At 42.3% G+C, this 144,179-nt stretch overlaps 1 protein-coding gene across 1 annotated transcript; it reads right to left on the bottom strand.

Annotated features, from left to right (window-relative positions):
* Window positions 1–35,120: 35,120 nt before the first annotated feature.
* LOC114562045 (cadherin-2-like) lies at window positions 35,121–142,977 on the bottom strand. Its single transcript, XM_028588290.1, is given in 18 exon segments — window positions 35,121–35,325; window positions 35,328–35,364; window positions 40,979–41,140; window positions 47,882–48,021; window positions 55,052–55,285; window positions 56,987–57,220; window positions 59,055–59,197; window positions 61,492–61,745; window positions 63,012–63,197; window positions 64,060–64,197; window positions 65,877–66,049; window positions 66,149–66,293; window positions 70,597–70,752; window positions 73,337–73,510; window positions 80,606–80,835; window positions 133,216–133,354; window positions 142,031–142,333; window positions 142,957–142,977. Coding segments are annotated over 17 exon segments (2,754 nt in total). The 5' UTR covers window positions 142,073–142,333; window positions 142,957–142,977; the 3' UTR covers window positions 35,121–35,158.
* Window positions 142,978–144,179: the final 1,202 nt, after the last annotated feature.

Genomic DNA, 144,179 nt, shown 5'->3' with positions numbered 1-144,179 from the left:
TAAATCAATACCTTAGTTAACATTAACATTAGTAAATGATAGTTAGACACTTAAGTTTAGGCTTATTAGTACATTAACTAATGTTAAAATAGACACCTTAGTTAACTGTAATTAACAGTTAGTTAAGGCATTAACTAATGGTGAATAATGCATCAATTAATACCTTAGTTAACATGAACAAACATGAACATTGTTTATAATTGTTTATTAGACACCTTATTTAACTGTAATTAACGGTTAATTAATGATTATTAAAGGGATACTTCACCAATTAGCATTAAGCTTTGTATCAGTAGAAACCTGGTAGTATTTTCGAATGACCGTGCTTCCCTCCCTCATGTCCCCCTGAGACAAGAGATCTATATTGTGTGTCTGGAAAAAATCTTCCGATGACAGAAAATGACGATTTTTGCATCATCAAAAGATTTTTTTACCAGAGGCAATGGACTACAGCCAGTAGTAGGAGCTACTTCCGCATGTTTTCAACCCGCCCATAGGGGTTGGACTGGGGTCTTTCTCCGAAGAGTGTTGAAGCAAAACGAGCATCAGCCATCTTGAATACTCACTAAACAGTGAGTCTCTCAGCAGCTTTTACAACAATTATGTGCAATCAAACTACCACACATGTGTACCACCAGGATACATTGGTACAGATCGGAGAATATGCAGGACACTTTATTACAGACGGAATACTCGACTAACTACGCAAGCTTCGCCCGCCGGCTATGGAGACCAGCGGTGTTGCTCGATGCATCTGGCCGGTAAAGGGACATCATCAGCGGGGAACGTTGACTAGACAATTAGACAACAAACTGGACTACATCCAACTTCAACGAAACTCCCAACGAGTTCAGAGACTGCTGTGTTTTTGTTGTTAACTACAGTGTACCACACTATCCAGCTACCAGGCCGGCTGCTCTGTCGCCGGGTAAGACTAGTGGAGGTGGCCTGTGTTAACACGGACTGGTGCTTGTATCCCACTAACTGCTGGTGGAGTGTTAAATGCCAACCATTCCACGCAAATTTACGGAGCATATAATGTGTGTGCACTAAATGTAGCCTGGTTCGTATGTCATTTTTATATAATGTTGTTTTTATATATTTTAATTGTGTAACCACTACCACACGGTAAAACATTTCGTGTATATGGTTGAAATGACAATAAAACACACTTGAGTTGACTGTCTCACTGTCTGTCTGTCTGTAAACGGTAGGCGTGGCTTGGGAATATACTCTAAAGCAGCGAAGCAAGTGCATTCTGGGATTTGGTGTCTTTCATCCACATGAGCCAAAAACACATTTTCTGGCTTTTCTTGGCCTAGAAGCCACCAATTTCTAAAATAAATTCACATTTCTACTAACATAAGTGATCCAATTTAAAGGATATATTCATCTTTCCAACGGTGAAATATCCCTTTAATGCATTAAGTAATGCTAATTAATGTAGCCTTATTATAAAGTGTTACCTATATATATTATATTTGCCATATCCATTTACTAGTGTCCTCTCTTTCCACTCTTCCAAAAAAAAAAAGCTTCCATGTGCAGCAGCAGCTTTTGATGTGTCAGGTTCAGCCAAGGGTAATGCTGTAACAGAGCAAACACGCACTCACAGCAACACAAACACACTTGCATTTCAATTCATGAATACTGTACATGCTCAGTCGCTGCTGCTTATAGTTCATATGCTTTAGAGTTGAATGTTGTAATGTGCTGTTTGTTTCAGGTAGTCCTTACTGCCAGGCTGTGGAGCTCTCCCAACAGGCAGTTAAGATACGGTAGAGGGTCAAAATGGTTCGAGAGTAAAACAAATCCCATGCAGCCGCATGACAAATGTAAATGGACTGCATTTCTATAGGGATAGACAAGGTGCCACCTGCTCATCAGATGAACATTGATGCACATTCGAACACAGATGGCTCAGCATCGGGAGAAACTCTGGGTTGTCTTGCCTGATTGGTAGAGGACCGCTCTACCACCTGAACCACAGTCGCAGACAAATTTCAATAAAAAGGAAAGTTCCTTAAATCCTTAAAGTAGCGGCACATCTGTGGGTCAGTCATTTACAAATCAATGCTGCTGTAGATTCCTGTGCGGGACTGTTTTTTTAATCCCGCTCCTGCCCGCTCCCAGTTGATTTCTGACCATTACCACCTGCTCCTGTAGTGTGTGTGTTGGGTCCCGCCCGAACGTGTAGTATAGTATTAATAAAGATATGCATACCTGTCCATAATAAGTAGCAAAATTACGTTCTGCAAGTTCTGCAATAATTACAGTCCTTCTAGTGCAATACGGGCAAAGTGACATAGTATTCATTTACTTATTTCTTTCTCGGTCTATTTTTGGACCCCACGCTCCCAGTCGCAGTAGCGTAAATTTGCCCGCTCCCGCAAGATTTGTGTTGGGTCCCACGGGATCCGCGGGATCCCAATCCAAACATTGCTCATCGTTTATTTTAAAGTTTAGAAATTTCCAAAGATGCTGAACTGCAGGAGAGCAATTTTCGTGGGAGGACACGCAGCGTGTGTTCAGGGTATTCATCCTTACTGAACCCTCAAAGCAGCTTCCATAGGCAGACCCAGCAGGCGCACAGACTCTGAATAACACAGATCCTATGGAGAGCTGCCACAGTGTGTTACATCTGTCGTCCACCGCTGGGGATGGGAACAGTTCTATTCACACCAGGCTCTGCCTCGGCGTGACTTCCTGTCAAACAAAGCACTTGACAGTGCTGACGTGTGCGAGAGGAGGAGAAATGTTCAGCTTTTTCAGAATGTTTTGATCAATTTGGTTCACTTGTACGTTGTTCGGCTGTAGATCCATGCTTGAGTTTTCATCATAAACTGAGGTGTTCATAAAGTGGAGGGTAAGCTTAAACTTAAAGCACTTATAGCTAGAGTTTTTATCAGCATCTTTCAAATTATTCTAATGGAAAGAATCTGTATGTGCTGAAAAAATAAGTAGATGTTGGTGTTAAAGGTACAATATGTAACATTTCTGCTTTAAAATGTCTAAAAACAACCATACCTATGTTATATATTTGCAGAGCTGCCAACTCTCACGCATTGGCCGTGAGACACACGCATTTGATTGGTTTCACACGCTCACACGCCACACCCCCAATTTCTCACGCTGAAGTGTCAACCCAGTCAAAAAGAAGAAAGAAGTGCCAACCCGGTCGCAAAATTACGAATCCCACTATGGCCACGCCAAGACCCGCCCTATAAAGCAGCTTGATTGGTTGGGATTAGGCATTTCACCTCGAGTGGTTAAGGTTAGGGTTAGGGGATTGGTCAGGGGCTAGGCCCTGTACATGTAAGCATGGATGCCTGGCCAATAGTAGTGTGTAAATGCTACTGAAGGGCGGGTTTTGGCGTGGCCATAGTGGGAAGAAAATATCACAATACGGTCGGTCAAATGCCTGAAAGATGAGTTTATGTTCATCTATAGAGCTACCTGTCGAGCCGCTCGTGATCGACTAGTTATGCTTTCAGAGACGGTGAGAGTTTTTTTTTTTTTTTGAAATGTCGCAAATGTGAGAACATTTCTTCACGAGCCATCCCAGGCGCATTCCCCCGGCTTCAGGTAGGCTTTGAGTATTACAGACCCGTCCGGCGCTTTGTGTCCACTCTCTCAGAGGTGAGCAGCGCGGCTGGTAAGTGTAGCAACTTCAGTTAATCGTAGTGGACTCGCTCGGATGTGGGCAGTGACGCGGTGCGTCCGTGCTCTACCTCTGATGAAGAGCAGCGTACAGCCGCCTCTACACTTTGTCAGAGACTGTCAGACGGTCTGAATGACATACTACCATATCAGCAGAGCAATAACATGCACAGCAGACTATATTACAACTCTCCAAATTTCGGAGAACACAGATGGGAGGAGGTTTATTTTGAATGTGCACAAAGTTGTAAAAAAATCTGATGTAACACATCTGAGCTATTGAAGTCCAGGGGTTTATAAATTAATTAAAATGACTTAATTTATGATTCACATGAATAAGTGCCACATGCACATTTAAATAGATTTACTTCCCCAGAAAAAGACGCAAAAGAGGAGGGAAGAGTAAATTATTGACTCAGCAGACATGACGTTAAATTAGAAAAAGTTGATCTACTAGACTAGAGAATAGTTGAAGTAATACAGAATGCCTGAGGGCCTTATTTTTATATATTTGCAATTTTTTCCAGCATTAATTGATGTAGAAAAGGGTAGAAATAGGTGTTAAAAATCCAGTGTTTAATGCTAAAAATTATGTCTCCTCACAAAATCTGGAAACAAAACCGATGCCATTTGGTTGCCAGGCCATGCAGCTGTGACTGGTCCAGATGTTTTTGCCAGCTCACCTCTGTGCATCTCTAAATGTAACTGTAAATAATACATTAAATGTTTCATAAAATGAAAAAATAGTCTTTCTTTTTCCAAAAGAATTACATTAAGTGGGGCACAGAGGAAAAGGGCCAAACATTACTGGGCCTTGGCACAAAAAAAGTTTGAGAAAGGCTACAGTATAACACATGCACAAAAGGAGCCATGTTGTGTCTTTTGTCTTGCTGTTGGTATTTTTCAGTCTAGTTTCTGCTGGACCTTTTGGTGGGGAGAGGCCTTGTTTGAAGAATGATTTTCCCTCATTGCCTAATCTAATGAGATTTGGTCTTTGGCCAGCAGTCCCCTTGGTACCCAAAAAATGGTTATTTCTATTTATTTAGTTTTAAAGGATTAGAATGTAAATCAGTGGTTCTCATTCTTTAGAATTTCAGTGGTCCTAGTAGATCCCTTTGGTAGACCAATGTTAATTTAACTTTGGGTCCCTGGTCCCTACACTGAGAAGCATTCGTGTGTGTGTGTGTGTGTGTGTGTGTGTGTGTGTGTGTGTGTGTGTGTTGTGTGTGTTGTAGTAGTAGTAAAGAGAGAGAAGGGGAGAAGGAAGTTTGTGTGAGGTGGACCTGGTCACCACAGACCCAAATCTTCTCAGCTGTTGCTACTGTCATATGCTGCTGTCTCTTCATGTGGCACATTATGTTTGGAACATTGTATGGGTCACTTCTTATATCATAACAAGGTAATACAATGTGTATCATCAAGTGATGACTGATTAACAGTAATGTAAATGCTAAATGCCCTAATACCTGTTGAGACTACAACAATGCAAATTTAGCTGTTTTGCACATATCATGTAAGACTTGATTTCTCCATTTCTTTGCACAAAACTCTCCAGAAAGTGCCATTTAATGGTTTATTTTAAAAAAGAATCCCAGGGGGGCATACCCCCGGACCTCCCTAGGGAGAACCCCACCACATAACAAATCACAATTTAAACCCTGACAGTAATGATGCTGAATGAGCCAAAGACATTTGCTTTGTACGTAGAAAAAGTTTGGATTCGCCCCACCAAATCTCACTCCAAGGTTTGGGGAAAAGTTGGCAGCTCTGTATTTGTATGAGTTGTGTTCTTACACTATCCCAAATGTTTCTACCATAAATGTCAAACCCAGAGAAATCTGTTATTTTATTTTCAGACACGGCACGTTTCCTTTAGTCGCCCGTCAGTGGCGTCATATAACCTTTCACTGTGTAGTTACTCGTAACTTCCGTCAGAACACTGGCACCAAGATGATACGTTCAGGAGTAATTGTAAATCATACAATGTCACAGAAAAAAAATACTAAAATTTTTTGTGATTAATTACATCCCACTTTTTATCACAGTAATACAACAGAGACCTTATCTATTTTGAAAGTTCAATATCGATACCAGCTTGACGTTACTACAATGTGCTAATGTTGATGCTAAAGCTTTGTGGGTAACATTATGAGGTTACAACATCGTTCAACACGCTAATAAAGTTATTTTTAGTATAGACGATTAATCTAATGCTAATTTAGCCAAAGTAGCACACCCCGGTCGGTCTGCCTCACTCCCCCGGCGCAGAGAGACTCAGTCGGGATGACAGCTGACAACAGCCCCGGGACATATAGCTAGCTAGTTACCGTTAGCCCCCAGTCAGCTATCAGCCAGCTACTTTCATTACAGCAACCCCCGGCCAGAACTTATCTCCAGTGCCTGGTGCTTACGACGCTAACGGCAGTTTAATTAAACGTCGGGAAACAGACCATATCAGAACCAGCACCGAGTCACAACAACGGCCATCCATAGCAGTACCTAGCTACATCTCCGTAGCGCTACCGTTGTATGTGCCGAAAATCTCCTCCCTGCCGAATTTCTCCCCCCTTCGCGTTTAGCTGTCTTTACAGTTAGCTAAATTAACCCGACAAAAGGTGGGTTAAGCACCAAAACGAAAAGTTAAGATTACTGAAAAGTGAAGGGGAGATAATTCCGGGCAGCTGGGAGATGTTCTGCTGCTGCACAACAGGCATCGACCGTCCTGGCTCGCTGTCGCAGAGATTTCCCCGACAATCCCCACCCACACCCGTCTCTCAGCCTCGTTTAGTAGCTAGCTAGCGTTACAACAAACCCCGTCCGCCCCGGTGTTGAAACCATCCAATAGTTACATTGATATGTGAAATATTTTTTGTTTTAGCTGCTTGCTACTGTTAGCTTGCTGGCTCACTAACTGAGTCGTCAGCTACAAGTAAAAATCTAATCAAGAAAAACGTAATTATGTTAGGGAAACTGCAGCTATTTTATTACAATAACATGAATAAACGTTACTAAACGTAACGTGAATACATTTGAATGGGTAAACTCGTCCGTGAACTGATGCATTCTAACCGGCAGCGAAGGTGTTTAACATTAAAAACTCCCATAATTCCACGCAACTTCCCAACGTCATCAAAAGTCCAGTTTTACCGTCCATTGTTTTGGTTAAGAGACCCCTAGCGGCAGAAAGTTACATATTGTACGTTTAAGGTTCTGACACACCAACCCGACGGCCAACCGTCGACAGAAAAGCCAGTCGGACTGATCATTCGTCGGTCCAAAAAGTGCCTTGGAACACACCGAAGCGACGCCAACTTGAGCGTATGTTCTGCGCGTGCGCAACACGCATAACAGGTGGCGGTACTAATCTGCCCAAAAAATTACGAACACGTCACATGGGTCTGGCTTCTCCCGAATTTCAAAGCCAGACCATAATGCTGGCTCCTTCGGAATACGATCTCGTATTTTACGAAAACAGTTCACCGAAACGTGTTTCTGAAAACATTTTAAGCGAGAAATAGGCCATACAGTTGCTGAATCTCTCTGGGTTTTTTTTATCAACAAAGGTCAGTTTGAAAGATTTTTGTCAGATTTTGAGAGGCGCTCATCCCGCTTGTCATTTCCGGTAAATGTTTGTACACAAGTGCACTGATTTGCTAGTCAAGGGCTTGCACTCCACCAATCAGATTGGCCATTGAGTCCGACTGCCCGCCTTCTGATTCAACATGTCAAATCGGCTGAAAATTAAAGCCGACGGCTCCTCCGACTGACGACGGCACGGAACACACCAAACAGACTCGAGTCAACAACCTTGCCAGACTGTCCGACGGTGATAATCGGGTTGGTGCGACAGAGCCTTTAGACCTTTTCACCGTAGAAACATAAAGGTGAACTGTGTTAGGGAGAACTACTGCATATGTTTTAAATGTTTTCTCCAGGGTGTCCAGAGGGAGTTTTGTGAAGTCTGATAAATATCTTCAAGCGATGTTGCTTGAGTCAGCGTGGGGGTCTGAAGACTACAAGTTTTAAAAATTCAAATATCTGGAGGTGTGGAGTCCGTAAGAAGTGAGCTGACCAGAGCTCTGTAGCTCGCTGCTCATCTCTGCTGCAGGACACATTAGCCGCTGCTAGCGCAACACACCTAAATCTCCGACCCAACTGGTGGTGGTCATGTTGCATTGTGGGTAATGTAGGCGCAAGGTTTAGACAAGATAGAAGAGTGTGTTGAATAATAAAAGCAATCTCTCTGGTTCTGCTGAATGGTTTTAATAATTATTATTTTTTTAAACAAATGTCCATTGGCCTTCCAACAATTTTAATAGAAGAACAGTGCTTTTAAAATATCAGCTAACGGATAATTGTGTCTCTATCCAGCTCAGAATAAATGTGGATCTCAACGCTGCCATCCAAAGAGGTGCAGCTCATTTCTCTTTGTCTCCTCTTTTATTACCAGTGTGTGCAGTTATTCCTTATATCCTAAAGGATCCTTCTGGTTTACAACTTTGGTCTCATTTTTATAGTTTCTATTTCCCTTTCAGTAAAAACACACTTTATTCTTAATCGTCACATACACACAGTATAGTGTGATGAAATTAGCATATTTAACCCATCCTAAGTATTTGGAGCAGTGGACAGCTATATATACAGTATCAGGGGAACCACTTGGAACCGCAATATATGCACCACTAGTCTCGCTTTGCCAGACCCTCCTCCAAAGTGCGCTGAAGAAGGGTCTGGCTACTCCACATAGCATTTGGGGATGGGAGGAGAACGTGGTCTGGTTTAATGGCATTTCTTTAAACCGATAGAAAACTCAGATTGGTCAGATAGTCTAGCTAGCTGTCTCAATTTACCCTGCAGAGATCTCAGGAGCACTTAACAATAGTCCACATAAATCCACCGAATTTAAAATTCCAACACAAAGAAAGCGGAAGGAAATGGAAAAGACGGAATTTCCTGCAGCACCGGAGCAATCCCGGAAGTGTAACGTCAAGGATATAGACTAATGCACCACTAACGCACAATACCAAATGACATGATCCTCAGGCCCTGCCAAAATATAGTTTTTTAAAGTAAAAATTGAACTTATATTGTGGTTTGGTGCGTATTGATACATGTTTGTGTTTTATCTCATCACACAATAAACTACAACACAAACAACACTGGCGCCCAATAATCCCGTTTAGCAATATACTGTTGAAAATGCACAGAGTCAAGGAAGTAGGGGTTAGCCCTATATGTTAATGCAGTATAGCATGAGTTTGAGTTTATTGAATTGAATAAAAAGATTTCTATCAGTTCAAAACATAGAAAGTCTGGCACTCAAAAAAAATATACATTATTACACATATGCACCCATACAAACAAAGTAATTTTGCCAAATAGATTTTCAAGGAAGCATAATTGCTGCCTGGGTTATGTTGGCTGCTAATGTGTTTGTCTAGTCCAGTGAGTGTGTATTGTGCTGCACAGATGGGTGTAAGGTGCATAACTGACACTAGAGACCTGGATTTGTGTTTAGTTTCAGGCTACTACAGCACTTTGGTTAGGTGAAGGCAGAGCACCGCTGCGCTCTCCATTATATATATATATATATATATATATATATATATATATATATATATATATATATATATATATATATATATATATATATATATATATATATATATATGGGTTCGAAAGGGCCTACTACACCTACTAGCAGGTTCAGAAGGCTGTCATCATCTGTTCATATGGTAGTCTGGATCAATGACAGGTCATTTCCAGGATTATTGCCTCACATCCTGCACCGCTGGACATTTCGCCGGATGTTCCTCCTCTTCCTCCTCTTCCTCTCTCTGTGTGTTGCCATTCTCAAACTCTATTCGATTCGGGGGAAACAACAACAAACTTCGAGCTAGCAAGCTACACGCTGAAAATGTCAAGTTTTGAAGAACATTTGGATCATGCACCAAGGCAGGCTGTTAGGATCTGCAGTACTTTTAGCGCAAATCATGTTGCTTCAACTGCATCCTCGACTCCTCCACTTGTCTCCCTTCCTTGCGTCTTAGTCCCTCCCACCGAGGAGGCACGGGAGAGACGCGAGGAAATCATGGGCGGAGAGAGGAAATGAGCAAATTAGTTTTAGAGGGATGAGATGTCCTTTCCTCTGAAGCGTCACATGAAGCTGTTTGGGCAGAGTTAGCAACTCCTTCAGCTGCACGGCTTCCGGGAAGGCTGCTCTTGTGTTTCCTCGCTCATGGCTCCTCGGTGATCCCTCCTTGATGCTCGCTCCTCGGTCCTCAGGGCAGAAATAAGAGCTTTGAGACGGCCTTCACCGAGGAGGGACAGAACAACTTCCGGTTCAGCCGAGGACCGAGGAGTCGAGGAGCTATCAAATAAGTGACATGGGATGTATTCCTCTTATATATATATTTCCCCTTCTTCTCCTGTGTTCCCCCCCACCCAGTCTGTCAGTGTGTGTCTTAGGCTGGGTGTGGCTAACCTACATTCTGCTCATCAGCTCCAACTCCACAACTCCACACACACTCCTCTCCTCACACCTGTGGTCCATTTCTCTGATTGCCAGCTAACTCATTTAAGCCAGTCATTTCTCTCCAGTCTTCCCCAGTTCCTTGTGAAACCTACATTGGTAACAACTTGGTCTTTCGTCTGAGAGTATTTTCTTGTTGTTCAGTCTCTGGGGCGGCTGTGGCTCAGCGGTTGCCTGCTAATCGGAAGGTTGGTAGTTCGATCCCTGGCCCTGCAGTCCCATGTCGAAGACACTGAACCCCGAATTGCCCCCGATGCTGCGCCATCGGAGTGTAAATGCGTGTGAGTGTTTATCTGATGAACAGGCGGCACCTTTTACGACTATGCTGAATGGTTCCTGTACTACGTAACAGCGCTTTGAGTTGTCGTTAAGAAAGCGCTATATAAAAACAAGTCATTTACATCTTGTTTTTAGGAAACCTGCCTTGGAAATCGTTTTCTGTTGGATCACCTGCACTCTCTTTTTACATTAAAACTGTTTCTCAACCACCTCCTGTTTCCAGTGTCTGCATTGTGGATCCAATTAAAACTATTGCTAAACTTAACAGGCCTGCTCGGTTCATTCAGGGACTGATTATAAAGATTTACAAAGATTATGTTTATGTTTAGCATTTGCTCTCTAACTTGGACGTTTTAGGGCCGATTGCATAACTGATCTCCTTCAAGAGATGTGAGAAAAGAGGAATTGAGGCAACATATATTTTGTGAAATGAAAACGTACTATGGCCTAACATGTTATCTGAACTGACATCAGCTTTAACACTGTACACGTAACACGTTAACACTTTAACATTGTGTCTTTTGCAGTCTATATTTTGCACTAAAGAGTTGGGGAGCACAGACACACTTTCATATATTTGATTTATGTCCTCCCACAGAAGATGAATCAGAATGTGAAATATTAGCATTTGCATATTAAAACTAAACACTTTGACAAGCATCCTCACATACACAACAAACCCACGTTTGGACTGTACAGATCAAAGTGTCTTTCACATGCTCAAACAATTCAACTATAATGTTTTCCACCAGCAGCCAGCCGTTCATCAACCAACTTTTCCACCAGTAATGCTTTATTAAAATAAAACAGCGCATTCTAAGAGCTATGCTTCCAATGGCAGAGCTCAGGGCTGTGGGTTGTATGCCAGCAAATACCACAAAAAGAATAAAACCTCACTTAATATGGATCTAAACATTTATGGGGCTGTTTTGGGAATTTCTATTTTTCTGTATGTCTCTCTCTCTCCAGTTACCAGCTAACACTAGCGGTAGCTAGCTAGCTCGTTTAAAACTTTCAAAATGAATCTAGTTGTAGCCTGGCAACGTGTGACCCTGCAATACAACCCGGTCTTTATATATATTATGACTTTAACTTTAGAGGTGAGATGGTGTCAGACTTTAGTCTTTTCAAAGTCTGTTCAAAGTCTTCTAGTGTATGGTAGGCACTACCTGTACTTTATTAATAAAACACAAAGTCCTGAGTCCCTGGACTCTCGTCTCCATCACTATGACCCACGATGAATGTTTTGATGGACAGACAGACAGACAAAATGTGTTTTATATCTCTTGCTGTATCATCCTCGTCAGCTTGTCTGCAGCATCCAGGTGCATATTTCCAAAGCAGGTGTGTGACCATCTGAATTTTTTTTTACATAATATACAATACTTGTGTTTACGTTTACACGTTTATTTCACACGTCATCAATATATCATTAAACACAATTTCATAAGGTACAATGATCATATACATGCGTGAAATGGGGAACCCCAAATAAGCTATACTAAAAGCTTTTTGGAGGGGTGTCTCTTCACTGAAGCCTCTCTCTCATATCTCCGAGTATGAGGAACATGGATACTTGTCCCTAAGTCAGTAAACACACAAAGTAGCCCCCTCCATTAGCTATTGTTGCTAACTGCATTGAAATGCACTTATGGGTAAAAAAAGTTTTAATAAAATATATGCACACCTCACTCATGCCCATGAACATATGCACATTATTACCCATACTTAGAGGTGGAAAGAGTACAAACATGTTCTACTTAAGTAAAAGTATACTATTACTTTAATGAACTTTTCCTTAAGTACAACTAAAATTACCGGTATAAAGACCTACTCAAGTAAAAGTAAAAAGTAACTCATTTAAAATCTACTCAGAGTTACTTAGTAAATTTTTTTAAATCGGTGGGATCGGTGGGTTGATCAAATCAGTCTTTTGTGATTTGATAAGGCCACGAAGACGCTTTCAATTTGAGTTTGTTGACAGATACTTTGCCCAAGTAATTAGGCGTTAGAGTCCTTTTTTTATTTACTTTTTTTGCTCAGTAACTGATGTGATTTAAAATGTAGCAAAGTATAATACATTTAAACTAAACATACTTACGTAAAAGTAAAAGTACAAAGGAAGATACTCAATTACAGTAACATGAGTTCTTTTAATTTAATTACTTATCACCTCTGCCCATACTATAAATAAATACTCATCTTACCCATGATATAAATAAAAAAAATGTAAATATACAAATATAGCCATATATATATATATATATATATATAGGTTAAATTGGTTAAATTAACCTATATATATATATATATATATATATATATATATAGGTTAAATTGGGCCAGAGCGCACCGTAGCTCAGCTCCGCCTCCTCAGGTCCACAACACACCCTGCCGGGGCTCAGCTCCGTCTCCTTCAGCATCGAACATTTTGCCGGGGCTTCAGCCCCTAATGTTTTGAGTGTAGCCCCGAATGTATTTTGAAAAGTTGACTGTGTCCACTCTCGCTGTAAAAAGCGGTGCAGCTTCAGGTTTATGGATGCGCTCTGCTGTCGACATGCTGCGGCAGATGTGTCGCGTTTGTGCTCCGCGCATTTCTGCCATAAGTTTGGGGTTTCCACCTCCGATGTAGAGCAGCGTACAGCCACTTCCCTAACGCTGCCGTCACACTGGCAGTTGAAATCAGCTCCGTAATACGCAATACGCCCCCAGCGGACGTCGTACTACACCGTTGAAAAGCTTTGGAAGCGATTTACAAAAATGGCAGAACAACTAGAAGGACTGATAAGTGTCTGAATGTACGATTCTCTCTGACCTTTCTTATACAGATATAAATAGAAAGCCTGCTGCGTGGAGTAAAGTTGCCCACGACGTTGACATGTCAGGTCGGTTAAATGGGATATAGCGGTATAATGTCAATAGTTAGACGTCTGTTGCTAGCTAACCAATTAGCATTAGCAGGTTTGTTTATCAGTACCATGGCAACGCTAACTTCCGTCAGATAGGAACCATCCGTAGCTTTTTGCAAGAGTTAAATTTTTTGAACGCATCCGGATGACCAACTGACACGATTTTTTTCGCACCGCACTCGTTCGGACCCGGTTCGGACCCATTCGCATGCGGTCTGCAAATCTCCACAGGAAATTAATGACTTCCGGCCGTTCCGAAGCCGTATCGGAGCTGATTTCAACTGCCAGTGTGAAAGCGGCGTAAACGTCTCAAACGGGGTTCTGTGTCTGTCAGACAGTCTGACATCGAGATCTACCGTATCAGCAGAGCAATCACCTAATGCACAGCAGACTACGGTGCAGGTAGATTTTCTGAAATATAGTGACTTTATTCCTGTAGGCTAATAGCCTATTATAACTTTATTTTTCACAAAATATCACGACTCCTCCAAATCTCAGATAACACAGATGGGATGAGTTATATTTTTAATTCAATTCAATTCAATTTTATTTATAGTATCAAATCCAGAGGTGTCAAGTAACGAAGTACAAATACTTTGTTACCTTACTTAAGTAGAAATTTTGGGTATCTATACTTTACAGGAGTAATTATTTTACAGCATACTTTTTACTTCTACTCCTTATATTTTCACGCAATTATCTGTACTTTCTATTCCTTACATTTTAAAAATGTCCTCGTTACTCCTATTTCAGTTTGGCTTGTTTTCATTCAGGCTTGTCATCGTTCAAAAAAACACACACCAAAAAAATAAATTGCGTGATTGTGGTTGGATGAGAAGTATAAACATATACCATTCCGACACCCTATTGGTTTGTACGCGATCTATCGCACCTGCACAGACCCGGTGCCGCTAGTCGGGACGCTAGTTAACACTACAGTTGGTAACGTTAGCCTACCGTTAGCTAGCAGCTGGAGTAAGCGCGGTTAAAAAGCTGACAGCTAAACGGTGTAAAAGTGTGTCTGTATTTCACCGGAGAGGATTCTAACACCAGACTGTAGCTGCCGTTGTCTGAAAAACACAGACTCAGAGATGTGTCACCTTTTTCAGCCCTTCTGAGTTTGCAGGTATGATTTTAATATAACTTTATTATAGTCATTATGGCCTTTAGAAAAAAAAAAATTGTGGAGGTGGGAAGTGCACTATTAGGACCCTGTGGGGCGGGCTAAGCTTTTGTCCTTAATGGCATTTTTTCCCCCCTTACATTACTTTTACTTTTATACTTTACTGGTTTTGAAACCAGTACTTTAACACTTACTTTTATTCTTTTCAAACCCTAGTATCTATACTTCCACTTGAGTAATGAATGTGAATACTTTTGACACCTCTGACCAAATCATAACAAGAGTTATCTCGAGACACTTACAGATACAGATAGAGTAGATCTAGACCACACTCTATAATTTACAAAGCCCCAACAATTCCCTGGGCCACATGTTTAACATCAAAACATGATTTGTAAAATCATGCCAACAATTATTATTTTAATAGCTTAGTATTCTATGCACTAGGCCGCTCTACATGTTATAGTAGGCCCAGTTTATTATGCAACTTCTATTTATACGATATATGTATATTGCTATGTCTTTCTTACAGTTAAGGGGTCCTTGGCTTAAAAAAAATGTTGAAGACTCCTGGTTTAAGGAACTGCTAACTGCATTAGCTAGTTAGCTCTGGAAGCTGTTTGAAACCCTTGCAGGTCCCAAACATTGTTAAACAATGTTTGGGACCTGCAAAGTTAAACAAGTTATTTTGGTTCTAACATGCCCACTTGTAACATACTAGTACCGTGCCCGTTGAAAATGTGTCTGTTTGGAACGGGCCGATTGCTTGGCCTGTGGTACAGCTGCTTGAAGCTTTCTCCAAAACCAAATTGTACCCTAAAATTACTTACTGAAGGACCCCAAACCACTTAATATGCAATTCCACTGTATAGCCTACTACTGACTTACAGTATACTTCTACATTAGAGGAAGGCATTGTGCTACCATATTTACCTGAAAGAGAACCTAACAGATTCAGAATGTAATCACAAAATATCATTAAAATGTGGAGTAATCAGACAGTAGCCTCATTGACTATATCTGTGTTACTCAACCACCAGAAACGGACTCTTTGTGTGTGTGTGTTCAGAGAGAGAGAGAGAGAGAGAGAGAGAAAGAGGGGGCAAAAACATTTTAGTGTTGTCTTTTTCCGATATTGCATGTTGATATCACCACAGTCATGACGGCGGTCCCGTCTCGTCATTATTATCGTTAACGAAGTTAACACTTTGTGTTCATTTCCATATAGGCTTAGAGGCTTGACGGTTAACGCTGAAGTATGGATTTGATTTGATTCTGCCTTTAAGTGGGATCACGCTCTGTCTGCCACTTGTTGTCTGTAGCTGGTTGTGCTTTGCATGTGTGGAATTCTGAAACATCCTTACATTTTGGAATTGTTGCTTGTTTATTCAAAGTCAAAGACAGTGCTACTTTGCACATGTTTGTGGGTATGAGAGGTTAAATAACTGACCCAAATGTTGGGTTAAAATTACCCAACAGCGTAATTAACATACGCCAACTTCTTTCAGATGACCCTCCAACAGGAATGGAATAAAAGGAAAAATCCTTCCCAACAAGGTATTGTACTGGTTTGCATTTGGCAAAGACATACAGATGGACATTGTTCAGTTTTTTTTATAACCATGAAATATACAACTAAACCTTTGCATTCTCATCTGACGCATCACACTCCTCTGTTATGGTGTGGTGGGTTGGGTCTAGCTCAACAGTCCCGCCCCTCCTCTGAGAGACCAGGCAGGGGGCGTTCTTCTTCTACAGGGGTGGAGAGGGAAGGAGGTGTTTCTTCTTCCTCTTCTTCTGAATTTCTGGCAGACTGATGTGTATGTTATAGGGGCAAGGGTTTAATATATGAACTTATTTCTTCTATTTCTTAGTTAATAGATCCATGTTTAGAGGGTGTGACACTTTATTTCTCCTAAAAATACTAGTGATACTGTTTTGTCATAATGTACACAACACACAAGTGTGATTGTTCATATTATAAACTATGTTGAAATGATAATATAATAACTCTACAAAATATACCCCTCCAACAAAAAATTATTTTTTGATATATATATATATATATATATATATATATATATATAGAGAGAGAGAGAGAGAGAGAGAGAGAGAGAGAGAGAGAGAACCCTGTAACCCAGAACATGGGTTACTCTTTGAAAAATAACCCAGCAACCCAAACAACCCAGGAACTGGGTGAAAATATTAGCCCTATGACCCAGAAAATGGTTACTCTCTGAAAAAATAACCCATGATTTTAACCCAACACAAATAACCCAGAAACTGGGTTGAAGAAATAACCCAGGAGTTTTTAGAGTGTAGTAACAAGCATTTCTGGGACATGGATGCACACAAAAGGAAAGAAATGAAAAGAGAGATGAGAGCATCTCAGCAGCTCAGTGTGTCATAGGAAGGAACTTCCCCGGCAGTCTAGAATTTATAATAGCATAACTAAGAGAGGCAGGTTAAGGAGAGGTGCCTGGTCGGGCTTGAACTCTCCCCAACCGGATCGGGCTGTACTGGCTTGCCTCCCTCTACTCTCACTATATTATTGATTATATGATAGATAAATCTGATGACTATGAAGAGAAGCAGGTGGGCCGGGAATTGTGAATGTGCACAAAGTTTTGGACATGAGCAGAAATCTTGGTCAAACATCTGAAATATTAAAGTCCAGAGGTTTATTAATAAATTAAATGAATAATGTATCACTGAGGTGAATAATTGTCATATGCACATTTACGGAGGTTACTTCCCCAACAAAAGATGCAAAAGAGGGAAGAATAAATGATACCTAAGCTACATGTGTGCTGACTCAGATATAATTAGAAAAGTCGATCTAAAGGAGAATAAATAGATGAAAGCAACACAGAATGCCTGACAGCCTTACTGCAATATTTTCCATTATGTTTTTATATTTGGATTGTAATGTTCCCCTTTACATAAAGATATTTCAGGCATATTTATTCAGAAAAAGGTAGAAATAGGTGCATAAAAATTCACCAAAATGCAGGAAATGAAGTGTTTAATGCTAAAAAATCATAAGTATTTGAGTCAGCACACAAATCTGGAAGCAAAACCTTGGCCTTTGGGTTGCCAGGCCAGTTATGATTAGACCAAATGTTGGTGCCATCTAACAGACTGTAAACTAAAATGAACATACACTGGCTATTAACAAGCTGGGCAAGCCAATCACTGTTTAAAAGGCTATAATAGTGGTTTCTGATTCTCTTAAATCAACATAATTTTCTTGTTTAAAAAGATGTTTACATATTTGCCAACCAATATTTTCAAACATGTTCAATTTCATACATTTCCCAAGGGTGAAATCCGTTGCCTGCCTGTTAACATTAGCCTATAAAAGGTAAAAAAAAAATAATAAAGTGAATTGTAAAGTATTTCTCTTTGAATAACTAATCAACCCTACATTACACATTTTATGCTGGAAAAAGAGCCCCTTCTGGTGTAAAAACACATTAAGTCATTTTACGGCGCGATTTTGAATGACGACCATTCCCCGTAAATAAGCACTCCCCCTTCCTACAAAAGCCAATTTAACCACTGTGTGTGTATATATATATATATATATATATATATATATATATGAGCAGGAGAGTTCAACCACAGAGTTTATAATGATGACTGAATTCACTGAGGAGAGTCAGTCTGTTGTGTCACTGCAGTCACCTGACACGTCCGTGCCTGCCCTGCGTGTGTAGAACTTTCCCACTAACCTTGCAATAGACAAGAACAACGTCTGTCACCATGGCAACAGCTGTAGTCTCAAAATGCTTAGCACACAGAAATTAAAAATGCAGGACCGACATGAGACAATCATGTCAGTGAGGAAAATCCAATGAAAAAAGTTGACTGAAACACAAAAAAAAAATCAAATCAGGTGCCGAAAGTGAACACTGAGGCTCACGCTATTCTCTTTGTAAAAGTGAACAGAAGCATGTACATCATGTAGTTTCTACTGGTGGCTCCTCTTGGATCTGGTCCAGTGAGTGAAGCCAAGCAAAAGATCTTTAACTTGTACAGGGATAGCTTTAAGTTGAGTGAGCATGCCTGCTGTAGCAAAGCTTCACTCAGTGCTTTTAGTCTAACGGTGAATTATTTAGCTCATGTGTAAACAGTGAAGCACTTTCCCAGTGAGCAGGTGGTGGGGTTAAACTGGTTCTCAGTGGAAGCCTCTGAAGGTGAGCTACAGTTTTAGCTCAGCAAACACAGAGGAGACCAGGGCGCCATACCGCTCCATCCAAGAGCTGTCAACATGGCTTTGTTGAATGATTCATTCCCTCCACTGTCTGCCCTTGTGTAGCAAACTGAATAGACGATGTCAGTACAACACCGCACTTCAAACCCTGAACCCTTCAAGTCTGCTCTCTGGATCTACCTCCCACACCAATTTTTTTCTTTTTGAAATATGTTTATTGATTTTCAAGAAAAAGAATAAAGAAATAAGAGAGAGGGGGGAAAAAAAGGAAAAAAGGAACACCTAGCAAAGAACACATAACATACAGAACATACAGAACACAGCACATCTTGGATGGGTACTATAAACAAAAACATCTCAAAGTAGTAAAGATAAATTTATCATATACAAGATCACATACTCATTTGCACAGTGAGGTTTTATACAATAGCCAATGTCTAGGAGCTCACATTTTTAAGGTAATTCAGTATCGGGTCCCATGTTTTATCAAACTTGTCTCCTCTATCTTCATTATAGAATCTCAATCTTTCCAGATGTAAATTATTTGACAATTCTCCCAGCCACAAATTATATGAAGGCACAGAAACAATTTTCCATACAAGTAAAATCAACTTTTTTGCAATCACCATCCCAAATTGAATGGCTATTCTTTCAAATGTATTGACAGAGGAGAGGACACTTGTGGCCCCCAGGATCGCTACCAAGGGGCTGGGTACCAAATTCTTACCAAAAGCCTTAGAAAAAAACACTTCCAATATGAATGAAGTTTACTACATGCCCAGAAAGAATGAGTACCTATCTGGGATTTACATTGGTCACATACTGGTGGGATATCAGGATAAAATTTGAGTAACTTTTCCCGCGAATAATAGTCTGTGGAGTGTTTTAAACTGTATTTGGTTGTGCCTGGTATTAACTGAACACTTTTGCACATTACGTAGACATTCTTGCCAAATTTCATCATTTAATTCCATATTCAACTCATCTGTCGATGCCCTTTTATACACCTCCGTATTCAACAGAGCCCCATCATGAAGCATTCGAAAGAAAGCAGAGATTGCCCCTCGGGACCGCCTCAAGAGTATCATGTTTATTCAAAGTTTCAAAGTTTGGTATATTTTGTTTTTAACAAAATCTCTACTCGGCAAAAACCTGAAAAAACTTGAGGCAGATATTCTATATTTGGCTTGCAGCTGCGTAAATGAGGCAAATTTTCCCCCAATATACAAATAATTTATGTTTTTAATGCCTTTCTGTTTCCAAGCAGAGAAAGCAATATCATTTAGGCCAGGTATGAAAATGTGATTTTCACAAATTGGAGCATCAGTATATACACTTGGCGCCTTGATATGGAGTTTTATCTGCTCCCATGTGCGCATAGTGCCATTGATTAAAAAGCTGTTACTATAATGTGACTTCCTGACTTTGGTGGGGCTGTTGAGCAAAGCCAGCAAGGAGGTCTTGTTACAAAGCAATTGTTCTACGCATAGCCAAGCAGGGCAGGAATAAGAAGAGGAGGGGGGGCCTTTCCTCCACCAAGCAAGTATAGACAGATGAGCTGCCCAGTAATACATTTTAAAATTCGGTAAGACAAAGCCTCCAGCATTTTTTGGTTTACATATATTTTTGGTCTACAGATAGATACTCTATCTGTAGACCTATGCAGGTGTAGACCACACTCTATAATTAGTAGAGTCAGTATGGCACAGCGCAACCCCTCTTAAAGGAACACGCCGACTTATTGGGTCCCCGACACATAAACTCATCAACTAATCTCACTGTACAAAGCACCAGATACAGAGTTTCATTACAGTCTATTCATCCTCCTGTGTGTCGCGCACACACACATACACCTATGCTTTCGGCACTGTTTACTGAGGATCTCCTGCACACCGCCCATTGCGAGTCCACTGCGCCACTGATTTAAATCCACATGTCCCGCTCAATTGTCCGATATCTAGTCCTTTTCTCTGGGCCAGTATTCCTATCTCCTGAGAGAGCTCCAGCCAGCGTGCAGCGGGGTCTGACAGTCCAGGCAGAAAGTCAGTGATCCGGGCAGGCACTGCGCCGCTGTCACGGCAAACTGTGGAGCTCCTGAACTCCGAAACAGTCGTACTAAATTTGCAATTAGCCATACATTTTTTGTAAAACGGCCCATATTTGAGCTTTATATAGTTGATTTTTTGCATAAAAAAGTCTCATAATAAAGTGAATTTAGTAATGCAACAGCAGATGAACAATGTATACAATTTCTGAGATTTGCGCGAACAAGATTTAGAAGACTAACTGACCTCAGATCAGTTAGTGGCCTATGTAAATTTTGGGCTGTTACAAAGATAGAAGGTAGAGCTAAATGAGAAGGAGTTGAGAATTTGACGTCAACTTTTAGCTTTGTTCAGATTCGCCTGTTTTCAGAGGCAGTTTCAAATTGTGAGATTTGCAGAGGAAAGAGGTGTCAATGGGATTTTGAGGTTCTATGTATGTCCTATTTACCCACCGACCTGTCATTATTCAACTATGACAGGGTAAAATCGGTTTTGCATTCTATCACCCCTTGAAGTGGGCCACTATGGTTGCAGTAGAAATAGTCCCCCAACTGGATTAGAGTTTAGGGGCAGGGGCACTATTCAAGTAACCCTCTAGTGTAGCATTAGCGAAAAATTCAAGCTGCAGGCCTTTTGCAACCCAGCCTGTTGTCACCATGTTCCGCTGAAGTGCACACACCGCTTGTGTGATGATGCGATTATTTGTAAGGAGTCATACAAAGCTAACCTGGGCTCTTAACACAAAGGAACACAGCTACTAAAGGATAACTTAGCCGGTAACATAAATCCCCCTGTCTCATTTTCCCTGCATGTTGAAAACAACATGAGAATGAGACTAAAATTGCCTGGATGAGTCTCTCCTACTTCTAGGGGAGTTGTGCTGTGTTAAACTGTCTCACCCAGGCGTTCTGAAGCCGGACCTGCTGTTCTGCTCCGGGTTCGGCTTTCCAGCGTCCCTCGTTGACTTCTCCGCCAGCCTGCTCTTTGGTGGGTAGTTCAGGTTTAAAAAGGTGTATTTACAAAAGTCGTGTTGTGGTCTTCCAGCGTCTTTGTCTTCAATAGTGTTCTCTGTGTAGAAAGCGTGTGGTTGGCAGCTGTCCGTATGCAGCGTCCATGATTTTCAACCAGAAAAACAATGGGCCTCATTCACCAACCGTTCTTACGAAGAAATGTGTTCTTAAACCCTTCTTACGCACTTTTTTACGAAGATTCTGGCATTCACTAATGTTTTCTTAACTTGGATTTGTTCTTAGCTAAGAACAAAATCTACGAACACTGAAAAGCACTCTTACGCACATTTGAGTGATGACAATTTGCTCCAAATGATTGCTTACTGCATTTTATTTAATTCTACAGTCGTTTACAATGATAGTATTGTACTGTAATGTATTTCTGATCATTTGTTGAATAAAAATCATATTATTCAAAAAAGACATTAACACTGCAATTTACATCAGCAATTAAACTGATTAAATCCTGCGTTATTTGGTGATTGATTGCTATTTATAGGGCCGAAATGCAGTGGTAGAATGTAACAAAGTACAAATTCTTCGTAACTGTACTTAAGTACATTTTTCACGTATCTGTACTTTACTTAAGTAGACTCAATAGTGCATAGCCTACTTTTGACTTTTACTTTGTTACATTTTGCAGCAATTATCTATACTTTCTACTCCACTACATTTCTACAATGTTCCGTTACATTTTCTGATCAGTTTCCCCCCTGCCAACGTCTAGATACTGTATATATGGGGCACCGCTGATCCAAGCCGGCTCCGGTGCTCCAGAGCCCGGGCGCAGCGCCGCTGACCCTCGGTAATACAGCCTCCGGTAAAAGTGAAAATGAAAACGTTTGTTTTTTTATTATTCCCGTTTTTAAATCAAAGTTGCCATCTATTTCTCACCACAGCGTCGTTTACTCCTCCGCCAGGCTGCGTAAGACGCGTTTATATCTTATTTATTTGGCTGGACCTCTTCACATCTCCCCATTTGCGCTGCTTCACACACTTTATTTGCTTACTTGCATGGTTAAAGAAAATGAAATACATCCATGAATAAAACCAACCGCGTTCCGATTCTAACAACATATTTCCGTTTCATGGTTAGGATAGGAACTTTTCTTAAAAGCCAGGCCTTGTTTGTGGTTGTGGACACCTTCTAATTTTACTAAAGTAAATATGTCTCTGGTTATTTGTACTTTTATTTAAGTACTGAGATTCAGTACTTCCTCCACCGCGGCTCCGACAAGCTCCGACAACCTGTCTCCCAGGAGGTGCACAGGAAGTGTCATGTACTTATATGGGAATTTTTGGGGCGTTTTCTTATGCTAATTAGGAACAACTGGCACGCGCTTTCAGTTACGAAGACGTGGGATTCATCAATCCTAAGAACACAGGTGCGAACAAATCTGCTGTTTAAGAACACGTCATGAATCCGGCGTAGACTTTTCTTAGGAACCTTCTTAAGAACATATTTAAGAGAAAACTCATATTGGTGAATGAGGCCCATTCTCCTGAATGAATCTCATCCCACACAGCTGCAATGGCTGAGTTAAATCAAATCAACCAACATGCCCCCCCTCATGTGACATCAGTCTGGCCTTGTCATCAGCTGACACTGACTAAAACGTAACAGGAGGATTTACATTTTGCTTCAGAAATCAGCTGTTTTTTGGTTTTGGTGGTAACTCTCACTTTCTCCGTGCTGTTTGCTCGTTGCTAAGGCTGGACTAGCGTCTTAATTTTTGTTTCAGAGCCTGAATTGTCAGAAGTATTTTTTACAGTTCAAGAACGAACACACATATCTGTCTGCTGAACATAAGGCTACAGTCAGCAGCTGGATTGCTTAGCTTAGCACAAAGGCTGGAAACGGGGAGACAGTTAGCCTGGTTCTGGCTCTGCGACTGGATTGTAACTTCCTGCAGTCTCTGCTGGCTGGCTGAAGAAATAGTCTGACGCATAACTCCCCGTATAACCACAAATTGTTGCTGTTACACTTTGTTTTTTATAAAGATTAAACTAACAAGATACGACATGTTAATAAGGGAAGCTTTAGAGGTGTTGGCAGTAGGATTTGGGGACCTTTAGATAGATCCAGGCTAGCTGTACAGTCGGACCCTTATGGGCAGAGGACAACATTTACATCACACTGACGGCTTTGCGTCTATGCAGATACGAATGTGTAATTTGAGCTATCCTATTTCACAATGGTCTGAAGGCTGTTGAGAACAATGCTCTGGGGAAATCACATTCGGATGGGTTCAACAAGAAAAAAGGAAAGCTGTGAGATATTGAGCTGCAGGAAGAAGTTGCAGCGATAGACAATTTCTATCCAGAACACAGCAGTCAGGGGAAGAAAAGCACAATAACGGAGGATCTCAGAGTTAACAGGAAATAAAGAAATTAATTTAAAGCCAGGATATCAGTTAGAGAAGCAGCAGTGAGACACAGCTCATTTCTGGCTTAATAACCCGAGTGTTACTGCAGTCAGTTCTTGCATTTAGACAAAAGATATTGAATATCATAAGCAGAAATATCACGTACCAGCTGTTTTACTTCAAAATTGTAGCATCTGTTTTCAACAACCCATATCAGTCAGACACACACACACACACACACACACACACACACAGGCAGAGGAAGGCAGAGAGGATTAAGATAGTAGCAGTGTTGTACGTTCATCCTCTGAGGAGTTCATTCTGCGGGGAGGTTTATTTGGACCCTATCTGTACTGCAACGCCTTCAGACACTGCTGTACATGCAAGACATGGGAATTGCAAACAGCAGGCATGGAAATGTTACATATCATACATGCACATGCATCTGCACACACACACTGTAGGCCTACAGCTGCACAGCAAGATTACCAACAATAACATACAGTAGGAGTGGAATTAAACATTAATCACAGAGCTGTATATTCAAGCTGCAGCAGTAGTAGAACTGAACATAGCAAGACATCCAAACATTGTGCATTTTCAGTTGAGTGCAAAACATGTTCGAGGGAGGAGGGGAGAACATCAAGGTTTGGGTCTGCGACAAAGCTTTTGTACTTTATAAGGGCACCTTGGGTGTTAACAAGTTAACAATTTAAAACATTTGTTCAAGCTAATATCACAACCCGATCTCACGCCAGGTTGTGTAATAGTCACGTTATTTTGATTCATAAATTCGTGTACAGGTTACGATTTTGACGGTTTTTTCGTGTATATGCAACGACTTTTGAACGTGTACAGGCCACGCTTTTCGAACCTGCTCTGGGGGACGCGACAACGGGGAAATGAGGCGCCACACACCGGCCAAAACAACAGGACGGGCCGCCACTCGCGATCCACCCACGCAGGGGCACACAACAACGGGGAAATGAAACGCCGCACGGCGGCCAAAACAACGGAATGGGCCGCCACTCGCGGGCCGCCACTCGCAGGACACGATCCCCGGCCGCAGGGGCACACAACAACGGGGAAACAAAACACCACAACGGGGAAATGAAACGCCACAATAACGAGACGGTTGGGGTTAGGAAAAAAAAAGAACGGGGAAAGGAACCGTCACACGCGGGACACGCCGACAAAGGAACTGCAACACGCAGGACAAAGGTACTGCCACACACAGGTCGCGATCCCCAGTCTCCGGGGTGGACGTCCTGTGTTTTCTGACCCATCCACCACCCCGACCAAACTCCCTACCCGGACTTTCGCCTTATCAACTACTTGCTACCGTCAGCGTTCTGGGATCACGAAATATGCTTCCCATTAAAATGCATTGCTTTCAATTTCGTAATCGCCATACAAAAAAAACGGCATTTACGTAACCTGTCCACGACTTAATAGATTACAATAACGTGACTATATAACGACCTGGCATGAGACTGGGCTGAATATCAACATAGTTAAACCAGAATAAGACAGGTATGAAATACAAGAATAAAAGTGCTGTGTAATACATTTAAAATTATTTGATATAATAAAAGGCAGCATCAAAAAGTAAAGTCTTCAGCCTTGATTTGAAAGAACTGAGAGTTGCAGCAGACCTGGAGTTTTCTGGGAGTTTGTTCCAGATATGTGTGCATAAAAACTGAACGCTGCTTCTTAGTTCTGAGGACAGATAGCAGACCTGTCCTAGACTACCTGAAAGGTCTGGATGGTTTAGAATGTAGCAGCAGATCAGAAATAAACCATTCAGTGATTTATAAACAAACAGTATTTTAAAATCAATTCTTTGAGAGCAAGGAAGCCAGTGTAAAGACTTCAGAATTGGGTGATGTGAGCCACTTTCTTGGCCTCAGTGAGAACTGGAGCAGCAGCGTTCTGAATCAGCTGCAGCTGTCTGATTGAATTTTTAGGGAGACCAGTAAAGACGTTACTGTAGTCGAGGCTACTGAAGATAAAAGCATGGACAAGTTTTTCCAAATCCCTTTTCCATTACCCTTGATATATATATTCTTAAGGTGATAGTTGGCTGACTTTGTCATTGTTATAATGTGGCTGTTGAAATTCAGGTCTGAGTCTATGACTACACTAAGATGTCTGGCTTTGTCTGTTGTCAGTTAGTTATAGTCCATAATCTGAGCCAGTGGAAGCATGTAGATGATAATCAGAAGAGGCCCCAGAATGGAGCCTTGGGGAACTCCGCATGTCATATTTGTCAGATGTGTAATTACCTAGACTCAAAGCAGTTCATTTTATTTAAGTAGGATTCAAACCAGTCAAGTCCAACCAGCAAGTCCAACCTAGTTTTCTAATCGGTTGTAATAAAGTAGAAATATTACCAATCAGAGAATTCTCTGTCGTTACTATTCAGTTGCCGCCAAGACTAACTTGGCCAAACCAGCTGCACTGGCACAACAGTGGGGTGTTATAGCAGAATGACCATAAGGCTGGAAATGCAGGTGAGATAGTCAGTCTGTTCTCTCTCTCTAGCAGGTCAAAATTCATTAATTTATTTGCTGTAAAGTTGAAAAGCGTCAGTGTGTTTGCCAGCTAACATTTTGGATGCCTATTCAAGTTTCTGTATGCAGTTTGAAATGATGAAACTGAATTCAGACTAATCTCATGTGCATAACTGGGGAACTGCAGACCTGGGTACACAGGAAATATAGTACAGTTCCCTTTAGTACAGTTCTAGAGTCAAGTCAAGCAGGACAGGTATACAGATATATATACAGTATATACTGTATTTATACATACAGTATATATACAATATATGCAGCATATATAGATGCATGTTATACACAGCAGTGTAATGCTAAAAATGTACACTCACTTTTAACCTGGAAGCATTTTTAACTTCAAATCATCAAAATCATTATTACTTCAAGATTCAATGTTCTGGATTTGACTATGATACTATATGGTTAAAATCATACTTAATCAAGTGTAATAAGTTTTATATATTTTTAGTTTCTCCCACCTGTCTGTTTAACATCCCCTATAGCTTAATAACTTTACATAGTAATGTGAAACTATAATATTAAGCTCTTTCACAATAGTAGATCTAGTTATAAAAATATACTCTCCCACAGTAGAGGTAATGAAGTGGGAAAGCATTACATCCCTAATGACTGAAGACTGGATTTCCATCTTTTTCATAACAAGCTATTTGTATTAAACATCTATTGTTCTCAGTGGTCATCTAATGATGATAAATAACTTCACTTTAGTGACATTGTGTGTATCTCCAAAAGAAAAGCTGTTTACTTACAAGTTTAGTACATGTAGCTATCTTCGATAAAAGGATGTTGTACATAATTATTAATTGGATGTTATTTAGCTTTAATTGAGATGATTTAGAAAGAAAGAAAGAAAAAAAGAAGAAGAAGAAAAAAGAAAGGTTTGTGGATGTGGTGGAGTTTCATTAAGGAGATTTTTTCCGGCTGGAAACAGTGGAAAAAAGCCTCATGCTGACGGGCTGCAAACCAGACGCTACCACATGGAGAAACACACTAAGGGAAAGACAGAAAAGAACAGACTTTGCCTTTCTTGTCTTTAAACAACACAAACTTGTGTATATACTATACACCTTTTAAAACCTGAACTACAACAACAAGGAAGTTGGTGAGTCAGTAACACAGCACAAACCCCTCTAGATGTAGGAAAGACACACACTATCACGGTTAAACGCAACACGTAGGGCGAACGAGACGCTCAGTGGTGTTTTAAGCCCCCAATGTCTCCTTCCAGGCAGCACTACAACTGTTGTCTTCAAGGCACATACTGTAACCCTAACCTTAAAGTGATGGTTCGGAGTAATTTCACCCTAGGGTCCTTTTCACCATGACCTCGAGCCAAACACGCCCCCCCCCCAAAAAAAGCTTTTTTCAGCTGGGTCGAACATTGGGAGAGTTAGCGTAGATTAGCGTTATCAGTTAATAGCTTAGCGCAGGGGCTAATGGACCCAGGTTTTTATCTTGTAAATGACCCCACTAATAATGCCCAAAATGATACCAAACTTCTACACTAGTACAAATAGGTACAAAAACCTGGATCCATTAGCCCCTGCGCTAAGCTGTTCAGCTGATAACGCTACTCTATGCTAACTCTCCCAATGTTCGACCCAGCTGAAAAAAGTTTCTGGGGGGGTGTTTGGCTCGAGGTCATGGTGCAAAGGACCCTAGGGTGAAATTACTCCGAACCATCACTTTAACCCTAACCCTAACCATAACCATAACCATTACCTAATCGACTTCAAGGCAGTGCTGCGACCGCTGACTTCAAGGCACCTAACCCTAACCTTAACCATAACCCTAACCATAACCATTGCCTAATCCTAGGCTTAAAACACGATTTGAACAAATGAGACAGGGTGATTGATGTTACCGGCTACGTTAACCTTTAGCAGTGTGCCTTTGTGTTACGAGCCTAGGTTAGCTTTAGCCGTGTGCAACAGTCAGTTTACCAGTTTATTTTACAGAACCTTTTTTGTTTGTTTCTAGTTAAAGCAAGCCATTGGGGCGTTTGTACAAATATACATTGCATTCAAATGAAATCTTGTTTGTCAAATACATCAGATCTTTATAGTCTAAACTGCAATTTGGAGCACGTCTAACTGTGTGTGTGAGGCAAGTTTTGTTTATAGGATTGCCTTTATATTGTCAAAAACTACGCTGGATGAATGCAGACTGACAAGTTAAATAGCAGTGAAGGTAATGTAAAACCTAAATCAGCTGTTGAGTCTAACTGTGGATTGGATGGAATGAATGTATAAGGCTAGAACATCTTTATTGTTTGAATAAATGTAAATGGACTGTATTTACTCTCCCTTTTTTAGTCTAATCGACTACTCAAAGCGCTTTTACATAGTACAGGCACCATTTACCATTCACACTGTCACACGAGACTGCCATGCAAGGTGCCACCTGCTCATCAGATAAACATTCACACACCGATGGTGCAGCATCGGGAGCAATATGAGGTTCAGTGTCCTGTGTCCCAGTGTCACTTGCCCAATGATACTTCGACATGGGACTGCAGGGTAAGGGATTGAACCAACAACCTTCCAATTGGTAGGCGACCGCTCTACAGCCGCTTTTTGAAGTGAACAAAAAGCAGCTTTTGTGACTGTTTATGCTTCTGTCCTGTGTGAGTGGGGATTATGTCATCAGCTGCAGTCACAAAGTTGTGAAGTGGAAAGAGAAGTTGCCGCCGGGCCCGTCTCAAAGTGCTTCTGTGCTGTGTGTGTATGAGCCTGGATTACGTCATGAGCTGCATTCACAAACGGTGCAGCTTCCCGTGCTCGAAGTGTGCTGCATGTCCGTGGAAGAAACAGATCGGGAGCACGCAGAATGGCACAAGTCTAAAGCAGTATCGCTGAATGAATTTGCTGACGACCGAGGGCCCGCTGTTCTAGCACACAGCGATTATCTTTATATTATGTCTCTAGCTGTAGTTAGCAGTCCAGCCATGGACCTCCATGTTTTTTTATGTATCTGCAAAGCCTCTATACACGGGCAGACACACACTCACTGTTTTCTGTTGATTGAACAGCAGAGAACAATGTTTGTCTAATTGTGAGTGATCTCAGGAGAGGGATTGCATTTTCCTGTGTTTTCTTCCTTTATCGCTGTTGTTACGCCTGTGTTGATGGCTGACTGCTGGGCCAAGATACTACTGACGTGCCCTTGGGCTTGGAAAACACAGACACTCTGTGTGTTTCATGTCGGATTGGAGATGGAAGGTGGGAGGGAGAAGACGATTTAAACCTGCCAGAGAAGCGAGACAGAAAGTCTTTAGTTTGTCCCAGGGGTGTACCAGACCTGGCATTAACCCATTTATAATATGCTCTCATCGGGTTAGATTTATATGATTCAGTCACTTGCAACTACCCACAACAGTAAGACCACTGAAATTAAAACCAGTTATTGGTCAGTGTTGACAAACTAACAGGCATAAGGTGAATACATCCATTTTCTAAAACTAGTTATGTTCAGGTAAACTGCAGCCTATCCCAGAATGCATTGGGTGAGAGGCAGTCTGAACCAGATAGGTGCTAGTCAATCCCAGTGTCAACCATAGACCGTAAAAGAATGGACACAGCGACGCCATATACTTCGACGGAGACCAGTGAAGTCACTTTTCCGGTGAGTGCTGAGTGTTACTGCGCAGCCTCCAACTGAGAGAGACAACGTAAATGTGATGTGAGCAACGTGTCTGAAAGTTGTAAGTCTTCTGGTAGCTGTGCCAAGAGAAATCTCAATCATTCCCAATCTTGCAGAGACTGAGAGCGTAGGTATATGTAAGGAGATAACATGGGCACAGGCTAATTATTGCTAACTAAAATGCTAGTTAACATTAGTAATTAAAGTTAAAGAGCTAATGTAAGTCGAAACTGCCTGCGAGCTTCTCCTGTACTATAAGGTAATTCCTCTACTGTTTAACTAATCGTTAGCCTATTTTTACAAAAACGTCTGCTACGGTGCCATAACGTGAGGTACAAGGTAATGGAGACTTTTATACATTGTTGTGTTTCTTTAGAAATAAACAATGGACAAATTAAGTCTTTAAACGCTTCAGATGTAAAGTTATTCACTGTCAAAGTGTCAAAGTCTACGTCAAAATGAATGGGAGTCAATGGAATGCTAACGAGAGGTTGTAGCATTCTAATGGATCTACTGTTCTATCTACATGTTGTATTGTTGTAGCATCAAAATGGCGCCATAGGAGGTTCGAGTTCTGAAGCAAAGCTTACCCCCTTGGCAGGAATGTCTCAGTTTGGCCCTTTTGCTGACAGAATCTTCTATTTTTTATCCTCTTCTCCATCCTTTTTTTTCCTGCTCAAAATGCTCAGCCCCAACCATTGCTGCGGATCTGCGCAGCTATAATCTATTACTTTTTTCAACATGCTACACCATAACTTTTTATGACTTTTCCAACATACTATAGTATGACTCTTCAACCTTCTATACTCTGAGTTTTTTCGACGTTCTCTATGATTTTTTTATACCTTTTTCGATCTACTATACTAGGACCTTTTATGTCTTTTTCAACATACTGTACTGCAATGACTTTGATAACTTTTTTGACATACTAAACTATGACATATGTCTTTTATCGACAAATGGCTTTTTTCTGACCTTTTATACATACTGATGTTTTCATCTCATACTGTTTTTTTTGACATGCTATGCTATGACCTTTTTAGACATACAATACTATGATTTTTTATAACTTTTTTGACACACTATACTATGTCTTTCTGACATACTATACCATGACATTATTATGACCTTTTATACATAGACTTTATTATGACTTTTTTGACTCATACTATGTGTTTTTTTACATGCTCTACTATGAACTTTTTATTACCTTTTTTTGACATACGATACTATGATTTTTTATTACTTATTTTGACATACTGTACTATGACTTTTTTTTATAACCTTTTTAAACAAGCTATTCTATGAGCTTTTATAACTTTTTTGACATACTATACTATGACTTTATTTTCGACATATACTGTACAATCACTTTGTGTGTTGACTTGTGCTGACCTTACATGCAAAAGATTAGAAAAATACTGTTTTCCCATAATGAAAAGATAAAAACATGCAAAAACATTTTAATTTGTAATCCAAATTACACATATACAAGGATTCAGGATATCAGCATGTCATTTTCAGAGACCACAGCCAAAAGAACAACAAGAGAAAAAAAATACAATCTGTACATATTTCAGTTTACAGTGAGTAGCCAGTTGAAGAGTACCAGAGAACACTAAGGCAAATCATCAGCTGACAAAAGAAACATTGCCTTTTTTTGTATTTAGTCCACCACAGCAGAGTATCAAGAAGTATCTTTGCTACAAAACAAGGACTGATCTCTCCCTTTATTAGCAGTCAGCTGCATAAGTTAGATTGTGATAAAAGCAAAACAAACAAAAAAACAGAAGATGTTTATCTAAAGTCTAGCATTACTGTACATGTCTTATCACAAGCTTTGGAACACCAAACTGGCAAAAATATGCAGCTCTTTTGTACAGCTCGGGGTTTGACCAACGTCTGCTTCCCACCAACAGAAACCGACAACACTGTCAAACGCTGCAGGAAGGAATGCTACTCATACATCCTTACCACGACGTAACACTGGTCCTGAATATGATGCTGGAGTTCATCCCTTTAGGACACGTGTCAAACTCACGGCCCGCGGGCCAAATCTGGCCCCTAGCAGGTTTTGATCCGGCCCGCATATCAATTTAATTCAATTCAATTCATTGTAGGTTCAAAATAAATTTGGGCCTGCGTAGTTTTTGGCATTTTTTTTCTGATGTTTTTGGGGCTTTTTCTTTGATGGCTAAGTTACTTTTTTGGAGCTTTGTGTCGGCCAAACTGTAAGTGAGAAGAATTTATGAGACGTGCAATACAACAATAGTACAATAAAAGATTTTTTTGATGAAATAAAAGCATGTGAGTAAACTAAACACGTCTGGCCCTTTATGGGATTCTTATTTTCCAGTGTGGCCCTTAGTGAAGTTGAGTTTGACACCCCTGCTTTAGGAGCATAAAGGTACTCGAAAACTTCATAGCAATTTGCCCATTAGATTAGATTAGATTAGACGTACAGGAATTTAAAATCGTAGTAGTATCTTTTTTTTGACATTTTGCTTTGCACACTATATCACCTGTATACCTAGATATAGAAAATGTGATTCTATTTTTCCTGTACCATTGCTTTTACATTGGTGGAACTTTTCATCTTTGACTTTATCCTCCTGTGACCACGAATATGTAAAAGTTTAGAGAAGAATCATGAAATCATGAAAAACGGGCCAGATCCAACTGTTGAATGGACTGCTACTGTGGCAAAACTGTTTCCAAATAAAAAAGCAACAGAGAAATGCAGCAACACATACATAACTGCTCCGCTGCAACAAGCAAAATCAGTGAAGTTACAACTACTTTTTTTCCTGAAATTCACATTTTGTATGTCAACATGTATGAGCAGAAGTAGAGACAGCAGTTTGGTTAATGGCTTTTCTGCCTGTTTCACATTCTGTCCCCCACTTTCTCACCGCTCTGCTCAGATCCAGACTAGGGCTGTGCTCGATTGAAGAAATTCTTAGTCAACTAACACTCAATCGACTAATCGATTAGTTGGATTTAATCGACAGATCTGTAAATCCGAGTTTCTCTGCAATTAGTCATGCAAAAGCACCACTTTAATTCTTGTGTTTACCAGAGATGTGCTCGTACGTTTCTTGGAAATAAGTCATTCAGCATGAAAAAAGCATAAAACATGACTAATCAACTAAAGAAATTTAAGTTGACTAAGACCAAAACGACCGATTAGTCGACTAATCGACTAAGAGGGAGCAGCCCTAATCTAGACAGTACACAGGAAATGTACTGGGTTGGTCATTTTAAACAGCACACCTGAATATTAGTCACCACTCAGTCCCTTTTTTTCTATTCCGTTCGCAAACCTGTTCATTAAACATATTCATCTGTAGATACAAACTCAATTCATTTTCTTCATGTTGGGAATTTTGTCATTTCACAGATCTTACTGTTGCTCCGCTTCAAATGCTTTCAGATTTAGTTTTCTTTGCTCGTGGCCTTGATTCTTTGTCGCTGTTTTTGCTTTGTGCTTTTCTTTCATCTGCACAAACACATCAATAGAAATCACATTTCATCACCGTGCCTTTCACCACTTCTGCTTTAGTATTTTGGCATCTTGCAAAAAACAACAACATTGAAGGTCCCGTTTGTGAAAGCGCAACAAGGACAGGTTATTTAAACTGCACTACAAACAACATGTTCTGCTTGTAAAAAACCTCCCATATTCAGACAAAAAGTCATTCAAATTCAGTGTTGAAAGCCGGGAGAGGCAGCTGCTCTTTAGAGCAATTCAATCAAAGCTTTGACGTGATGTTGAATGATGACACTCTGCAGAGTAGGGGCAGCGCAGAGAGGACATTTCTGATCTCGGTCAGCTTGTTAACACGGCCAGTCGATCGCATTAATAGTGGAGCTATGTAGCGAAATGAGCCTGACGTTTTTTTTACTGCGGCATCACAGATATGGAATGACACCAGCTGTGATTAAGCCTTCTGGTCAGAGGAGACTTCAGTGGTCAAGTAGAGTATTGGGAGTATGTTACAAATTAAAAGACAAACCTAAATATGTATATTTGATTCTGCTAACCTCTGTGACTGATTAACATCTCCACATCGGAATATATATCGGGAGCGTAGTTGTCGTTTTCAGACTGAATCAGATGCAAACACCCAGAGCCGTACAAGTAAAGCCATGTTTTTGCTGGTAGGATCATCCAAGGCGTCTCATAATAGGCTTCGCCATTTAGAGTGTCCATCCAGTGTGTCTCTGTGGAAATGACTCACACACACACACACACATATACAGGTAATAAGGTGGAATCCAAACACACACACACACACACACACACACACACAATCATTATCATGGCGAAGCGGTCCTGCAGTTGCTGTTGCAAAACACTGGGAGCTTTAAAGCAACGTATAGAATCAAGACTGAACACAATCAAAAGAATGTACAAAAAGGCACATTTGACCCCAGTGCTCCTGTACTGTGAGATTCAAGTGTAAATGAGCGTCTGTAGCATGGCCATCGTAGAGACAACAGCCCCTCTGAGCGCTCACATTAGTTAGCACAGGGGCTGGCGCTCACACAATAAAGTCCTTTAGCCTCAACTGCTAGGCCAGGAGTCAGAATGGTCCCTAGTGTCATCCACCGTCGTCTTGGCAGCGAGTCTCTTTACAAGCTGTCCTGTGGTAATACAGAAGTGCCGATCTGTAAGTGCCGATGCTCTTTCCTTAACCCCATCCCCTCCCCCCATCCCCATCCCCATCCCTCCACCCCCCCCCCGAGCCCTGGAGCCAGGGTGGGGGGTGGTGGTGGTGTAGGTCGAGGTGGAGAGTGCTAGTCGTCACCGCCGCCGTACAGGTCGGCCAGCTTGCGGAAGCGCGGCCCCCAGTCGCCGAGGTAGTCATAGTCTTGGTCTCCGCAGCTGGAGGAGGAGTGCAGGGAGCTGAGGGAGCCGGCGGTGGAACCGCTGCCCTCATAGTCAAACACCAGCAGGGAGTCGAGGGGGGGGCGGTGGGGTCGTTGTCTGCTGCCTTCAGGCCCTGGAGGAGACAGGAAGAGAAATGAGGATGTTTCTGCATCACATTCATCAGTATGATAAGATGGACTACCAGAATTGGGAGTCTGCTGTTGGCTAGCGATGACCAAAATAAAGCCTCATAAGGCTTCATGAAGCATTTTCTTTATTTTCTGAGCCCACTAGATGGCGCTCTCTGTTTAACAAAAGGTTGAAAGCCCACTGAGTTGCCATTCCTTGAGCCTCATGAAGCTTCCTTTGGCCATCACTGACTGTTGGTGACTACACATCAGCAGTGGATCAGCTGGGGGGTTCCATTTGTTGCTCAATGTCACATAGAGCTCAACAGGGAGTGCCCACTTTTTGAATGGTTCTGGAAGTGATTTTCCCCATTCATTTCCGAAAAAAAAAAACTGGAACCAAGCCAAGCAGCTACAAGATGAATGTGACCATAAAACATTTGATTCGGTGAAAAAAACATATTTAGAAAACAGAATAAAAGCAAAAGTCTTTGTCTTGTGGCTGCGGCTGCGGCTCAGTGGTAGCGCGCTTGCCTGCCAATCGGAAGGTTGGTGGTTCGATCCTTGGCCCTGCAGTCCCATGTCGAAGTGTCCTTGGGCAAGACGCTGAACCCCGAGTTGCGCATCGGAGTGTGAATGTGTGTGAATGATTATCTGATGAGCAGGTGGCACATTGTACAGCAGCCTCGGCCACAGTGTATGAATACGTGTGAATGGTGAATGGTTCCTGTACAATGTTAAAAGCGCTTTGAGTAGTCGTTGAGACTAGAAAAGCGCTATATAAGAACAGTCCATTTATGGTTGGGTTTAGGAAAAGAAGAACGGACGGTTGGGTTTAGGAAACGGACGGTTGGGTTTAGGAAAAGAAGAACAGACGGTTGGGTTTAGGAAAAGAAAAACGGGACGGTTGGGTTCATATACTACTCGCGACCGTAGTTGCTCTTAATGCTACGTCATCTTCAAACCCCGTGTAGCTGCTGCTCTCCCTGGTGCCCGCTGAAGAGCGCTTTTTGCGTCGCTTCAGACGCTGACAGCCGCTGTCCAAACATCCGTATTTTATGAGTTTGGAGTGAGAACGGGTTGTTGATTTAACACAGACTTTCTTTTCACAACCTCACAGTCCGTGGTCAGTCTCCCTCGGATGGTTTAGACTTCATGCTGATAGTCAAAACCTTCCTCCCGGTACGACACGGTTCCGGTTGAGCTCTATTACTGATACAACTTTCACACATGAAGCCTCTAGCTGTGTTCAAAACGGTTCTCTGTACACGTTACTTCCGTATCCCGCGATTACAACTCGGCCGTGTTTTCCCGGAAGAGAAGAAGAAGAAGCACAAGGACCCGCGGAAACTTTTTCAACAGTGGAAAGTAACATGCAACATACAGTATATACAGTGGTGGAGGAAGTACTGAATCTCAGTACTTAAGTAAAAGTACAAATAACCAGAGATATACTTACTTTAGTAAAAGTAGAAGTACAACAATGACAACCCTACTTAAGTAAAAGTAAAAAGTACCTAATTTTAAATGTACTTTAAGTATTAAAAGTAAAAGTACTTGCATTTACGATTTATTCTCTTAATAAAAAAATAAACTAGTATGGGCTGTGGCATTTTAATTAAGTTAGTTTTAGGTTAATGTAATTGTGCTTACCATCTGTGTACAATTCTGGTAATCTATCAGGGTGATCTGCATGAAGCTCGACTTTGCATTATTTCCCACATTTCCCAAATTTATCTAGCGAGAACACACGGGCTTGGACAACAAGTACGTGGCTTCACAGCTGAGGAGGGCCGGGAGTGTTTTTAAGATAAATATACGGGTTGTGTATTAACCCTATGTGAACGGATGCTTCACATATGACCGAGCAGAGTATCGGGAGCAGCAGCAGTAACGGGAGCAGCGGTAGTGCCGGGAGCGGTACGCGCCTGGCCAATAAATGATATTGAAGGGCGGGTCTTGGCGTGGCCATAGTGGGATTCGTAATATCGCGAGCGGCACCGGGAGCTGGACGGCCACCGCTGAAGTCTTCCCTGAGGACTACAAACGTGTGACGGTGAGGAAGATGTTTTGGCAGGGGGGAAAAAAACTGATCAGAAAATGTAACAAAAATGTAACGGAACGTTGTAGAAATGTAGTGGAGTAGAAAGTATAGATAATTGCTGCAAAATGTAAAAGTCAAAAGTATGCACTATTGATTGTACTTAACATTTACTTAAGTACAGTAACAGAAGTATTTGTACTTTGTTACATTCCAACACTGCATATATACGACCATTTACTATCCTCCTGAGTGCTCGGTTTGTTTCAGGGACGTATTAAAAGTATTTTTGTTTCGGTTTGTTAAGATGCTGCTGGGCGCGCCCGCGTCCGACACACTAATCTGGCATCACCTGACGCAACGATACTTTCAGTGAGTGTCCGAAATCTGGTTTGGTCGTTCCCTATATAGCTCACTATTAAATAAACACTATATAGGGAATAGTGAGTGAGGGAGTGAGGGAATGGTTTCCAACACAGCTTGTGTTTGATGTGGGATAAAGAGCATGCACAATAAGACCAGACTCATGTCACAGGTTTATCCCTGGCGTTCCATACTCATCACTTCTAAACTAGAGGACATCAAAAATGCCTTGTCTGCACCTGAGATGTTCCACATGACAGAGTATCTCTGAAACTGAGAAAAAGCAAAATTTATGGTCGAGAGAGCCACAAGACTCTGAGGATATCTAGTGCAGGATTATAGTAATCCTATAATATGTTTATAGTAACTGTACAGTACAGCTGGGAGTATTAAAGAAACCTGTGTTCATGCTTTCATACCAAAGTGGAGCAGTGTACAGTAAGAGCATGTTAAGCCCCGTCTGATGACCCATTCAGACGGAGCACAGTTCGCTCTCCCAAAGAACTGGGATTCAAAATGTCTCCCTTCCAATCACAAGACAGCAAACCCCCCAACCCTCTAGAACAGGTACAAGAGTGGGACCTGGAGATCAGAATAAGGGTGAGCATAGAGAGGGAGTAGAAAGGTTGTGTTTATGTGCGTGAGTGTGTGTGTGTGTGTGTGTGTGTGTGTGTGTGTGTGTGTGTGTGTGGAGGGCTTGAGATGGACAGTAGTGAGTGCCGGGGGAAGAAGGAGGGATTATGGAGGCACGTAGAAGAGAGGAGGATTTGGGTCAGGCCGGACAGATGCTGACTTTATCTCCAGGAGGAGATTCAGCAGATTACCCAGCCTGAATTTACCCTCCCCCCCCCCCACACACACACACACACACACACACACACAAACCCACGTTTTAGACACATACATCATTTTTATGAACTCACTCAAAAAACGACACACTGGGAGAATAAAAGTACCGTCTAAAATTAACATCTAAAAAAAACAGCAGCCCAGAAAATGGCAGTTTTTTGCCTCTTATCGCCGCTCAGAATGGTGAATCTGATAAGCAGTGGAAATGTCTTGTGGGCGACGTCTGACTGAAGACACTCCCGAATGTCACTCTGAAACTCAATGGGAGGAGAGTATTAACGCGGAGAGGGAGAAAGAGAAGAAGAGAGGGAGAAGGAGAGGGATCAGGAGAGGTGGAGAAGGAGAGGGAGAGAGGGAGAAGGAGAGGGGGAGGGATACGGAGGGGGAGAGGGAGGGCTAGAAGCATCCGCTTGTCATGTCTCCCGGATTAAGCTGTCTAGATCAGCTCGCCATGTCTGACAGCTCCCCCTCATTATTCATAGCTCGGCTTGGCAGATGTCTTTATGCAGCCCGACTAAAAGACACGCTCACACACTCACACACACAAACAATATGGACGCAGCCAGCACACAGAGGAGCCACATGCATCGGCGACGATGAGTCTTCACGCCCGAGACGCCCCTCTGCCGGGCGCCGTGCACTCAAGTTATCAGAATTCTGAGAAAGTAACGCTTTCCAGAAGGTTTAAACGCAGAGCAGCAGCACCGATGAAAGCCGGTGACATGGATTCAAATATCAGCAACCAAAGTACTGACACAAACCCTCTTTGGACAGCCTGAATACACACCGTCCTCCAAGGAAATGATAGCATAATTTGTTCAAATGTCTGGATACGACCTATATTTGCACGTTAACTGTCAAGAGAACGCTTGACTCATGACACCTGTCTTTGGGGAGCAAAGGCAGAAGTGATGTGTCGCCGTTGTAGTGGTTGGCCGGGTCTACAAAGCATATGACTTTGACACAGGATGCTGCTGTTCCCTTCTTCCTACAGTCGGTTCCTAACCTGAACTAAGTAGGAAACTGAGGCTGTGCTGCCGTATAATACTTACAATAATGTAATAAATGCTTGGAAAACTACTAACCAGGTTCAAGCTGCAGGAATACATATTTTTATATCTCAATGGATCAAATAGCTAATGTGAAAAGTGTGGTTCGTAGTAACAAGCCCACATCATCACCAACTCTGCAGTTCCACTCAGCTTTACAATTGTTTGGTTCTGTCTCTCATCCACTTATTTCCAGCAGCTGTTTTTAGTGATAAAGCCACCGTACACAACATGCGTCTGTCCAGCAGCAAACAGCAGACAGACAAAGTTAGAAAGCTAGCTGGTGAATGTACTAAAGTTGCGGATATGCACATGACGCATGCTGTTCGCTAACACAGTCATCAAATCAATTTCACAGTTGTGTCACTGATGTGTTTAGAACTCGTTCTGCTACCCCAAAGTGAACCAAAAATCCAGTTAATGCAGCTGTAAGTTTTCTCATTGATTTATTTCTCGTCTGTTGGCACAAAAACGCTATACTGTACCAGCTATGCCCTGTGCGCCGACAAGAACAGAAATATATGTATGTAATATGTTACATAGTACGAAAAAAGGAACCCACACTGTCCCTTTAAGGAGCTGTGGACGGCATGCAGCCAGTCTGTGGGATTAACTCAACGCAATGGATTTACCTCCAATTAGGTAGCCAGGCTGTGGCAGGTCTGAGGCCAGCTAATCCTGACCATTCGCAAAGCTAATTAAGAATCACACAGACACTGTACTCTCTGTGTTTCTCTGCCTCTCACTCCCTCGCCTCTGTTTGTTAACAGTCCAACCACACATCATCACATACACCACTGATACATCACTGATGCTATGCTGTAATACCAGGGAGCCCACTGTTCAACTGAGCCTAGACCTAAATGGGTTTTAAACGTGCATCCTTCTGTGTACTTCACTGTCTGCAGAAATGCATTGAATTCTCTTTTAATTTGCAGTAATCAAAGTTGGTTAGTTCCCACACTGGCAGCTCTGAATAGCTAAGGGTAGTGACCGTTTGAACTTCAATATCCCTAAATCCTGTGAGGTGATGAGGTAAGCCGAACACATCTTTGATGCTTTTCACCAAAGGATAGAAAAGCGATGAGAGAAGCAAAAGATCTAACGTTGGCAAATCCCGCCTTTTCTGGACACAGTGTTTGCTTACTGCTGTCAAACAGACAGTTTGCATTTCACTCAAGTTGTGATTCTTCACTTCCTGTGTGCCCGACGCCAGAATGTAATCTGGGGGAACAGATTGAAGAACTGGTTTGGACTGGCAACAACACGGGCGTCACACACAAAGACGTCCGGAACAGACCCAGTTTGCTGCCGTACCTCGTGGATGAAGTCTCCTATGTCTCCTGGGTGGGGGGCAGCGGAGCGGAGAGGGTACTGGTGCTCATGATGGAGGGGCCTCTCATCCAGACGTCTGATCCCCACTTTGACACACTCTGGCTCCAGGGCATCAGGCTGCTGCAGCTGACTCAGATCGTAGTCCTAAACACACACACACACACACACACACACACACACACACACACACACACACACACACACACACACACACACACACACACACACACACACAAACAACAAAAACACACACACGTTGGTATTACAGTATTACAAGTCAAGTTCATTCTATTTAAAAGGTCCCGTCTCCAGAATTGGCCTCATTTCATTATATAATATGCCACAATCTTAGCCTTCTTCTGTCTTAAAGGTCCTATGACATGCTGCTTTTGGATGATTTTATATAGGCCTTAGTGGTCCCCTAATACTGTATCTGAAGTGTCTTTTATATAGACCTTAGTGGTCCCCTAATACTGTATCTGAAGACTCTTTTATATAGACCTTAGTGGTCCCCTAATACTGTATCTGAAGACTCTTTTATATAGACCTTAGTGGTCCCCTAATACTGTATCTGAAGACTCTTTTATATAGACCTTAGTGGTCCCCTAATACTGTATCTGAAGACTCTTTTATATAGACCTTAGTGGTCCCCTAATACTGTATCTGAAGTCTCTTTTATATAGACCTTAGTGGTCCCCTAATACTGTATCTGAAGTCTCTTTTATATAGACCTTAGTGGTCCCCTAATACTGTATCTGAAGTCTCTTTTATATAGACCTTAGTGGTCCCCTAATACTGTATCTGAAGTCTCTTTCCCAAAATTCAGCGTTGGTGCAGAATTACAGCCACTAGAGCCAGTCCCACAATGAGCTTTACTTAGGATGTGCCATTTCGGTGTCTGTAGCTATTGAGGAGGAGAGAGGGGGGGGGCAAGGTGGAGGGTGGCACTAAACCACACAGCCTCCTTTTTCTTATGTTAACAGCTATTTTGTATACATTTGTTTCTGTATTTATTTTTTTATTTCATATCAATGTTTAATATGTTTGTATATGTACTAACCACCAAGGCAAATTCTCTGTAAGTGTTACTTACTTGGCCATAAATCCTTTTCTGATTTCTGATTTGACATGTATTTGGGAAAAAGAAGCTGATGTGCAGCTGATATGAAATAGCAAGACTTCTTATGGTCTACTGTCTGTCCTCTAGCAGTCAAAAATCTCTGAATGCTGCTTTAACCCTTCCCTAACCTGGACCACAGCATTATGACAATATTCAACTGAAAGTATAGATAACCTTCTTGTGAAGACATTAGAGGATCTATTTCCACATGGGTTTGTTCAAGTACAAGTTTTTCCTAAAGATTTTTCTTTGCTTATACTGGTGTTCCCTGGTAACCAAACAGTGCACACTAATCCCCTTAAGAATCACATCAATCATTGCAGTAGAAGTTGACCTGTTGCTGCTAGTGATGTCCAAATAAAGCTTCATGAAGCATGTCTTTATTTTCTGAGCCCACTAGATGGCGCTCTATGTTCAATACAGGCTTGAAAGCACGATGAATTGCCATTCCTTCAGTCTTTTTCTTTTAACCAAGAGCGCCATCTAGTGGGGTCAACAAATACAACTCATAGTTCACGGAGCTTTATTTGGACATCACTAGTTTCTGCAAAGCACAACATGATATGTTGAAATCATGTTTAAAAATGCATACTGTTGTGAAACATAACTAAGAATCCACTATTATCTCTGAATTGTCTAAAACCAGCAATGCAGTGATGTACAGGCTATGTCACAGTGGGACAGGATTCACTTAATTGTTGCATTTAGAGTCAAATCTAACTGAATACAACTTCAATATACGCTTGATTCAAACAACCTGCAAAACACATTGACATTGTTTTTACTTTGACAATGTGATTTTGAATGGAAATAATGGTTATTTTGTGGATTATTGTGATTCCGAGTTAACTTGCACACGATTATGCACGGAGAGATAACGACGTCCGGCCTTTCCTGAAACATGACTTGAATATTTGTGCTGTTGTAAATTCACACTTCAAGCTGAATGAAGAAAAATTTGTTCTTGGCTTGAACTTCCATACCAAATCCCAAAAAAAACGACCTATACGTATGCATAATAATGCATACAGGTGCACTGTATGCCTTTTGGATATTAAATGTTGCCGGCGCTCACAACTGATTCATGATGAGAGGAGCAGTCTTCATCAGGACGATAGAACATACATACAAACCTCGTACAATCAATGGATCTATCATGCATTTAACGGCTGATGTAGTGAGAATTTCAATAAGTTAAACGAGCACCATGAACTCCACTGATGCAATGTCTCCCATTTCTCTCACATCATCATCTGTCCTCAGGGAGGACTCTAATGCTATATAATTAGCATCCACTTAGAGAGACGCAGTTCCTCGTTCACCTTCTCTCACACAACACCAGCCCAGTCAGAGGGGAAGCATGTGTCACAGCCTCTGATCTCTTCATGTTGAATGCTAGTGTCTGAGTCAAAGCACCAACCATCCAGAAACCATTTGGTGCCCTCCGGTCTCCAATGGACTGGACTAAAGCAGCCACTTTCAGGACAATAACAGTATGCTGTGGACTGACCTTGGGCTTTGTTCACAATAATGGCCGACCAACAGAAAAACCTTTCACTGAAGAGTTGCTGAGAGCCCTGCAATAAACCTGCAGGGAGAAACCGAATGTACCAATCCAAAAGGACCAGCGAGACGGATGTCCTCTCGGTTAGGACATTTCCACTTCTGTAAAGGACTATTTAAAAAACTATACCAGTATTCATGCATGTTTGGCCTCTTTCCTGCAAATGATGTACACTTAACATTATCCCGTAACGCGTTTTAGAGCATGTTTTAGTGTTTGGAATAGTGTTTCCTTCCAGGAGGTCATTAGTTTGCATTTTATTCAATTATTTCATTGTTAATTGTTCATGGTTACACTATTGTATATGCAGACTGCACTGCATTACCTGTAAGATAACATTCATAACAATAAAAACAGTTGTGTTGTGATGGATGACCAAACTCAAGCTCTAATTTCTGCAATTTGAGGTACATAGTTTATGGCAATGAATAGACAACAAAGACTGGATTCCAAATTGTAACACACTGTGGTATATAATGTTAAGTGTACATAAATTGAGTTGCACTGAAAAATTCTAAACTAGCTAATTCTAGCTGTATAGCTTCTAAAAACCAGTAAACTACATGATAATACACTGGCAACACTGATAGACCCCTATAGATATATACTAGGGAGTGTCAAAATGAACGCGATAATAATGAGATAACGTAAATTCCTTTTAACCCCTCTATTTTTTGTGACGAGAGATAAACGCACACACTTTCTGTTATTTGGGCATCCACCCGCTCCGTAGTTTGGTAAATCAGGAAGCGATGCAGAATGATCCATGCGCTACACTCACTGAGACTGGTGCGAAATTACCCTTTGAATATTTTAATTGATCGACAGCCCTTATATACAGTATACACATAACACCTTGGCATGTAAATATGCTACGCTGCTAAGTGCCATTTTTGAATAAAGTTCAGAAAAAAACTGTAACATATCTATGAAAAATATGATGCGACATGATTACATGTCTGATTGTATGTGCTTTTTTTGTACAGTCTAAGACTGTGACCAAAACTTTATCAAACCTATACATCTATACATGAGTATAAATGGTTGCTGTTTTCACGCAGAATGTACGGCGCCTCAGCCTGCTCCTGTGCTTTGAAATGCAGCGTTCACTGCTGAAAGATGTCCACCAATTAGAAACCTCTGCTGATATTTACCAGCCATATTCTGCTCCAATAAAACTGAAATATCCACTGCATGATGTAATCTTTAATAAGCTTTTAAGGTTAAAGAAGTATTAGTTTTAAGTAAGGATTAGAAGCCAGAGAACAACAGCTCCTAATGAAGGTCTAATAATATGTGTGTACTGTGTGTGTGTGAGAGTGTGTGTTTGTGAATGTGTGTGTGTGTATTTGTCCTGCTTAAAGTATCAGTATGTCCCTGAGAACTGAGTCTGCCTTTTATCCCAAGCTTGAATCCAGACAAATAAAGACCCAGGCTGCCTGATGAAAAAAAAGGGTAAAGTGAAAATCTAATAAAATCTAAGAGTGCTGTCAATCCGACAATTGTGATTTCCATTGGATCAGAGTACTGTGACTTGGCTGCCAATCTTCCCAGCCCTTGTCACATGACCAATTAATTAATTAACCAGCAACGGAATTGTTTTTTTTTTTTAAAGCGGCAGACTGTATTCTGATTTGCAATTTGTTGAAAATGAAAACAATTGAAATTAATAATGAATGTGTGTTATTTAGGGGAATCATATTGTGTTGTTCTATCTTACTAGCTATATTTCTAAGCAGATTTTCTATGCTGTATTCTGATAAAATCCCCCGGGCTCCCCCTGGCCCCTGAGTGTCAGGTTAGGGAGAAAACTCTACCATCATCTCTGATGTAAGACTAGACATGTTAAGATCATCATCATACATAGATCATATAGAAAAGCAGAGCCAATCGGAGTTGAAGATGTTTGATGATTGTGATTCTATCTGAGTACCATCAAGCAAAACAAGACCTGTAGAGCAATGCTTAGGGTTCTTGGGTTCAGCGCGGTCGGGGCACTGCGGGCGGTGCGTATGGTTGCCGCGAACCGTCTGGTCTTTCATACTGATTGCGGTCAGAGCGACTCAAAGAACGGACGTCTTCTCTCCTGTAGCCAATCATTGCAGCACCGTCTACTCAACCGCGTTCGCATTGCTACAAAATCTTGAAGGCCGCGTTTGCGTCATATCGCCGTTCGCACCGCGTCAACCGCGCTGAACGCAAAAAAGCATGAAAAAGCTTTTACGTCCCAGTGTTGGAATCCTCTACAGTGTAATACAATCGCACTTTACACCGTTTAAGGTTAGCTGTCAGCATTTTAACTGTGTTTAATGTTTAATCCAGCTGCTAGCTAACTGTAGGCTAATGTTACCTGCTGTCAAGTGTAGTGTTAACTAGCGTGACATCCAGCGATGCTTCTGTTGCCCCTAACGTCCGTTTCGGAGCATCAGAGAGCAGCGCGGGCATTTCAGTGACATCGAAATGAGGCACCAAAATCCGCGTTGCTATTCCGTCCAGTAGATACCGGTCGTTTAGGCATCGGTGCAATATTAGCACCAGGTCTCGGTAGCCAACCTTAGTCATGCTAGCAGATAGACACAATGTTGTTTTGAACTAAATGCTAACATCAGCATGCTAACGTGCTCACAATGAAAATGCTAACTGCTGATGCTAAGCTGTTACAATGCTTACCATGTTAAGTTCAGAATGTTAGTGTACACCTGAGGCTGATGAGAATGTCGTCAGCCAAACTATTGGCCGAAGCAAACTTTGGACCTATTGATAGCTTTAGAAAACTTGAGTAGTATTTTTTTCCAGGTGGCATGAATGAGAGATAATATAAGAGATAAAGTAAGAGATAAACAAAAGCTAAGACCTGCTGGGGACGCTAGATGAAAAGTCAGGGGATCAACCAATTAGGATCCACTTTCTGATCTGGTACAAAAGATTTGTGTGTTCAGTTTAAGCCAGCGCAAGTGTGGAAACATCGAGCAAACAGTGATCCCCCACTTGTACAGTACTGTGTGTGTATGGTTGTACATACACAGTGTACCTCCCTGCTGTAGAAAGTGTGGTCGGCTGGGTAAATTAGGGTTAAACATTTTTCAAGTGTTGAACCGCTTATGTGCTTGGCAGCAGCAGAGGAGTTGTGTGGAGGGACACAGGAAATTGTTCTCCAACAGAAAGCAATTAATCCTGTTTCTAGGTCCTCTTTTGTAGTACACTTAATCTTAGCTGGAGGACAGATGATTGAAAACTGTAGAGAAGCAGAGTGTGTGTGTGTGTGTGCGTGTGTGTGTGTGTGTGTGTGTGTGTGTGTGTGTGTGTGTGTGGCGACATGCTGTGTATTTCACTGTTTGTTTCTGAGAATGAGAAATCAGAAATAACACGGAAACCAAAAAGAGAGAAACCCAGCCAGACTGAGTAATCTGTTCAGACAGCTTCTTGGTCAATTTCATTGTTACTTTTTTAAACTTTTCAGTCCCTCCAGAAAAACGTGATCATGCGATCGCATAATTCAATACATAATCAGCCAAAGTCTGCATATTTATGCGGGGGCCGCATTTTTTCAAATACGCTGCACTTTCGCTGCATAAATTGCCGATTTCCGCGCAAAATATGCAGGGCATTCATTATTTCATAATCCCCGCATTTTCGTTACAAAAAAGTCACATATATCTTAACAGAAAGTTGAAAATTGCGTTTACTTCACACAAGAGCAGCCATTTTCCACTGTTGCCATGGGAACGTTATGAAGTGATGTAATTACGCGACGTGAACATCATCGAAAAGCAGGGTGTTGGGGGAAATCACAAACCGTTCTTTTTCATCAAACCGCAGTTTTTGCAAGTTCCTGCAATTTTTGCAAGTTCCTGCAATTGTTGCAAGTTCCCGCAATTTCATCGCATAAAATCCTGCATATTCCATCCCATTTTGTAAGAAAACGTGCCGCATAATCAAGGATTTTTGCCCGCAACAATCACAAAAAAAATCAGCATTTTTCTGGAAGGACTGACTTTTGTGTGTGTGTGTGTGTGTGTGTGTGTGTGTGTGTGTGTGTGTGCGCACGTGTGTGCATATGCATGTACGTGTGTGTGTGTGTGTGTGTGTGTGTGTGTGTGTATGCGTGTGTCTGTGTCTGTGTGTGTGCATGAGTAAGTCAAGTTTACTTACATAGCACTTTTCACAGATAAAAATCACAAGTGCTTGTGTGTGTGTGTACCTGGTCCTCCTCTCCCCCTCCCTCCTCATCATATTTCAGGATGTTGTCTCGGACGTCGTCCTCTGGGTCGATGAGGAGCTGCTTGGCCTGCCGCTCTTTGTCCCTCCTCTTCATCCACATCACAAACAGCAGCACCAGCACTGCAGGACAAGTGGCGCAAAAAAAGAATATAAGGACACTATCTGATGTGAGGCTTACTGAACACCAGGGACCACCAGTGAGAGAACAGTCTATTTATCGACAACACTGCATTTCCGGGATTGTTCAGGCGCGGCGGAAATTCTGCCGCATGTCCCTCATTTTGGCCGGATGTCCGTTACCTCCCAGGCGCTCTGGTTTATTGGCATTTCTTTAAACCAATCACAATCGTCTTGGACGCCACTAAGCGCCGGATGGAGTCACAGTGCCTCTGCAAAATAGCCTCGGAAAGGAAGTTGTTTTGGTGGAACGTGTGGTTTAAAAGTTGTTTTAGTCGTGCAACAGAAAACTCAGATTGGACAGATAGTCTAGCTAGCTGTCTGGATTTACCCTGCAGAGATCTGAGGAGCAGCTTACCATAGTCCTCAGAAATCCACCGGAGTTTAGAACGCCAACACAAAGGAAGAGGAAGGCTCAAAACGTTCTGTGCACCTCACTAAAGGAAAGAAACAACACTGGACTGTTCTTAGAGCCTTGGCACCACAGTACAAAATACAAAGTGTGGAATTCAATCTTTTACTTTATGCAATATCTGTGTGCAAGTTTGTCAAAGTGTCACCAGCAAAGCTCAATAATTAGAGCTAATTTCAGTCTAGCCTTTACTAGGAAGCTCATTCGAAGGCCAAACAGACAGCGATTATACAGTTTGATTTTGAGATAATGTAACAGTGGAAATTTGGTATAAAGATAGAGGAAAGGTCTGGGGTTCACCAAGACAAGTCAAGTCACTGTGGGTCCATGGTTATCAACCGCAGATTTCAATAAGCACCATGTTATCTGGCTCTACGTCTGATTTTATCAGGCGCCTGAAAACGTATTCCATTTAGCGCAGCATTAGCCGTCTAACGTTAGCTCGCTTCTTGCTTTAGCCGCGACCTATGGAGGTTAAACTCCGACTGTCGTTCACTAGACGTTATGAAGAGATGAATGAACGTTTGTTTGTTTACCAAACTTGTGGTAGTAGATTTATGAATCATTTAAATCCCGCCGGCTGCAATGCTTTAAATTCCTTCATATAGCTCTGCAGTGTTCTGAGCAGCCTGGGTGGAGAGACTACAACACTCAATATAACCACCAGAGACTTGAGACTCGACTTGGACTCTAGATGAGGGACTTGAGCATCTCTGATAGTTCAATATCAAACACCAACTGAAATCCCCTCATATGGGACTAAGTATTTTAAGGAAGGACAGAATCACACAGTTCTTATTTTGAGACAACTGGTGGGTTAATACACTTGATGTGAATCTTTTGATCGTATTAATCTGGGTGGATTTATGAGACTGAGAAGCTGCGGGTGTGCATGTGTTTGTACACTGCTGTAACTGCAAGGGCTAAAATGCTTTAGGATGCTGAGTGAAATTCCAAGTGAGGACAATTTAAACCCTAGAGAGGGGGTTTGAAAAATGGCTTGTCACCATCTCAGTGAAACCAACAGGGATGGCTTTTAAAGAGACAACGCAGACAACATATCTAGTCTATTAAAGGCTACATTTACATTGCTACGTTTTTGTTTAAAAACAAATTATCTTTTGCTACGTTTCCCCCTCTCATTCCCCCTGCTCTGGCATTTCCCCCTCTCATTCCCCCTGCTCTGGCATTTCCCCCTCTCATTCCCCCTGCTCTGGCGTTTCCGAGCCCCTAAAACCGGAGACATTTGGAGACACTTCTGACCCGTTTTGGTTTGGAATCTGCGGGGTTGTGTTGCAGTCTCGACGGCCGCAAACGGTGACCTTTGGTAACACCGACGCCAACGTTTCGCCCTCTACTTGGGTCATGACGTCTAGTTCTCTGAGACTAAGCTACTAACGTTACCACGGCAACTACCAGCAATGGGTGAAGCAAAAAAAAAACATAGGCAGGCTGGGGGAAGTCATATTGATGTTTTCATGCCATGGGACCTTTAAGGCAGGGGTCTCAAACTCAATTTACCTGGGGGCCGCTGAAGGCAGTCTGGGTGAGGCTGGGCCGCATCAGGTTTTCCACAAGAAAAGCTTTGTTAAAAAAATTCCAATCTTCTCAAATCTCTTTATTTTTATTAGTTATATTCGTTTATCCCGCCGCGTATATGCATCACTTTGATTTACTTTGTCAGAGAGAGAGACCTCATATTAACTCTCTAAGCGCCATTGATGTGTATGTATAACTATATATATATATATATATATATATATATATATAGCCTATTCTAGGCTAGGTTTATTTTAAAGGTTTTTTAAAAATAAACCGTTAAATGGCAGTTTCTGGAGAGTTTAGTGCAAAGAAATGGAGAAATTGAGTCTTGCATGATATGTGCAAAACTGCAACGTTAAGAGCCTATACTCTGCATTGTTGTAGCATCAACAGGTATTAGGGCATTTAGCATTTGCATTACTGTTAATTAGTCATCAGTTGATTACACATTGTATTACCTTGTTATGATATAAGAAGTGACCCATACAATGTGCCAAACATAATGTGCCACATGAAGAGAGTGCAGCATATGACAGTAGCAACAGCTGAGAAGATTTGGGTCTGTGGTGACCAGGTCCACCTCACACAAACTTCTTCTCCCATTCTCTCTCTTTACTTACATACACACACACACACACACACACACACACACACACACACACACACACACACACACACACACACACACGCACACGCGCGCGCGCGCGCACACCGAGTGGGGCTCTCCGATGCTCGGAGGCGAGCCGTGGCCGGCTCGGAGCCCTACCGCTGGCGGAGATGCGACAGCGAGGACCGGTTCAACGGCTTGGTCAGCGACATGAACTCGTAGCGGCCGTTGGAGCTTCCGAGCACCGGGCTTCCACCGCTGCGAACGGGGTTTTTAGCTTTAGGAGAAGGCATTTTATCTGTTAGTCCTACCGACGGAGACACTTATGAGGACACACTTATGTGGTTGACCCGCGGTGGTGAAATGTCTGCAGTTCTGGGAGGGTTGTTGCCGTGTTCTGATTGTTCTCATCTCAGCTCCGCCGAGACAAAATAGACATGCCATTTAAAAAAAAATGTCATATATTAATGTATCATCATCATTCAAATATCATGTTTTCAAAAGCATCACTTTCATCAAATTTTTTGTGACATATTTAGACTGCAAGCAGGCACATCCGGACAAACGAGCAGGCTTATGTGCCGGGGCCGAGCCCCGGAGAGCCCCGGCCCAATTTAACCCCCGGTTATATCCATTTATATACATATATACGTATAATGTCCAGCTAGGCAGCAACTTAAAATAAGTGAAGGGTTGTGAACGCAGCGCGCTGGGACAAATGTCCGCATGTGCCCAATAGAAACGAGGCAACCAGCAGGCACAGAAGAAAACACTCCATGGCAACGCTGCTGTAACTTTCACTCATTGAGGAACGTTTCTCTGCTTGCTTCAAGCCCGGCCGATGTCCCGCCCCCGAGAGCCATATACCCCACTGTGATTGGTAGGTTCGTTCAGCTCCGCACACAACACTGTAAAGTACCATACATATCACACTCGCGGGCCGCACTAACATTAAACTTTCATATTAAAGCGGGGGCCACAAACTATCATTTGCGAGTTTGAGACCCCTGCTTTAAGGTGACCAGGCCAAGGGCCGGTGGCCTATTACTACTGCTGTCTTTCCTCTTTCTGTCCTCTTCCCAAACTTTCCATAAACTAAAATGTCCAACATTTTACACAGCTGATAATGTTAGTGTTTCCAAATGTCTCCGGTTTAGGGTCTCGGAAACGCCAGAGCAGGGGGAACGAGAGGGGGAAACGTAGCAAAAGATATTCCTTTTATAAACCAAAACGTAGCAGTATAAGAAGCATCCAATAAAAGTTTCTGTCTTGGACAGGTTGACATTTTTAAAATACTAGTGACATCTAAGGACTCCATCACTTGGCCTTTTCATGTCTGCCTGTCCCTCTGGGGTGTTGGGGGGCAGCAAGCTCACCTGCAGGCATACAGTGTTTGTATAATTACTCTCACTGCCGGAGGGGGGGGGGAGACAAAAGCTCTGCATTGCAGGTCTAAAAAACACTTCAACGAAAATGTAAGCCCAACAGAGAAGTCTTTCAAACACTGCCAAGTAGTGAAATGAATCATTCCCATCACTCGCAAAAAGTGTAAAGCTAATTAAAACCTTCCACGCTTGAATAGGTTGATCCAGTCTAAGGTTGTACTTATAAAAGACTGCATGAAAGAAGTGGACGAAGCCACCGTGACATCACCCATTGGTTTGTGGACTTTTTGTGGAAGTAACCATATTTAGAAGGAGGAAGGGGTCCAATCACCTGCCAGGTATAACTGTTTTTCTTCTGCCCTTGTCCAAAAAGTTTCCAATGACGGCTTCTCAGATGGTTCTGTGTAACAAACCATCTGGCGCATCAGGTTAACTTCTTGAGACCTGAACAAGACATTTTGATCTGATCAGAATTTCAGGCCTGTAACACAATATTGCTACTGTAAATATTGCTTTTTTATTTTTAAAGTAGTAATTTACCAAGCCTTTGTGAAATTCGTTGGGCAGCCAGAGGACATGTCATAGATGAATTGCCATTTCCCAGGAAAGTATGAAGCCCGCTTAAGTTGGCATTTACACTCAAACTCCTTCAGCACTTTTATTTAAATTGTCCTTTTGACTTCTATCCGTCATTTTATTTCACTGTGACACCAACTTCTTTCATTGTACTCTGACTGTGGGAAACATGAGATTCCACCCACACTAACTTGTAGCTTGTAGCTGTAATTCCTTTTCATTTGCCTACTATGGGTACGGTTGGACTTCATCACCATCCCACGGCTTGTGCTCAAAAATGACATCACAATCATTTGAATGAAGTGTACATTTCTTGCACAACTTGAGGTATTCCAATGGCCAATGGAACTGGCAGTTAAAATAAATACAGGAGATTTCAGTTTGGCTTCTCTAGTCCCAAGTGTTGCCTGCTGCACGGCTCACTGCAGCCTGCAGAGCTCGAGCACTGGGTCGGTTTATTAAAAAGTCCAGCTGATCAAGATATTTTTATTAACGGTCTAAACAACCATTTTGATTTAATCTCAAAAAGCACCCGCTAGAGGAAACCCTGTATGAGTAAGAGCACCATCGTAATTTCTCTCCCCTGTTTTAAATACGTGATGCAATCATTGCATGCAGCAGGCTGGGGCTGAAGTTGAAAAAAAAGTTTTGCTCATTGCTGATGCACTTTAAATCTAATGTCTGATACAGTAATGTGCACTATTACTTGATATAATCATTTATTATTACTCCAGCTGAGCACTCAGTAAGCTTTGTTTGTCCACTCCCGTCACCTTGTAGCATTATAGTGGGGGAAGAAGCTCAAAAGGGCTATGCACAGTGTCAAAACACATGAAGTGCTAAGCACACAATTTATGAAAAATTGCAACCAGCTTGATATTCACGCTTGGGATTAGAGCCCGGGAACTCTGCCATGGCAAACCTATGCTTTACCAAACAAGCTCCACTCACACTGACTGATACTAGCTGCTGGCGGCAGCTGCAAATAGAACAAAACTGGGGATTTCTGCTCCTTTCAATGCAAACAATAGATGTGGTACGAGAGGTGGGCATGGCTGAAGTAATGTATTCCGGGGCCCCTGGGGCAAGATTAGGTTAGGAGCCCACTGGCTGCGTTAGGGTTTTCGCTAGTGATGTTCAAAGGAAGCTCCATGAAGCTTCATGAACCATTTTATTTATTTTTCGACCCCACTAGATGGCACTCTTGCTTTAAAGAAAAAGGCTCAAGGAATGACAATTCAGTGTGCTTTCAACCCTTTGCTGTACAGGGAGCGCCACCTAGTGGGATCAGAGGAATAAGGAACATGCTTCATGAAGCTTTATGAGGCTTCATTAGGCCATCACTAATTTTCACTAAACTCAGTGTTTGTTGAATCTACTGTGTACTCATTTTTCAGGCTGAAGTTAGTGTGTGTTAGAGGTGTCTCTATTGTTTTGTCCATCTCCATGTACATTTTCAATCAGTTTTCAGCCTAGTAGATTCACACTAGGTAGAGCATGTCTTCCCTAGCCTCGTGAGACCGTCCTGATCTCTCGAGCTCCAGTTCTCCACTCGCAGATCAGTCTGGCATCTTGAGGCAGAGAAAATTTGGAGCCGTTTGCCAAACGACCGACCAATTGCCGTTGGTTTTGAGGCGGGTTTAGGTGGTGATACACAGATGGTTTATCCAATCAGCTAACCAGTATTTTCAAACAGCGGTAGCCCTAATTCTGTTAGTTGCTCGCTAATGCTTTTTTCTCTTGGATCCTTCTTTTGGAATATGGTCCGGGAACCTGAAATGGTGACTTTTATTCCTAAATTCTCATTACACAAACGGCAAATCTCCTTTACCGACATGTTGCTTGCATGCTGAGCTAACGAGCTATGCTTTGCCTGCAGCAGCAGGGGCGGGCTTGTGGTTGTATTTTCATACGCTTCGTTGATCTGATTGGTTGATTCGGCCCGTCTATCACCAACATAGGTGGTGATAGACAGATGGTTTATCCAGTCAGCTAACCAGTATTTTCGCCCCTTCCCAAAAGTTCTCCAACGTTAAGTTCCCAGATGGATATGCCGAGCAAATGCGAAGCAATCCATCTGGCGGAGTCAGGTTATGTCTTCCCACAGCCTGCCACAACAACTGATGTAATGTCATTTCACAAAGTTTTGAAAGCTTCAGATGTCAGCTTTAAAATTTTATACACATTTTATTCACATTTTCTTTCAGGTAGAGTAAGCAGAAAATCCTTTTATCATTTCTTCATACTTTTATGTTGATATTTTATACTGTTGAAATTCAAGGTCTACTAAGTCCTACAGCAACACATTTTCTGAGTAGCTAGTAATGCAGCTCTCTATTTTCAATAGAAGTGTAGTGTGTGTCTGTGTGTGTCTGTGTGTGTGTGTGTGTGTGTGTGTGTGTGTGTGTGTGTGTGTGTGTGTGCGCGCGCGCATGTGTGAGGGAGCCTCACCTAACAGTATGATGATACAGATGAGGATGCCAATGATGGCTCCGGTGCCCAGTCCAGCGGCGATGATTCGCTCCATGTCCACGCAGTCTCCATGGTGATCACACTGGCAGACCTTGACTCTCAGATAGGACGTGTTGGACATGGGCAGGTTGCCAGAGTCTGTGATCATGATGGGTACCTCGTAGATCCCACTGGCCAGGGAGCCGATCCTCAGTCGGAGCTGGGTGTGCTCGCCTGGAGTGTGATGGAAGGGCAGATAGATGGAGAAATTGATAAGCAAGTGTTGCGTGGTAATTCCTCACGTACGGACTTCATCCTTGGACATACACTTCCACTCAATTACACTGGGAGCTGCCCCGGTACTGCTAATGGCTGTCACTGGAGCAGCTGGGGGTTCTTGGCATTGCAAAAAGCATTTCAACAGACTATCACTGATTGATAGAAGAGTTCTGCATATTTATTTAGGATACCAATTAAAGTCGAATCAGACACAGAAAGAGAAGCTTTGCCCAAACATTACACCTGCCTGACCTCACACAAAACTATCAGTTACTGTGAGGTGACTTCCAAAAACTACTTAAGTAAAAAGGAGAATACAATATATTTCTAAATAGCTACTGCCACAAAATACACCTGATGCCCAGCGAGTTCAACAGGCCAAGATAGACCTTGTAACGTGGCTTTAATCAAGAGGAGAATGCGGATAATTTTCTTGTCAGGAGGATCGGGTAGGTGCAGCAGATCTGATGGGCAAATGGGTATAAGGAGTGGAGGATGATAATTACTTAGATTAGAGGCTGGTGCAACATTGTGCAACAGTCACCAGGCATCAGCACTTAAAAAACTTTCTATACCTTTCTAGAGTTCTGCTGCATCCTTATGATGCCCCACTGAGTACTGTATGACATCTCATATAAGAAATACAACAGGAGTCAGCGGTGACCGGAGGACATTCACAGCTGACACCAGAGACAGGAGTTACCATCTCCACCCATATATGACCACCCGTTGGAAGAGCCGTATTTACACCACGTGATGAAAACTGAGCCAGTCCCCATTCTCTGAGCAAGGCTGTAAGCTCTGAAATGAGCCAGGAATTGGACTTTGAGTTTGGAATATTATATATATTGTCTTCTGTAAATCGACATCATCGTAAGACTCCAGTCAATTCACAAGTCCGTATGAGCAAATTGCAAGTCAGAATGTCCTGACACTGACACAGAACTTAAACATTTCATTTTCAAACAGTTTTAGCAGCCGTTTTTTTTTTTTTTTTTTGAGACCATGTCCTTTATTACAACGACCTATTCAATAAATAAGGCTTTTTTTATGGATAAAAGCGTGACACCGGAAGTTCTCATGTCAAGTGTTCAGAGTCAGGTCTCAAATAACTCCCATCTCCTTGCAGTCATGTCCAAGGGTCTTAGGGTGGCTTGTGGCTCGGAGGTAGCGAGGTTGCCCCTCAACCGCAAGATTGGCGGTTTGATCCCAGGCTCCTCCGGGCCACAAGTGTCCCGGAGCTAGACACGGAACCCAAAGTTGCTCCCTGGGTTCTGCAAGTATAGCTGCCCACTGCTCCTTATACTTGGGATGGGTTAGGGCGCCTGGTTAGCTCAGTTGGTAGAATAAATAGAGGTTTATGGGCGCGTTTATGGGGTTCAACTCCGACCTGCGGCCCTTTGCTGCATGTCATTCCCCTTATCTCTCCCTTTTCAAGTCTAAGCTGTCCTATAGAAATACAGGCCTAAAATGCCCAAAAAACATCGTAAAAAAAAAAAAAAAAAAAAAGGATGGGTTAAATGCAGTAATTAAATGTCACTACATTGTACTGTGTGTATGTGAAGAATTAAGAATAAAGTTTCGGTGTTTTTAAAAAAAAGTTTCATCAAAACAATGGATCATTTTTCGGACACATGATCATGATCTCATACTGACCATTGAGGCGAGTGAGCGTCCAGTTGCGGCGTACGTCCGAAGGACGATTGGCCAGCTCGAAGGCGAAGGGTCCCGCGTTAGGCGTCAGGTCGGGGTCACTGGCTGTGATGTTGATGCCGTTTGGATCTGGCCTCTCACACATCTCCACCTCAGGGGGGAACACGTGAGGCGCGTTGTCATTTATGTCCAGCAGGTACATCTGAAGGGTGCCTGTCCCGCTGGCAGGCGGGATGCCTGGACACACAATCAGGATGTTGTTATTGTTGTACTGTGTGCGGGCATCAAAGATTGACATTCCTCTGTAGGGAAGTCGGAAAGTATTGAGAGACACCAACACATTGGTTTGAGTCTTTTCACTGGATTTGTTGACCATACCAAACATAAATAGAATATCCCCAGCCTTATCCTTTCAATAAATATTCTGTTTCATAATGCCTCAAGTCAGAATGCACAACCTATACAGCAAAATCATTCCCAGTAGATTTTTGGATAATCGACGATGTAGTTATTGAAAAAGAATGCACAAAGCTGGTTAACTACAACTGCAGAGTATACTATGCACACACTACTGCTACTGCATCACGTATCTGAAATGAATGCATGCCCTCTGTATTCTTCATGGAGACAGTATAAACTACAGTATGCTCAGTAATAGGAGCTGACCGGTGCACATATGGTGAACGTGGAAACACTGTAACCTCTTGCACAAGCTTGCGTGTGTTTGTCCTTATGTTTGAGTTTTTTTTTTTTTTTTTATCAGTGAGCTCCTTGCAGTCCTTGTGTGCTCGACAAGGGCAGAAATGTGCTAAGACATTGAGTTAGCAGGAAGCTCGGAGCACAGCGGGGTCTCTGTATGGAGAGGGAGCCGGGTAGAGTGGACGGATGGAGCGGCTGCTGCTGCTGAATGACATTCCTCTTGAACAATTGTTCCACTTTGAACAGAGAATCCTCTTTTCTATGGCTACAAAGTGCAGTTGTGATCAGGACAAGGGCATTTCTTTGGGAATGATGTACTAAATAGGCAGAAAAACATCTCCATTAGAAATCAATGGGACTACTGTGTCCAAAGAACTGTCTATGCAATACTACAAGTCTCCCTGATCACATTTGATCACGGGGAGTAAAGCATTGGAATGTAATTAAAGGTGGACAGTACAATCTGTTGTCTTCAGAAGGAAGTCTTCCTCTTCCCATTACATGAAATAAGTGGCTGGAATCCTGACATGTTGGCACAAACCCAGCCTAAATATGCTACAGTATATTCAACTGGGAAAGAACCAAATCTATCAGAAAGCTTGGGTACCCAAGTCTGTACTCTGTACCGGCCGCATTACGTTGGAACTACTGGGTACCAATTCACGTTAAATCAATCGTGCCAAATTGTGGTACTTAAGAGCACAGCTCCTGTCTTCTCTTCTGCATGTTTGACAGAGAGCTCCTCTGCAAGTCACAGTAAGTCAGCGAATTGCCGATAACCATGCGAGACATTTGGGATCGAGTCGAGCCAAAAACCATGCACCGCCCACTGACCGAACAGCAGGAGTAATCTTTCTCATTTTACAGCTAAACACTAAAATATGTTTCAGAAAAACTTTTGAAGCAAGAAATAGGCAATTTTTGATCAGTGCTGCCTAGTTTGACAGTTTGATCGAAGGAGACCGATCATCTGTCTCATGTAGTACTGTCAGGATATAGTGACAGCTTGAGCAAATATGACAAAAGCCTATTTTTCATGAAAGTTACCAACTTTAAGCTACTTTTTCTGAGTAGCTAGCAATGTAGCTCACTATTTTCAATAGAAGTGTAGTGTGTGTGTGTGTGTGTGTGTGTGTGTGTGTGTGTGTGTAGTGAAGATTAGTTTATAGCTTCACTATATAACTAATGTTTCCAAGTAACACTTCAGATACTCTGCAGAAGCTGGACAGTAAAACCAGCACCACTGCAATTGTCGAAGGAGCATTGAGGCACGGTGAACATGATCCCCCACTGTGTGTGTGTGTGTGTGTGTGTGTGTGTGTTGGGGGGGGGAGGGTTACTACAGGACAGCAGTGCAGCCCTGGTGTTTCACCGTTATCAGAAGCCATGAATGTAACGTTGTAGAGGTTGTTCTTGACGTAGGGAGACTCTCGGTCAAGGACGGCGATGGTGGAAATCCGACCGTTAACCGGGTCAATCTCCAGCCAGTTAGCAGGGTCGTACATCTTGGAGTACCTGGGTTCAGAGAGAGAGAGAGAGAGAGAGAGAGAGAGAGAGAGAGAGAGAGAGAGAGAGAGAGAGAGAGAGAGAGAGGGAGACTGCATGACGAACCAGCACAGAGAGGCTTCTTTATCTGCTCCCCTGGCTGCAGGCCAAGCAGCTACTGGGGAGCTGATATATAGAGGCTGCGGCACTCTCATAAGGCAACCACAATTCATGCATTTATTCTCACTGGAAATGATTCTACCTTTAACAGATTGGAAAAATTACATCATAAAATGTATTTGTCAGTCAAAATGTGTTACGTGTAATGTGTTCTAGTACTTGTAAACAACCCATAAGCAGACTGAAGCTTCAAATCCCTGTCACTTGCTGAGGAAATGTATTTATTCAACAGAATGTACTTATCCTCCTACATCTGCATTGCTGTAACAACAGGCAAGAGAGCTGCCAATAGGCCAGTGTAAACCACCCATAAATAGGGAATATTGTCCATTTGTTATATTTTTAATTGCTGAGAGAAAGAGTATAAAAGGAGCAGCGCCAACTACGGAATACAAAGCAACAAAAAAAGAAAAATCATAAACCGAAATGCTCTCCCTGGCCCGCAATACACTCGCTTCATGTTTGTGCGCGCCGCACGCGTACACATGTTTTTGTGAACACAGTGTGCGTCCATCATTGGCTGTTGCTAGGCTACAGAGTCTTCAGCACTACATTTAGAAACAAATAGAGGGATGTAAAATAGAGAAGGATGGGGACAGAAAGCAGAGTCCTGCAGGAGCTCTGCTCTGGTTGTTGTCGAGCTGTTGGCTAAGTGCTGCACATTTCCTCCAGTCGAGATGTTTGTACAAAAAAAAATAAAAAAATAAAATCCCTTTAGCTTTTATCTCAAAATGGGGCTGCCACAGAGAACAGCATGCCGCCGTGGCTAATTGAGAAGGCAAACATTCACCCTACACACCAAATTAAATTGTGTTGTTGAATTTGGTTACTGATAGATGTTGAGAGAGAAACTTTGTTGTGGGTTTGTTGGGTCACACGTCACACAACAAACTCAGCCTACCTTATAGTGACGTCCAAAGCAATGTGTGAAGAGATAATTTGACACTAAAGCTAAAACGTTGATGTTCGCTTTTTGAAATTCCTCAACTCTCTTTTGAAAACAAACTTTAACTTATGATGTGTTGAACAAACTGTTTTGGTGATGGAAATGAGTTGACCAGTCACAAGTCTTCGGTTCACAAAGTACTGTAAAATATGGTGAAAATAGTAAAAATATGTCTGAAATGAAATTTTGTAATATTGAGTGCTGTCATGGTTTGGACGCTGCTAGTATGTCCTTCATCCTCAGAGGGTTAAACTAAAGTTGTAATGTACTACCTGTGAGTGCAAGAAATTGGTAACACTTTACTTGAAGGTATCAACATAATCGTGACATGACACTGTCATAACTATGACATGACACTGTCATGAACGTGTCATAAACATTTATGACTTCTGTCATTAAGTGTCATTCGGTTTTTGTCATGACAAGTTGACATTGTTTGGGTTGTCTTGATTATGACAAGTTGACATTAATCAAAGTGACATTACCAGAAGTTGTCTTGGTCATGACAAGTTGACATTACATTTGTTTGGGATGTCTTTGTAATGACAACTTGACATTAACCAGGATGACATTACCAGAAGATGTATTTGTCGTGACAACTTGACGTTAAATTTCTTTGGAGTGTCCTTATTAAGACAACTTGACATTAAACGGTCATGAACGTGTCATAAACTTTATAAACGTGTCATTCGTTTTTTGTCATGACAAGTTGACATTGTTCGGGTTGTCTTGATTATGACAAGTTGACATTAATCAAAGTGACATTACTAGAAGTTGTCTTGGTCATGACAAGTTGACATTACATTTGTTTGGGATGTCTTTGTAATGACAACTTGACATTAACCAGGATGACATTACCAGAAGATGTATTTGTCGTGACAACTTGACGTTAAATTTCTTTGGAGTGTCCTTATTAAGACAACTTGACATTAAACGGTCATGAACGTGTCATAAACGTGTCATTCGTTTTTTGTCATGACAAGTTGACATTGTTTGGGTTGTCTTGGTCATGACAACTTGACATTAACCAGGATGACATTACCAGAGGATGTCTTTGTCATGACAACTTGACATAATGTCATCCTGTTTAATGTCAAGTTGTCTTAATAAGGACACTCCAAAGAAATTTAACGTCAAGTCAAGAAATCAATAGAGAAATTGTAAAAAATTGTGTCTTGAAAAAAAGCGCGTGTCTTACCGGACAGTTTGTCTCATGAAGCGGTCGGGGTCCTGGGCAGTGAAGGTGGTGAGCAGAGAGCCTGCAGGCAGACCCTCTTCCAGTTTGATGGACTTGGGATTGGGGCTGAACTCCGGACTCTCGTTGATGTCCAGGATGCGTACGGAGACGGTGGCTGTGGACTGGCGAGGCAGGTGGATGCCACGGGCCAGCGGGACCTCGTTCTCCGCCTCCACCGTCAGCATAAAGGAGCGGCTCAGCTCAAAGTCTACGGGCTGGACGGGATATCAGGGACATGACACACTGGATGTACAAACATATGAAGGTAAATATGGCGCAAAATGCGAGAGCTTGTAGACTTGATCTGAGCACTTGTAGAATATGATGTGAATGTCTGCACTTTTATGTTAACATTTGCACTTGTAAAAAATACTGTTCACTCTCCTACAGCATCATACCGCACTAATGCAAGCAGACATTTCCTACCGCTGCTGCGTGTGGATTTTAACGTGAAGCAGCCACAGTAAATGTAATGTATCCGTCAAAATAATTGTTGCAAGAGAAAGCTGCAGGTAGTAGCCTCTTACTGTAGTCCGTGGGAAGCAGCACATCTCCAACACTTTGGATGTTCACCATCATGCTGTGAGCAACAGCGGTCTAACCTAACTCACAGAATGACAGTAAACATCCAATTATTGACTCTCTTCGTTCTTGAAACACAGTGAGGCAATGAAATGCTTTGTTTGTCAGTGCTGTCAACAGAAACACCAACTGCTGTGCTTCTGATCATGATGAAGAGGAGCCACTGGCAGAGATGACACCGCCCCAGTGTGGGACATACATGTCCTGTCCAACTGTATGTAGGATTAAAAACATGCTTGCTGTGGGACACCTGGATTGAGCGTGCGCCCCATGTACTAAGGCTCAGTCTTTGACGCAGCGGCCATTTGCTGCATGTCATTCCCTAAGGCCTAAGTTCACTTCGCTGCGAAAACAAAATACTTTCACCCTGGAAACGTTTGTTCGTTCCTCGGGAGTGTTTGATCCAAACCACCATCTTTTTCCTAAACTTAACTAGTCATTTTGGTGCCTAAACTTAACTGGCATCGCCGCATGGCCACCGACTAAAACTCAGCAATGATTGTTCTCGCTCGGGCTTTAACTTCTGGGTATTCGGCAGTGTTGCCACAACGGACCGAATGGCTTCGCTCGCATCTTTCTCCGTCGCCATTACGGAACGTCATCGTTCTCGGCCACTCCCTCTGTTCGCTGATTGGACCGGTAAAGATTTGACCGGAGAAAACACGCAAATGTACCGCTAAACCCAGACGGCGTACCCAAGGAAAATGAAAATTGAGCGGAAGTACGTAGGAGGGCGGAGCCAGGCTAAATTTTGTCCCCACTTACTGGGGATAAAAAAATATTCAGCAGAGGCAGGATATATAGCCAGAAAGGGGGACATCCCACGCATCCCCACCAGCAAATCGCACCCTATATGTGTGTGTGTGTGTGTGTGTGTGTGTGTGTAGACCCAATCCCACCTTGACCACAGTGAGCAGGCCCTCGTTGGTGGTGGGGTCCGTGGGGATGGAGAAGCGTCCAGTGGGGTCTCCAGCGATGATGCGGTACACAGCGCTCCAGGCTGAAGTGTGAGGCTGGTCCTTGTCAGTCACAGTCAGGTTAGCGACGATCACATTCACCCTGTTCTCATGAACCTCACCGAAGAACTGGAAGACGGACAAAAAGACAGACCTGTTGAAGGCATTTCTTCTGCAGCATTAACACCCATGTGTCAGGGCCAGTGCGTTAACACCTGGGTACGATGACTGTAAACAAACGTGTGACCAAAGTGGAGATGAGTGCTTCTGTTTCGCAAAAAATAACGACCATGTTTCCCACAAACCCTGCTTCGTCCTGTCCAACCTGCTCAGTCTTACTGAGACAGACAAACAGAATGGGCGTTTTATTTGGCATTTCATTCCTGCACCGTCTGCTACTGCCAAGAAAAGCTCAGAGAGTTACAGCGCCTCGCCCGTCGTTTGCTGTTTAGAGCTATTACATTACATTTTGTGAGTCAGATTTTCTGCAGGTTTCACCAAGTGAAATTTAAGACCTTTTTAAGACCACTGTGAATGGAATTTAAGACCTATATCACAACATCAAAAAACAACAACAAAAAAATTCAAATTGAACATTGCTGTGTACTGAACACAGGTTAGATGCTGGTTATGTTGGTGGTACAAACACACACACACACACACACACACACACACACACACACAAAATGATTTCATCACTAAAGCATGTGCTGGCTCTGGTTCCCTATGTGCCTGTCTATTTCTTTGTTTTGTTATGTGTGTGTTTGTGTCTTATTGTGTGTGTGTGTGTGTGTGTGTGAGTGAGAGAGAGAGAGAGAGAGAGAGAGAGAGTGTGAGAGTGAGTGTGTGTGTTTGTGAGTGTGTGTGAGAGAGAGAGAGAGAGAGAGAGAGAGAGAGAGAGAGAGAGAGAGAGAGAGAGAGGTGAGTGAGTGAGTGAGTGAGTGAGTGTGTGTGTGTGTGTGTGTGTGTGTGTGTGTGTGCGTGGACCTACTGTGTCCGTGGTGAATTCTGGGGGGTTGTCGTTGACATCAGTGACCCTGATGACGGTGGTGGCGGTGTTGGACAGGCCGTAGGTGGGGTTCCCCTCCATGTCCGTGGCCATGATGATCAGGGTGTACTGGGTGACTTTCTGCAAACACACACAGACAACAAAAATATGCTCAACAGCTGCACATATGGACCGTTTGAGCCTTCTTCGAAATGATTATGATTATATTACTATTTGGATGGATGTTTAACATATAATAATAACAATAATAATAATAAGACACAGTTTAAAGATTGCAGCACATATCATAGTTAGATATATATCTAATTAAAGACATTTGACCAAAGTGTAAAGTTTTTCTGTCAAAGCACCAATACAGCTGAGGAGTCAGTCATCAGAGAGCTAATGAGTGATGGATTTAACCGGGGGGTCTGCACAATTTTATTAATGACTTTATAGTATCATTTCCATGGCAAAAGAAAATCAAAAATCTAGATTATATAGGTAGATTTTAATTATATAGGATATAATTACAGGTACATAGACTTTAACGTAGTGTCCCAGGCCAAAAGTAATGCTTACTTTTCTAAAATTAAAAAAGGTTTTTTAAGGTATTGTTCAGACCTTAATTACAACAACAAAGTCAACATAACTTAAACAATGATTCAGATTAATTACAACTGAGGTTGACAGCTCCTTCTTGACCCTTCACTGTATCACATGGTCTTCATCAGCAGAATACATTTGCTCAGGCTACATCTCCACTGCTATGTTTGGGTTTAAAAAGGAATATCTTTTGCTACGTTTCCCCCTCTCATTCCCCCTACTCTGGCCTTCCCCCCTCTCATTCCCCCTGCTCTGGCGTTCCCCCCCTCTCATTCCCCCTGCTCTGGCATTTTCGAACCCCTAAACAGGAGTCATTTGGAAACACTTCTGACACTGACGCCAACGTTTCGCCCCCCCTATCGATCCCAACGTCTCGTTCTCTGAGACTCTCGTTCTGAGAAGGGCCCTATCTTGCACCGGGTGTAGCGCAGCGCGAAGCCCGACGCAGTTGTCAATTTCCCGGTAATTCATAGGTGTCTTTTGGGTGTAACATGTAATAAACCAATCAGAGTGTCATCTCCCATTCCCTTTAAAATAGATGCAAATGCAATGCGTTAAACGCGCCATCATAATAGGAATGCGCCAAGGTCCAAACGCGCCTGGCTTTTAAAGGGAATGGGAGATGATATTCTGATTGGTTTATTGCATGTTATGCTGAAAACACACCTATGAGTTAATGACGACACTAAGTACAACCCTTTAGAACGCCCGGCGCACGGACCCTTTTTTTCAACCGTCAAACGAGCAAAAGTGGACTTGGACACGCCCTAAACTCCATTTCGGACCTTAGAAAAAGTAGTTTTAGGAAATGATCTTAACTAAAGCTACAGTGCACTAACTAGCTGTGTCTTTATAGCGAGTATACATCACATATATGACTACCTGCTGTATAAAAGGTTAGTGAGTGGACTTTTGGTCAAAAAGATGAAGGAGTTATCTTTCAAGGATTAAACTGCACCATGTTTAAGGAATATATGGACACAAGTGACTAAGTCTAATTGTGCGTTGAGAATGTAAAGATTTAGATTTTCAGAAACGCACACAGCTATCTAAAGAGAGCTGATTAACAAATCCTTCAGAACATAATCTGTCTTGCAAATAGCATGATGGAACAGAGTAGAGAAAACAGCTCCAAGCTGTCTCTACACAGCAGGCTGGACAGACAGCTGCCACGCAAGACATACGCACGCACACGCACACGCACACACACACACCTCTCGATCAAGGCCTGCTGCCACAGTGATGATGTCACCAGTCTTGTTGTTTATGGTGAACATGTTGGAGGAGGGACTCTGGGGATTCTGGGAGGCGATCTTGTATCGCAGCATCCCGTTAGCAGTTTTTGGATCATCTTTGTCCACTGCTGTCACCGTCATCACAAAGGATCCTGCAGGGAAACACACAGTGAGTCAACAAAGATATGCGTGTGTGTGTGTGTGTGTGTGTGTGTGTGTGTGTGTGCGTGCGTGCGTGCGCGTGTGTGTACCAGGCTTGGATCCCTCAGGTACAGAGCCGTTGAAGACGGTGTGTGTGAACTCTGGTCTGTTGTCGTTCTGGTCGATGACGTTAATAACGATGTCGATGGGGTTCTCCACCTGATTACCATTCAGGTCCACCGCGTGGGCTCGCAACTGTTAACAAACACACACACACACACACACACACACACACATGATCACTGCTTTAAACTGGTTTATTAAACTGTACAAAGCAAACTTTATTCTTACTCAGCAACTAAGAAATTGTCATATATCTAGCGCTGCTATATATATATATATATATATATATATATATATATATATATATATATATATATATATATATATATATATATATATGCTAGCAGCTCTTTGAGGCAGTTTCGAGCTAAATGATAATAACACTATGTTTAACAGGTAATGTTTACAATAAGCTTAAGCATTAAGGACAGCTGAGACTGCAGTAGTTATGCAGGTATTCTGTCATAAACTACAATATTTGGATTATTCAGGAAAGTCAGGGGACCACCAAAGTAGGATTATCCTCTGGGGGCCTTAAATGTATACTGTACATTTCATAGTAAACCAACAAATATACAGTACGTGGATCGTAAAATATTGCAATCAATATTTAGCTGCAAGCAACTGTCTAAAGACGCAGAAGCACTTCAGTTTAAATGTGTCTTCCTTAATGCCGAAAAACCACCAAGTGCGTTCTGTGGCGAGCTGCCATGCAATGTCTATGGAACGCTGCGGAAGCCACTCCGCGCTCAGCGAATGTGTACGGACTTAAAGTTGGGCATGGTTTAACTTTTGGTGGCCAATTGCGGCTAGAGAATACCCGCAGCCAATTAGTAAACAGATTCCTTTGACTCCTGAGACACGTTAATCAATGTTACAAACTACTTCTTCCTATGGCTGAAGATAATTTGCCCGAACATGACGGGACTCGACGGGTTCGGTCATAATTTCTATCATTTAACACGGGCTCGGGCTTGCACTCCGGGTTGCGCGGTAAATGAGCGGTCAGGTGATGCGTTTCGATTAGCGCGAAAATGGATGCTGAGGAGGTGAAACGGAGGCTGGCCTCTGGAGGACTTATTTTATTTCTTTGTTCCAACTTCCAAATGGCCTATAGCCTATGTTAGTCATGAAAAAATGATGTTAAAAAATTTATAAATAACTCATTCTTGACAAAAGGCAAAAGAGCTGTGTGCGTGCGCACATTTGAATAAAAACGGTAAACGGGTTCGGGCTTTTATAAAGCTGTCAATCAAAATGTACTTGTCGGGCTTGGGCCGAAATTCTGTCGGGCTCAGGCCTTGTCGGGCCGAACTTTTAAGGCCCGATTACTTCCCGGCCTGAAACACAGGAGCATTTCAGCGAGCCGCACTGCGTGTGTTTTCAGCACATTTTACAAAACCTGGTACCCATTAATAGACTATATGTAAACGATTGTCCCGGCCTGGAACTATACACTCATGCATTTATTGCTGATCTGTCCCATTTGCGTAAACAAACTAGGACACACGTGGTTGCAGATGTTGCTGCCCTTTGTTTTTGTTTTTTATTTTGTTCTCTGGCTAGTATTAGTCATCTTCCCTGTTTATTTTTATATAATGGAATATGTCAATGTATTGTTTGATGAATGGAAAATTCTCTAGGATGGAAAAAATAAACATTGTTGGCATTAAATGGTCTTGGACCGTGGATAAGTGCTTCATTCACAGCGTATGGATCATGTGTATTGAGGCTCTCAAAGAGCCAAAGTCTCCCTCATGAATAAACATGCCGGCCAATCCCAGCCCCCAGCTCTGACAACTACATCCAATCACATGAATATTCATCAGACAGCTTAAATGCAAATCACCCTGCTGCGACTGCAGCTTCCCTCTCCCCTGTGTGAGCTGTGTGTGTGTGTGTGTGTGTGTGTGCGTTCCTACAGATCAAAAGGTTAGACTCTGCCTTCAGAGGTGTGTGTGTGTGTGGTTGTAATAGATATAGTGAGCAAACACCATGAGTCTTCTTTGAAAGACTTTCCTCTTCATCTCTTTGCATGAGAGAGAACATATCCTGCAGAGAGTGACAGCGCAGGGGGAAAATAAAAACGGGGGCATGACACGCGACCACGGCGCTGAGGCAGATTCACCCGGCAAGGGAAGCAAGGAGATAATATGATATGAAATGTACTTTCGGTAAATAGACTGTACAAAGTTTAAAGCGTAATTAATGCTTCTGCGGAGGCTCCGCGCATATCTTTCACCGTAGCCTATGTAAGTGGCCTGAAGTTTATACTTGTGGGTTGGTGTGTGCGTCGATCTCTTGAAGAGAATAACAGAGCCGGGTGTGTGTGTGTGTGTGTGTGTGTGTGTGTGGGGGGTAGAGCGAGCGGTGATTATCTTCAGATCGAGTAGTGACTCTAGAGTCATAGTGAGAGGAACAAAGTGTCTCCTCTGTTCTTTCTGACCACGGTGGGAAATCTGGAGCAGGAAAAGTTAACCGTCTCCTTGATTTCATGTTGTTTATGGAGAAGGAGAACCAGGAAATGAGTCGGGGAATGCAATGCTACCAAGCCACGGCCGAACAAACCAATCACAGTAGAGCCGGGCAATATATCGATATTATATCGATATCGTGATATGAGCCTAGATATCGTCTTAGATTTTGGATATTGTAATATGGCACACGTGTTGTCTTTTCCTGGTTTGAAAGGCTGCGTTACAGTAAAGAGATGTACTTTTCTGAACCTACCAGACTGTTGTAACTGTTCTATTATTTGCCTTTACCCACTTATGGCGTTTTTCCATTACATGGTACCTGCTCGACTCGCCTCGCCTCGCTTCCACTCGCCTTTTTTTGGTTTTCCATTACGAAAAAAAAGTCCCTGGTACCTGCCAACAGGTACTTTTTTTTAGTATCACCTCTGTCAAAGTTCCAAGCGAGCTGAGGCGATACCAAAAGGTGACGTGAAAACCTGCAGCCTGCTTATTGGTCGGAGAGAATCGTCACTAATCACTGCGTCATCATTGCTAGCGACGGAGTGGTGGGGTCCTGAATAAAACTGCCATTTTTAAATAGTTTAATTTTTTTGCTGCCTCCAGCTTCTCTTGAAACATGAAACTCATGTGATTATGGTATGGTAGGGCTGCTCGATTATGGAAAAAAATATAATCACGATTATTTTGGTAAATATTGAAATCACGATAATTTAACACGATTGCTCGTTGACTTCTGGAAAGATGTTGCAATTATTGAGCTTAAAAAAAAAACAGTGGAAAAAGTTAAATAATTCAACATTAAAAAAACACCTACAGCTGTGAAATTTCCCTTAATACTTTTCCTATTTAAACTTTTATTTTTTAATTCAGAACACAAGAGAAAATAAGAGTTTACTTGCAAAACGTAATGAGCTAAATAATTGTTTTCCTCGATTATTCTGTTTTTGTGATCGTTGGGAGCCAAAATCATAATCACGATTAAATTTCGATTAATTGCACAGCCCTATGGTATGGTATTGATCTTCTCATCTCACTCTTAGGAAGAAAGCGAATTGAGAGAATTTCCCAAAATGTCAAAGTGAAAAACTGTGACAGTTGTGTGCAGCTGGCCTTACATCACTCCCAGGTCCCTGCTGTTCTCTAACATGGGTGCTCATTTTTAGACCCAATTTTAGGATCAAATCTGATTCTATAACTTTCCATTGTGACTTTTCTTCTGAGAAAAAGTCAGAATTATGAAAATAAAGTATTTTTTCTTAGAATTCTGACTTCATTTCCATAATTCTGACTTTAAACTCAGAACTCAATACATTTTTTCACACGTGGCCCTAAACCTCTTCGGTACTTTTTTAATGCTTTAGACCACACGTGTCAAACTTGAGGCCCGCGAGCCAAATCCGGGCCCTTGCTAATTTTGATCCGGCCCCAATATAAATTTAGGTTCACAATACATTTCGGCCCAAATACTTTTTGTCCCTTTTCATGTTTTTTTTCGACATTTTTGACGCTTTTTCCAAACGTTTTTGGCATTTTCTTCGTCATGTTTGTCTACCAAACTGTAAGTGAGACGATTACATGAAACATGCAATGATACAGTCAAAGATATTTGACTTTTCCCATGACATAAAAGCAATAAACTATATGTCTGGCCCTTGATGTTATTCTCATTTTCTAGTGTGGCCCTTAGGGAAGTTGATTTTGACACCCCTGATTTAGACACTTTTTTTTTGGCCCTTTTGACTCTCGCTACTCTGGTTAATAATTTATGATAATGCCGTTGTAAATAGATCACTACGTTAGTTGTCGGAGCACAGATATAGGTACCATAATGCAATTCCAAATGTAAATAAAGAAGCACGTTCTATGGACATTTTCTGTTAAAATATACAGTCACACAACTGTTAATACAGGGAGATTTCTGAGAGCGTGACTTGACTGAAAGGTAATGTTGTTCTCACATGGAAGTTGGAGATGTGCTCTCTGTCCAGAGGCTTGGTGACGGACAGCTGGCCCGAGATGGGGTTGATGATGAAGATGCCGGTGGGAGGCTGGTCGGCCCCGGGGCCCGTCACGCTGTACCGCAGCATCCGGTTCTTATCCCGGTCGGAGCGGATCTGGAGGGCAGGCACACGGGGGGGGAGCAGAAGGACAATTAGAAGATGACTCAAGATTCAAGATTCAACACCTTTCACACCACATTCCGAGCAACTTTGCTAGAAATGTGGTGCAGTGTGATCATTACAAAAAGCAGGACAGTCAATACCCGTTAAAAACCACATAAAGACAGATACGCATACGCATACCATTTAAGCCATAATAAAAATAAAAGGTTTACTATGTGTCAAACTCAAGGCCCGCGGGCCAAATCCGGCCCCTTGCAGATTATTATCCGGCCCGCATATCAATTTAGGTTCACAATACATTTTGACCCACCTAGTTTTTGTCGCTTTTTCTGGCCTTGTCGTCACTTTTGCCCAAGTTTTTGTCAATTTTTCTGACATTTTTGCCACTTTTTCAGAATTTTTTTGCCACTTTTTCCAATGTTTTTGGGTGCTTCTTTTCTATGATGGCTGAGGAATGTTTTCCTGACTTCTTTAGGACTTTATGTCGACCAAACTGTAAGTGAGAAGACTATATGACACATGCAATAATACAGTCAAATATATTTTACTTTTTCGATTGAATAAAAGCCTATCAATAAACTAAACATGTCTGGCCCTTGATGTGGTTCTTATTTTCCAGTGTGGCCCTCTGGGAAGTTGAGTTAGACACCCCTGGTTTACTGGTACTGGTTTTAGGTTGTGGGAACATGATCATTTTATTGATGCAACATTGCACATATTTGTATAATTGTAAAGTAGGTGCGAATGTGTTTGTAAAATGGTACAGTATATTCTGATGTTTTATACCTCACTTGCATTGAATATTTAATGTTTTATCTACCTGCCCAGGGACTACGGGCGGAGAATAGCAATTGTGCTACAACCTGGTGCAATGCATCTCTCCTTGTTCTTACACAAGCTTGGTTCATGTTTAATTGTGCGTTGTCCCCGTTTAAATAAAATGATATCACATTACACAATTCCGAGTGACACGACTGCCGTCAGTGTATTTTAAGAGCTATTTCCTCCCAGTAAGCATGACTGCCTGTGTAAAAGGTAAAAATATAATATAAATACAAGTGAAGCTAAACTTTCTGAGTCTGACCTGAATGTGTCTCGTCTGTCAGTGTGACTTTAGGCTTGCGCGGGCTTGAGGCTGCCGCTACATGACTACAGAAAGTCTGATTTGAAAAAAATGAAGTGTGATGCCCGATGCAACATTAATATCCTGCGCTGTGTCCATATGATGAAAACAGAGGAAAGAAACCGAGACGGGGCTCCACATGAACGCAACCCTGTACACAACACAAACACGGATAGGGTCCGAGCTAGGCCTGTTCATCGTTCATCGTTTTCAAATCGAAATCAAGATTTGAAAGAATGGGATTAGCTAATCGTGAAGAAGTTCGGTCATGGCGGGGTGGTGATGGCGCAGTGGATGTGACACATCCCTTTGGTGTGGGAGACTCAGGTTCAATTCCCACTGCGATACATCAACCGATGTGTCCCTGAGCAAGACACTTAACCCCTAGTTGCTCCAGAGGCGTGCGACCGCTGACATATACAGCAATTGTCAGCTAAATGACATGTAAAAGTTTGGGTTCACTTCCTGTATTTGGGTTGGATTGCGTTTTCACCTGAAGTGAACTGCACTCTAGTTCACTTGGAAGGGAAGTGAGACCTCCGTTTTTTAAGCAGACCAGAGTTTGTTTGATCCACAGCAGAGTTCGGATTAGCTTTCATACCGCCTCCAAACCAACCGACGACGATCAGACCAAACGCTCCGGGGTTCCTTTTAAACAGACTGAACGAGGCAGGTGTGAAAGCAACCTTAGTGTATCTAAAGTCAGAGGCTTCTTGTCACAGCTGGATGCAAACTAGTTCATGCTTTTATCTCCATTTGCTCAGTGTTCAGCCGACAAAGAATGTGGGCTGACTACAGTTTATTCAGAATTTTGCTTCCAGGGTTTTAACAAAAAGAGAAAATGGCATCGCGTTACAACAGTTCTCAGCTGCCTGCGTCGGCTCCCAAGTTCATTCTGCAATTCATACTTTAATTTGACTTCTTGTCTAAAAAGTCCTGCGTGGCCTCGCCCCACAGCGCATCTCTGACAGGCCTTGTCAGACCTCTAAGGTCATCTGGTGCGGGCCTTTGGGCTCTTGCAAGGGTTGAGATCAAAGTTGGTGACGCTGCTGTAGGTTTTCTAGGCTCCCAGCTGCTGGAATATTCTGTCAGATTGCATTAGATCCTCCTCACTGTTAACATTTAAAAGCAGACTGACAACATGCCTTTTGTTTCCTGTGCATGTCATTAGATTCATTATGTCGTGGTTGTCTTTTTAGATTGCATTTGATTGTTATAATCACAGTTAGGGTTGTTTGTGTATGTGCCTTTGGTGTTCTTTGCTTTGCACATTGTATTTCCCTTGGAACGGATGTGCTCTATAAGTGTTTGTTTCCTTGAGTCAGTATAGGGTCCTCCCAGCTACTGGAAGACGTGTGTGTGTGTGTGTGTGTGTGTGTGTGTGTGTGTGTGTGTGTGTGTGTGTGTGTGTGTGTGTGTGTGTGTGTGTGTGTGTGTGTGTGTCTGTCTTACTCGGACTAGGTCCTCAGGGAACTGTCCTCGCGAGTTCTCGGGGACGTTGATAGGCGGAATGACCCAGTCCCTCTTCACCCGCCTCAGACTGCCATCGCCCCTGACAACCACGCTGCGCCATGGAAACAAGATCTCTTGTACCCGCTGAGTCAGTGTTGCATCACTGGGCTTTACCTGCAGAGACAGTAAACAAGCGTTACACACACACACACACACACACACACACACACACACACACACACACACACACACACACACACACACACACACACACACACACACACACACACACACACACACACACACACACACACACACACACACACACACACACACGCAGAAGGAAGGCTTGGTGACTCAGGGTATTTCTGACCTCATTCAGTGGCTCGGATTAATGCTCTCATTATAGTCTGTCTGATAAATGAACACCACCTGTCAGTGTGTGTGTGTGTGTGTGTGTGTGTGTGTGTAGCTGCAGGGTTCACTGGAGCATGATAAGGAAAAGGAAGAGCTTCTCGTTGAGTCACACAGTTCACCTGCTGCCAGCTCAGCCCCTGCCATTGGAGGTTAGGTTGGGTATTGTTTTGCATTGTCTTTAATTCAATTACATTTAATGTAAAAATCAATAAATCTCTGATTGCTCGGAACACTAAATGCCGTTTAAACTTATCCACTATCCACCTGTCTTTTGAACACAAACACCGTTTTCATTCACTAATTAATTCCAATCATTTCTATTTTCGATTGCCATTAAAAGGAGCACGCTGACTTATTGGGACTTTGTCTTATTCACCGTATCCCCCAGAGTTAGATAAGTCCATACATACCCTTCTCATCTCTGTGCGTGTCGTAACTCTGTCTGACGCACACACCGCTAGCCTAGCTTAGCACAGATCCTGGAGGTAACTGGCTCGATTTAGCCTACTACATACTGGGGACTATATTCTCAGAAAGTCGAAGCACTGCTACTTCTGCTACTTGGGCGGAGTGATTTGCGCAACACCTGAAAAACACACCGTTGTTACTCTCTGCTCCTCACAGTGGGGCTTCTCGGATGCTGCGAGCAAATTGGGAGCAGTAGGCTAGTTGGAGCCGGTTACCTCCAGGATCTGTGCTAAGCTAGGCTAGCAGTAAGTGCATCAGACAGAGTTACGACACGCACGGAGATGAGAAGGGTATGTATGGACTTATCTAACTCTGGGGGGAAATGGGGAATAAGGCAAAGTCGACGTGTTCCTTTAAGCTACAGTCGATGAAATGCAACACTTCCTGCAGGATGTTTCACATTAAAAGCCTAGCAGGAAACAAAAAGAATCAGCGTTTTCTGTGAGATGCTGGAAGTCTTTTAAAGGTCCCATGACATGGTGCTCTTTGGATGCTTTTATATAGACCTTAGTGGTCCCCTAACACTGTATCTGAAGTCTCTTTTATATAGACCTTAGTGGTCCCCTAACACTGTATCTGAAGTCTCTTATATAGACCTTAGTGGTCCCCTAACACTGTATCTGAAGTCTCTTTTATATAGACCTTAGTGGTCCCCTAACACTGTATCTGAAGTCTCTTTTATATAGACCTTAGTGGTCCCCTAATACTGTATCTGAAGTCTCTTTTATATAGACCTTAGTGGTCCCCTAATACTGTATCTGAATTCTCTTTTATATAGACCTTAGTGGTCCCCTAATACTGTATCTGAATTCTCTTTTATATAGACCTTAGTGGTCCCCTAATACTGTATCTGAAGTTTTTTTCCCGAAATTCAGCCTGGGTGCAGAATTACAGCCACTAAAGCCAGTCCCACAATGAGCTTTCCTTAGGATGTGCCATTTTTGTGTCTGTAGCTAATGAGGAGGAGAAAGGGCGGGGCGGGGGGGGGGGTAACTGCCACTTTGCTTGTTTGAAAGCCATGATGTCTCTCTCTCATGGGTGGGCCAAATTCTCTAGGCGGGTAAAGCAGAGAAAGGGGAGGTAACCTTGCTCCTTATGACCTCATGAGGAGAAGATTCCAGATCGGCCCATCTGAGCTTTCATTTTCTCAAAGGAAGAGCAGGATACCCAGGGCTCGGTTTACACCTATCGCCATTTCTAGCCACTGGGGGACCATAGACAGGCTGGGGGAACTCATATCAATGTTAAAAAACCTCATAAAGTGACATTTTCATGCCATGGGACCTTTAATATGAATTAAGTAAAGTTTGTGGCAAATGTTGCGATAAGAGTAGCCTAACAGGAATGGGAAGAAATGGTAAAGTTGAAGAATTAGAATACGAAAACAATAACTCTGTTCAATGGAGAAAGAGCAGTAGAGAGGTATGACAAATATGACGTGAGTCTGTTATAATAATGCTTCGGAAACAGACATCAAGACAACATGGAAACATGGAGGAAGTTTAGAGTTTTATCAACAGCAAAATAGAAGCAGATCAGAAAACAGGAAGTCTTCTGACTAAAAGAAGATGAGATATACACTTCATCATATCATCAAGAGGAATTACAAGTAAAGGCCAGTTTACCTCTACAGTTGAGGTTAATAAATGAGAGAATTATACATTTGAGGACAATTTGAGAATTATATTTGCATTTTAAATAATAGTGCGCTGAAGCACAGAATGGAGCGGGAGGGGACGGGATGAAGAGGAGGGAGGGGCAAGCTGGTCTCCGTTTGGTTTGAAAATACGTTGAACGTCAACAAGAAGTGACGTCACCCAACAGCGCTTAGAGCACCTTTAATTTAATATTTTTCAATGAAAATGAAAACAGTGATACAAATGAAGAACAAACTATTTCCTCAAATATCGTGAAGCATGTCGCAATCGCAATATCAAGAGAGGTACACTTGTTTTTATGTTCAATTACAAACAGCTTCCCAATTCTCATCCTGTATGTCTTTAATGAGCTACCAGCAGTGGCAATTTTAAACCCTTTTTAGGGGGGCTCAAGTTTTTTCATATGTTCAATGGTTTTCATTTATCCTCTGTTATAGTAATAAATACATATATTCATTTTTATCCAGTGAAATTACTGATTTAGCGGAGGGGGGGAGAAGAGTCACTGTATCCATGTCACATTCTCATGTCACATTCTCATTAGGGGCTAAGATCCTAGAATCGCCCCAGGCTACCAGGATTTAAATAAGATAAACGATGCGTGGAAACACATCGCTCTGGAAACTACTTCATCTTGCAAAGTTATAATGGCAGCCAGAAGCAAATAGCTGCCCAATCAGAGCTGTGTATGGAAATGACATACTCACTGCCTTAAATGCCCACAAGATTGTAATTGTCATTGAATTGTAATTTCCCCCTGTGGGATTAATAAAGTATATATTATTATCATTAAGAGAAAGTCTGCTCTGTATGTGTGTGTATGTGTGAACCTTGTGGATGGGTGAGTCCACCCACCCACCCACCCACCTTCCTTGCCATGCCCACCAAAATCTGCTTGTCCAAATGACCAAACATATGTCAGACTGGATTCTTTTGGGGAAAAAAGGTTCCCCAAATGGTGCTCAAGAATAGATAAGTGAAGGTGTCATATAGTGCAGAAAAAGATTTTTGAAAAGCAGTTCATTGTATATACATTTTTGTTATCTTATTTGTATATATTACTTTTCTTTTTAAATTTTGTATATTAATTATCTTTTTTTTTTATTTATTTGTATATATTAATTATCTTTCATATTATACTTTGTACTTGTACATGTCCTTATTGCACCGTGGGTCGGAGAGAAAAGTATTTTCGATTGCTCTGTATTTCCGGGCACATTTTTCAGAATTGACAATAAAGTTGACCTGACTTGAAAAAATTCACAATTAGAAATTTCCCTCATATCATGCAGCCCTATAACTAACAGTGATGGGAGGAACGCATTAAAAATTATGTAAAGTAATGTATTCCTTTTTGCTGTAACGCAGTAATATAATGCATCACTAATAAAATGTTGGTAATATTATACCGTTACAAAACACATTTTAACCTGACATTTAGTGCTGTTTTTTTTTTTTTTTTAAGAATTCACCAACACCGCGAAACATTTCGGCACAGAAAAAAAAGTCAGCGTGTGTTATTTTCTGTTTCTGGATTCGGTGGTTGAAATGACTGCAGAGACGGATACATTTGCGACATGGACATTATTTTCAGGAGTTTTTTTTACTCTGCGTTGAAGCATTTTGAAATCAATTCTACTATTTATTGTCTATTGTTTGTTTATTTTATTTTGATTTATGATTTATTATTTATAACATTATACAGATTTAATGCACTTTAAGTTAGTTTAACCCTTAATGGATGGGTTGGCTGTAAAATTGAATTGCCCCTTGGGGACTAATAAAGTTATCTGAATCTGAATCTGAATTCTTTGCACTGGAAGCCAGTGTAATATCTGTACATATCTGTAATGTAATACATTATTGATTACTAATTGCTGTCATTTGAGAGTAATTAGTTATATTACAATATTACTGTCTCTGTATTGTAATGCTTTACACTACTTTTGCATTACTTTTGAGTTACTTTCACCAAAATAAAAGCGGAAGTATGACTTGGCAGGTAGTTTGTGAATTTCACCACGGAATCAACATAGTCTCATCTTTATCCACTATATACATCATAGTTTATGCATATTATTTCGTATTAATAATCTGAATCTGCAAAGTAACTAAAGCTATAAAATAAATAGTTAAGTAAAATGTACAATAGCCTACTTGACTCTGAATGGTGGTGGACTAAAGTAGCCTAATAAGTAGGAAGAAATTAAAATACTCCACCTTACAATTGAATAGTTACTTTCCACCATTCATAAAATGTAATTATATTACGTGTAGCAAGACTAAACATGAATTCCCAACATGTTGTTATCCGTCAGTTGCTCGGCCATATTGCTGTCGGCACTGACAGGACCCAGATGTCCCTAGTCTACCGTCTCTGGTTCTGGCTCTGGGAACGGTGACGAGACAGCTCGCTTTTGCTGGTTTATAAATCACTAAACGGTTTAGGGCCAAAATACATTTCTGCTACACTATGAACCACCCGGACCTTGTCTGGGACAGGTCTACTTGTTGTCCCCAGAGTCAGAACTAAAAAGGGAGAAGCAGCGTTACGTTTTTATGCTCCACATATCTGGAACTAACTCCCAGAAAACTGCAGGTCTGCTGCAACTCTCAGTTCTTTTAAATCAAAGCTAAATACCTATCTTTTTGATGTTGCATTTAAAGAACTACCTGCACCTTCACCAACACAGTTTAAATAAAGCTGCCTTGACTGGCCTTACATTTTGGAGGTAACTTGCCCAACACTGATACCTAAGGTGAGCCTGTCTGATCCGTCAAGCCAAAGAGTGATTTGCCTGACGTTTGGAGCTCGGCGGCTCGTTTGTCTCACTCTTCAGTTTGATTGGATAACGAGCCCGGTCCCGGCGCTCAGTTGAAGGGCGCAGTGCTGACGCTGCTCTCCTGGCAGATGACTGGCTGTTAACTGCCACGGCCGCTGCCCGTGACTTTTCCTTATGAGGGACTGTTGACAGCTTCTTTCGCTCTCAGTGATTCTCCTCCTCACCGACTGCAGCGAGCGCCGCTGATAGCAGCTAAAGCATATGGCAGCTGGCTATTTTCTGGGCTGTGTTTAGTGAAACAGCCAATCAAGGCCGGTGTCTTGTCTAAATAACTGCAGAGGGCCTTATTATTGCTGTTGTACACGAAACACACGCGAACAGATGGCTGTTTGACTGCCTTTTGTCTCCGCAATCAGCACACCTCACATGCCTGCTGGGCTGGAAAAGCTGATCTTATATCTGTACAGAGTTCATCCACCATTACTGGAGCCTTGGGGGTAAATAACCGCCCGTCATGCGGTTTTATGATGCCGCTGGTCAAAATGTACAGTTCTCTCTCAGAAAGGCTTCACACATGCTGGCACTCGGACCCAGGGACAGTATTGGTTAACACAGTCAGGTCCTGTAGGTGTTGATGAACACACTCATTATCAAATAGCTAACAATACGCAGACCAAAGATCAATGTGCACGGTATACTCACTGAGGGACAGTAGATCTGTGTGCGCTGTTCCAATGTGTACAGTATACTTGCTTGAATAGGACACTTTGTTGTCACAGCCCATACACCAAGCTAACAAATGTACAGTACTGATGACCATATTAGGAGCTGCAACTACAAATTATGTCCATTATTGATTCATATATCCATCATTTTTGGAGATCATTTAGTGCTCATTTAATATATACCTCTATATCTCATAGGGCTGCTCCCTCTTAGTCGATTAGTCAACTAATCGGTCGTTTTGGTCTTAGTCAACTTAGATTTCTTTAGTCGATTAGTCATGTTTTATGCTTTTTTTCATGCTGAATGACTTATTTCCAAGAAATGTACGAGCACATCTCTGGTAAACACAAGAATTAAAGTGGTGCTTTTGCATGACTATTTGCGGAGAAACTCAGATTTACAGATCTGCCGATTAAATCAACTAATCGATTAGTCGATACAATCGAATGAGTGTTAGTCGCCTAAGAATTTCTTCAATCGAGCACAGCCCTAATATCTCACCACCAAGTTTTCTGAGCCCAAGTTTCCATCTTTACATTAGGGGTGGGAATCACCAGAGGCCTCACGATACGATATCATCACGATACTTATGTCACAATACGATATTATTGCGATTTTAAACATATTGCAATAGTCTGCGATATATTGCAATGTATTACCTTTTTTCCAACTTCAAATTTTTCCCAATTTCAAATGATGTCCCCAAAAAGGTTGTCAACATCTGTTTTATCGAAAAAGATACATTTCTCTTTTTGTTCATCTCACTTCAATTTTATTGCTGCAATATGGGATTGTCAAGCAGACAGACTGACCAACACATATATCATAAAAGATCCATACTTGGCGTCTGTGTATCGATGCAGTATTGCAATACTATGCTGTATCGATTTTTTTCCTCCACCCCTACTTTACATGGTGTTTAGTGTGACCAGCAGTTCAAGGTATTCAATAAAAATAATGATACAGCTTTGTATTTACCTTTATTATCTCAATAACTAACACCAAACACAAGAAGAAGCCCGTTCTTTACCATACAGTAAAGCTGGACTTTTTTTTTTTTAATGCTGGAGAGTTAAGAAGCTTTTAGAACCAATCATGTTTCAGCTCAGCAGAGTCAGAAAAGGGACATTGTGGACTTTGTGAAATCTACAAGTTGTTCTACAGTATATGGAAACAGCTCCTGACTACTGCTGCTGCTGCTGCAGTTGCTGTTTTACCTGTTCAGGTCCCGTGCTGTTGCCATGTGGATGGACGCGGAGGTGCACTCTGGTCTTCCAGACCTGTTTGGACTGCAGGTCTCGAGCGTAGACCACCTCCACAGCGTTTCCCTTCCCTGCCAGGCTGAGGCGGCGCAGGGCGTAGACCACGCCGTCCTCACTCACCCTGAAATCAGACGAATCTCCAACCTGAAACCACACCTTCCCTGTCCCGCAGTCCACGAAGCTCACTGAGAGAGAAAGACGGAGACAGACGTCAGACTGAGTGGAAAGACCCATCAATCACCTGTGTGATGTGCTGTGTGCTGTATTGTAATAGGGTCAAATGTCTAAATACACCCAGCAGCCAGCTGGCAGCGTGTTTCACTTTAACATCCCTGCTGGGCCCCACCAGTGGCTTTATGTTTACATATCGTCATTTGTGAAAAGTAAAGGATGCCAATAACGTGTGAATATTTCCAGATGTGGCATAAAAAAGCTGCCTTTGGTTTGAATTATTCAACCCATCATGACAAAAGTAGATTTATCCCAAAGCTGTTGCATGGGGCTCTGTGCGAGCCAGTCAACTTCTTCCAAACCAAACTGGGGAAACCATTTCCTTCTGGACCTAGCTTTGTGCACGGGGGCATTGTCATGTTGAAACAGGGCCCTCCACAAACTGTTGACACAAATTCAAAAGCTTACTTTTGTCTAAAATATAACTGGATGCTGTGGGATTAGGATTTCTGTCTGGAAAGATTCTCAATCACCAACGTCGCTGTCAATCTAAGGGTGCTAGTTGAAAGGCAACTGGATCTCTTCTCTGCCTTTAAAGGCACATTACCAACACCTGTAAATCAGTGGAATGGTTTCAAACCATTGGCTTGACCATTTATCACATCGCCCACGTGCATTTGCATCCTTATGCATGTGACTAAACAAAACAGGGACCCACACAGAAACGCTTCAAGAGGTCAAAATCTCCCACAGGAAAAGGGGGGCACTGTATCCATGTCACATTCTCATTAGGGGCTAACATCCTAGAATCGCCCCAGGCTACCAGGATTTAAATAAGATAAACGATGCGTGGAAACACATCGCTCTGGAAACTACTTCATCTTGCAAAGCTATAATGGCAGCCAGAAGCAAATAGCTGCCCAATCAGAGCTGTGTATGGAAATGACATACTCACTGCCTTAAATGCACACAAGATCTTAATTGTCATTGAACTGTAATTCCCCCTGTGGGATTAATAAAGTATACATTATTATCATTAAGAGAAAGTCTGCTCTGTATGTGTGAACATTGTGGATGGGTGAGTCCATCAGTGGAATGGTTTCAAACCATTGGTTTGACCATTTATCACATCACCCGCGTGCATTTGCATCCTCATGCATGTGCATGTGACTAAACAAAACGGGGACCCACACAGAAATGCTTCAAGAGGTCAAAATCTCCAAAGGAACCATTAAATGTCTAGGACTCCCAATAAGTCAGTTAGAACTTAAAATGTTCTTTTCAGTCCTTCCAGAAAAGATTTTTTGTGATTATTGCAGGCAAAAATCCTTGATTATGCGGCAAGTTTTCTTAAAAAATGCGATGGAATATGCGGGATATTTATGCAATTTTATGCGATGAAATTGCGGGAACTGCAAAAGAGAAAAAAAAGTGATTCCCCCCCAACACCCTGCTTTTCGATGATGTTCATGTCGCGTAATTACGTCACTTCATAACGTTCCCATGGTAACAGGGGAAAATGGCTGCTCTTGTGTGAAGTAAACACAAAATGTTTCAACTTTCTGCTAAGATATGTGTGACTTTTTTGCAACGAAAATGCGGGGATTATGAAATCATGCAAGCCCCGCATATTTTGCGCGGAAATCGGCAAATTATGCGGCGAAGGTGCGGCGTATTTTAAAAAATGCGGCCCCCGCATAAATATGCGGACTTTGGCTGATTATGCATTGAATTATGCAATCGCATAATCGCGTTTTTCTGGAGGGACTGACTTTTGAATGAGACTCAAAACTCAAAAGTCTTCAAGAATCTAAAAGACTAAGCCCGGAAGCCCAATTGCCTTTGACTTGGAATTTATGAATAATTTAAGATTTTCATTGGAACTAAGGGGCCACACCCAGCACCCAGCAGGATTAGCAAGGTAGCCCAGACGTCTTTCAATTTTCCCATTGCCCCCCCCCCCCCCTTTGCCAGGCCAGACGGGATATGTTATCTCTCTAGCATGCTCTGGCTGCCCCAGGCTCCTTCTCCTGGTTGGACGTGCCAGAGGGTCAAGGCCACGCGGCATGCTGATCAGACGCTCAAACCACCTCAACTGGCTGCTTTCATCAGCTCTACTTTAAGCTCCTTCTGGTTGCTTGAACGCTTCACCCCTTCACTGGAGCTGGACAGAATGGACATTTTTTTGTGAATTGAACCTTGAAATAACATCCTGGCACCATCCTCCATCTCAGGACTCAATGGTCGCTCTTAAGAAAGTTAAGAAATGTTGAACTTCTAACTATGCAAATGTCTTCTGACGTGTGGGAGACACATTGTGATTCCTTCAGGAAACAGAAGCACACTTGTTTTCATGTTCAATTACATACAGTGAGAAAAGCTGATTGTCAGGGTAAACGGCTTCCCAATTCTCTTCCTGTATGTCTTTAATGAGCTCTGGAAACTTTGCACAGCTATAACGGCAGCCGGGAGCAAAAAGCTGCCCAATCAGAGCTGCGTATGTAAATTACTCACTGCCTTAAATGCCCACAAGATCATATGAGAAAGTCTTCTCTGTATGTGTGAACACTGTGGGTGGGTCTTTCCAAGCCCCCAACATGTGCTTGTCCAAATGACCAAACATATTCACAAACATAAAAGTTCCCTAAATGATGCTCAAGACATCTAGAACATTTCCATCTGCTCCTTAAAAACATAATGGGTTTGAATTATTTACCCATCATGGAACAAACCGATGCAGAGTATATACAGTATGGGAAGCTGTCGAATAGTGCAGAAAAGAGTTTTCAAAAGCTGCTTAAGGGAAACTTTAAACGTACAATATGTAACTTTCTGCCGCTAGGGGTCTCTCAACCAAAACAATGGTAAAACTGGACTTTTGATGACGTTGGGAAGTTGCGTGGAATTATGGGAGTTTTTAGTGTTAAGCACCTTCGCTGCCAGTTAGAATGCATCAGTTCACGGACGAGTTTACCCATTCAAGTTTATTCACATTACGTTAGTAATGTTTATTCATGTTATTGTAATACAATAGCTGCAGTTTCCCAAACATAATTAAGTTTTTCTTGATTAGATTTTTATTTGTAGCTGACCATTTAGCTAGTGAGGGTAGCCTAACAGTAGCCAGCAGCTAAAACACAAAATATTTCACATATCAATGTCACCTTTTGGATGGTTTCAACACCAGGGCGGACGGGGTTTGTTGTAACGCTAGCAAGCTACTAAACGAGGCTGAGAGACGGGTGTGGGTGGGGATTGTCGGGGAAATCTCCACGATAGCGAGCCAGGACGGTCGATGCCTGTTGTGCAGCAGCAGAACATCTCCCAGCTGCCCGGAATGATTTCCCCTTCACTTTTCAGTAATCTTAACTTTTCGTTTTGGTGCTTAACCCACCTTTTGTCGGGTTAATTTAGCTAACTGTAAAGACAGCTAAACGCGAAGGGGGGAGAAATTCGGCAGGTAGGAGATTTTCGGTTCCCGACGTTTAATTAAACTGCCGTTAGCGTCGTAAGCACCAGGCACTGGAGATAAGTTCTGGCCGGGGGGGTTGCTGTAATGAAAGTAGCTGGCTGATAGCTGACTGGGGGCTTACGGTAACTAGCTAGCTATATGTCCCGGGGCTGTTGTCAGCTGTCATCCCGACTGAGTCTCTCTGCGCCGGGGGAGTGAGGCAGACAGACCGGGGTGTGCTAGCTGGCTAAATTAGCATTAGATTAATCGTCTATCTATACAGCTAACGTTAACGTTACTAGTGAAGTTATTCGTGGGTTAGCTCAGTCCTGTTAGCTGTGGTCGAAACAGTCATACTAAAAATAACTATTAGCGTGTTGAACGATGTTGTAACCTCATAATGTTACCAAAGAATTTCTAATAGTTACCCACAAAGCTTTAGCATCAACGTTGTTGTACAATTGTACATTGTAGTAACGTTAAGCTGGTATCGATATTGAACTTACAAAATAGATAAGGTCTCTGTTGTATTACTGTGATAAAAAGTGGGATGTAATTAATCACAAAATGATGCTGTATGGCAAAAAAAAAGCAGTATTACGGTTACAAGTATTTTTTTTCTGTGACATTGTATGATTTACAATTACTCCTGAACGTATCATCTTGGTGCCAGTGTTCTGACGGAAGTTAGAGTAACTGGAGGGTGAAAAGTTATATGACGCCACTGACGGGCGACTAAAGGAAACGTGCCGTGTCTGAAAATAAAATAATAGATTTCTCTGGGTTTGACATTTGGTGGAAACATTTGGGATAGTGTAAGAACACAACTCATAAAATATATAACATAGGAATGGTCGTTTTTAGACATTTTAAAGCAGAAATGTTACATATTGTACCTTTAAAGTAGGGGTGTCAAACTCAACTTCCCAGAGGGCCACATTGGAAAATAAGAATCACATCAAGGGCCAGACATGTTTAGTTTATTGATAGGCTTTTATTTAATTGAAAAAGTCAAATATATTGCATTGTATTATTGCATGTGTCATATAGTCTTCTCACTCACAGTTTGACCGACATAAAGTCCTAAAGAAGTCAGGAAAAAGTTCCTCAGCCACCATAGAAAAAAAGCGCCCAAAAACGTCGGAAAAAGCGACAAAAACTAGGTGGGCCAAAATGTATTGTGAACCTAAATTGAGATGTGGGCCGGATCATAATCTGCGAGGGGCCAGATTTGGCCCACGGGCCTTGAGTTTGACACATGTGCTTTAAAGGATAAAAAGGCTTTAAAGGCGTTAAAGGCAAAAAAAAAAAAAAATGGATGCAGAGTAACAGAGCAAAGAAAAAAAGTCATGTAAAACCTGACTTGCTTTTAGATGAGCATTAAGGGAAGATCGATGGACCTGGCCAGAGACAGTGGAGCCTGCCTGTAAATCCCAAAGCTGAAGACGGGATTTGCAGAAGTCAAACCATAAAACAGGCAGGAACGGGAACAGCTTTCAGCAGGAAGAGCAGGCTTTTCTCTCCCTGCAATTTTCTCCTCTTTATTTGTTTGCCAAGTATAGCCTACCTTCAGAGAGGAAATAGCTTTTGTGATGGTTGGGGGGAGGTGCGCACTGTGACTGCATTTTTTCCCGGAAATCATGGCAAGTTTGTCCGCGGTGTGATTTGAGCAGACACGGCACACTCATGCAGAACAAAGCTTTCAACGGCAAATGTCAGCTCATCACAGTAGGCATATTAACGACAAGTCAGCGCATCCAGAGTGGCTGCTTCCACCTCAGCTGGAGGAGAGAGAGAGGGGGAGAGGCTGCAGCCTGGTTTCTGTCCAACTGCTTCCTATGAGGGAGATCAAACCAGGAAAGGAGGGAACTTCATACGATTTCCACAGCAACACTGAATGTTTTGATGCTTGCTTCACGCAGAAGCGACAGAAGCGAGCTCACGTGTGCTGTCTGTCCAACACAGTGTCAGAAAACTCTCAACATTACAGTGGTACGCAGCCAAGGATTGATTTCAATAAAGAAATCAATTGGTATTGATTACTTTTTTCCAATTAATCGATATGTTGGCTGACACATCACTTTCATTTGTTATTGCAACTGCATTAATAAAATGGTAGTAAATTCATTAAAAGAAAATGGAAGTAAATTCATCTATTTATTTTAATTATGCATCATTAGGGGTGACTACATAAATCTGGTTTTAAAAAGGTCCCGTGGCATGAAAATGTCACTTTATGAGGTTTTTTAACATAATATGCGTTCCCCCAGCCTGCCTATGGTCCCCAAGTGGCTAGAAATGGCGATACGTGTAAACCGAGCTCTGGGTATCCTGCTCTGCCGTAGAGAAAATGAAAGCTCAGATGGGCCGATCTGGAATCTTCTCCTTATGAGTGACCACTAAGGTCTATATAAAAGAGACTTCAGATACTGTATTAGGGGACCACCAAGGTCTATATAAAAGCATCCAAAGAGCACCATGTCATGGGACCTTTAAAAGTAGCAAGTAGTCAGACATTGGGGAAAAATAAGTCACGTATAGAAGTCAAAAATGTCGTAGCCCTCTGAATCAGAATGGAATCATGAGGGGCCTTGAGCCGACATTTTTATGTTTCCCATCTCAGTTGGTGAAAGTGATCATCGGTCTGAGAACATTACTTAGAATGATCCGCACATTCTCCGCTAATAAACAAGACTAATTGTGGCTCCATGAGGCTCCTTCCCTAAGCTATTTTGCAGAGGCACCATCCGGCGCTTAGCACCGCCCAAGACGATTGTGACTGGTTCAAAGACATGCCAATAAACCTGAGCACGTTTTTCTCCCAACCAGAATGCTGTGTGGACTACCCAGACCCTCCTACGCGGAGCTGTGGAGGAATGTCTGGCAATGCGAGACTACAGGTTAAGTGAAAACCTTGCCCTACTGGTGGATGGTAGAGGGGAGGTCGGGGGTCTCTAAAGTTAGCAGGATGCATCATCTGAGGAACAGACAGTTTGTTGATATATTTCAGTCTGGTCATAAGACAAGAGATAGACAGAAATGTTGCCATAGAGCTGCATTGCTAGTGTGGCTAAAAAAGAAAGTTTTGATTTGCTGCCATCAGAGCTTCTATTGCAAACCAAGAACCAGATACAAAATGGAACAGGCGTTGGTCACCCAACCCTATCAGCACACGCTAATGCTAATATCTAGGGCCGGGGACCGAATTGAATACTTTTTAGGCACAGGCCGAATTGCATCTAGGCAATTTGGCCTGCGCCTAAAAAGTGTTCAACGACTTTAGAGTCTAAAGTATCAAGTATCGAAAAATGCAATACCCATTCAATACCCAATTTCAATACCTCAGCGTCAGTGAGCCAATCAGTACGCAGCATGATTCTACCAAGATCTTATAATGTCTGTGATTGGCTGTTTAACGTTGCACGTCGGAAAGACATGCAGGAAATACTCTACGTTACACAGAGACGACTCACATAGTAGGAGCTGAAAAATACATGACATTTTAATTTAATTTTGTTTTTTGAAATTGGTATCGAAAAACGTATCGTTTAGGAACCGATATTGAAGTCCCGGTACTGGTATCGGTAACAATAGTGAATATTTTTTAACGATACCATATTCCATATATTGTAGGACACTAAATACTGTACTAAGTAGATATTTTTGTCTTGAATGGTTGCTTTAAAACGTCAGGATGCTAATTAATTCACCTCTCTGATAGAAACACCTTATTCAGTTTATTTTTAGTGGTGCTGATTTGATTTGAAATGCGCTGATAGCTGGATGGAAATAGCACTCACGAGACCGATAACAGAGAAGACAGGAAGAGAGACAAACAGAGAAAGGGAAACTAAGAGGTGGCTGCAGAGAACTGACCAGCAGACGTTGTGCTGAGCAGCGATAAGCACAGCTGCGATTGGATGTACCTGCATATTTGTTGTGTCTGACTACCGTGTAACCAGAGTGAATCCAATTTCATCACAATAATGTATGTATGGGGAGTGTCTGTGCTCCGACAGAGCTGATGAAACAAACACACAAAAAAATGCTTCAGTCACTCTGCTATTTGCAGAAAATGGTCAAATAAATACCAAGACGTTTGAAGTTGGTCCACATCAGCTCTGGTGTGGAGAAAGCTCCTTCACATTGTCTGCGCTGAAAATGAATTATAGTGCTGTGCAAATTCAGATTTTACGTCTAGGAAAACTTTTACAACATAATATATAAATGCAATCCAAAAGTATCAATATATCGATGACTGAAAAGACGACTCATTTTATAGGCAATATTCAAAACCTTTATATTTGACCCTCATTAAAGGTCCCATGACATTGGATGCTTTTATATAGACCTTAGTGGTCCCCTAATACTGTAGCTGAGGTCTCTTTCCCAAAAATTCAACCGCGGTGCAGAATTACAGCCACTGGAGCCAGTCCCACAATGAGCTTTCCTTAGGATGTGCCATTTCTGTGTCTGTAGCTTTCGTTTGAAAGTCATGATGTCTCTCTCTCATGGGTGGGCCAAATTCTCTGGGTGGGCACAGCAGAGAAAGGGGAGGTAACCTTGCTCCTTATGACCTCATAAAGAGAAGATTCCAGATCGGCCCTTCTGAACTTTAATTTTCTCAAAGGCAGAGCAGGATACCCAGGGCTTGGTTTACACCTATCGCCATTTCTAGCCACTGGGGGACCATAGGCAGGCTGGGGAAACGCATATTAATGTTAAAAAATCCTCATAAAGTGACATTTTTATGCCACGGGACCTTTAAGAGTTTGAGCTTCCTCTGTCCTCCTAAATATCTGAATAAAACCACATTGAGATCATAGTGAAATTGAAACCAGCTCTTCTCAGTCTGAGCCTGAGATAATGTATGAGAGTGAAAAAACAACTTATTTATATATTCCCATCGTGTCGGTGAAATATTAAAGAGTTTTTCAGCCTCCAGGCGTCCCGTGATGATGAATCAAATCAAACAAGCTGAAAAGGCAAAAATCATTTTCTGGTTGAGCTGTTCACCATATGCACGCCTTGACAGGGTGGAAGTCACGTTGTTTTACAAGCCAGAAAAGTCTGAGAAGCACTGACATTGCGGTGTTCCGCAGTAGAGATCTCTCAAAATGTATCTTATCTGTATCTTGTCTTGTATTTCCATGTTCATGGAGGCAGCTCCAATGGGATAGAATTATTCCCAAACTGCTTAACTTGAGAGAAGACCAAAAGAAGCTGCCCGGATGCTGAAATATTCTTTACACACAATATTCAAGTGTTTGATGGGACAAACAACATTCTAACAATGATGCTATTGTAGGATACTTAGAATATGAAGTTTGTCCTGAGGGTGGCATAACAGGAAAGGGAATGGGCTTATCAAAATCAAAAGGGTTTATTATTTGGGGAAAACAAACTTGTGATAAGCACATTACATGGCAATCTTATCCTCATTGTATTTTGTGTATAAGGGTGACAATTTGGAAATATTCTGGAGTGTCTAAAACAGAAAGGGGACATCCTCTGGGGAACATGAATGGGCTCCGTACATTTTCATTTTTCTATTTTCAAAAACATTTTCTTGCGTGGAATCAAATGTTTTATGGTCATGATTCATCTTGAATTTGGTTGGCTTGGTTTCAGGTTTGAAAAGTCTTTATATAAGCAATTTCTGAACATCAATGAAGCAATCGAATGGGGAAAATCACTTCTGGAACCGGAGCCGTTTAGGAACCGGGCGGTCACTGTTGAGCTCTATTTATTTTTTTTTCGCCCCTTGCTTGTAACGAAAGGCTTTAAGTTATAAAATATAGTTCAAGCCCAAGCTGATGACATCATTATGACATCATCAGGGCTGTTGTTTCAGACATGGAACATGTCCTCCAGAGCCTCATACGATATATAATGCCAATGTTTTTACACACCAAGTAATACTCCTTATTACACATAAACTTGATCCCCATGTGTAAAATCTGTGGAGTGCCCCTTTAAAAGCAGCTCGGCTTTGATACGGTCCCAATACTTATGATGGCCACAAAGAAGAAGCACCTTGCTTCAACACCCACCCCTCCCTGCAGCTGTAACATCTCCCCCCCCCCCCCGGCTGCAGTATAGAGGGAACTGGGGCAGAACTAAGCATGGGGCTTTCAGATGTTGCTGGGCAGCAGTGGCTGGCTCTCATATAGAGCATAACAACATTTACTGAGAATCAACAAACTCAACAACACGGGCATATCAGGGCTGTAACCTGAAGCTGTTGCGCTGTAAGAGCAGTCAGATAACAACGTTTGACTTTGTTCTATCCTATTAGCTTAACCTATAACCTATTAACAGGCACAGAAACATTTAAATATTTACAGTTTTCTGCCATGGCTCTGGGGATGGCAATGTCTGTCTGTCTGTCTGTGTCTGTCTGTCTGTGAGTTTGGGATAATTTCAAGCGTAACAAAAGGAAAACTCTGTACATTGTGTCTATTGTAAAACAGAACTAGACATTACGACGTCAATGCTTCAGCATCTCAGCAGAAAACATCCAGTCTAACGTTACGAACCCAGTCCACGGAGCGGAGCTGACACAAGGTAATGTTAAATGTAAATGGACTGCATTTAGGGCTGGGTGATATGGAGAAAATCAGATATCAGATATTCTTGACCAAATACCTCGATATCGATATTGCGGCGATATTCTAGGGTTGAGAATTGGGGCTTTAACAAAATATCTTCACACTTATATAAATAAATAATAAATAGTAATTTGGACATAATGTCTAAGTGGGGAAAAGGCAAATAATAGAACAGCTACAAAAGTCTGCTAAGTTCAGAAAAGTGCATCACTTTACTGTAATGCAGCCTTTAAAACCAGGAAAAGACAACACTTATGTCATATCACGATATGACGATATCCAAAATCTAAGACGATATCTAGTCTCATATCACGATATCGATATAATATCGATATATTGCCCAGCCCTAACTGCATTTATAAAGCGCTTTTCTAGTCACTACTTAAAATGCTTGTACATCATACAGGCACCATTCATGCACCCATTCACACACTGTGGCCGAGGCTGCCATGCAAGGTGCCACCTGTTCATCAGATGAACATACACACACACACACATTCACACACCGATGGTGCAGCATCAGGAGTAATTTGGACACTTTGACTGCAGGGTCACGGAATCAAACCACCAACCTTCCCATTGGTAGCTCTACCACTGGAGTAGGGTTGGGTACCGAAACGCTGTGCCAATAGGGCACCGGTGCTGACGTAAACGGTAGTAACGAGACCGAATAAGAACGGAAATTTTGGTGCCTCATTTCACACTACTCGACAGGTAACATTAGCCTACCTTTAGCTAGCAGCTGGATTAAACACGGTTAAAATGCTGACAGCTAACGTTAAACAGTGTAAAGTGTGACTGTATTTCACTGGAGAGGATTCCCAACACCGGGACGTAACAGTCTGCTCTGCAGTGCAGCAGCTCAGCTGCCGTTGTCGGAATTAAACAACACAGACGATGCGTTCACTTAAACCAGGTAGCCTCGTGGTGCATTCAAAGTTATTGTAAAATACCCTTTTCCCATCTGGTGGTTTGTTTTTTGTCGTTCAACAGCAATTTACTGGTGAAATAAGTTATTGTTATAAGTTATAGTTATTACATTATTATTAAATCTTTAATTTTGACCATATGGCCTTAGCAATAAAAAAGCCGTTCTTTAATGTCGGCAACTTAGTACCCTTCTTTTTTTTCCTTCTTTTTTTAAACTTCATTAAAAAGTACCAGTTCAGGCACCGTTTAGGCACCCGCATCGGTTTAAAAGTATCGCTTTAGCACCAATAATCGTTTTAAAAAACGATACCCAACCCTACACTTGAGCCACAGCCGCCCCACATTAGCATTTAACATAAATCAAATGAAAAGAGTAGAGTCTGACAGAGCTACTCAGTAATGGTGGAAGCGTATCTCCCAATCCTGATTGTGCCACACCAGTGCACTCGATCGATGCGCTGAGGTTACATCACACGATGGGGACAGAGAACAGGACAGGAGAAACTGATACCAGTGTTAAAAGATTTGCTTGGACTAAAGCTCCCAATATTCTTAAACTATAACCTTTTCATGTCTCAAAAGTGATAAGAGTACAGTGTTTTCCTCAGACTGTTATTCATGCCAGAATAAAAGCCTCGAAAATACCATCTTGGCCACAATGCCCCCCATCTCTCCACTGACAGCCACACTAATGAATCAGTTTGAAGGGTTGGCAGCGCCTCAGGGCAGGTGGGGGCGTTGGACTCCCACAGCACACTGGGATCATTTCACTGGCATTCCACATTCCTCGCAGCTAGAGCCAAGCTGCATGCTAAGTTTATGCTACGTTCATTCTAATGTTGATTAACACAAATGGCATTCTTTTGCCTTTAATAATTATGAATGCCAACAGATATTACACTAAAGCAGTCAGGTTGGGAACCCACAGGTTCATGCATATTTCTCCCTGTTGCATTTAGTGTTGCTTGAAATATGACCCATGTGTTTTAACTGAAGCAGAAGTTATACCTTAAAGACAAGAACAATTTCCCGGGATTCCCGGAATAGCGGGCCTCTGCTTCCGGGTCGGAAAATGTCTCATTTTCGCGGGAAATATTAATGCCTACTGTTTACCAATCCAGCTATGAGCTGTGTACAGGTCTTTGCAATCAAAGTCAAATCAGTAAATGTTGCAAGTATTCCCATACATTGGCTGCAAAACACAGCAAACGGCAGGAAGGTCTTTGCAGGGCAAACTTTACGGTTACCTCAAATCAAAATGAGGGTGTTTTATAGAGCATTAAATATATAATTATATTACAGTTGTGTAAAGACTGCTAATGCCAGCATGCTAACATGCTCACAATGACAATGCTAACATGCGAATGCGTGTCAGCATGCTAACATAATTATCAGTAAACACAAAGTGCAGCTGAGGCTGATGGGAACGCCATCAGTTCGGCATGCATTTGGTAGTATAAGGTGTAGAAGATTTTACTTCATGTTGAGAATTACTGAATGTTGAGATACTGAAGTGTGACCAACATGGACCATCCAAGAAACATCCCCATCCCTACAGCCTCACTACAAACAACGTTTCAATGTTTCCAGAAAGCTATCGTCGGGATAAACAGTGCGCTGTTGTTGGACTGTCCACGCAAAGAGTGACATACACCAAACAAACGGTGTGCTGATCTCGTGTGTGTAAGGAATTCTGTCCAAAAGACAGGCCTGAAAAAAGGCCCTAAAGCCTGTCAAATCTGACTCTAATTTATCAATTCCGCGCCTTCTTTCATCAGACTGAAAGGTGCTCTAAGTGATGTTGGGCGACGGCACTTCTTGTTGACGTTCAAAGTATTTTCAAACAAAACGAGGCCAGCTCGCCCCCTCCCTCCTCCTCGTCCCGTCCCCTCTCCCTCCCTTCTGTGCTTCCGCGCACTAACCCCCCCAACCCCAAATCCTTCTTGTTGGTTATTGGCTGGAACGCTGGAACACTGTTTGTTATATTTGATGGTGCAGGTTGGCACACTTTGTTTTTGTTGCCATTTGTGGAGCCTGGGCTGTCTACAGAGACCGCGTGTTCAGGGGACAGGCAGCTAGCGGATAGAGAGGAGATGTTTGCTGTATGTGACAAAAATGTTGTAGCCTAAAAAGCGCGCGACATCGCTTAGAGCACCTTTAAGTTTATCAGAACGCAAGGATCGATCTGTGACGAAGAGTTCAGTTAAGCAAATTTACTGAGTCCAGCGTAAAAGTTACAACACAGCTGTGGGTTCACAAAAACCAGAGTCCAAGTTTATCTGTCTGGTACACGATGCATTCTTATGCAATAAAAGGCTTAAATTATAGTTAAAGGTTAAGCTTAACCTTCTATGAGTCAGAGACATTTCCTTGAAACAGTTCTTCAATGACTGCACACAGCTCTTTTATGAGCACAAAATACAACTTTAACTGCTACTATTCTACAATGATGGACTGAGATGGACATAGAGTTTGACCTGGCCTTTTATCCCGGACAAGTAAACACATGAATCATAGAACTTGCGGTGAGTCCTTGCGTAAACCTTCCGAAAGAACTTTCTGTTAAATACTCACAAACACTGCTGAACTTCATGTGTGTGTGTGTGTGTGTGTGTCCCCTACAGTGACAGCTGGGCAGCTGGGTGTAGCTAGATAAACTCTGTCTAGGAGCGAAGCCAGAGGCCAACTTCCTTCTTCTCCCTGTCAGCCCAACCCGAGCAGACAGAGAGCACAGAGAGGGTAGTATTTCATGAATTATTATTTCATACAATTAAGAGGTCCAGGTCCAGCATGTGATGAGAGGAACAAAAATGTCCTTTCAAAAAAACGTTTGGCTCACCACTTCAATATTGCCGCTGTAGTTTATTATTTGATATCAACTAGCATAGCTCTGCCTCAAGATATCTAACGCTGAGTTCACATGATATGGAAAAAATCCTGTACATTGACAATATAACAATAAATCCATTACATTTACAGGGTTTTCCCCGCACAAGGTTTAAGTGCATCACCGAAAAAGTGCTTCTAATTGACTTTACTGGTCTCCGTCGAAGTCTATGGCGTCGCTGTGTCCAGTTCTTTAACTGTCTATGCTTAAATCCATGCTCTGATGGTACTTTTATATCAGCGGTGGTTAGCGAGTGCGTAATACGCTTGTCTGGAAATGAACACCTCCGCTGAGAATATTTCTCTGGGTGTTTCTGACCGTGAGTAGCCGAGACTTGGGGTGTTATTCTGGGGCAGATTTTATGATTTGGGGGCCTCAAGCAAACAGCATCTTGCTTTACTTTTCACCCGTTCTCTAACTGGGAATGTTGAATGTTGAACTATTGATACCGCACAGTACAGGTCCCGCAATCAAATGTTGACTTCAAGTGGAAAGCGAGGCATTATATCAGCAACAAGGTGGAGCTTTCAACTCTAACCTAATACTGGATAGTTTAATGATTAATGGATCATATTTCAATCATAATATTTTGTGAGTAAAATCTGAATCTGCAACGTAAGCAGTAACATTCCGGGTAAATGTAGCAGTAAAATACTTTCCTCTGAAGTAGAAGTACACAGTGAGTCAGATGTAGACAATAAGTGTAAGTTATTTTGGGGTACAATGAGTTAGAATATAAACATATTCAATAGTTATTATAGCTAAACATCTATCTATAAATTGCAGGAACGTCTGTCTGTGTGTGTGTGTGTGTGTGTGTGTGTGTGTGTGTGTGTGTGTGGGTGTTAAGCGCATATCTCTCGAACCGTTAGTCCGATGGATTTCAAACTTGACAGGTGCCTTGCTACGGGCACGAGTAAGTGCAGTGCCACGTTTGACGTTGTTTGGATAAGAAATGCAAAAGATATCGTTAAATATATATTGGTAAAAGAAGCACACATTGGCTTTTGCCGCTCTAGACGCTGACCACTCCCCCTCTCACACTGCATGCAAACACTGACTGAGCACCTGTTTGTGTCATGACTCACTCTACACCGTCTCTCGGTGGGTAGCGCACCGCCATGAGTCCATGACGCTAATGTCTGATTACTCCACATTCTCATTGGGATATTTTGTGATTACATTCTGAATCTGCAGCATTCTGTGATTAGTAATGAAGTAATTTTGGGGTAGGCTACATTTGGCTATTTGGTTTTGATGAATTCTACAAGCAGCAATACCACAGGCCAATTAATCGCCCGTTCCAAACAGGCACATTTTCCACGGGCACTGCACTAGTGGTAATAAATCGACAGCAGTTTGGGGCCCTTTTCTTTGACGCCCTATTTATTTTTGACTTGTTTTTCTTCTCTGAACTCTGATATTGGAAGCTCCCTACATTTCAACTACTCCACCAGAAATGACCTAAGAGATGAACTATGTGCTGTCCCCCCCCACCCTGAACTTTCAGTTCAGTTCAGTTTAATCTTTCAGTTCAGTTTATTCTTTGTCCCAGAAGGGCAATTTGTGTGCAGCAGGAAGACATCACATGAAAATATACACCACAACCACACAACAATTAACTTACTAAAAACAGCAATACATACAGCAATAAGCAGCAATAGCAGAAATTATGTTGGGGACATAATAAAAAGTAATAATCAATAATAATACATTTAAAAGAAATACATGGATAACTAAGATGAACAAACAAAAGCTATCACCTCCTCTTAGCTAAATTGAGTGCCTGAATGGAACGAGAAATAAAAGAGTTTTTATATCTCTGTTTACAAGCTAATGGAGTGCTAAAACGTAAGCCAGAAGGTAATAGCAAGTATTCTCCGTACAGAGGGGGAGTGGAGTCCTTGCAAATAGACATGGCTTTTTTAAAAATTTGTTTGTTAAAAATGTCTGAACTTCACACCCACTATCTTGCTAGCCACATTCACAATTTTTAAAATTTTTTTTATCCTTGACGGTAAGGTTTCCATACCAGCAAATAATAGAAAATGACACGACAGACTCAATAAAAGCTTTGTAAAACAAATTCATCAATGTTTTATCCACCTGGAATTTAGCAAGTTTCCTGAGTGCAAATAGTCTTTGTTGGCCTCTCTTGCACACTGAAACAGTATTCAGTTGAAATTTTAGCTGATTGTCAATTAAGGTGCCCAGGTATTTATAGTATGGCACCATGTCTATGTCCTGGCCCTTGATGACACTACTACGTGGAGGATTAGGATGATGTCTGAAATCAATGGACATATCCTTAGTTTTTGTAATGTTTAGGTGTAGGAAAGCATCCTCACACCAATCAACAAAATCATCAATTACTGGACCATGGTCATTTTCATGTGCACTAAGAAGGCTAACAATAACAGAATCATCTGCAAACTTCATAATATGTCTATTTGTATGGTGGCTACAACAGACATTGGTATATAGGATGTACAACAGAGGGGAAAGGACACATCCCTGTGGGGATCCTGTGGATAATATTACCTCACTAGAGAGCTCCCTGTTCACCCACACCCTCTGACATCTCTGAGTGAGAAAATCCAGTATCCACCCTACCAAGCTCGGATTGAGGTTAAAATGACTGAGTAATTTCTCTGCTAACAAATGAGGTTGTATGGTATTGAAGGCAGTTAAACAATACTCCCTCACCAGAGCAATGCACATGGTTTCTATAGCGTCACTCTGATGTCCCCCTGGCAACTGCCCCGCTATCTCCTAGCAACTGCCCCGTCTCTGAAAGCCAGTGTCGTCAGAGAGCACACCCCCCCACCACCACCACCACCACCACCCCCCTCCGGAGAGAGACAACGCTGGGAAGCATGCAGAATCAATCAGCTACTGCCCGCTGCCTGAAAGGCAGATATATTGCTGACACACACACACACACACACACACACACACACACACACACACACACACACACAGGTCTGTCCATTTACCGACCAAGCGGCTCCAGGAAAGCTGATTTTGTACAATGCAGTTATTTGTATATGCATATGTATATGTTATTTTTTAATCATTTGGAAACAGTATAATGACTGCAATAGGTTTCCATTTGTTCCTGTTTAAAGGGACGGAGTGGGTGTAGGCTTTTTCTCTTTTTGGCACTGTGGAATGAAAGACTATGGCCACGCCAAGACCCGCCCTACGAAGCAGCTCGATTGGTTGGGGTTAGGCATTTCACCTCGAGTGGTTAAGGTTAGGATAGCCGATTGGTCAGGGGATAGGACCTAAACAAATGGGGTTACGTTACGTTGCGTTCTCATGGACGCCTGGCCAATAAATGCTATTGAAGAGCGGGTCTTGGCGTGGCCGTAGTGGGATTTGTAATATCATGTCCCCTGTACAGTAATATAGGCCTATATGTATATATTAGCTTGACCTATTACCTATTTTCATTCCATTGGAAATGTATATTGACATATATATTTTTATTCATGTTGTCAAAATTCAGAGACATGTGTCTCTGAATTTTGACTGGTCATAAATGATAAAATCACAGCTGGTTCCTGTCCTGAGGACCATATACTGCTGTGTTTGGTTAAGCTAACATATCTACAGTATGTCATGTTAAGTCTTGTATCATATTGTATCACATTACCGTGTTTTGCATCGTAGTGTATTGCATCTTCCTGCATCAGCATAAATAAACACAATCTCACTCAATCGCAGACTCGCTCCGAGATATAAATCTGCTTTATGAATGGGATATAAATCTGCTTTTACAGTGGCTTTTTCATTTAGCGCACACACACACACACACACACACACACACACACACAAAGGAGTGCTGGCAGTCAGTACACAGTGAAGTGGTTTAGGGAACTCTTAAACAGAGCTCCATCTGTTTTTCCCTCAGCGCTGGACAGACAATCGATATCTGTAGCGCAGATCTGCGACAACTGCTGATAGTCTTGGTGGACTCTCACAGCGAAATGAGATTTACTTCATTATGCTGCTTTATTTAATTGTAGCAGCACACGTAGGGAACCACAAAATAGCCTCTGGAGAAATAAGACTACAGGCCACTGGACCTGTGGTTACAAAGTTATGTTTCTCATTTTTTATTTCATTTTATTTTTTTAGTAATGGAGCGATTCCAGAAACCGTCCATTTCCAACAGCACAATAGAGCTACCGTCTGTTATAATATCTGACAAATATTTGGCAAAACGGCTCCTTGCCACTGTATGCAATCTCAGGAGCGAGCTGTTCACGATCAATTTTAATGTTGTGTTTGATCAGGCTCCGATCAATCCCTGCCTCTAAATCACACTGCACACACACATTAGATATGCAAACAGAGTGACAGATTAGCCGAGTGCCTTAGAGGAGCACACGGCAGCCATGTTGAGGCTGATCCAGCCACCCAACCTCCGTCACGTGGATGAGGAGGGAACAAGCACAGAAGAGTGTCTGCAGACAGCAAGGCCATGGAACACACACACACACACACACAAACACACAAACACACACACACAAAGATACATTACACATGATAACAGGACTATACACCTTATTTACTATACATCACATACACTTTACATGATTGCCATCCCTTTTCCAAAGCAGGCCACAGGGCCTTCGATCTCTCATCATATTTTTCCTACCGTTCGTTAAATATTGACTTCCATTCTTTTCGAGAAGATCTGCAGAGATGGGATTAGGGATGTCACAAGAACCGGTACTTCGGAACCAAGTCGGTACAAACATTCTTAAAACGTGACGGTACTTGTTTTTCTGCAGTAGCGTAGGTACCGTTGGTAACGAAGGTACCGAGGTTGCAATTCTTCCGGATCTGATGGGGGTGGCATATAAGCGTAAGTGTGTACTACAAGCGGAAAAGAAGAAGAAGAAGAAAAAGAAGAAGAAGAATAACGCCTACAAGGCGGCAAGTTTAGCCTAATATGGAAATACTTTGCATTTGAGGCGGATGACAACGGACATATAATTGATGCTCTGAAGCCATCGTTCATTTCAAACAAATTTGGCGAAGGTGAGTGAGTTTCAAGTCATATTAAAATCATATACAAACTGTAAAACATCAAGATTGGATTTTCCAGATTTTAATTACATGCTGACCCATCAAAGAATGCCAAACCAGGCTCAATCCCAGATCCTGGGGATCTGCTTGGGACATTGCTCGTCTAAGTATTGGATTCAATTCAGCATGAATACAGATACGATGGAAAGGAATTATGGCCGGGCATTAGACCCCAATACTTTTTGGTAGCAACTAAATCTATGTCAATAGTATTAATGCATCATGTTTCTTTCCTAATCTGCTAACCTGATCTTTCTTTGATATGTCCTAAAGTAAAGTGTAGACAACAGTTGTTTTGTAATCTGTACTTTTAAGTGGGAAATAAAAGAAGACTTTTAGTCATAAATTGTATAAAAGGCAGGAAACAGAATATCCTCACATGTGAAAAGCTGTAACCAGCTCACTTCTGACACTTAACTGATAAATCACTTCAACAAATAATCAATAATTGTTGGATTTTGTTGACGGACTGAATCAACTAATCATCGCAGCACACAATACCGGTCAAAATTCAGGACACAAGGTTGTTTAGCCTCCATCAGAGAGAGAAAGAGGGTTGGACGCAGGAGAGCAGGAGAGCGATGGAGAGGGGGAAAAAAGGCAGAACGAATGAAAGAAAAGAGAGGAGCGACCCAGACAGCCGCAGGGGAACCTGGGATCTCAGAGCCAACGAGACAGTGAAGATCTCCCCTTTCAGATCTGAGCCTGAGCAAACATGAGACTACTACCAATTATCACCTAGTGCACCTGCCAACACACACACACACACACACTCTCTATCAGCCCGGTGTTAATGAAGACATTCACAGGTCTGCTCCCTTCCTCTGCTGCTCTAACTCCTCCACAACCACCTCCTGAATGTCTACGTGGCCCTGCATGAAAAACATCAATCTGTGCACTCAGATGATAAAATAATAATAATAATAATAATAATAATAATAATAATAATAATAATAATAAACCTTTTATCCAGTTCAGGAAGATGCTTTTCAAGTTGCCACTTCATTCTCCTCTGGGTTAGAGCTAGGGTTGGGCATCATTTGGTTTTAACAATTCTGATTCCGATTCGGACTATTTTATTTAGATTCAATGGTGATTTACAGTTTTAGTGGAAGTACAAGTACTGGACCACAGAAACAATAACTTGCTCATGTTAAATTTGGAACCGATGATCGCATTTTCGATGATTTCAATAAAAAAAAACGATTTCAATAAAAAAAAAAAAAAAAAAAAAAAAAACTTCCATTGGAATTGTAACTTCTTTTTTTTGTTGTGATCATTTTTTTATTAGCACCTTCAGACATACAAAATAAATTCCACAATGTGTGACAGGTAGCGTCGGATGGCGCACCGGAATTGTAACTGTTGAACAGAATCGGTTCTCGATGCACAATCCTAGTTAGAGCCCCCCCGTCCCACCGCAGCATGTAAAACAGATTTCCCTGAAGCCTTTTCTTCAGGGAAATCTTTGAGGCAGAACCCTGAGGGGTTTAAGGCAGTCTGGAATCAGGTTCTGTGATGCCAACAGGACCCTGGAGGAGTTTTGTTTGTGGAGGAAATGGACTGCCGTGCTGGAGGGTTCAGGATCCAGTGACAAACCGAGTGTGACAGTAGCGAGGCTGGAGCTGCTTCAGGCGCTCTGTGGTGAAGGTGGCTGCTCTGATTAGCTGTCACACTGACCGCAGGAGCAGGAGATAAAACAATCACTTCTTAACTCACTTGTGAATAAGACTCTATGCCCTAACAGTAAACTGATTATTTATTCTTTGCGCAGAAAAAAAAAAAAACCCTGATATTATTAGATTCGGACTCATTCGGTTGTTAAAGCTGCACTGAATCATCCGTTCACCACTTGGGGGGCAGTGGAACGAGACGTAAACACAAGCTTATGAATTATCGGCTGATATCAGTTAATGAGAATGGGTTGGCTCAACATCAGCATTTATTTCACAAGGCAACAATAATTGTACCATTTCGTTACATTCAATGGCAAAATTGGTTTATATTCTCACTCTTTACAGTATGTGCGCTTGGCCACTACGCTATGGATAAGGTTAGGGAAGAAATCATGTTAATGGCAGACTATGGTTAAGGTAAGGTCAGGGTAAGGGGGTCAGGATTGGTTAAAAAAAAAGGCTCCTGTCTCTTGCATGAAAGTCAGACATGCTTACATGTAGGGCTGGGTATCGTTCAAAAATGTTCAATGCCGTTACTTATACCAATACTTTGACGTCAATACCGGTTCCTAAGCGATACTTTTTCTTTTTTAAGTACACTGTGTAGGAATTTCTCCCATCTAGCGGTGAAATTGTATTTTAAATTCAAACGAATAGTGCTTTTAATAATTGCTTTTTCAAATGCGTGTCGCAACCATAGACTATATAATATTAATGGAATCGAATCTGAAATCGAGTTTATAAAAATAAAAATAAATAAAAAAAATCGCAGATTTTTTTAGGGAAACAAATCGCCCAGCTCTACGTAGCTTATAACGTTAGACAGCCAATCACTAACATTTATTATATTAGATCTTGGTAGAAGCATTGCTGCGTGCTGATTGGCTCATTGACGCTGATGAGATTTACTAAAATTGGTTATGGAACAATGAGGCATTTTTCGCTACTACTTCAGAGCAGTGTTGGGAAAGTTCACTTTCTACATGAACTAGTTCAAAGTTCAGTTCACAAATTTTAAAATGAACCAGTTCAGTTCATACTTTGAAATTTTGAACTAAGTTCACAGTTCCAAAAATGAACTAGTTCATAGTTCTTTTTTTCCATATGTTGCCGCGAGCTATTATTTTTCAAAATCATTGCCACAGCCCATATAGAACCACAGACAGCAATTATTTTATCAGTTTTAACACTGAAATTATGCGTCAGATTTCATCTTCATATCCAATCAGTTCAACGTGCCCTTTCAGGTTTGCTGTGGATGTGACTGAAGTGCAGATTTTCTTTTTGAAAGCCGGCGGGCAAAGTTTGGTACAGTAATGTAAGATTTTTCGCATCCTGACCGACCGTTTTTTTTCTTCGTTTAAATGATCATACGAAGCCTCCTTGCTGCTTTGTCGCCTACATGCTGCTTTTTGTTTTGATGACACATGCAGCGGTGAGACACTGGTGGCTGGCGTTGCCAGATTGGGTGTTTTTTCCGCTACATATTAAGGCCTGTTTATGGTGTGTTTTAGCCGGGTTTTTTCGCCTGAAAGGCTCTGTAGAAATCTGGCACCCTATTGAACAAAGTTAAACTGAGAGAGCATGCCGTTCCAGACACCAGAATGAAGGAGTTCACAGGAACATTCTTCAGGCAGTAATACAGTACGTTCAGTTCACGTTCGCCCAAAACATGAACAAGTTCATGAACTATCGTTCAATGAAGGCGTTCAGGCACAACACTGCTTCAGAGGCAATCCGGATGGTGCTGAAAAAGTATTGAATTGGGTGCTGAAGTCTTCCCGCCTCGCTACGTGAAGAACACACCAGCTCACGCACCGGCACATACAGTGGGTATGGAAAGTATTCAGACCCCTTTACATTTTTAACTCCGTTTCATTGCAGCCATTTGCTAAAATCAAAAAAGTTCATTTTATTTCTCATTAATGTACACTCAGCACCCCATCAGAAAAAAACAGAAATGTAGAAATTTGTTTTTTTATTATTTTATTAAAAAAGAAAAACTGAAATATCACATGGTCATAAATATTCAGACCATTTGCACCCTTTTGAGTTAGTACAAAAATGAGTCTTCTTGGGAATGATGTTTTTCAAACCTGGATTTGGGGATCCTCTGCCATTCTTCCTTGCAGATCCTCTCCAGTTCTGTCAGGTTGGATGGTGAACGTTGGTGGACAGCCATTTTCAGGTCTCTCCAGATATGCTCAATTGGGTTTAGGTCAGGGCTCTGGCTGGGCCAGTCAAGAATGGTCACAGTCAGTTGTTCCGAGGCCATTCCTTTGTTATTTTAGCTGTGTGCTTAGGGTCATTGTCTTGTTGGAACGTGAACCTTCGGCCCAGTCTGAGGTCCTGAGCACTCCGGATGAGGTTTTCTTCCAGGATCTCTCTGTACTTGGCCCCATTCATCTTTTCTTCAATTGCAACCAGTCGTCTGTCCCTGCAGCTGAAACACACCCCCATAGCATGATGCTGCCACCACCACCATGTTTCACTGTTGGGACTGTATTGGGCAGGTGATGAGCAGTGCCTGGTTTTCTCCACACATACCGCTTAGAATTAACGCCAAAAAGTTCAATCTTGATCTCATCAGACCAGAGAATCTTATTTCTTCATAGTCTGGGAGTCCTTCATGTGTTTTTTGGCAAACTCTATGCAGGCTTTTATATGTCTTGCACTGAGGAGAGGCTTCCGTCGGGCCACTCTGCCATAAAGCCCAGACTGGTGGAGGGCTGCAGTGATAGTTGACTTTGTGGAACTTTCTCCCATCTCTCTACTGCATCTCTGGAGCTCAGCCACAGTGATCTTTGGGTTCTTCTTTACCTCTTTGACTAAGGCTCTTCTCCCACGATTGCTCAGTTTGGCTGGACGGCCAGGTCTAGGAAGAGTTCTGGTCGTCCCAAACTTCTTCCATTTAAGGATTATGGAGGCCACTGTGCTCTTAGGAACCTTGAGTGCTGCAGAAATTCTTTTGTAACCTTGGCCAGATCTGTGCCTTGCCACAGTTCTGTCTCTGAGCTCCTTGGGCAGTTCCTTCGACCTCACGATTCTCATTTGCTCTGACATGCACTGTGAGCTGTAAGGTCTTATATAGACAGGTGTGTGCCTTTCCTAATCAAGTCCAATCAGTTTAATTAAACACAGCAGGACTCCAATGAAGGAGTAGAACCATCTCAAGGAAGATCAGAAGAAATGGACAGCAAGTGAGTTAAATATGAGTGTCACAGCAAAGGGTCTGAATACTTATGACCATGTGATATTTCAGTTTTTCTTTTTTTTAAATTTGCAAATATTTCTACATTTCAGTTTTTTGCTGTCAAGATGGGGTGCTGAGTGTACATTAATGAGAAATAAAATGAAATTTTTTGATTTTAGCAAATGGCTGCAATGAAACAAAGAGTGAAAAATGTAAAGGGGTCTGAATACTTTCCGTACCCACTGTAGCTTTAACTTTGGAAATACATCGTAAGGTACTGGCGCAGTTGAGTGGTGTTAGTGGTGAACGTCTGTCCAATATTCTCTCTCTTTTAGCTGTTTCTGTCTCCACCAACTCCAGGAGGAATATGTGTCTCTCTAGCTGCTAAATGCTCCACTGTGTTCACCAGCTCGTCTCTAGCTGTGTCTGCCCACTGCAGGAAACCATGTTGATGAGAGCAGAGTCTACAGGCTGGAAAGACTTTTTTCTGCACCCACGGTCAAATCTAAATTAGTCTGAACTCATGGTTAACTACAATAAATTGTCTTTCTGTTATGATTATACATATGCCCATGCTGGCTGACAGTGTCGGTTGTTACTTTGAGATGTTAGAGGTGATTGGCTGACAGAGGGAATCACCAAACAAAAGTGCATCAGATAGATCTTCTTTTTGATTAAAGGTCCCATGGCATGAAAAGGTCACTTTATGAGGTTTTTTAACATTAATATGAGTTCCCCCAGCCTGCCTATGGTCCCCCAGTGGCTAGAAATGTTGATAGGTGTAAGCCGAGCCCTGGGTATCCTGCTCTGCCTTTGAGAAAATTAAAGCTCAGATGGGCCGATCTGGAATCTTCTCCTTATGAGATCATAAGGAGCAAGGTTACCTCCCCTTTCTCTGCTTTGCCCGCCCAGAGAATTTGGCCCACCCATGAGAGAGAGAGAGAGACATCAATAGCTACAGACACAGAAATGGAACACACTAAGGAAAGCTCATTGTGGGACTGGCTCTAGTGGCTGTAATTCTGCACCAAGGCTGAATTTCGGGAAAGAGATTTCAGATACAGTATTAGGGGACCACTAAGGTCTATATAAAAGAGACTTCGGATACAGTATTAGGGGACCACTAAGGTCTATATAAAAGAGACTTCAGATACAGTATTAGGGGACCACTAAGGTCTATATAAAAGAAACTTCAGATACAGTATTAGGGGACCACTAAGGTCTATATAAAAGAGACTTCAGATACAGTATTAGGGGACCACTAAGGTCTATATAAAAGCATCCAAAGAGCACCATGTCATGGGACCTTTGAGGTTTTTACTTTTTTCCAGCCCTAGCCATTGGTTTTTATTTTTAATCAGACAGGAGTTTTTACAGCCTTATATATATATATACATACACACAGTTGTGCCATGAATGTTCTACATGACAGGCCTGAGTGACAGTAGAGCTGATTGGTTTACAGAGAGACCGCTGACAGAGCTTCGAGGGGCGTGCACGTAGAAGAATTCATCACCGCCGCTTTTATTGCCGAAATGCCAGATTTGAGCCATGATATACACATGGTTGTAATGTGCAATTTACACAAAATAATCATGTCATCCCCATGGAGCCCAGCCTCGCCTACATCATCAGTCACTGCAAAACTGTTCAACGTTGCTATGGTTACCATTTGGCCCAGCCAAGATGATTTCCTTTGTGCTACTTTTGTAGCTTTGTATTTTTTATATATATTAAGTCAATTCTAATTCCCACTTCCATCCAGTTGTTCTCCACTTTAATCACCAGACAAACAAGCAGTGGCTGGCGTTCTCATGCTCATTTGGAACTAAGTCTCTACTTGTGTTTTAGTTACTGTAATTCACTTGCATTTATATTCTGTTCAGAGGCATAATCCATAATCCATCATAGTCCATGCTTCTTCAGTTTAGGCCCTTACCAAATCAAATTTGGATCCTTGTTTGGATACTTTTTTTATTCACTGCTAAGTGTCAAACCACATTTCTTATTCTGGAGTCTAGACAAACAAAGATCAAATTAAACCCCTAATCTAACGAAATGTGTAAAACTCACATCCCAGAATATTATAGCAGGTTTTTAATTTGCAGGTCGTCTCTAAACAGAATTCATCCCATCTGATTTATGGTGTGTGGTTTCTGCTGGCACGGCTTAAATCAAAGTGAATAGTCTGGCGAAGCAGATTTAATGTAGGTTACTGTGACACAGTGTCTGCAGTTCTAATAGCTGCTCCAGAACTCTGGAGCTCAACAAGACTGAGCTCAGTCATCCTCAACGCAACGTCAGCGAGCGAGCTGGCCAACAATCCATTCAGCTGCAGGGTTGGCCTCTGTAAAGCCGCCGTCACATGATCCGCGCTTACACCGCTCTGCGCTTACCGTTCCATTGTTTTCCTATGGGGAGCGCCACCCTTGGTCTCAGAATTGCCGCCCAGTGCTGCACTCAAGAGTACAATTTGGGCGATATGGAGAAAATTAGATATCGCAATATTCTTGTCATAATACCTCGATGTCGATATTGTGGCAATATTATAGGGTTGACAATTGGTGCTTTCACAAAATATCTTCACAATGAGATTTTAGATAAATAATCTTCAGTAACGTGGATATAATGACTAAGTGGGTAAAGGTAAAAAATAATAGAAGAGCTGTATTAGTCTGGTAACAGAAAATGACATCACTTTTACTGTAATGCAACCTTTAAAACCAGGAAAAGACAACACTTATGCCATTTACGATATTACGATATCCAAAATCTAAGACGATATCTAGTCTCATATCACGATATTGATATAATATCAATATATTGCCCAGCTCTACATATACATGCGCTGTGCTTTGCCTCTCTGCTCTGCGCCCTACCTTACGGTTTTACCGCGGATTGCAGTGGTAAATGAGAACAGATTAAAAAAAATATGATAAAAAATAAAGCGAATAAAGAAAAAATAAAATAATTTCTGCAACACAAAATGACTTTAATCTTTGAATGAACATTTTGACTTCCTCAGACCTCTAAAAAGTATTGAAATAAAGCCAACCCAGAAGCAAAGTTTACTCGCTGGCTAACTGTTGACAACTGGTAGACATCTAGTAGCTGTGCTGAAGAGCAGCTAGTGCACGTTGCTTCCATTTATAAGCCGGAAAAAAGGTAGAGAGACCATTGCATGAGTGTGTCCTGCTGACAGCTGAATATGCAGAGTAAGAAAACACCCCAGGTGCTTGCAGTGTGCGCCGTTGACAGTGAACGCCGCACATTCACCGATACTGTACAGCACTTTAGGAATCTGAAAGGAAAGAAGTTTACACAAGTATGCAATGTGGCTGGTACTGTATATACTGCTGATCAAGACTCAAGCCCACACACACTGAGTAAAAGAATGCTGTAAATATAACCAGGGACAAAAAGAGTCAACCTCATCTTTACAGCCACCTAACATCACTAACATGCATTTAAGACCTCTGCAACTCACTGTACTGCTACAGAAACACGTCTATTGGAGGCTATTTCTATGTTCCCAGCTATAGTTTTCCTTTAATGGCAGGTTATGAGACACACTTTATGAGTCAACTTGAGACTGTAGGACTGAGGGTTTAGGGTAAACATTTGAGTGACTGCAAGGAAGTAATTATGACACATGCAATCTGGAGGCCAAGATTAGAGTCCGCCTGTAGCTTTGTTTGTCTGTATGTGAAGAGCAGACTAAACTCAAAAACGACAGGACGGCACACTATAGACACCCACAGCTAATCCTCAGAGGACAGCTGTCGCCCTGACCTGATTGATCTGACGCACACACACACACACACACACACACACAGACTTCACACAAACAACACGGCTGCCATACACCACACAAGCCCCCACGAACAGCGGCAGGCTTTGAAACAACTATGGGCTTAGCAGCCAACGATGGACTTGCAACGTCTGGTAACCCTCTGGCCCAAAAAAGACTTTTCCTATAGACTTTACATGCGAAAGACACGTCAATATATCAGTGTGTTACATCTCCTTGATTCTCTTAATACATCTGTGGGTTCATTGTCATAAACATTGTGCCTCTTGGACAATTTTGAAATCTGGTTCTAAACCTGCAAACTTCTACATGATGTTTTTTTTTTTTTTTTGCATCCCTATTATCCTAATTGATTTATCAAATCTTTTACCAATTCTGAATGTTTTATTTTCTTTCTTTATTTCTTACTGTACTTGTTCTGCATTTGTCTTTGTAATCTGAATCGATGATTTTGAAAATGAGGATCGCCCCTCAGTGATCTCCCAATGAAAAGCCAATGTTTAACATTAGTGAGTATTTTTTATGCCGAGTTTTCCACGAATACTTGTTGTATCCACCAGAGACAAGCTCATGAGCGTGCGGTGTTGCTACGACAGACTGATCTCATTAAGTGGCGTATGTATGACACGCCAATTGGTATGCCATTTTGGCGTGTTTATCAACGTGGTTTGGTCTCCGTTGACCTACATTACGTGTGAATTATCGCCGTAGCGAGTGGTACGAAAGGACGGAAGTCCGCGGAGAGAGATTGCTTGGAGGGGGGGGGCAGATGGGTAAAACGCAGGACTTTCACCATGCGCGCGTGACGTTGTTTTCGCGATAACACGTATACAGCGTAAACATACGCGTGGATAGCTCAAAATGCGTACAGATAACACGCCATTTGGCTTTAGGAAAGTGGGGTGTATGTTTACGCAAAGTCATGATGCTATGTTGGCTACGACAACTCGAACAAACTGCCACTAGTGCGCATGTCCATCATAACTCTTTGGGCCGTAGGGCTGTGCAATTCATGGAATTTCGATTTCGGCTCCCAACAATCACCAAAATAGTACAATCGAGAAAAAATTTGTATTTTGCCATGTTCTGTTTTGCAAGAACACCCTTATTTTGTTTTGTGTTCTGAATGATACGCGCAAGCGCCCCTGCGCCCCTCCCAAAGCCATAATCTCTGTCAGCCTATACAGTCAGAGAGGCAAGTTGTGTGCATATCATCCGCTGGAATTTAAAAACTCAATGGCAAATGGAATGGCAAAACCAACTCCATTGTCTGTGAACAGTTTGGCTTTGAGGAATCCGACGACAGGACATCATCACTTGCGAAGTCATGAAAACCAAATAAACAACAGCGCGGTGTACAGCCTCGGGGGCTCATTTACCATGAAAACCGGGTGAAATATATGACAGCTACAGTTGCTTAGAAAATAGCGTCATCTGCACAGACTTTGACGAATTTACCGTTTATCAGATCCCAGATCATGAGACGACGGAGATAGCTAACCCTGCGGTCCCTCTGCCTTTGACAGCATTTTGTTTTATTGTTAAATTGTATGTAAAATGAGCGCCGATGTTAAATGACCTGTTTCACGTAACGTTATTCTAAGGTACCGTCTAAGTGCTGGATTTTTCCTTAGCGGAGGTTAGCTAGCAAATAAGCCCACTGACAGCGATGTTATTGTTCATATTGTGGCACAATGTTTAGTAATGACAGTAATAGTGGTCATAGTGAGTGAAAATGTGATGGGAGATGCACGTCATATTATGTATCTGGAATCGTTCATTAGCTATGTAACGTCATCACGGTATCTCGGCATTTTGTGAAATGGTCATGTTATTTTTAATCTATTGATTCGTGTACACAGACACGTTTATGTTGTTTTTTTCGTGGTGGTCAGCACGTAATGAGAAGCATCTATACAGAGGTTGGAGGAAAAGGACACATCGCACGCCAGGACACGATCCGCGGTCTCTGGAGGACGCGGGACAACAACGGGACGGTTGTGTTTAGGAAAAGAACAACGGGGAAAGGAAACATCCGACGCAGGAGACGATATGCGCTCTCTGGGGGACACGGGACAACAACAGAACGGTTGGGTTTAGGAAAAGAACAAAGGGGAAATTAAACGTCACACGCGGGACACGATCCCCGGTCTCCTGGGTGAAAGTCCTGTGTTGTTTGACCCATCCACCACCCCCAACCAACCTCCCTACACGGATTTTCGGCATTTCATCCTACTCGCTACCGTAGTCGCGCTGTGATCACGAAAGATGCTTCCCATTGAAATACATTAGTTAAAAAAACGTGGTGACCACCACGGAAAAAAAAACCAAGATAAACGTGTCCATGTACACGAATCAATAGATTAAATAACGTGAGCATTTCACAAACTGCCGTAAGACTGGGTTAAATATTTCTGTGTGATATCTGTAAAGCTGAACCGACTCCCAGTAGTAAAACAGATTTTATTCTGATTCAAAGACTCTAACACTAACATTTGATATACTGTATGATGCTTTTTAGAAACGATTGCATATAACCCCAAACCCCCAGCTTCATGCACCACTGAACAGCGCTCATGTATCACTGGAATGACTGGGGGTCCAGTTCTCTTAATACATCCATGATACCACACACTTGGTTGATGGATGTAATGGATGCTGCCTTTACACTTGCATTATCTTAATACCAACAACTCCCCACCAGTCTCCTCCTTCTCCTCCTCACACACAATCCCATAATCCTCCCTGATCCAGGCCTTGCCCCAGAGACGGCACCACACCTCGCTGCTCTGGACACTGGGACAAAATATTTGGGGATTTGATACTTTGTGCAGCACTTAAACCTCCACCAGCGAGAATCGATGCATCACATCAAATCAAAGCAATGCGTCTGCTTTAAGCTTTCAGGGGTGGATCACATCCCCATGGTTCTTAAATACACACACAAACTTACACACCAATTACACATATGGAACCAAAGATGAAGACACAACAGCTGTGACAAAGAAACATGTTTCATGATATCCTCAGATCCACATCTTAATTGGCAGCACATTGATTTTGGTTTAGCAACAGGATAGACTAGACTAGATTAACCAATCCTAACTAATTAGGAGCAGTGGGCAGCCATAGTCTGGTGCCCAGGGACTGTCTCCAGTTATAATGCTAGTGCCTTCAGTATGTCAAAGGCAATGGCAGGAGTTCCTCGAATGCATGTCTTTATGGTGGTAGGAAACCGGAGCACACAGAGGAAACCAACGCAAACACGGGGAAGAACATGCACACTCTGCGTATCTTTTTGTTCATCATTATTTAACCCATTTTGCTCCGTGGGGCGCATCGGCCATTCATGAATCTCTCTATCTGGTTCGATAGTTGGACGGTCTTCTCTGCTTCCTTCCAGGAAGATGATGTTTCTTTGAGTTCTGCCTCCACAGACCCTCTCCAGCTGTCCCTGGCTCTTCCTGGCTTTATTTTTTTTCCTTTGTGGCTTCCAGTTTAAGGCATGTCTGGTCGTGCTGGAGGGAGGTTTTCTCAGGGCATCCCCAATCCAGCCCCATTTCCATTTTTCCCAAATTGAAATTGTGAGCAATATTCCCATGTGCTTGGGAATATTGCTCACATTAATTAGAATCAATTAATCAATGTGTGCGTGTGTGTGTGTGTGTGTGTGTGTGTGTGTGTTGTCGTGTTTTTGGAGTCTAAGGCGGGACATTGACTAGGATGATGGCAGCAGAGCCCTAATAGATCGTGACAGGCCCTACTGATTATATTAAACCACTTTTAGACCGAAACACACACACACACACACACACACACACAGACAGACAGACCGTGTTCACAGTTCTCTCGGGTTTACAATGGAGCACACAATGCATTACACACACGTGGGTAAATGGTATTATGAGGCTACGGGCCAGACAGCGGATGTCAGTCACGACAGAGAGGGCGAGAGAGAGAGAGAGAAAGAGAGAGAGAGAGAGCGATAGAGAGACAGAGACACAGAGAGGGAGGGAGATAGAGAGACACACAGATAGAGAGACAGAGACATAGAGAGAGAGAGACAGAGATACAGAGAGACAGAGCTGTCTGAGTTTAAACACATCGAGACCAAAATACAGCCATCAGAAAGGACCGATTGAGTTTGTCTCCTCCTGTTCCCCCCTCTGTCTGCAATACACTCCACCACATTAAGTCATACCACTAAGTGCTTATGACGTTTAGGTGAGTCCACTACTGCAGTGTTATCATGGGGCATGTCAAGTGTAATCTAGTCTGGATCAACGCAAGTTCATTTCCAGGTTAAAGCCTGACAGCCACACGCTGGCTGTCAGGATTTATCCCTCACCTTCCGCTCTCTCTAAATGTTGCCGTTCTCCAACTCTGTTCTCTTTGGGAAACAACAAACTGCACACTGAAAATGTAAAATCGCAATAATATCGTATCGTGACATAGGTATCGTGAAGATATCGTATCATGAGGCCTCTGGTGACAGTTTACTTTTATTTAATATTTCACATGGTATTTTCTTTTGCGGGGTGCAAATGTTCCACCAAAACAAGTTCCTTCCGGAGAACGCGTCTTGGAGCCCAAGACCATTGTGATTGGTTTAAAGAAATGCAAACAACCCGGAGCAATTTTTTTTCTCCAATCCCAGAATGCATCTGCGGTGTAGCCAGACGTTACTCCACAGCACTGTGGAGATAGGTCTGGCAACGCTAGACTAAGTGTAATCTTAAGCAAAACCAACCTTTCCCTTGAAGTTCATTCCTTTACGCAAACCTGTTTTTCATTTAAAAAAAGAAGACCGTTCTCAAATGTTGAATCTAGTCTAAACCCAAACAGACATACACGACAAAATGCACTTCAAAGGTACATTATGCAGGAGAAAATAAATAGAAATATAGTTTAAAGGAATACGCCACCGTTTGTTGAAATAGGGCTTATCACGGTCTACCCTGGCTGTAGATAGGTGGGCCAACGCATTTTTTGTCTCAGTGCAAGTAATTAGATTGTTTTTTTTGTCTTTTGTTGGCTTACTTTTACTCACAACATGCTAACCGGCAACATAGGATTCCATTCACTACGCTAAGCTAACTAGCGGTGGCGCTGCCGGTCTCGCAGCGGACTAAAACAATGCATGCACAAAAAATGCGTTGGCCCACCTATCTACAGCTAGGGGAGACCGTGATAAGCCCTATTTCAACAAACAGTGGCGTATCCCTTTAAACATACCACACTCAACACTTGCTGTCTGCAGATAGATTGGGATTGGCTGCAAAAACACACGTTAGTAATTCTGGCAGGAGGAAACGTATGTATGAATACCGCATTCTGTGAAGTTCACTGTCAGAGCAGCTGCTGTCTGCAGGAAGAACTTCTCTGACTAGCATATCTGCCGTACATCTATGTCTGACACAGCGGTTGGGCGAAGCTGTTCTGGATGTGATAACTGCTGCTGGGCATCACCTGAGATTCCTGGTGTGGAGATGCGATGGAGCAGAGCTGTAAGCAGCAGAGTGTCGGCAGTGTGTGTTTCCTTAACGCCAGTGTGTCCTACGCAGAAGGCTTTTCAAGGCACAGCCATGATGTCCTTGCCTAGAAATCTAGACGCATCCTAGCGACAGCAAATTTAATTTGCAGCCAGGGGGGGGTCTAGGCACTCTCCGTTGACTTGCGAGTTGGAAAAATCAAACTCTGGTCAGGCCAATCACATCGTGTACAGAGTCGGTGGGCGGGCTTATGGTTGCTGCTGCTGGGAACAGCAGTCTTCTGGAAGACTTGGAGTTCAGCTTTTCTTTGAGAAAAGAACAAAGAACGGCACTGAAGTCATTCTTAAAAAAGGAAGATGTGCTCAGAGTTTTGCCAACTAGATACGGCAAAAGTTTAATCTATCAACTAGCTCTGCTACCTTCTTCGTTGCTCTGCCTGGTTGTATCCTATTACGTGCAGAGGGAATTTGAAAGACAACCGTTTATCCCGCCCCTCGGATTGAGCTCCGTCAATGGGGAGTTCCCAGACCCAACATCTTGATGTGGGTCTGGCTTGTCAGGCTAATTATGTCCCTCAACAAGAAGACAACAAATATGAACAAGGCAGTAGGACAGAGCAGTTCTTTGACAGAGAGTCGGCACAACATCAGCAGCCACTTAGTACACACAGCCTGCTTCGGCCGCCAGAAGGTGCGGCCCGAAAACGCAGGTCTTTCCATTCATTTTGAATGGGGGTAGTGGGTTTAGGCTGCGGCGGGGTTTGCTGCAGGGGGGACACGCAAAAAAAATAAAAACGCAGCAGGCTTGGCATTGTGTTTTGAGGCGGTGTGAGAGTCCCGTACAGGAAACAGGAACCATCACTGCTTCTATCTCTGCCACAGGAAAGTTTCAAAACACCAAACACAAGCTCTGAACTTCCCAGGAGTTTGTGTAATAGCTGAATGTTTCCTGCAACAACAGTCGATCTGTCTGGCTCATCTCTTACGTTTCACTGTGAAATTAAGCTGCCTTCAACAACCTGTCTGAAACATTTACAGATTACATTACATGTTATTTAGCTGACGCTTTTATCCAGAGTGACTTGCACTTGCTATTTATGTCAGAGGTTGCACACTACTGGAGCAACTGTGGGTTAAGTATCTTGCTCAGGGACACATTGGTTGATGTATCGCAGTGGGAATCGAACCCAGGTCTCCCACACCAAAGGCATGTATCATATCCACTGCGCCATCACCACCTCTATTCTCTCTACGATCGGATGGAAAACAGTAGGAATGAAATATAAAAGGGCCCTATTTCAACGATCTAAGCAGGGCACATGGCTCAAAAGGGTTCTACTTAGTGTCTTCATTAATTGTTTTGGGCGTAACATGCAAAAAAACTATTATGGCATCTCCCATTCCCTTTAAAAGCCAGGCGTGTTTGTACCTTGAAGCATTGCTATTATGATGGTGGATTTGTACGGTAATATTTTTATTTGTAATCTTTTGCATGTGTGTGTGCTTCCCTGTGTGTGTGTAACAAGCATAGTGTTTCATTGATTCGTCACAAAGCTTGAGGACCGAAGCCTCGTCTCGGCCCTGTGCAGCTGGTATCTTCCACTTCCCGACCTGGCAGACCTCAGTCCTGCTCCCCATTAACACAGGACCCTCTTGCATTCTCTCGGTAAATGCGATAGAGTTTCCAGTTGCTTACACTGCATCCTGTCATATGACCTGCTGGTGGCACTACAAAAGAAAAAGTCTGAGGATCAACAAAGACGTGAGGATTCTTTCTCTGGGGATCAGGAATGTCTGCACAAAGCGTCATGGCAGTCTATCCGATATTTGTCAAGAATTTTTCAGTCCAAACCAACTGATGGAGCGAGAAACAGTGTGCGCATCCTAACGCTGAGGTACCCACACAACCCTGAGCTCCACACACACACACACACACACACACACACACACACACACACACACACACACACACACACACACACACACACACACACACACACACACACATTAGTCAGATGTGAGGTTAGGCATGCAGCCATCATTCATTTGCTGAAACAGAAAATGGCTGAGAGACAGAGATGGAGAGAGAAGCAGAGGAAGACAAATGGGAGGACAGGATTTAGAGGAACATGAACAACCAGAAGTGGAAGAGCACCCGTGGGAGTACACCATTACACACACACACACACACACACACACACACACACACACACACACACACACACTGCACACATTCCAGCCATATCTGTGGAGCTGAGAGTGGCACTGCCTGGGTTTTGTCAGTTCAACATACAGACGTTATAATGAGAACCAGACCCGGGATCTGCACACACACACACACACACACACACACACACACACACACACACACACACACACACACACACACACACACACACACACACACACACACACACACACACACACACACACACACACACACACACACACACACAAATACAGTACATAAATAGTTTTGGAAAAAGTGGGCCTCTTTCTGTCTGCACTGTGTGGTGTCTGTGGTCCATGACTGTCTCTAGCTGGCTTTTCAGCATTTTTCTGCGAGTTATGATGAATAGAATTCAAAAGGATGATCTGGTTTTCTGAACGTCAGAAACCATTTATCATTTATATCCTTGAGGAAATCTGTTAATGCATGGCATTTGTCAAGCAGATTATGACACAGACATGGTTTAGGCTCATGGGGGGGAAACAAAATAAAAAGTTACAGAGTAGCTATGGACTGGGAAATGTATGAGCTGCAGAAATGTCACATGTGCAGGACTTTTTAGCTTAGAACACCACGGGGATTGTTAAAGCTCTGTAGGTGGTCATTCTCTGACCTCTTTCACGTTACACATGTACACAGTCATTGGACCCACTGTTAATACACAAATATGTATCAGTGCAGCTTCAAAGAGTTACAAGATTAATACTGATCCACAGTTATAATGACACATTCCTTGCAGAAATATTTCCTGTTGCATTAAAAAGGTGCAGTAAGTGATGCTGCGCAAAAAAAACTGTTGATATTTGAACTCAACTGTGCTTGAGCTGTGTTACTGGTTACCGGTTTCCTCGGCGTTCGTCGTTCGACTGGTCATGGTCATAGTTTTCCCAAGATGGTGCCCACTTGTATACGTGAACGCTACTGTCTTTATTTCAATTTCAATTTCATAATCTCTCTTTTTAATAAACTGACTGTACACTTAGAAAGTTCTCAATTCTTCGGTTTACATGGAAGAGTGGTGCTATTTTGAGCCTTGTTAGTGGTGTAGAAATAGCGATTTCTTTTAACTTTACCCGTGCCCCGACGACTAGGTCAAATAAGCTAATTAACGGTTTGGGCTAAAACTGGTCACATTCCATTAGCATGAAAACATATCCCAGAGAACGGTCGACTCGGTACCCAGGTGTTATTAACTAGGTTCATTTTGCGACGGAATTGTCCTTTAAGCCTCAGTCTCTGACTGATCCCTTTTTAGAATTAAATGTTTTCAACTAGCATCTTAACCTCCGTTTGCACCGCGTTTTAACAGATCAACATCCACTTCCATCTTCATATGCATTCACCTCTGTACTTCAGCCTGAACACACCGTTACAGCACAGGCCGAGCGTTTGCAGGTTGGTACAGGCAGATGGTGGGACTAAAAGACAGATGGCAACACGACTTCCAACAGCTTCATCCTCTGAGTGGGCAGAAGAAACCTCCACCACGGTCTCATTTGTTCAACTTCCTCACAGTTTATCTGACAGTGGTGCACTGATGTTAAAATGATAAACACAACAACTTCAAAAATGAGCTCAACGGTTGCATGGTAGTCTCGCATTGCCAGACCGTCCTCCACAGGGTCTGGCCAGTCCACACAGCATTCGGGGATGGGGGGAGAAAAACGTGCTCTGGTTCATTGGCATTTCTTTTAACCAATCACAATCGTCCGTTGCCACAGACGGAGCCACGGCGCCTCTGCTAAATAGCCTCGGGAAGGAACTTGTTTTGGTGGAACGTGCGTACGTCCAAAAGGTGTTTTAGTCGTGCAACAGGGAACTCAGATTGGACAGATAGTCTAGCTAGCTGTCTGGATTTACCCTGCAGAGATCTGAGGAGCAATCAACCGTAGCCCTCATAAATCCACCGGAGGTTAGAACGCCAACACAAAGGAAGAGGAAGGGGACATCCCCCGAAAAAGAGGGACATCTGGTAAATTTCCGTGAGCATCTGAACAAATGAAATGTCGTTGATATAGGCTAGTGGCATGGTAACAACACTCCTGCTCCACACAAACACACACACACACACACACACACACACACACACACACACACACACACACCCCTGCTTCACTGACCTCTCAGTCACTCCTCACACTGCAGCTTTGAACAGTCAGGTTCAGCCAGGAAACCAGGAGAGAGACATTCACTCATTTAGACCTGGACTCTGTAATTTCATCGTGCTTTGGCAGGACTCGTTAATCTTCACATTTGAGCTGCGATATCAATCTCTCACCCCATCATACAAACATGAATAAAGAAACAGTGTTGAGCAACAGAACAAAAGTGTTGAGCATGAAAACAAAAGTTGGGATGCCAGTAATTCCTGGATGCCGGCCCGTATTTACAGCATGTGCATTCCAGCGGTCCAGCTCAACGCCACAGGGAAGAAACACTCACTGAGGAGAATATTCTAGTCCCCCAAAGAAAAAAACACTCCTCCTCATATAACAGCTCCTGTGATGTCAGTGATGTTTGATCACTGCCGTGGTAATTCTCCGAAACGGAGATGAATTTCACAACGAGAGGATCGTCTTTCGAGAGTCGATGATATGCAGATGGATCTCCGAGCTTGCCAGGCTGAGAGAAACAGAAAAAAAGTTCACCAATCGTACTGCTTTTGTGCAAACAATCTTCTCTGACACACAGTTAGACCCCCCCATGGCCTTGATTTGTGCATCTGAATAGGGAGCGGTGGATTTTTGCAAATCACATTACAGGCTGTAGGTGGTGCCAGAGGAGCCGGATCTTTTTTTTTTAATTACCTAGTTCATGTAGTTCTACTGGAACATATGGTCAGTTTCAGCAAATATCACAGAAAGTTAGTTTGATAAGTCTTACCTACTGCACCTTTAATCCATCCATGTTGAGTGTTTCGGATTTCTAAGAGTAATCTGAATATGATTGTTGTGGACTGTTTATGTGTGAATAAACACATTTCTACACAGAAACCCAAACATTCCCCCAAGAGCAATGTGACAAACCAATGAGATAGGTATTTTTACCACACTGGATTTACAGCATCAGTCAGTGCGTTTCCATGCACACCAGTAACCAGGGTATGGTCTTACCCCGGTTAAGTGAATAACCGGGTTTTGCCAGTTCTCCCTGTATACTGTACATGAGCGGTGGAGAATGGAAGAATGAGGAGAATATCTCTACCTCCGGTACAGTAGGTTGCCTTTTCTTCCGGTTGACCTTTTGGAAGTTGGAAAGCAAAGAAAAAATCTCCTCGTTGTATCAGAAACGGGTCTTCTTGACAGTAGTAGCCATGAAGAAGTTTAAAGGTTTAAAGCGCGTGTTGTCGCTTCCTCCTTTGGCGCCGTTGCTTCCAACAGCTGTCTCATTGATTCCGGGTCAGGGCCCACAGCAGCAGAGTGAGGAGGGGAAGTTGGAACCTACGGAGCATGCGTTACTCGAGCTTACCCCGGTTAAGGTAATATGGGGTGAGAATCACCAGAGGCCTCACGATACGACATCATCCCGATACGACATCATCACGATACTTATGTCACGATACGATATTATTGCGATTTTAAATATATTGCAATATTCTGCGATATATTGCAATGTATTACCTTTTTTTCAACTTCAAATTTTTCCCAATTTCAAATGATGTCCCCAAAAGGAAACTTTGTCAACATCTCTTTTATCTAAAATGATACATTCTCACTTCACTTTTGTTGCTACAAAATGGAATCGTCAAGCAGACAAACTGACCGATCCGTATATAATAAAAGATCGATACTTGGCGTCTGTGTATTGATACAGTATTGCCATGAAAAATATCGCGATACTATGCTGTATCGATTTTTTCCCCCCACCCCTATAAGGTACATGCATAAATACCTGTTAACCAGGGTATGAGAACTAGGGTTGGGTACCGAAACGCGGTGCCAATAGGTTCCGACGTAAACGGTAGTAACAAGACCGAATAAGAAGGAAAATTTCGGTGCCTCATTTCGGAGCCTGACTTGTTTTTTTTTCAGAAGCATCGCTGCACGGTACGCTACGTTACCGTTACAAACACAATGGTTACAATGCTGATAGCTTACATTAAGCGGTGTATAGTGTGACTGTATTTCCCTGTAGAGGATTCCAACACCGGGACCTAACAGCTGCAGCTGCTGTTGTCGAAAAAACAACACAGACGGTGCGTTCACTTGAAACTTGCCAGCCTTGTGGTGCATTTTAAGTTAGTGTAAAATACCGTTTGCCCGTCTGGTGCTTGTTTTTGTCATTTAACAGCAATTTACTGGTGAAATAAGTCATTGTTATAAGTTATTGTCATTACATTATTAATCAATCTTTAATTTTGACCATATGGCCTTAGCAGTAAACAAGCTGTTCTTCAATGTTGCCAACTGTCGTTTTGTGCTCCTTTTTTAATATTTTATATTATATACATTATAAATGTATTACATATATTTCGGTTCAGGCACCGGCACCATTTTAAAAGTACCGTTTCAGCAACGGTATCGGAAAATACTCAAACGATACCCAACCCTAATGAGAACTAATGAGTCTTTTAGAACTTTTAGCCGGGGTAAGGTGTTAATGTGGGGTTGGAGAAACCGTGGAATTGCCTTAAGCCCAAATATAATCGTGTTTTTAAACTGCATGTAAACGCACCAAATGTGATGAAGTGCCTATCTATCAGATACACTGTATATCTGGTTATTTTCTCTCTAAATCAACATTATTTCTAGAAAAGGTTTGACGGCTTTTATCCTTACTGCCCACTGGGTACTTTGATACTTAGGGGACAGAAGAACTGACCTCCATCCTGCCATCCTTAAAATGAAATGAAAAATTTACTTTGGAGGGGTACACATAGAGTACTTTCTACTACAAAATGTACGTAACAAACTACAAAACATTAGACGCAGAAGGGGAAAAATACATAGGAGCAATGAACATCCCATTTCTAAGATGTTAATAAGGCCCTACGAGAAACAAAACAAGAAGAGCAAGAGCAGGAGTCAATACAGAGGGGGAAAAAAAGAGTGGGACTGATTCAGAGAGAGAGAGAGAGAGAGAGAGAGAGAGAGAGAGAGAGAGAGAGAGCTCTCATTTTGTATCTCTGCAAGGGGAGACAGTGATATATGAGGCTGGAATAAAGTAGGGCAATCCTCTGCATGAAAAGAGAAGTGAAAGAAACGGGAAAAGAAAGGAGAAAAAGAAGAAAAAGAGGGGGATTTAGAGGGGAGATGAATGTGGTCAGTGTCTGCTGGCTCGTGGGATGGGGGTTTCCACGGCAGTGTATGGCAGCGCAGCCCAGCAGCCGGCTGTAGGAGGCCGCAGCGCTGACTCACACACACTGCCTCAATGGGAAGGATGGATGGGAAACGGGGAAGGTCGGAGCCGTCAGCCCTGCTGCGCTCCACAGGAAGTACAGGACAGTCACTGACCTCTGCTGTACTCACACACACACACACACACACACAAACATACTGTACACAAATACAACCACAGCATATGCAAATATATGCACACTGTAAAAAACAACACACACTGCAGCGATAAGCGCACGCACGCACACACACACACAGACACACACACACACACACCCAGGATGACAAACAGGAAGAGGACCCACACAAACACCTCCGTCATGGCTATAAAAGCACACCAAAACCACCACATCTATTTCTCACATTTCTCTATTTCACCACACACACACACACACACACACACACACACACACACACACACACACACACACACACACACACACAGGGGGACAGTCCAGTGACTGGCAGCAGCTGAATCAACTTTCCATTCCTCTGTGTGTTTGTTCCTTTCCACAGAACTGGAGGCAAGTTCCAGTAAGTGGTGAATAATTTGACTTCAATAGAGTGGTCAATCTTCCTCTGTAGTACAATTTGAATTTCATTCTTTTATTTTTCAAATGTTCTGCCTATATTTGATATACATTACTCAGGCTTATGCATTGCCAATGCCACTATCAGCATGTGGTTGTTGTTACACGTTCTGTCCATTAGAGGGACTTCAAATTTTAGCCTCGAAGGAGACGTGTAGTTACATTTTTTTGAGAGGTGCACGTCAGGCTAGGGCTGGGCGATATGGACCAAAAGTCATATCCCGATATATTTTGGCTGAATATCGATATACGATATATATCCCGATATTTTTTTCCGCAAAGTGAGAGCAAATGTTCAGTCAAAGCCAAAATCAAATATGACATGTCACAAGTAGTTTCATAGAGACAGTTGCAAAATCAAATAAATAATAAACCGGTTTCTTCACCTGGTTCATGATTAAATGCTCAGCTGTTCAAATAACAATAAAATGTAAACCTAAATACTGTATAACAGGAGTACCTTTTTTGAAATCAAAGCTCCATATTTGTGATTCGTTCCAAAGGTCAATTAAGCTTTTGATATTAATATAATCTACTTTGTTCAAAATGTAATGCCTCATGCCTGTAAGCCTAGGTTTATAGTCCCATTCTTCCACTTGATACTGCTTCCACTTAAGTAAACTAAAAGATGAACTATCGACTACAAAACAAAGAAACTAATTAATGTGTTAATACAAAGAATATTTATTATGATCGGTTCACAGATCTGAGTCCAAACGGAAACTTCACCCTTCTGAACTAAGAGTTTCTGCTTCAAGGTGAAGTTTAAAACAGACTGAAATGTCCAGGCTCATTCCTCCACTATTTATTTCTGTATGTATTTATGCGTTACATGTCATTTTAACGGGCACTGAGCTCCAGATCCTGCAGCTGCAGACGGTCTCTGCTGCCCGCTGTAGCTTCTCTCCGTCCGCCTGCCGCCGGCAAACTTATTGGAACTTTCCGCCGATATCGACATACAGGTCGTCCCTGGACTACGTGTAAGATCCTACCGATCACCACTCTGTCTTTGGCTGGTCCGATTTGGATCAGCGGGGACCCGGCGCAGCAGCGAGGCAAAGCTGTGTTTTTCCCGGGGAAGAGACGCTGCGGCCGCCACGGAGCTCTCCGCCTCCCGCTGCCGCCCGAGCTCAGGTTGCTGGACGAAGGCGGCATACATAATCATAAAACACATTGTCACCTGTTAAATGTTATTCATTGCTGTTTGTTCTTTTCATTTCCTCTATCGAACATAATTAAGCAGTACAAAAGTCCGGCATCTTTAGCGTTGATCTGAATGCTTCGCACCCCTGTTCCAAGATGGCGGCGGTTTTGACGTATGTTTAGAACCTCAAGGCGACATCTGTGTATATATCTATGGGAGCAAGGATCACATTTGAACTGTATCGATATATGCGATATGGTCTAATTCCATATCTCATTTAAAAATATATCGATATATTTTTAATATCGATATATCGCCCAGCCCTACGTCAGGCTACGGCATATCTCCACGTACCTGAGTATGTACCTGAGTACATACCTGAGTACATAACTGAGTACGTACCTGAGTACGTACCCACGGCGTCGGTTTAACACAGAAGCATACATTGGCATTGATGTAATGCCAAATTAAGCTTATTGAACTATTTTCTTCATTTTCTGAGCCCATGAGATGGCTCTCTGTTCAACAAAGGGTTGAAAGCCCACTGAATTGCCATCCCTTGAGCTTTTTCTTACTTATTTTATTATATTTATTTGTAAAGGGACCGGTATAAGTATGTAGCACAGTTCAATGCCACACACCACAGCATTTATAGCCTAAGTTAATTTGCATTGGACGTCCCTAGATGGACCCTTTAAACCAAGAAAATAAAGAAAAAGTTCACTAAGGATGCGTTCAGACTGCAGGCAAAAGTGGCCCAAATCAGATAATTTTTTGGGGTCATGTGACCAGGTCAGACTTCGGGTCGATTAAACCCTGTGGCGCAATGAAAGCGAGGGCCGGCGTGCACCAGCTGAGGTGGGATCCCGGTCCCTCGGCCCGTCTCGCCCGCACCGTTGGGGGAGGTGGAGCGTGAGCGAGTGCGATAGGACCCGAAAGATGGTGAACCATGCCTGGGCAGTAGAGTCCGGATCGGGCCAAATTTTTCTGTCCGAGCCCGGTCCGTGTCCGACAGAGCTGTGTCCAAGCCCGACCCGAGCCCGACACAGTTAAAATCTAATTTTTTCCTCATACTAATGACACATGTAGGCTACGTTTTTGGGTGGAAAGCAGCTGTAGGAAGGCATTAGGAAATGTCAACAGATGAGGGCATCAGCGCACACGGGGCAACAAGCGCACTTTAATCAGCTGTTAACATGTTCAATGTGTTTACCTTTCCTGATCGCTTCGCTTCCGACTGGGGTCAGAAAACCAGGAGAGACTGGTTACCTCCAGGGCCAACGTTATAACATGAATAACGTGGGGGTTAAAATCCCGTTGCTGGTGAGACAATGAATGAGCTTGGCTTTCAGTCTGGGGTTTATTTCGGACACCGCACACACTGTGTACAAAACTTAAACTTACCAATTCTGCTCTGGTTGCATACAACACGTGTACAACCGCTTCCTCTTTCTCTATCTCTCTCCTGCCCACTTTCCACACACACACACACACACACACACACACACACACACTGAGCTCTCATAAAGGAGCCACAGCACCATTTTACAACAAATGCCTTATCACGCTGATGTGACCGAGCCCGACCTGAACCCGACCATCATTTCTAAATATCTGTCCGAACCCGGCCCGGCCCGTGGGGTTCCGTCAGGACCCGTCGGGCTTGGTTCGGGTATCCATGCCTTACTGGGCAGGGCGAAGCCAGAGGAAACTGTGGTGGAGGGCCGTAGCGGGTCATGAAGTGCAAATTGGTCGATCGGGTCACACAGACCTCTGTAGTGAATTTGCCAGAACCAGAACCACGCAAAAGGCCAAAAAAAGCCCATTTTGCTCGCTTTCTCTTCATTCTTCTCCTCCTCGGCACCTGCTCATTAATGTTACGGCTGCCATTAAACAAACATTTTGAAATTAAAAAAGGAAAATGCTTACTTCCTCCAAAACCTCCCTAACTTTAGTGCGTCTGATGTCATTGTTATTGTGCTTTTGCGCATGCGGGGCAGTTCGAAACCGCTAACAGCGCACACTGGAATCTGATATAGGCCACATCCTAAAAGGTAATGTGAAAAGAAAAAAACGGATCTGAGCAAAAAATCGGAATTAACACATTAAGACGTGCGGTGTGAACGTAGCCTAAGCTTCATGAGGCTTCATTTGGTAACAAAACTATAACTGTTTACAACACTTGCTATTTGTCTGAGAAGCTTGCGCATGCGCACTAATCATATGTGCGAACGAGAAGTGCGCATGCGCAAGCTGGAGACTGGGAGAGTGGGAAGTTCGGAGCATACGACGCATAAAACGAGACTTAGATCATACTTCGCAAGTTGTGTGATTTTGTAAATTATGTTTCGATATAGTTCTGGTCTGTTAAACGTGGACCCCCATCGACTTAATTCATCAAGACTTTTCTCCAGTTTTTGATTCTCCGTTCACTGTGGAGTCACGCAACAAAAACGTTCATGAATTCAAGGCAACACTTGGTCAAAATGGTCATTTTGAGCGTGAAGTGTGTCTTTGAATCAGGAACTTTCCGTTATAGTAATAAAAGCTTGATGCTGGTATAATTGTATTGGGCCTGATCTAGGGAATATTTGATGGATCACGACTGGCTAAATATAAAACCCAGATCTGTTTCCAGTTGCACAGTTTGTTCAAAGACTACGACAGATTTTAGGAACTTTGCTGTGTTGTTGGTTCAATAACATCTATGCATGTATGTTGTATGTCTGTATGTGTGTTTGTAATGGTAATGGCAGCAGCATGGGGGGTTGGTCCAGGCCAAAATGTTCACATTGTGGAACAATAGTGTTTATCTTATCTTATCAGATTAAGAGAGGACTTTGGAGTGTGGATGAACTCTTACAAAACCCTCCAAAAAGCTGGAAGACAGTGTTGAGAATAATGGACTGTGTCAAATATCTACTCTCATGCTACTTCCTGCTTCCTCCGACCGTCTGCTGGTCTCCACCTCTAACCTCCTTTCCTTTACAACCCATCCCCCAGACACTCTGTCTCTCTGTCTGTCTATAATTATGTATCTCCCCTCCTCTCATCCTCCATCCTCCATTAATAATTCAGTCTTCCCCTGCTCCAATTAAATAATTAACAGCGCCCAGGGCCATCAGATTGTAACCCAGCAGACCCTGGCTCAATGAGTCCCTCACATCCTGCTCCAGAAAGAGTGACATTATCTAAATACATCATCCAAATCCTACTAACTTTTTGTCATTATGGAGAGAAAACACAAAAGTCCTATTTCATTTGAAAACATACATTACTAACAAATAAGACCAAAATGCTAGCTTTTTCGGAACGGTCTAATAATTGGCCTCATTTCTGATAGCTGGCCCTTTTTCCATTCAAATCAGGCAAAGTTTCAGCCAATGGTTTAACACTGATCTGAATCAATGCTCCTGAGATATAGCTACAAACGCAATGCTGATTTAACATGGTAACAAGCTTTTCTTCTGAGAAAGCCCAGTTTATCACCTAATAGTAACAAACAAAATCTAACTAATTAGTATCTAACTAGTTACTGTATGTTCAAGTTTAGTCTGGCATTGAAACTATAGAAAAGCAGGGGTTTTTTTTCTTCTATGTTATCATGTTGGATATCTGTATATTACTTGCTATCATGAGAGCTGATGGGCTAACAGGACTACTTCTCACAAAATAACTACTGGTTTGCATGACTGAGGCTAGTGTGACTATAAAGAGCTACTCTAAAAGGCAAATGGACTAATGCTAATGTGAGAACTGAAAACTCTGACATCACGCACAGCACAGTTACTGTTTTGGAATATTTTAATTAGTACTTGTAAAGTGTCAACTCAACCATGCAAGTAGCAAGGTATACTTAGAGAAGACTATTATTTGCCAGGACGCCTTTTTATGAATGTGTGGCTTCATATGGGCGGACCAACAGTTCGGAAGTTCAGTTGGTGGAAACCATGACACACAAATCTTTCTTTCCGCGTCTCCCCAGTCGCCTGGCTGCATATGATGATTATACTTTAGATAAACAACACGGCCACTTCCACACACACACACACACACACACACACACACACACACACACACACACACACACACACCCGAGCATCACCACAGACAACACACTGAAACACTCTCTTGTTTCCCTGGCCACTCTGTCAGCTTCAGTCACTGTTGCCTTGTTACATTCTCAGAGCTCATACAATTCCACAGAAGCACGCCAACATGTGAAAACACACACACACACACACACACACACACACACACACACACACACACACACACACACACACACACACACACACACACACACACACACACACACACACACACACACACACACACACAGACACACACACAACACAGACACACACACTCAGCACTGAGTTATTGTAGGGTTTTGCCTGTACATTGTTGACTGGCACTAAGAATACTAACTGTTAAACAGTTTAAAAATATCTTAATAAAATGTAAAATAAAAGTAATTTAAAGTGTTTGGCATACTCAAAGAAAATAAAGGCTATACAATCTATTTCTTAAAGGAACACGCTGACTTATTGGTAATTTAGCTTATTCACCGTAACCCCCAGAGTTAGACAAGTCCATACATACCCTTCTCATCTCCGTGCGTGCAGTAATGCTGTCTGACGCCGCCAGCGGCATCAGGCCAGCACAGAACCTGCAGGTAACTGGTTCCAGCAATCCTACTGCTCCGAATTGTGTCAAAAGTGACAAAATAACACCAACATATTCCTATTTACAAGTTGTGATTTGTAGAGTCACAGCGTGTACAAAAAACAATGTAACATGAGACATCTTCTAACAGTAAACAAACCGGGAACTATATTCTCAGGCGGAAGAATATAGTACTTGGGCGGAATGATTTGCTTTGCAGCAAGCCTGTCTGAGAATATAGTTTCCGGTTTGTTTACGGTAAGCTAAATTCCCAATAAGTCAGCGTGTTCCTTTAAACACAACTAATGGCGGTTATTTGGGTACCGTTAGCTTGATCAACAACTGCGTCTCTTCTTTTCACGAGCGACATGCCACTATATGGATGAGGACTGGCGGTTGAATTGTCCATCCTACAGCTGACAACCCCGCAGCTGAACTACTGGCGGAGGTTTGGGGGATGTGGCTGCATGTGTCCACGGCGAGGCAAGCAACAGCCTCCAGGACAGGCACACGGGGACTCAGTTACCTGCTTCTCGGTTAGCGGTTAATGATCAGTTAACGAAGGGCGGCTATATCGTTCAGAAAAAGAAAAAAAACTAAATTATCATATCTAAAATCCATACATTCCTTCAGAATCAAATCACAAAAACGCAGCAAAAAAAGTGATTTCATTTTTCATTCCATCAGAGGAAAGTCACTTTCTGACCTTTATTTCTCCAGACAGCCAAACCCTGCTTCAAATTACAGTTCCACATGTTCACACTGGGAGCTGCCCTGCACAACCACAGGCTTCTTCGGTTACCCTGCAGAGCATCTCAGCTGTAGATGTTTGTACAGGCCAGGGGTTCAAACTGGCAACCTTCCAGTCCACAAAGCCCTGACGGAACCCTGAACGCTCATCAGAGCAGAGTGAAGTCAGTCGCGGCACACAACCCCACTCAAACGCAGTGCCTACCATTCCCTGATATTAAAAAGCCAGTGACATGCTAATTCACAGAGATCAAGGGGTCTGAGCACTTCCTGTATGGAGAGATGAGCAGAGGCAGCTGCCAGCAGAGACATTTGTGTGGAGATATTGTCTATCAACACACACATCTCTCTCCCAGTGTGTGCGCACACACACACACACACACACACACACACACACACACACACACACACACACACACACACACACACACACACACACACACACACACAGAGACATGCGCCAGCGGGGAACAAGTTAGAGTCAGACTGAGCTCTGTAGAACACATTTTAAACCATGTCTGAGACCATTTCAGTGAGTTTATCTCCTACTAAACGCCTGTTTAAATTAGTTCAGGATGGTTTCTTAAGACTGTGAAATTACATACAATGGAGAATTCAAAAAGACTTTGACTTGTGATGTTCTTTAAAGTGCTCATATTATGCTCATTTTCAGGTTCATACTTGTATTTACAGGTTATATCAGAATAGATTTACATGGTTTCATTTTCAGAAAACACCATATTTTTGTTGTACTGCACACTGCTGCAGCTCCTCTTTTCACCCTGTGTGTTGAGCTCTCTGTTTTAGCTACAGAGTGAGGCATCTCACTTCTGTCCCATCTTTGTTGGGAGTCGCACATGCGCAGTAGCTAGGTAAGGACTACTAGCCAGTCAGAAGCAGTATGAGGGTGTTCCCAGCCCCCATATCCATATACAATACACAGGTAAACATGACGGTGCGGTTTCCTCCCAATCAGCCCCATTAGCCTGTAACAGTTTATAGACAAGCTGCCCTCCCCTTTCCCAGCAGTACACAGCGCCACTTCCAAACCCCACACACTGATACCCCACAATGTCATTTACCAAATAAACATATGCATATTCTAAAGCAGACCTTACACCAAAGGACTTTTGAAGCGATTCCACTGTCAGACTATTTTCCAATATCTGAATGTCGTCTCCATCGTTTGGTGTAAGGTAGTCATAAAACTCAGTCCCAGTCAGTCTTTTACCCGTCTGAACGTTCAGACAAAATCAAACGTGTTTGATATTATCCTAAGTTTGAAGTATTGGTGGTGAAGTTAAATCATGTGAACATCGTCAACAACCCATGGGTGCGCTCCCTCCGGCACCAAACAGGAAGCAGCAAACAGCTAGAGCCAGTGCTCATTATGGTTGTGTTGAACGAGGGTTCAGTTGCCATGGCACCAGGCTAAGCTAAACGCTAATGAGGTAGAGTTGCAAATATTTAACCCTTGTGAAGTGAGTTATCCAGCGGTAGTGTTCCCCGGCGGATAAACGCAGACCTCCGGGTACTGGAGACATTCATCTGCATGTACGGCAGAACAGGAAATTTGCTAACTTTGCCTTAAAGCTACATTGTGTAAGAATTACTCCCATCTATAAGGTGAAATTGTATATGACAACCAACTGAATATTACATTCATAAACTGGACGGGCCCAATAACCTCTGAATAGTTCTACTTGTTAAATTGCAATGGGAGCCAACGGGGGGTGCACTATGTCAGCAGGATCACTTAAAAGGCAACCGCGACTACATTTTTTGTACAGCCCTACTTCTGATACTGTGGTGGCAGAAATTTTGCCATGGTGGGCCGCCACTACAAAATCAACATGGAGTAAACACTGCTATGCTTACGAGAATACTTTGATTAGTTGGTGGAAGTAATTACACATGAATGAGCACATATTTGAGCTTTAAGTTACCAGCTAACGCTAGTGGTAGCTAGCTAGCTTGGTTCATTTAAAAAAAAAAAATCTAGTTGTAGTCTTGCAATGTGTGACCCTGCAAGATCCCCAGTCTTTACATATTAGGACATATCTTTAAATTTAGATGTGAGATGACTGTCTTTAGATGTGAGAGGTGTTAGACTTTAGTTGAGTCTTCTAGTGCAGGTATCTTCAACAGGGGGTCTGGGACCCCTAGGGGGTCCTCAGAGTCAGTGTAGGAGAGTCTCAAAATTATTGTTAATTTTTGAAAGTTTTTTTCAAAAATTGTAAAAGTCTTAACATAAATCCAACATATTATTGGCAAATATAAATCCCCACTGCTTACTGGCCTATAGCCAAGGTAGTCACTAAGGCCATCCACAGATGTGTGCAACATGTATGTTTAACATTAAAACATTTATAAAATCAAACCAACAATTATTAATCTGAATAGATTATGCAAAAAAAGATATGTATAAAGAATTTAGGCTGCCCTACACGTTATTGTAGCTATTGTAGTTAATATGCAACTTTATTTTATAAAATATATGTAGTAGGGGGTCCCTGCTCCATCTTTCTTTCAGGTAAGGGGTCCTTGGCCTAAGTAGCAGTAGTAGTAGCACACATAAAGCCTTCCTTCAAAAAGAACAAAGGCAGCAGGTCATTCAAATCCAAAGGTTCTCTTCTAAACGAACGCAGGGGTATCCAAAGCAGCGTCGTCACCAATCAGAGAGCAGCGTCTGGTCTACACATGGACACTGTTGATTGATTGGCCTGCTGCTGATTCCCCAGGGCCCAGTCAATGATGCTGATCACTCTGACACACACACAGCAGTGAGAAATAGCATGCCGATTGATCCTGGTTCCCACGGTAACTTATCACTGCAGAGTACAGTTTGACCTATTTGTCTTCTGAAAAGGCCTGCAGTCATATTACTAACCTCATGTAGGTCCAAATCTGCTTCAGTATTTCATGAAAGAGGAACCTACAAAACCTATTCCAGGCACAAAGAGCTGAGTGTTCGACACATTTGTCTTCTTTAGTCTTCTTGTGTTTCAAATAGGGCTGCGCAATTAATCGCGATTTTATCGGAATCGCAATATTATTATCAAATTCAGATATAATTGCAGCTGCTGTGTGAGAACCAGAGCATTCCTGTGAGTGTAGGTCGGACAGATTTTTTAAGGGTGAAGTCTTCGTCTATCCACTGGGCAGTGAGGCTCAACATGCTAACAGGACTCACGCTTGATGTCCAAATGTCCGTGGTAAAGCTAATGTGACTAGCGCCGGCGAGGAGCTTTTCAATGTGACTGGCAACGACACACTGGAGTTCAGATAAGGGCACATCAGAAAAGTAGCGCCGGCTAGGCATAGCATACTGCTAATGTCGTGTTCCTTTAGAAATAAACAATTGACAAATAAAGTCTTTAAATGTTTCAGATGTAAAATTATTATTAAATAAATTATTATTATTAAAACTATTGGATCTGCCCAGAGCCACTCTGGCTCTGCCGTAACCAATCGTTAACGTTTGGTCGTGACGTATGTCACGCGCATGTGCAACAAGAAGGGAGACAGTCAAGGCTTATATTTAGCATTAGCATCGCTAGCGTTAGCCTTAGCCAACTCCTTCAACACTAACGTAGCGAGCTGGAAAATCTAACTTTGGTACAGATCCTCACAAAAAAAAATCGAACTTCAGTATATTTTTCAATGAAAATGAGAATAATGAAAAAAAAATGATAATTCCCTCCAACATCTTGATATCGTAATCGCAATATCAGTCAAAATAATCGCAAATAGATATTTTCCTCATATCGTTCAGCAAGCAGCCTCACATTTATATAAGATGTTTCCATCTATTGTGCTTCCACACATTACCACTCAGATTATCTGTGGACAGCTTTCCAGTTTCCTCTGTTTCCTCAGTCGTCCTCAGTCGTCCCCACCCGCCCCCACCCACCCCCACCCACTCCCTCTTGTAATATAAGGCATGGCCTGTTGCACTTATACACTGGGAATTTTGAATTCAGACCGAATATTGGACTTTTTCCCACGCTGGAACCACAGAGCCCTGGCTGGAAATAAGTAGGGTAAAGGTTCAGCTCATCAAATTAAAGGCTGCATAGGTGGAAGTCCTCCAATATAATGATGCCAGCTTAGCCTACACTTTGTTATGCTTGGACTATGGCATGATTTCAGTCTTACGCCGACATTTACTATATTTACCGTAATATTACCGTAATGGTAATGGTGAGTATTATTAGAGTTCTCTTGGAACGGTTAGAAGAAGACAGAAAGTTTAATCAATGCTTTTACAAAACAATCAGAAAGAACGAGGTTTCTATTGTGTTCTTTTTTTTAAACTGTAGTGATCAGGCCAACACAGACTGGACAGAAGGACAGTGTGGGCTCACACTCAGTCCCAACAAAGCATTACGGTTCAAATATCAACCCCCTCCCAACAGCAGGGGATTATTAACTGTGTGTGTGTGTGTGTGTGTGTGTGTGTGTGTGTGTGTGTGTGTGTGTGTGTGTGTGTGTGTGTGTGTGTGTGTGTGTGTGTGTGCGCTGACCGTTGAAGACGGCCTGTCCCTTGGCCAGCTCCTGCTCCGTGTGGATGATGTATTCCTCCTGAGTGAAGCCCCGCGTGCATGGCAACGAGCCCAGCTCGCTTGACGACAGTGGCTCGGCCTTCTCAGCCAGAACAACAACCTGGGAAGGGAAAGAACACAAAGATGAAGAAAAGGGAATAAAAAAATACTATTCAGATATTTGGGTGCATTTTAGATTACATCTCAATGCCCTCGCAACCTCTCCACTGATGTTTTTTGTGACTTTTTAATGATGGCCTTCAGAGTGTTTCATCAATATATAAAACGCCTCATTTCAAAACTCCACTTGTACCGGAAAAACAGAAAGCCAATGAGAAAACAAGTTTGCAAATCCTAAGTCTGAGGTCTGTGATTGGACCCATATGGCCTGATGTGGTTCTTTGTTTTAAAGGCTGAATATGAAACATGAGCGGGGGATTTAGTTTTCCACATTTCCTTAATGGGGTTTGTTGTCCAAACAGTGAAGCAGAAGGACAATGTCGTGCGTCAAAGGGAAAATAAAACCGAGGTCGGCACCAGAGCGACCAGGAGACCATGAATAATCCCTGTGAGGAGCAGCAGACAACTGGGGCAATTAATTGCGACGATAATTAGCGTCTAGACTTTTGTCTCTCCCGTTGTTGGAGCCCCGGCCCGACATCAGCCCCCCCCCCTCCACCTCCAGTCCCACACGCACACACACATATACACACTATTCCCACTCTTCTGCGTAAGGGCAGCATAACGGTTGGTGTGTGTGTGTGTGTGTGTGTCTGTGTTGGTGTGTGGGGGTGTTCTTCTGTGATTAAAGTAATGAAGCAAAGAGGGGTGTGTTGTTTGTGTATGTGTGTGTGTGTGTGTGTGTGTGTGTTGGTGTGTAGGGGTGTTCTTCTGTGATTAAAGTAATGAAGCAAAGAGGGGTGTGTTGTTTGTGTGTGTGTGTGTGTGTGTGTGTGTGTGTGTGTGTGTCTGTGTGTTGGTGTGTGTGTGTGTGTGTGTGTGTGTGTGTGTGTGTGTGTGTGTGTGTGTGTGTGTGTGTGTGTGTGTGTGTGTGTGTGTGTGTGTGTGTGTGTGTGTGTGTGTGTGTGTGTGTGTGTGTGTCTGTGTGTGTGTGTGTGTGTGTGTGTGTGTGTGTGTCTGTGTCGGTGTGTGTGTGTCTGTGTCGGTGTGTGTGTCTGTGTCGGTGTGTGTGTGTGTGTCTGTGTCGTGTGTGTGTGTGTGTGTGTGTGTGTGTGTGTGTGTGTGTGTGTGTGTGTGTGTGTCTGTCTGTGTGTTCTTCTGTGATTAAAGTAATGAACCAAAAAGGGGTGCTGTGATTTTCTTCCTCTTGACCTAAAAAACTTGAGCCCAGCGTCCTCGCTGCCCATTCGGACATGTCTGAAGAGGGGGAGGGGAGGGGGGGCTTAACACAGCTAGCTTTTATCTCTTCGCCTATTCGCCTAAAAGAAGGAGGAAGACAAACGCACAGAGAGACTCGGGACGGATGCTGTGTTTCTGCATGACGTTACCCAGGCTTCAGCGTGACATTTAGAACACACGCAGAAAAGGGAAGTGGGAATAAAAGCGGGAAGAGGACCCAGAGGTCATGCCGGTTCCTGCACAAAAAAATGTATCCAATCACGTCGTCAGTACATTCACTTCATGTGACAATAATATAATATTATATGATAATATAAAATAATATAAACAATCTCACCACAAGATGCACTTAGTAGCTACTATATAACAACTCAACAATATAGTGTTCATGATAATAATTACCAGTTGCAGAACCCTGCTCAATTCATCAATATTGATTGACAGGAAAGTAATCTGCAACAATTTTGATTACAAAAATGTAATTTGATTAAAACATTTAACTGGTTCCACTTTCTTAACCCTTGTGTTGTCCTTGGGTCAAATCTGACGTGTTTTCAAACTTTTTAATATTAGAAATATGAGTTTCTTTCAACCCAATTGCCCCAAAATAACATGGCTGCATGTTTGTTGTATGAAACCCGTAAAACATTCTTCGCAGGTATAATTAATGAATGCTTCCATTGAATTTTGGGTGTTTTATTCAATTTTACAGCATTGGAAAAAAGATTCTTTAAAATGGTTTCAAAACAAGTATCCTGACTAAACTTTGACACGAAACCAGTCTTTGATCCACTCATCATCCTCTGATCTGTAACTATCAGTGAAAATAACTCATAATTCCCTGCTATTTAACTCAAAAATGATCTATAATGTCATATAAAATTAGGTTTATGGACCAAAAAATGCACCAAAAAAGTCCCTTTTCAATTTTGACCCAGAAGGACAAGTTCATCCTCTTCATCGGAAGAGAACGAAAGGGTAAGACGTGAACGTTTGCTGATTTTCTCCATTTTATATAATTTTAAAATGTAATCATGCATTGGGCTGATTCGCTTCTTTCCCGAAACATGGGGGCTGATTTGATTTGTATTGTGATTTATAATTTATTACGATTCTAGAAGTATATATTCTTTAACAAAAAGTTGAATAAAACACTTCTGGAGACAATATATCATGAGGAATTTCTAAAAACTAATAGTTTTCTAAAAAGTATGCACGTCACACGTCAGTCAGTCAGTCTGACATTTATTTACTTTATAAAGACGTACATAACTATATAATTATTTCTGCATTTTTTGCTTTCGGTCAGAAAATATGATGTAGTCGCCGTCGGTAGTACCGTATGAACAGAAAATATTTCGGTGAATCAATAAGAAAGAAATACAAAATATCGACGCTAGGGGAAAAAAACAATGGCTGCAAAAAATATCACGATACATAGGATTTTTGATTGTTTTTTTTTTTCTCCCACCCTTACCATTTTCTGATATTTCAAAGGCCAGACTGGATCGGTTTACTGAGGAAGTTTACAGATGAAACTAACATCAGGAGCCTTGTTTCTGAGTAAGAAAATGAAACTGTATCATGGAAACAGACTTGCAGCTACTTTCATGCTTAAGGCCTTGATATCACAACATCAGGTAGCTTGGGATTAGGGCTGAACGATTTTTGAAAATAATCTAATTGCGATTTTTTCCCCCAAATATTGCGATTGCGATTCAATATTCGATTATTTTTTTAAGCTCTTTGTCTTCTGTATTATTCAACAAAGACAAACAATAAATCATTGTATAGTATGAAAAACACACAATTACACACTAGACAGTTAAATAAGTAAAAACACATACATACATATACATATATATATATATATATATATATATATATATATATATATATATATATATATATATACATATACACACACACACCCACACACATACCCACACACATATACATACACACACACACACACACACACATATACATACACAAACACACACATATACATATATATATACAGTATATATATATATATATATATATTTTTTATTTATTTATTTATTTTTTTTACAGTGCACAGAGAGGAGCTGCCTCCAGCCCCTCCCCCTTGTGAAGTTGCGTGCCGACACCGTCAACACTGCACTAGCTCAGAGAGGCTATCGTTACGTTAGCTGCTGCTGGTCTTGCCGTGGGATTAACTGTACTAATAAAACCGTTGAAACACCGCGGCCACGCTGCTGTGAAAGCTCCCCGAACCGTCATTTATCAGTCTGGTTGTTACCCCTCTCAGTGGCAGCTCCTCCACTCATATCTTTATAACGGAGCTAACCGCTAACCGGAGCTAATCGCTAATCAGAGATAGCTCGTTGCCAACCGAGCCTTCAGTTCTGCGTGCCTGTATCCATTAACTGCATGTATGGACTCGAGCCCGAACAAAACCCTTCATGTTATTAAAATTGCTGTAAAAGTTCAACTTCAACTCAGAATTGTTTGAATGACAGAGATCAGCTCAAGGTACGGTGTAGCGTTAGCGTGCTAAGTTGATGCTTTCTCTGCATAGTGCAGACTGATTTGCTCTCGCAAGTCATCAAACTGAGACCAAATCGCAGCCTTTGCGATTAGGAAATCACGTTTTAACATATCGCGATATTATCGCAAATGCAATTAATCTTTCAGCCCTACTTGGGATGGACCAAACAGTGATTCCATCCACAGAAGGTATGAGACAAGGCCTTTCCTCGTTGTATTATCAGTGTATTGACATCCAACCTGAGCTCTTTTTCAGAGGCGAGGCTCCTATCAGCACACGCTTTACATTGAGCATCCACATTCTCACTCCCTTCGCGTCAAAAAGGGGACGTTCGATCAGGTGCCTTTGGCATGTAATGACATGTAATCTATATCCACGACGTTCCATTTTCGGGTATGGCTCGGGTGCCGCCGGAAATTCCACCGGATGTCCCTTTTTTCGGCCGGATGTCTGTTACCTTCCTCAGTCTTTGTGTTGGCGTTCTAAACTCCGGTGGACTATGGTTAACTGCGCCTCAGATCTCTGCAGGGTAAATCCAGACAGCTAGCTAGACTGTCCAATCTGAGTTTTCTGTAGCACGACTAAAACTTCTTTTGAACGTACACGTTCCACCAAAACAAGTTCTTTCCAGAGGCTATTTAGCAGAGGCACCGTTGCTCCGTCCGGCGCTTAGCGCCACCCGAGACGATTGTGATTGGTTTAAAGAAATGCCAATAAACCAGAGCACATTTTTCTCCCATCCCTGAATGTTGTGTGGACTAGCCAGACCTTCCTCCACAGCGCTGCGGAGGAAGGTCCGGCTAGTCCACACAAACATGTGAGACTAACTGACATGCGGCACAAGAACGTGACAGTTGGGTTTAGGAAAAGATGGTTGGTGGGGTTACAAAATGTACGTGTCACGCGGGACACGAATGGGACACAAACCCCGGTCTCCTGGGTGAAAGTCCTGTGTTGTTTGACCCATCCACCCCTCCCCCCCCCTCCCAAACCAACCTCCTTACGCATATTTTCGGTCTGTCATACTACTCTCTACCGTTGTCTCTCTTAATTCTAAGAAAATTCTCTTATACGTCATCTTACAGCGCCGCGATCGAGCTGCTGCTCTGCCCGGTGCGTTCCATACATACGCTAAAGGGGGATTTTTGAGACACACTGACCAAGCATAAGTATTTAACAGATTGGGAGTGACGGGTTGACTTGGTGCATTCTGTTGCTCCCCATGACACATGCTTGCTTGGCCACCAATGGACTCATACAGTTTCTAACAGAACAGAAGGACTGTGTTGAAAGGATACAACGATCTTAATCCACTACCGACAAAGTCTTAAGTGAAAAAAAGTGCCAAAACTTTCCGGCGAGTTTTTGGCGTAGTCATTTCACTGTGGTTGCCATGGTTACCAGCAGCCAGAGGCATTTCTGCCACTACTAGTAGCATTGGACATTTTAAAACGATAACCAGCCTTAGAAATAACCACGGCTGTTTGTCACTGATGTCTAAATCAATGCAATAACTCCTTTCCTCTCCAGAATCAAAATGAAGAACAAATAAAAGGCCGAGGACAGAGAGAGGTGAGAGACTCTACAAGGCTATCTTGACTCAGTGTGGGGAAGTTTAATAAACTGCCAATGTCTCTTAATAAAGCAGCCAGATGGGACAGTTCAAGAGGAAGGTGAGGGTCGTCTGAGATTTAAACCAGGGAAGGGTGAGCGATTATACGAGTTTCTAAAATATTGAGGAATAGCCTAATAAGTAGAGCTACAAAGATGAATCCATCCATTGTCAAATACTGAATGGATCGCCAACTATTTTGATAATCGAATAATCCGTTTGAGTCATTTTTAATGCAGCTTTTTAGGGGAGACAACAGGCAAAACCATCAGTTTTCAATTTGAGTTTGTGGGCTATTTTGCTTCTATAGCATGTATTCTTTCAGACTATTGGGAAAAAAACTAATACACATTTAGATGTTTATTTTACCCAACATATATGTTTTAATGTAAGGAATGAACTGGGGAAGTTTCATGTCGATATACGTTAGTTAAAATATTTTACCCTATTCACCTGTAATGTCTTGCAAAATGTCTGATATTTTATAATCCATATCTATAAAGGCCATTTTCTCAAAATGGGGATTTGTCAAACTCTGAAATCTCCACTTCATTAGCACTTACAAACACCAACCTTTCCAGTTTCATTCCTCTCTATATATTAAAGCTTTTTACAGAGGGATTTGTTCAGATATCATTCGTAGCCTAATTTATGTAACATTTTATAACACAAAAACAACTCAAGTTGATCACCTGATTAGCTCCGAGTCATTCTGGGGTCACCGATGACATTGTTGAGAAACATCTATCTATCTATCTATCTATCTATCTATCTATCTATCTATCTATCTATCTATCAAAAATATAAACACTGTGACATGCGGCCATAAACCGGGCTGCAATGTAACCCTATAGGACAAATGTTCAGCGTCAGTCTGTCCACTTTGAATGAAGTGTGTTTTTCAATAATAAAATTACTGTATTTTTTTAAATGGAGTCTGGTGGAGTTTGGTGATGGTGATTTTGGGGCTGTTTCATGTTGAACTAAAAGGATTTTACTCTTTAACAAAAAGGTCTAACTCTGTAGGGATCCTTTCCGTAATGTTGTCAGGCACTTAGAATAATAATCTGAGCCTGTCGGCGGCAAAAACAGAACTTTTAGCAGATGCAAATTGAAGGTTTAAACGTTACATTACAGCTTGTTTAGCCGCTGGACCAATTCCAAAAAAATGCTGTTCCCATCAGTCACTTAGACACAAAAACATGGGAAAATAGGGTCCGGGTTGAAAAATACAGAAGTTACCCTTTAAGTACAGGATTCACAAATGACCCACGTTTGCTTCCACCCCCCCCATTGGGTGAAAAGGTCAACAGACAGGACGTCATGATCACAAGGGATGAGAGTAAACATCAAACCTTAATCAACTTCCAAAATCCATTCTTGATTTGACTAAAGGCTCTGGGAAACAGAGGGTTATCTCTACAGACCTAAACAATGTTCACTGATTTATCTCAGTAAATGCTGAGATACAGAGATATGGATAACTGAATCAATAACCACATCACTACATCTGATATGCATACTTCCCACAACAAGTAGCATACAGTAAAGGTGTCTTCAGCTATGAATATGAAGAAAAACTACAAAGCTAAAAAGCAACAATAACAAACGCATGAAGGCTTTTAGGGGATTTATGACGAGACCTTGACGGTGCTGACCCTGCTGTTTTGGAGGGTGGGATTATTCTAGGACCTGATCTTTGACCCTTTGGCACAGCACTGTTCTCTCCATTGATCTGGCCACATAGTGTGGATCACCTTGTTTTCTGTCGTCATTAAATCCTGCTCGAGTTGCATTCACACGCTCCCATCCCTCCTCGGAGGCTCACACATGGAAATATACAGGAACAATCACTTCCCTGCACAGCAGTGCGCTTTTGTGCAACTTGCAAAAACATAGGTTATACTTACATCTTTATCAATACTATTTAAGTAGGTTGTACATTTTAATTTACCGCTTGTATATACGTTTTTGCACATTTTTTGAATAGTTCTTGTATTCTATCCTATTTATTATTTCTTGTATATTCTGTGTGTCTTATATTTTGCTTGCTGTAGCACTGAAATTTCCCAATTTGGGATTAATAAATTCTGTCTAATCTAATGTCATGCATCCGTGACATTGCTACTGACCACTTAGATGTCTTAACATTTTGCTTACTACATTTGTATGAAGTCCCACGTCTTCAGGCGTACGTAGTAGTGCTGAAAGGACTGAAACCATCCATTAAACACGCAAACAAACGGTAGCACACACAGCAGTAGCCTAATATAAACTCCATAGTGAGTTCAAACAAACATATAAAAAAAACGTTGAATTGATCCTTTTAAGAGTTCGGGTCTTACTTATGGGAATAGGCTGAACAGCAGGTGGCCCAGACAGCAGCACCCCAGTCCTGTCCTCTCTCTCTCTCTCTCTCAACCTGCACGCCAAACTCCATTCAAAAATGTGACATTTCTGCTCGCTTATAGTGCCAACCCAAGCAGGTGACATGATCTGAAAATGGTGTTGTTGTGCAACACTTTATCTCAATCACACAATGTCTATACTTTCACACAGGCCAAGAGAAATACATAAAATATAGTTGAACGTTGGCATACAAACACCATGGTAGAGAAATAAACGCAGCTATAGCACAATTTGCTCCAACACGTATGCCCGGTTAACGTTGTAATAAAACTGCCATCTTTTTAAATGGAGATCGGCGGAGAAAAAAAAAAAAAAACGTATCGGGGTTTGATTCACTCAGGGAGAAGGCTATAAGTGGATTGCAGCCCAACAAAAAGTCCAGCATCTGATTTCAACACAAAGCAACATTCATTGTGTCATACTAGTAGATGAGATGCTGTCACCCGAGGGTGGCTGGATGTGATTAAACGCTTATTTCTAGCTCTCCCCTCCTCTCTTCTATCCTATCAAGACGCATTTTATTTTATCCCAAACTCCTGTGTGATCATGCGGAGGAAGCATCCGGCTCCATTGCGTCCCTGTTTGTTTGATAAATCAGTCCGTGTGCAGCGGAACCAGACCAGAGCAGGTCTGGGATCAGTAACGTTAACGTTAAGGCTATGTGGGGAACGTTAGAGGCTGATTTTTGTCGGCTGGTACTTAACGTTAGTCGAGGATAGTGACGGACTTATAAATGAAGTCAAATGAAGCAGGCAAAATCAGATGCATTGTCCCCCCCTTTCCTTTCCTTTCCTCTCCCTGTCTTCTCTAAACGGGCATCAATCTGTGTATCCGACTGCAGCCTCCGTCAATCCGAGCTGACTCGGTGTAAAATTATATTTTACCTGCAGAGCCGCCATCAGCGTCCAAATCCCCAAAAGATGCATTTTGTTGTGTTGTAATATCCTCCTTCCGGAACCGACAGAGTCCGCTGGACGTCAGGTGATTAATTCCCGGTAAAGCCCGGCGGCATGAGGCAACCTTCTTCCCTCCACCAGCTCTCCGCTGTGTCTGTCTGCTCTCCCCGGCTCAGCGGCTCTCCAGCCTGCCTGGGACTATTTCATCGCCGGGCCCCTCAGTGCCGCCCTCTAGCGGACAGCAGACGCACTGAGCCCGGCTACAGAGATGGAGAGAGAGACGCTTCCACCCTGTTTATGGATGGTTATTCCGGTTTGTTGAGCATGGATGGCATCAGACAAATTATCAAGTCCCCACGAAGCAATTACACCCCCTAGTCTATGGAAGGTTTGGTTAACTGGTCAGTGTTGCGCTTCAGTGATTATTAAAAGGAACTGATCTCTGGTTGACAACCATTGTTTGGCCCCTGGCAGACCAGTCGCCAGACCTCAGTCTTAAGGCGGGCATATGAAATACATGGGACGGCACAATTATTATTAGCGTACAGTATGTATATTTATAATAATCATATACTCTTTTTATACTATTCGCACGTAATCATCACGTTAAACATAACCAACAACAATATGACCAGGTAGCCTATATAGCCTACAACACATTACATAGAAGCAATGTTATGAATATCCATAAAACACTTCACTATACAACATATTAGATGTAACACCAGAAGCATCTCTCAAACATTGCATTTTAAAGCAGTCAACAGAAGGATATGCATTGCTATGCATGTGCCATGAGACACACACGCACGCACACGCACGCACACACACACACACACACACACACACACACACACACACACACACACACACACACACACACACACACGCACGCACAGAGACTTTGAACCTACCGGTACTTTGAGTGGAGGCAGCCTGTCCTCTCTCCAGTCCCTCCTGTCATTTGAAGCTGCATGCTTATTTAAGCCCTTGTCTGTAAATCTTAAACCCCTTAATGAAGAAGGTCGAGTCCGATGATACAGATGTGAATTTCGTGCAAGCATAACAAAATGCGGAGTCCTTTTCCACCGAGTAGCCTACGCAAGGCAGTCCCTGTTCAAATACCAGCTAGAGGAAAATTATCGGGTTTTTTTAACCAAACATTTTGACTGGATATTTCCTCAACGCAACCTGTTTGGGTTTGTCCGTCACACCCCCTGATTCAACAGTTAGTTGTGGCCCAAATGCTGCCCGTCACGTCGTAGCCTAACTTTCTTTTTAGTAAGGCCGTGATAGGCTGTTGCAGTGCAGATTCCCATCAATCAAACAAAAATCACACCATTGTTTATTTATATTTTTAATGTTTTAATGATAAAGAATGCAACATTAATGCAACACAAAATTAGCAACTATGATAATATAAAATTAAAATAATTTTTTTAAGAGGTCTGTGCCTCAAGTGGGGGGGCACAAGCATTTTTGGGGGCGGGCCCGGCCCCCTATGGCCCGCCCATAGCGACGGGTGTGGCCCCTGGTATAGGCCTACCTAAAGTTTCAGCCATAGGGCTACAACGTGGAAAAACATGAACATAAAGTGACACAAACAATAAGGTTAACAATGGGTAGAGGCTACTATCAGTTACTGGAGCCAGAAATCTCACATTTGCAGTGCGAGGAAGCGTGGTGACAATCACCCAGGCTGACTGTAATAGGCAGAGACACCGTCCTGTCAGTCAAGTCAAGTATCTTTAAATAAAGGGGCACTCCAACAATTAAATATTGCACTTCCATAAAGTTGGGAGAAACACTTTTAAAAAGATCAAAACAGCAGTGGATGACATTTCCTGACTTTGGTTTACAGTATGTCTTAAAGGGACACTCCACCGCTTTTACACATCAACGTCAGGTTATTTGTTCAGCCTGTGAAAACAGTTCTACTATGGCTCTGGAGGAGGAAAAAAATATTTTTTTTGATTTTGAAAATGGGCTGGGACCAGATGTGCCCAGCGAGGTCATTTGAATATAACACCATTAAGCTTATTTTAAGCAGTATGAAGCTTGTTTTGGATAAGTCTTGTTCAGTGCCATGGCCTCCAATGAGAGCTGATTATCATTCATAATGAATTTGCTGCAATTA

Source organism: Perca flavescens, chromosome 9 (assembly GCF_004354835.1).
Source record: "Perca flavescens isolate YP-PL-M2 chromosome 9, PFLA_1.0, whole genome shotgun sequence".
Classification (NCBI taxonomy): Eukaryota; Metazoa; Chordata; class Actinopteri; order Perciformes; family Percidae; genus Perca; species Perca flavescens.
Note: the sequence above shows the minus strand (reverse complement) of the source record. Positions and strands in the feature narration are given on the sequence as shown.